This window comes from Amphiura filiformis, chromosome 12 (genome assembly GCF_039555335.1).
Source record: "Amphiura filiformis chromosome 12, Afil_fr2py, whole genome shotgun sequence".
NCBI classification, from domain to species: Eukaryota; Metazoa; Echinodermata; class Ophiuroidea; order Amphilepidida; family Amphiuridae; genus Amphiura; species Amphiura filiformis.
This window is the reverse complement of record NC_092639.1, coordinates 66,550,013-66,694,191: the sequence shown is the minus strand read 5'-3', so window position 1 is coordinate 66,694,191 and position 144,179 is coordinate 66,550,013. Positions and strand designations below refer to the sequence as shown.

The window sequence follows — 144,179 nt, the reverse complement described above, 5'->3', positions numbered from 1 at the left end:
GGGCCGAGATGGGCAAAAGGCACATCTGCAGGGGTAGGGCCCATAAGTGTACCACATATGGGCCCTGGGGCCCTTGTAGTTTTAGCGCTAGCCTTGACAGAATAATGTGTTTGATGGAGAAGGAGGAGGAGGAGGAGGAAACTAGAAGGCTATATATTTGTACACAAATACGGCTATACCCGCATGTTATCGGTGTACCCAAACTTACAGTCCTTATTTGCTGAGGACTTAAAATAAAGAAATCGTATGTGTAAAAAGTGAAAGTCCAAGTCACAAGCTTTAATTGAATGTAGGTTGCACTGTCGTAGCACTTAAAATAAAGAAATTGTAAAAAGTCCCCTCCCAGAGGAGTCGTCTCTCTTACTCTTCCATAGGTTGCTGTTGTCAGTCTCTCTTACTCATAGTGAGGCTATGCAATATGATTCAGGGGAAACTATTCCAGAGGGAGTATGTAAATTAAATGGAACAGCCATTTCAGAGGGAGTATGTAAATTAAATGGAACAGCCTTTTGGGGGGCATTTCAGAGGGAGTATGTAAATTAAATGGAACAGCCAATGGGTATGTAATTTAACTGGAACAACCTTAACGCTTCACGCTGGTATTTCCAATTATGATATAATACGATCTGTCTGTTTAGTCCTACGTGTGTGGGGTGGATGGGTGTGTGGGTGTTAGTAACAATATTATTCTCAGGTGCTATCTGTGTACAAGTTCTGAGCCCGGAAGCTGCTTTCTTTGATGAGAAACGGCCCGCCCTTTGTTTAACATTTGGGGCCCTGGGGCCCATAATATTTGACTTATGAGACCTATGTACATAATTATGTTGATGTATAATTTTCTAGTGCTATCAGTAGACTCAAGCTGGCCACTGTAGCTACTTTATTTACTGAGTAACGGCCGGCCCTATGTTTTAGCGTTTGGGGCCCTGGGGCCCATATTATGTGACATATGGGGATTATATATACCTATGACAATATAATACTAAAGACCTATCTGTGTAACAAATCTGAACCCTGTAGCTACTTTATTTCCTGAGAAACGGCCGGCCCTTTGTTTTAACATTTGGGGCCCTGGGGCCCAATATATATGACTTATGGGACTCATGTACATATGTTGAAGTATGATTCTCAAGTGCTATCAGTAGACTCAAGTTGGCCACTGTAGCTACTTTATTTACTGAGTAACGGCCGGCCCTATGTTTTAGCGTTTGGGGCCCTGGGGCCCATATTATGTGATATATGGGGATTATATATACCTATGACAATATAATACTAAAGACCTATCTGTGTACCAAATCTGAACCCTGTAGCTACTTTATTTGCTGAGAAACGGCCGGCCCTTTGTTTTAACATTTAGGCCCCTGGGGCCCCCAGCCTTGTACATCTGGGGCCAAAATGGGCAAAAGGCACATCTACAACTTAGAGCCCATACATATGCCACATATTAGTCCTAGTGATCTTGTACTTTTAGAGCTAGGCTTGTCAATCTGTTGCACCATATTTTAACATTTGGGCCCCTGGGGCCCATAATATATAACATATGGGGCTCTTGTATATTTGTAAATATAGAGTACTCCTAGGGCTATCAGTGTACCAACTCAGGGCCCTGAGGCTGCTTCATTTGATGAGAAATGGCGTGCTTTGTATTTTCACATTTGGGCCCCTGGGGCCCATGACCTTTGACCTCTGGGGCCAAGATGGGCAAAAGGCACTTCTACGGGGTAAGGCCCATAAGTGTACCACATATGGGCCCCATGGCCTTTGTAGTTTTAGCGCTAGCCTTGACAGAATGATGTGTTTGATGGAGAAGGAGGAGGAAAAGGAGGAGGAGGAGAACTAGAAGGCTATATATTTGTACACAAATACGGCTATACCCGCATGTTATCGGTGTACCCAAACTTACAGTCCTTATTTGCTGAGGACTTAGAATAAAGAAATTGCATGTGTAAAAAGTGAAAGTCCAAGTCACAAGCTTTAATTGAATGTAGGTTGCACTGTCGTAGCACTTAAAATAAAGAAATTGTAAAAAGTCCCTCCCAGGGGAGTCGTCTCTTACTCTCCATAGGTTGCTGTTGTCAGTCTCTCTTACTCACAGTGAGGCTATGCAATATGATTCAGGGAAACTATTCCAGAGGGAGTATGTAAATTAAAGGAACAGCCATTTCAGAGGGAGTATGTAAATTAAACGGAACAGCCTTTTGGGGCCATTTCAGAGGGAGTATGTAAATTAAATGGAACAGCCAATGGGTATGTAATTTAACTGGAACAGCCTTAACGCTTCACGCTGGTATTTCCAATTATGATATAATACGATCTGTCTGTTTAGTCCTACGTGTGTGGGGTGGATGGGTGTGTGGGTGTTAGTAACAATATAATTCTCAGGTGCTATCTGTGTACAAATTCTGAGCCCGGAAGCTGCGGTCTTTGATGAGAAACGGCCCGCCCTTTGTTTTAACATTTGGGGCCCTGGTGCCCATAATATTTAACTTATGAGGCCCATGTACATAATTATGTTGAAGTATAATTTTCTAGTGCTATCAGTAGACTCAAGCTGGCCACTGTAGCTACTTTATTTACTGAGTAACGGCCGGCCCTATGTTTTAGCGTTTGGGGCCCTGGGGCCAATATTATGTGATATATGGGGCTCATATGTACATATAACAATGTAGTTCTCAGGTGCAATCTGTGTACAAACTCTGAGCCATAAAGCTGCTTTATATGATGAGAAACGGCCGGCCCTTTGTTTTAACATTTGGGGCCCTGGGGTCCAATATATATGACTTATGGGGCTCATGTACGTATGTTGAAGTATGATTCTCAAGTGCTATCAGTAGACTGAAGCTGGGCATTGTAGCTGCTTTATTTACTGAGTAACGGCCGGCCCTATGTTTTAGCGTTTGGGACCCTGGGGCCCATATTATGTGACATATGGGGATTATATATACATATGACAATATAATACTAAAGACCTATCTGTGTACCACATCTGAACCCTGTAGCTACTTTATTTGTTGAGAAACGGCCGGCCCTTTGTTTTAACATTTGGGCCCTGGGGCCCCCAGCCTTGTACATCTGGGGCCAAAATGGGCAAAAAGGCACATCTACAACCTAGGGCCCATACATATGCCACATATGAGCCCTAGTGAACTTGTACTTTTTGAGCTAGGCTTGTCAATCTGTTGCACCATATTTTAACATTTGGGCCCCTGGGGCCCATAATATATAACATATGGGGCTCTTGTAAATTTGTAAATATAGAGTACCCCTTAGGCTATCAGTGTACCAACTCAGGGCCCTGAGGCTGCTTCATTTGATGAGAAATGGCGTGCTTTGTATTTTCACATTTGGGCCCCTGGGGACCGTGACCTTTGACCTCTGGGGCCAAGATGGGCAAAAGGCACTTCTACAGGGTAGGGCCCATAAGTGTACCACATATGGGCCCCAGGGCCTTTGTAGTTTTAGCGCTAGCCTTGACAGAATGATGTGTTTGATGGAGGAGAAGGAGGAGGAGAAGAAACTAGAAGGCTATATATTTGTACACAAATACGGCTATACCCGCATGTTATCGGTCTACCCAAACTTACAGTCCTTATTTGCTGAGGACTTAAAATAAAGAAATTGTAAAAAAGTCGCCCAATTGGGCAGAAAATGTGTAAAAAGTGAAAGTCCAAGTCACAAGCTTTAATTGAATGTAGGTTGCACTATCGTAGCACTTAAAATAAAGAAATTGTAAAAAGTCCCCTTTTCCAGAGGGAGTATGTAAATTAGATGAACAGCCATTTCAGAGGGAGTATGTAAATTAAACGGAACAGCCTTTTTTGGGGACATTTCAGAGGGAGTATGTAAATTAAATGGAACAGCCAATTGGTAATAGTCTCAGTGAGGCTATGCAATATGATTCAGGGGAAACTATTCCAGAGGGAGTATGTAAATTAAATGGAACAGCCATTTCAGAGGGAGTATGTAAATTATACGGAACAGCCTTTTGGGGGCCATTTCAGAGGGAGTATATAAATTAAATGGAACAGCCAATGGGTATGTAATTTAACTGGAACAGCCTTAACGCTTCACGCTGGTATTTCCAATTATGATAATACGATCTGTCTGTTTAGTCCTACGTGTGTGGGGTGGATGGATGTGTGGGTGTTAGTAACAATATACTTCTCAGGTGCTATCTGTGTACATATTCTGAGCACGGAAGCTGCTTTCTTTGATGAGAAACGGCCGGCCCTTTGTTTTAACATTTGGGGCCCAATATATATGACTTATGGGGCTCATGTACATATGTTAAAGTATGATTCTCAAGTGCTATCATTAGACTCAAGCTGGGCATTGTAGCTGCTTTATTTACTGAGTAACGGCCGGTCCTATGTTTTAGCGTTTGGGGCCCTGGGCCCATATTATGTGACATATGGGGATTATATATACATATGACAATATAATACTAAAGACCTATCTGTGTACCAAATCTGAACCATGTAGCTGCTTTATTTACTGAGTAATGGCTGGCCCTATGTTTTAGCATTTGGGGCCCGGGGGCCCATATTATGTGGTATATGGGGCTCATATGTACACATATAACAATGTAATTCTCAGGTGCAATCTGTGTTCAAACTCTGAGCCCTAAAGCTGCTTTAATTGATGAGAAACGCCCGGCCCTTTGTTTTAACATGTGGGGCCCTGGGGCCCATATTTTTTTACTTATGAGGCTCATGTACATAATGTTGAAGTATAATTCTCAAGTGCTATCAGTAAACTCAAGCTGGGCATTGTAGCTGCTTTATTTACTGAGTAACGGCCGGCCCTATGTTTTAGCGTTTGGGGCCTTGGGGCCCATATTATGTGACGTATGGGGTTATACATACATTTGACAAAATAATACTAAAGACCTACCTGTGTACCAAATCTGAACCCTGTAGCTACTTTATTTGCTGAGAAACGGCCGGCCCTTTGTTTTAACATTTTGGGCCCTGGGGCCCCTAGCCTTGTAAATCTGGGGCCAAAACGGGCAAAAGGCACATCTACAACTTAGGGCCCATACATATGCTATGTATGAGCCCTAGTGATCTTGTACTTTTAGAGCTAGGCTTGTCAATCTGTTGCACCATATTGTAACATTTGGGCCCCTGGGGCCCATAATATATAACATATGGGGCTCTTGTATATTTGTAAATATAGAGTGCCCCTAGGGCTATCAGTGTACCAACTGAGGGCCCTGAGGCTGCTTCATTTGATGAGAAACGGCGTGCTTTGTATTTTCACATTTGGGCCCCTGGGGCCGTGACCTTGACCCCTGGGGCCAAGATGGGCAAAAGGCACTTCTACGAGGTAGGGCCCATAAGTGTACCACATATGGGCCCCAGTGCCTTTGTAGGTTTAGCGCTAGCCTTGACAGAATGATGTGTTTGATGGAGGAGAAGGAGGAGAAGAAGGAGAAGAAGGAGAAGAAACCAAAGGATAACAATATACCCGTTCATGCTTCGCATGCGGGTATAACTAGAAGGCTATATATTTGTACACAAATACGGCTATACCCGCATGTTATCGGTGTATCCAAACTTACAGTATTTTGCTGAAATAAAGAAATTGTAAAAAGTCGCCCAATTGGACGGAAAATGTGTAAAAAGTGAAAGTCCAAGTCACAAGCTTTAATTTAATGTAGGTTGCACTCTCATAGCACTTGAAATAAAGAAATTGTAAAAAGTCCCCTCCCAGGAAGGCGTCTCTCTTACTCTCCATAGGTTGCTGTTGTCAGTCTCTCTTATTCACAGTGAGGCTATGCAATATGATTAGGGGGAAACTATTCCAGAGGAAGTAAATTAAATGGAACAGCCATTTCAGAGGGAGTATGTAAATTAAATGGAACAGCCTATTTGGGGGCCATTTCAGAGGGAGTATGTAAATTATATGGAACAGCCAATGGGTTTGTAATTTAACTGGAATAGCCTTAACGTTGATGTCATAATTACGCTATTCGCTGTGGATCTGTTTAGTCCTACGTGTATGGGTTGGGTGTTAGTAACAATAGAATTCTCAGGTGCAATCTGTGTACAAACTCTTAGCCCTGAAGCTGCTTAATTTGATGAGAAACGGCCCTTTGTTTTAGCGTTTGGGGCCATGGGGCCCATATTATGTGACATATGGGGCTCATATGTACATATAACAATGTAATTCTCAGGTGCAATCTGTGTACAAACTCTGAGCCATGAAGCTGCTTTATATGATGAGAAACGGCCGGCCCTTGGTTTTAACATTTGGGGCCCTGGGGCCCAATATATACGACTTATGGGGCTCATGTACATATGTTAAAATATGATTCTCAAGTGCTATCAGTAGACTCAAGCTGGGCATTGTAGCTGCTTTATTTACTGAGTAACGGCCGGCCCTATGTTTTAGCGTTTGGGGCCCTGGGGCCCATATTATGCGACATATGGGGTTATATATACATATGACAATATAATACTAAAAGACCTATCTGTGTACCAAATCTGAACCCTGTAGCTACTTTATTTGCTGAGAAACGGCCGGCCCTTTGTTTTAACATTTGGGCCCCTGAGGCCCATAGCCTTGTACATCTGAGGCCAAAATGGGCAAAAGGCACATCTACAACTTAGGGCCCATACATATGCAACTTAAGAGCCCTAGTGATCTTGTACTTTTAGAGCTAGGCTTGTCAATCCGTTGCACCATATTTTAACATTTGGGCCCTTGGGGCCCACAATATATAACATATGGGGCTCTTGTATATTTGTAAATATAGAGTACCCCTAGGGCTATCAGTGTACCAACTCAGGGCCCTGAGGCTGTTTCATTTGATGAGAAATGGCGTGCTTTGTATTTTCACATTTGGGCCCCTGGGGCCCGTGACCTTTGACCTCTGGGGCCAAGATGGGCAAAAGGCACTTCTACGGGGTAGGGCCCATAAGTGTACCACATATGGGCTCCAGGGCCTTTGTAGTTTTAGCGCTAGCCTTGACAGAATAATGTGTTTGATGGAGAAGGAGGAGGAGAAGGAGAGGAAACCACAGGATGGGAAGATACCCTGCATGCTATTGCATGCGGGTATAACTAGAAGGCTATATATTTGTACACAAATACGGCTATACCCGCATGTTATCGGTGTACCCAAACTTACAGTCCTTATTTTTGCTGAGGACTTAAAATAAAGAAATTGTAAAAAAGTCGCCCAATTGGGCAGAAAATGTGTAAACAGTGAAAGTCTAAGTCACAAGCTTTAATTGAATGTAGGTTGCACTGTCGTAGCACTTAAAATAAAGAAATTGTAAAAAGTCCCCTCCCAGGTGGTCTCTCTTATTCACAGTGAGGCTATGCAATATGATTAGGGAAAACTATTCCAGAGGGAGTATGTAAATTAAATGGAACAGCCATTCCAGAGGGAGTATGTAAATTAAACGGAACAGCCTATTTTGGGGCCATTTCAGAGGGACTATGTAAATTAAATGGAACAGCCAATGGATATGTAATTTAACTGGAACAGCCTTAACGCTTCACGCTGGTATTTCCAATTATTATATTATAATACGGATCTGTCTGTTTAGTCCTGTGTGTTGGGTGGGGGTGTGGGTGTTAGTAACAATATATATAATTCTCAGGTGCTATCTGTGTACAAATTCTGAGCCCGGAAGCTACTTTATTTGATGAGAAACGGCCGGCCCTTTGTTTTAACATTTGGGGCCCTAGGGCCCATTATATTTGAGTTATGAGGTCCATGTACATATGTTGAAGTATAATTCTCTAGTGCTATCAAGCGACTCAAGCTGGGCACTGTAGCTGCTTTATTTACCGAGTAATGGCCGGCCCTATGTTTTAGCGCTTGGGGCCCTAGGGCCCATATTATGTGATATATGGGGCTCATATGTACATATAACAATGTAATTTTCAGGTGCAATATGTGTACAAACTCTGAGCCCTAAAGCTGCTTTATATGATGAGAAACGGCTGGCCCTTTGTTTTAACATTTGGGGCCCTGGGGCCCATTGTATTTGACTTATGAGGCTCATGTACATATGTTGAAGTATAATTCTATAGTTCTATCAGTAGGCTAAAGCTGGGCGTTGTAGCTTCTTTATTTACTTAGTAACGGCCGGCCCTATGTTTTAGGGTTTGGGGCCCTGAGGCCCATATTGAGTTACACATTGGGCTCATATACACATATAACAATATAATGCTGAAGACCGTTTAGTGTATCAAATATGAACCCTGTAGCTGCTTTATTTACTGAGTAACGGCCGGCCCTATGATTTAGCGTTTGGGGCCCTGGGGCCCATATAATGTGATATATGGGGCTCACATGTACATATAACAATATAATTTTCAGGTGCAATCTGTGTACAAACTCTGAGCCCTAAAGCTGCTATATTTGATGAGAAACGGTCGGCCCTTTGTTTTAACATTTGGGGCCCTGGGGCCCATAATATTTGACTTATGAGACTCATGTACATATGTTGAAGTATGATTCTCTAGTTCTATCAGTAGACTCAAGCTGGACATTGTAGCTGCTTTATTTACAGAGTAACGGCCGGCCCTATGTTTTAGCGTTTGGGGCCCTGGGGCCCATATTATGTGACACATGGGGCTCATATATACATATAGTAGTATAATGCTTAAGACCTATTAGTGTACCAAATCTGAACCCTGTAACTATTTTATTTGCTGAGAAATGGCCGGCCCTTTGTTTTAACATTTGGGCCTCTGGGGCACCTAGCCTTTAACATCTGGGCCCAAAATGGGCAAAAGGCACATTGAAAACTTAGGGCTCATACATGTACCACATATGAGCCCTAGTGCCCTTATAGTTTTAGAGCTAGCCTTGTCAATCTGTTGCCCCTTATTTTTACATTTGGGGCACTGGGGCCCATAATATATGACATATGGGGCTCATGTAAAGCTTATAGAGTACCCCTGGGGCTATCAGTGTACCAACTCAGGGCCCTGAGGCTGCTTCATCTGATGAGAAACGGCATGGTTTGTGTTTTTACATTTGGGCCCCTGGGGCCCGTGACCTTGACCTCTGGGGCCGAGATGGGCAAAAGGCACATCTGCAGGGTAGGGCCCATAAGTGTACTACATATGGGCCCTGGGGCCCTTGTAGTTTTAGCGCTAGCCTTGACAGAATGATGTGTTTGATAGAAGAAGGAGAAGGAGAACTAGAAGGCTATATATTTGTACACAAATACGGCTATACCCGCATGTTATCGGTGTACCCAAACTTACAGTCCTTATTTTGCTGAGGACTTAAAATAAAGAAATTGTAAAAACTCGCCCAATTGGGCAGAAAATGTGTAAAAAGTGAAAGCCCAAGTCACAAGCTTTAATTGAATGTAGGTTGCACTGTCGTAGCACGTACAATAAAGAAATTGTAAAAAGTCCCTTCGCAGGGGAGTCGTCTCTCTTACTCTCCATAGGTGGCTGTTGTCAGTCTCTCTTATTCACAATGAAGCTATGCAATATGATTAGGGAAAACTGTTCCGAAGGAGTATGTAAATTAAATGGAACAGCCATTTCAGAGGGAGTATGTAAATTAAACGGAACAGCCTATTCTGGGGCCATTTCAGAGGGAGTATGTAAATTAAATGGAACAGCCAATGGGTATGTAATTTAACTGGAACAGCCTTAACGCTTCACGCTGGTATTTCCAATTACCATCATATAATATTATAATACGGATCTGTCTTACGTGTGTGGGGTGGGTGGGTGTATGTTAGTAACAATATAATTCTCAGGTGCTATCTGTGTACAAATTGTGAGCCCGGAAGCTGCTTTATTTGATGAGAAACGGCCGGCCCTTTGTTTTAACATTTGGGGCCCTGGGGCCCATAATATTTGACTTATGAGACTCATGTACATAATTATGTTGAAGTATGATTCTCTAGTTCTATCAGTAAACTCAAGCTGGGCATTGTAGCTGCTTTATTTACAGAGTAACGGCCGGCCCTATGTTTTAGCGTTTGGGGCTCTGGGGCCCATATTATGTGACACATGGGGCTCATATATACATATAGTAGTATAATGCTTAAGACCTATTAGTGTACCAAATCTGAACCATGTAACTATTTTATTTGCTGAGAAATGGCCGGCCCTTTGTTTTAACATTTGGGCCTCTGGGGCCCCTAGCCTTTAACATCTGGGCCCAAAATGGGCAAAAGGCACATTGAAAACTTAGGGCTCATACATGTACCACATATGAGCCCTAGTTGCCCTTATAGTTTTAGAGCTAGCTTTGTCAATCTGTTGCCCCTTATTTTAACATTTGGGGCCCTGGGGCCCATAATATATGACATATGGGGCTCATGTAAACTTGTATATATAGAGTACCCCTGGGGCTATCGGTGTACCAACTCAGGGCCCTGAGGCTGCTTCATCTGATGAGAAATGGCATGGTTTGTGTTTTTACATTTGGGCCCCTGGGGCCCGTGACCTTTGACCTCTGGGGCCGAGATGGGCAAAAGGCACATCTGCGGGGTAGGGCCCATAAGTGTACTACATATGGGCCCTGGGGCCCTTGTAGTTTTAGCGCTAGCCTTGACAGAATGATGTGTTTGATAGAAGGAGAAGGAGAAGGAGAAGGAGATGAAACCCAAGGATGGCAATATACCCGTCCATGCTTCGCATGCGGGTATAAGGAGAACTAGAAGGCTATATATTTGTACACAAATACGGCTATACCCGCATGTACCCAAACTTACAGTCCTTATTTGCTGAGGACTTAAAATAAAGAAATTGTAAAAAGTCGCCCAATTGGGCAGAAAATGTGTAAAAAGTGAAAGTCCAAGTCACAAGCTTTAATTGAATGTAGGTTGCACTGTCGTAGCACTTAAAATAAAGAAATTGTAAAAAGTCCCCTCACAGGGGAGTCGTCTCTCTTATTCTCCATAGGGTGCTGTTGTCAGTCTCTCTTACTCACAGTGAGGCTATGCAATATGATTCAGGGGAAACTATTCCAGAGGGAGTATGTAAATTAAATGGAACAGCCATTTCAGAGGGAGTATGTAAATTATACGGAACAGCCTTTTGGGGGCCATTTCAGAGGGAGTATGTAAATTAAATGGAACAGCCAATGGGTATGTAATTTAACTGGAACAGCCTTAACGCTTCATGCTGCTATTTCGAATTATGATATAATACGATCTGTCTGTTTAGTCCTACGTGTGTGGGGTGGATGGGTGTGTGGGTGTTAGTAACAATATAATTCTCAGGTGCTATCTGTGTACATATTCTTATTCTGAGCCCGGAAGCTGCTTTCTTTGATGAGAAACGGCCTGCCCTTTGTTTTAACATTTGGGGCCCTGGGGCTCATAATATTTGACTTATGAGGCCCATGTACATAATTATGTTGAAGTATAATTCTCTAGTGCTATCAGTAGACTCAAGCTGGCCACTGTAGCTACTTTATTTACTGAGTAACGGCCGGCCCTATGTTTTAGCGTTTGGGGCCCTGGGGCCAATATTATGTGATATATGGGGCTCATATGTATATATAACAATGTAATTCTCAGGTGCAATCTGTGTACAAACTCTGAGCCATAAAGCTGCTTTATATGATGAGAAACGGCCGGCCCTTGGTTTTAACATTTGGGGCCCTGGGGCCCAATATATATGACTGATGGGGCTCATGTACATGTGTTAAAGTAGGTTTCCCAAGTGCTATCAGTAGACTCAAGCTGGGCATTGTAGCTGCTTTATTTACTGAGTAACGGCCGGCCCTATGTTTTAGCGTTTAGGGCCCTGGGGCCCATATCATGTGACATATGGGGGTTATATATACATATGACAATATAATACTAAAAGACCTATCTGTGTACCAAATCTGAACCCTGTAGCTACTTTATTTGCTGAGAAACGGCCGGCCCTTTGTTTTAACATTAGGGCCCCTAGGGCCCCCAGCCTTGTATATCTGGGGTCAAAATGGGCAAAAGGCACATCTACAACTTAGGGCCCATACATATGCCACATATAAGCCCTAGTGATCTTGTACTTTTAGAGCTAGGCTTGTCAATCTGTTACACCATATTTTAAATTTAAACAACAACAAGAATAATAATACAAACCCCGTCGGCCATATTGACATTTCCACCATGGTTTATTAACACCTGTACGACGTCACTGTGTCCGTTCTCGGAGGCATAATGCAGTGGTGACATGCCAAGCTAGGAGGAAGGAAAAAACCATTAACACACTGAGCAACATGTACATGGGAATGTGATAGTGTTTAGTTTGTTTAAGGTGATGCTGTCCGGATCAGGACTTGTATCATGCATTCTATAACTTAATATCATTCTATAGTCCATACCAAAACACACAGTGTACACCCTCTTGGAGTTTGCTATCCTTTGGCTCAGTGGTACCTTACGTGGATCCCTGTGTCTGAAATGCCTAATGCCTAAAAAGATAGATATTTGAATTTCGTTGGGATTTCAGGGGTGGGGGGTCAAATCGGCACTCCGTACTGATCAATCAAATTATTTTTTGATTTTGAAGGACCCATGAATATTATTAGGACCTATAAGTACACTGTGATATTATCGTGGGTCCTTCAAAATCAATAATAATTTGATTGAACAGTACGAAGTGCTGATTTGGACCCCCCCCCCCCTGTTTGTGCCAATTTAGGCTTTTAAGCATTTTTATGTGTGGTGCGCCCTTAATTCAAGCGATCTAAATTTAGCTCATGATTACTTGAGTTGCGCCCAAAATTTGTGCGAACAGACACACAAAATGGCGGATAGTTACCCGTGGTAATTACAATTTGTTCTACCACTGAGCACACTAAAATCACTAAAAGCAGACTAAATAGCTATCTAACAGTATTGTGAATAATTAAAGAGTATTAAAGAAATGGTTTGTAAGTGAAAACTGTGTTTGGTGCGTATGTCAATTAATCCCAGGTACATTTCTGCAAAGTAGGGAACGATCTGTCTCACATTGTAGGCCAGAAGTTCACTCGTCAGGGTGAACTTTTGGTAAAACCCCTACACCCCACCCCCACCCCGAAATCCCAACGAAATTCAGAAATATGTCTTTTTGGGCATTAGGCATTTCAGACACAGCCAGTGAGTGACAACATTCACCAAGAGGGTCACTTCTGATTCAGTTAAGAAGCAAATGCCCCTCAAATGGGTGGGTGTACACTCATTCTCTTTTTACATGGACTGACCCTATATAATAATAATAATAATAATAATAATAATAATAATAATAATAATAATAATAATAATAATAATAATAATAATAATAATAATAATAATAATAATAATAATAATAATAATAATAATAATAATAATACAAACACTGTTTGTAATATTGACATTTCCACCATGGTCTATTAACACCTGCACGACGTCACTGTGTCCGTTCTGGGAAGCATAATGCAGCGGTGACTCGCACTCCTTGGAGGAAGTAAACAAACAGTAACATTAGCAACATGTCTGGGAACGTGATAGTGTTTAGTCGGTTTAAGGTGATGCTGTCTGGATCATGACTTGTATCATGTAACTCATCGTTCCATAAGAATATTAATAATAATAATAAAAAAAATAATAATAATAATACAGACTTGACATTTAATATGGAATATTGTTTCACAAAATTCCAAGACTGGTCTGGAAGGGGTCTGTATAAACCACACGGGCTAAATATTAATCGGGTGTGCCGGGAGATGGTGTAAAATAATTGTTGGACAGGAAATGTACTTTCCATTAGTTTACATTGTGGCGCTCATAATGTAGTGAATAAGCCTAAAATGGCGGATTTAAGGAAACTGAATTTGATATTTGTGCGGGTACAATTTCTGAATGTGTACAACATTATTGTGATTTTATCTAATTTATTGAGGTTGATGTGATATTTACTGAACCTAAATACCAGTAAGTGTTCACCAGAACTGAAATGCACTTGTAATCTACCAGTTTTGAAACTGGGAGGAGCTTTGAAAAATATGGCTCTTAAAAGTGGTACGCACTCAGAAAGTTTGAATGAGAGTACGTACCACTTTTAAGAGCCATATTTTAAGCTCCTCCCATGTTAAAAAAAATTGGTACATTGCAAGTGTATTTCAGCTGTGATGAATGCCAATTGCTGACGAAGTTTTGGAAATATCACCTCAAACCCCTATAAATTTGATAATAACAGACCAATGTTGCATAAAGTCCGAAATTGTGTCTCCCACGAAACTCAAATTCAACCTCCCTAAATCCGGCATTTTAGGCAAATTCACTACAATATAAGCACCATAATGTGTATTAATGAAAAGCACATTTCCTAACAAACAATTATTTTACACCATCCGACACACCCCAATTAATATTTAGCCCGTGCGGTTTATGCAGACTGTGTCCAGACCATCGATATAGAATAAAAACTAGATAACTAAAGGACCAATCACAGGACGAGCTAGCTGGAGGAATGGCGACCATATGCTAATTAGGAGATTGTTGTTTACGTCCGTGACGTCATTTTTTGCCAAACATTTTGTGCCGAAAATGACGAACAATTTCAGTTTTCTTTCTATTACTGTTATATTGTGAAAAACTATATAGCTGTGGAGTTAGTCCAATATGTTAGGAAAAAATTTAAACCGAGGACACCATGTTGACACTGGCTAAATAAGCTGTATTTTCACTCGTAAGGGTGACAGTCACTGTTGCAATTTCGTCATTTTATTTTTCACAGACGATTTGACCTTTTGAGGTCATTTAGTAGATATGTTTACCAGTCGTTTTGATTTTCGTAACAACAGGTCGCCCTTTGAAAAGTGAACTTTGACGTACGTGGTGCGAAACTTTCTTGCCACCACTTGCTTCCCGAATCTTTTTATTGTGTGGTTGATCAGTGCATGAGCGGTAATGACACACGGCACCAGGGCATTCGCTTAACTGCCTTGGTCCAGACCAGTATTTTGCGAAAATATTTCCATATTTAATGTCAAGTCTGTAATAATAATAATAATAATAATAATAATAATAATAATAATAATAATAATAATAATAATAATAATAATAATAATAATACAAACACTGTTTGTAATATTGACATTTCCACCATGGTCTATTAACACCTGCACGACGTCACTGTGTCCGTTCTGGGAAGCATAATGCAGCGGTGACTCGCACTCCTTGGAGGAAGTAAACAAACAGTAACATTAGCAACATGTCTGGGAACGTGATAGTGTTTAGTCGGTTTAAGGTGATGCTGTCTGGATCATGACTTGTATCATGTAACTCATCGTTCCATAAGAATATTAATAATAATAATAATAAAAATAATAATAATAATACAGACTTGACATTTAATATGGAATATTGTTTCACAAAATTCCAAGACTGGTCTGGAAGGGGTCTGTATAAACCACACGGGCTAAATATTAATCGGGTGTGCCGGGAGATGGTGTAAAATAATTGTTGGACAGGAAATGTACTTTCCATTAGTTTACATTGTGGCGCTCATAATGTAGTGAATAAGCCTAAATGGCGGATTTAAGGAAACTGAATTTGATATTTGTGCGGGTACAATTTCTGAATGTGTACAACATTATTGTGATTTTATCTAATTTATTGAGGTTGATGTGATATTTACTGAACCTAAATACCAGTAAGTGTTCACCAGAACTGAAATGCACTTGTAATCTACCAGTTTTGAAACTGGGAGGAGCTTTGAAAAATATGGCTCTTAAAAAGTGGTACGCACTCAGAAAGTTTGAATGAGAGTACGTACCACTTTTAAGAGCCATATTTTAAGCTCCTCCCATGTTAAAAAAATTGGTACATTGCAAGTGTATTTCAGCTGTGATGAATGCCAATTGCTGACGAAGTTTTGGAAATATCACCTCAAACCCCTATAAATTTGATAATAACAGACCAATGTTGCATAAAGTCCGAAATTGTGTCTCCCACGAAACTCAAATTCAACCTCCCTAAATCCGCCATTTTAGGCAAATTCACTACAATATAAGCACCATAATGTGTATTAATGAAAAGCACATTTCCTAACAAACAATTATTTTACACCATCCGACACACCCCAATTAATATTTAGCCCGTGCGGTTTATGCAGACTGTGTCCAGACCATCGATATAGAATAAAAACTAGATAACTAAAGGACCAATCACAGGACGAGCTAGCTGGAGGAATGGCGACCATATGCTAATTAGGAGATTGTTGTTTACGTCCGTGACGTCATTTTTTGCCAAACATTTTTGTGCCGAAAAATGACGAACAATTTCAGTTTTCTTTCTATTACTGTTATATTGTGAAAAACTATATAGCTGTGGAGTTAGTCCAATATGTTAGGAAAAAATTTAAACCGAGGACACCATGTTGACACTGGCTAAATAAGCTGTATTTTCACTCGTAAGGGTGACAGTCACTGTTGCAATTTCGTCATTTTATTTTTCACAGACGATTTGACCTTTTGAGGTCATTTAGTAGATATGTTTACCAGTCGTTTTGATTTTCGTAACAACAGGTCGCCCTTTGAAAAGTGAACTTTGACGTACGTGGTGCGAAACTTTCTTGCCACCACTTGCTTCCCGAATCTTTTTATTGTGTGGTTGATCAGTGCATGAGCGGTAATGACACACGGCACCAGGGCATTCGCTTAACTGCCTTGGTCCAGACCAGTATTTTGCGAAAATATTTCCATATTTAATGTCAAGTCTGTAATAATAATAATAATAATAATAATAATAATAATAATAATAATAATAATAATAATAATAATAATAATAATAATAATAACACTAATAATTATAATAATAACAATAATACCAATAACAATAATAATAATACCACTAAAAATTATAATCTTACTATAAATAAATAAATGTGTATAAAGGCTCCGTCAGTCTCGATCCAAATGTCGCCAAATTCATACGGGCGATTGAGGAATATACCGAGACGGTAATGCGAAAATTTGGTTGGAAACGGTCAAGAATTGTCTAGCATAAACCCCGCCGTCAATAATAATAATAATAATAATAATAATAATAATAATAATAATAATAATAATAATAATAATAATAATAATAATTACAAACCAAGTCTCCCATATTGACATCTCCACCATGGTCTATTAACAACAGTACGACGTCACTGTGTCCGTTCTGGGAGGCATAATGCAGTGGTGACATCATCATGCCAAACTAGGAGGAATGTAACAAAAAATAACATCAGCAGCATGTATTGGAATGGGAATGTGATTAGTATTTAATCAGTCGGCTTAAGGTAATACTGTATGGATAATGACTTGTATCATGTAACTCATCGTTCCATAATAATAATAATAATGATAATAACCCTAATAATAATAATAATAATAATGATAATAGTACAGCCCATTCACAAATTGTGTGTATATAACACAAATGCACAAGGTGGAATATTTTGCGTCTTATTTGTATTTTAAAATGTTACATTAAATAATAATTAGACAATAATAACTGCGCACCATCTATTTTGAGGTCATTGTGTGAAATTGTCGGGTTTTGTTTTGGGCCGAGGTATTTTCCGATGAAATGACCTCAAAATAGATGGTGCAAAGTTATTATTGTCATTCATTACCGTTTTTTGTACAAAATCCTATCTTTCCTTCCGTATTATTTGCTGGAAATGTTTCGAATATTTCAATTTATTTAGTCGTCATCCCTCATTAATAATGGGCGAATCCTGACTACATGACGTCATTGGCGTGGATACAGGGCATTTTTGCTATCCATATTCCGGGGGCCCCTTGATTAATTGATTAATTTGACCGTTGACTGCGGTACTGTTGATTTTTGCTACAGCAATGTATTTTTACATGAAACTTTATTTTTATATCGTGGCATTATCTGGAGAACAATAGCATATATATTCATGTTGGCTATCGTAATTATGCATGCATGAGACGTGTAGGCCCTACGTGTGTGAAATGGGACGCTCACTCTTGGCCCAAGATGCAGATTTTCTGAATCCGAGAATGAGTTGCATCAATCATGATTATTGCACGCCGAGTTTATATTCTCATGTTTACAAGTGGACCTGGATATATTGTATACTTGGATTTAAATGGATGAATAGTTCTACCATTAGGGTTTACACCCGGTAAGTAGGTTTTATAGGTTTTATAAATGTGATTACAATTTTATTGGCTTAAAATCAGAATTTTCTCTTGACCCACCAAAGGCTGACAATTATACCGTACGTACCGGTGGCTGACAGTAAAAATAGAGCTCAAGTTTTCCTTGCACTGTATCTTCAAATCTGTAGGCCCTATTTTTCCATATTGGCCAGCATGCTTATAATTTATATCATCATGATTAATACGCTTTTTAGCCTGGCTTGTGCATTTTGTTTAAGTCTGGCACTGCTGGCCCAACCAAGCATCATGCCTGCCCGGCATCATGAGCGCGAGCATGCATGTGTCTCTGCACGGCGCGACCGTTTTATACCGAGCATGCGAGGACCGTTTAAACAAACTTGCAGAATGATCCGAGAAAAATAGAATGGAATGATGCTCAAAAACATTTAAAAAAACAGTTCCAGGTTTAAATTACCTAGCCCGAGGTAGCCTACTCACATCGTCACACCTCCGTTACTACGATGACTGACTTTCTATGGTGAGGAACAACAAATGCTAGGCCTAGCTAGCATGCTAGGCCCCCTGTGCCATGATGTTTCGGCTACATGATATTTGTTATACCTACCATTTACAAAATGATTGTGAATAAATACCTGAAGAAATTAATCGTTTATATTGTCAGGAACATGGGAAAGAACAACCAGTATGCCCGGCCAGCATAACTATTTATAGGGCCATGATATTTTGAGCTTCATAACTATTTATAGGGCCATGAATGATATTTTGAGCTTCAAATTACCATACAAAATAATAAATAGGCCTATTCAGTAATTTTCTCATCTGGATGATAATACAAATCAAGATTCAGATTTTGTTAGTGGTTTTAAAGCCGAAAGCCGGACGTGTAATTTATTTTACAAACAAAATATAAGGTTTATTTTCCAGTTTTGTCAATAGTCCACCATGCACCATACTGCTGTTTTCCTGGGTTTTTTTTTGTTTTGGGGGCAAGCCGTGTTCCCGCTCGTTCACATTTGCACTGCACACAGTACGACGATACTCTCGAAGAGAGGAATGTACTCACCGGTAGAAGAAATGTTTCATTTCAAAAATATCTAATTGGCAATTTTAATGACTAAATATCCTTCAAGTACACAATAACAAATTTGTATTTTTACACCTTCACTGGGATGTCACTTGTAATATCGTTTGGTTCCTGTTGTTGTTGCTATTTCTTGTTGTTGTGACTCGTCTATTCTTTTGTTTTTTTCCTGTTTGGGATTCCCCAATTGTATTTGTTTTGAGTCACGTCATACGATGCAATCATTGACAGCAATAGATGCCGGGATCGGGAGCAGCTGAGACCTATCGTAAAGCTCACTCCGGGAGCTCACTCGATCAACGTAACACAGGGACAAACATATTAGGAAAAATTGTTTATATTTATTCAATATTCATTCAAAACAGGACCCTGTTTTGTTTAGAATGTGTGTGCATATTTATTGGCTTACCTGCTGTGATCGGGGCTGCTTTTATTTATTTTTTTGAAGGTAGTCGCCATTTGAATTGGACGCTGCAATTCGCAATGATGCCAATTCTTTATCCATGTTCGGGGCCCCGATCACCCCATGTTTTGATTGCTACGTCAGACGCGGAAGTCATTGTTGCGCGTCCGGAGTCAATTGTGAGATATTAATGACCTCGAATTGCGTTCGCGTTTTCACAAATAATAAAATATGATTGGATCACACGCATCATGCATATTCATGAGGTTATGAATAATTATTATAAACCATAACCATAACCCTAAACCCTAACCGTAACCCGAAACCTAACCCGAACCCCAACCCCTAACCCTACACCCTAACCATAACCTTACTTCTTTTTACTTCTTACCCCACAATTTCCCTCATTCTTCAAGCCCCGCCCTCTTCTGGGGGCTAATTTATAGTTTAAGCTTGTTGGATATCCATATTTCGCGGATAGTGCTTCTTTGTAGCCCTGCGGGGCAAACTAGTTGGATATCCACATTTCGCGGTTAGTGGTTCTTTTTTAATCATAATATTAAATAACAATCCTCTCCCATATTGACATTTCCACCATGGTCTATTAACCCCTGTACGACGTCACTGTGTCCGTTCTCGGAGGCATAATGCAGTGGTGACTTGCCATCCTAAAGAGGAAGGAAACAAACAATAACACCAGCAACATGCATGGGAATGTGATAGTGCTTGGTCGGTTTAAAGGAAATGCTGTCTGAATCATGATTCGCAATAATTAAATAATAAATAACCATAAACCCAAACCTTTTCTTTCTGACTCTTCCCCTCTCATGGTGGAGCTTGTCTCTCCTTTGACATGTTTTCTGTTGATGAAGTTGTTGATATTCTTAAGGGTCTTGATACCAACAGGTCTCCCGGTCATGATAGTATTCTTCCTGTTTTCTTAAAATCATGTGCAAGTGAATTATCTCCTGTTTTGTGTACTTTTTTAATGAATGTATTTCAAAGGGTGAAATTCCGTCTGCTTGGAAGTGTGCAAATGTTGTGCCTATTTACAAAGGCTCTGGTAAGCCTAAGAATGCTATTTCGAGTTACAGGCCAGTTTCCTTAACAGCAATCCTCTGTAAGGTCATGGAAAGATTGGTTTGCAAACGTCTTCTTGGTTATCTTGATGACCATGGTATTCTTTCAGATAATCAATTTGGTTTTCGACATGGTATGAATTGTGAGCAGATGTTGGCTAAATTTTATCATTTTTTCAGTGGTAACCTTGATAACAGCAAATATTGTAATTTGGTGGATGGGATTTTTCTTGACTTTAGTACTGCTTTTGATAGAGTAGATCGTACAATTTTGTTACAAAAGCTTCATTACTATGGTATCAGGAATAATGTGCTTAACTGGATTCAAAGATTCCTTTCTGGTAGAAAACGGGTGTTCCTCAAGGTTCTGTTTTGGGGCCATCTTGTTTCTGTTATTTGTAAATGACATTATTGACAACCTGTCCTCTGCCTTATTTCAATTTGCTGATGACCATACGCTTGTACGTTCTATTAGAACTTTTGAGGATCAAGTTGCACTGCAGAAAGATCTTGACACAATTCACAAGTGGACCATTGAGAATAAACTCCCCCTGAATGCTTCTAAGTGTGCTGTTGTTCATTTTTCGAGGTTTAGGGCTTGCAGTCTTTTTACATACAAGTTAGGTGGTATTCCAATTAAGGTTTGTGATGAGTATAAACTGCTTGGTGTTGTTTTCAATTCTTTCCTATCGTTCTCTTCACATGTTGATAAAATCTGTAAAAAGGTTTCTCGCCTAACTGGTTTTGTCATCAGTACTTCTCGCCATATGCACTTCAGTGCTCTTCTGCATCTATTTAAAGCAATGATACTCCCTCATCTTACTTACTGTGCTGTTACTTGGAATCCTTGTCAGACTGGCCTGCTTGATAGGTTAGATAAGAGTCAGAGAAATATTTCTAAAGTTTTGATGTATAGGAAGGGGCGTCCTTCTGATCTTTCATATGAGTCTTGATTAGATAAATTTGGATTACTTAAAACATGCGACTTATTTGATTTGTTGAGGTTGATCTTCTGCTTTAAATTGGTTAATGGAATTGGTCCTTCTTCTTTATGCCAATTTTTCAAGCCTTCTAAGGTTAAGGAGTTTAGGTATCTCCACTGTAGTTCTCATATCAATGCCTTTTTCAACTCTGTTTTTGTTTCCTTTCCACATTTGTGGAATGAACTTCCCACTGATGTACGCTCTGCGCCCTCCCTTACCTTGTTTAAGGCCAGATGTAAAGAACATTTTATGATGTAATTATGTTTTTCATATATATGCATGTTTATTTGTCTGAATTTTTTGTAGGCCCACTCTAAGGCAATATCCTGTGTGCATAAGTTATGTCATATTTTTTCTACAAATGTTTTTGCTTTAATTAATGCGTATCTTGTATCTATATTATTATTATTATTATTATTATTATTATTATTATTATTATTATTATTATTATTATTATTATTATTATATGTACTTTAATATAATCAGGAAGAAGAACACATTGTGCTTGGACTGTTTAGTCTATTTCTTCTTTCCTGGATTGTCATTTAACTTGTTTTTAATGTTTTTTCATGTTTGTAATTTATGGCAATTGAAATAAATATTATTACTATTATTATAACCACAACCTTACTTTATTTTTACTTTTTATCCCATAATTTTCCTCATTCTTCAAGTCCTGTTCTCTTTCGGGGGCTAATTTATAGTTTGAGCTTGTTGGATATCCATACTTTGCGGTTAGTTCTTCTTTGTAGTAGCCCTGCAGGTCAAACTAATTGGATATCCACATTTCGCGGTTAAAGGTTCTTTTTAATCATAATAATAATAATACAAACCTCCTCTCCCATATTGACGTTTCCACCATGGTCTATTAACACCTGTACGACTTCACTGTGTCCGTTCTCGGAGGCATAATGCAGTGGTGACTTGCCATCCTAAGAGGAAGGAAACACATAATAACATCAGCAACATGTATGGGAATGTGATAGTGTTTAGTCGGTTTAAAGGAAATGCTGTTTAATACACATCTGCCATATTGACATTTCCACCATGGTCCATAATACCAACCTCGTTTCCGATATTGACATCTCCACCATGGTCTATTAACACCTGTACGACGTCACCGTGTCCGTGCTCGGAGGCATAATGCAGTGGTGACTTGCCAAACTAGGAGGAAGGAAACAAACAATAACATCAGCAACATGTAGAGGAATGTAATTAGTGTTTAGTCAGTTTAAGGTGATCCTGTCTGGATCATGACTTGAATCATGTAACTCATCGTTCCATAATAGATAAATAATAATAACTAGATGGTCACCCGTATTTGGCGGTTCTCGGCTGTCGCGATTACCTGGCTTATGATGACTGCACCCACCAAGTTTCATGCCCATATGACAGTTTTACTAATTTGACCTTAGATGACCCCTGGTAACCCCGAAATAACCTTCCCAAAATTTGGCTCTAAATGGTGGCTGTACTCAATAAAGTTTTATGCCCATACGACAGTTTTTACTAATTTCACCTCAGATGACCCCTGGATGACCTCGGGTGACCTTGACCCATTACCCAATAACTTGTTATGTCTCGGGTCAAGATTCACCCACCACCCTCAACCATCCAATTTTATATCAATATTGGATAGGCAAAAGACAAAATCGTACACCTAGGAGGAAGTAAACAAACAGTAACATTAGCAAAAGAGAAAAATGGAATATAAGCCTAAAGGCATGGAGGAGAGAATAATTTTAGGTAAGACAAAAATGTACAAGTATAAAGCGCCTTCTTTGGCAATTAGAAAATATTGTTGTGACACGATGCTTACATCAACGTCAAGGGCGCATTATTAGCTCTCAAATACCGTTTGTACTGTTCAACTTGCTTGTTTTAATCTCGAGATATGAATAGTTAACAACGAAAGGGTAAAATCACAATTGTGCCACTTTTACTAGGGAAGAGGGCCGTACATGTTAATCAATGATAGCATCAAGTTTATCAAGAGTTCCTTCGTGAAATCAAAAGAATGCATCGATTACACAACAATATAAAATTGTTTTTACTGTTTTATCATGATACAGTACAATGATTCTCTTTTCCTAATTAAAACAGATTAAAAGATAAGAAAATAGTTCACATTCTGCTGTAAAATTAAATAAAATGTACATGTCATGTCAGTGACTTAATCATGGCAAATACTGTTCTCTTTGTTACTCAAGACATGTTAAAAGACAAACAAATACTGGAAATTTACTGAGCAATTATTACATAATCATTTCTAATCCTACAAATAAATGTTCTTTTATTAACTGTTCTGTACAGGTATTTGGATATAACACTCTATCCAATTTTCAAAAAAGTGGCACAAAAGGGTTTTCATACATTTGTGTTTAGTGAAGCAGATCTATGGATTGCCGAAACTAAAATGAATGAAACAAACGGTATTTAATAGCTAGGATGCTCCCTTGACGTTGATGTAAGCATCATGTCACAACAGTATTTTCTAATTGCCAAAGATTGTACAATTCACTTCATTCCAAGTTTGAAAGAAAGATCATTCCGCACAATACGCACTATAGTGGTTAACTGTCAATGGGCTTCATGTTTTGTTCTGTGAAATCCTTTTCATTCTTTTTAAGCAATCTGTTTTTTGCAAAACATTTAATTAGCTTTTGTTCAAATCTGAAAACCTGCACAATACTGAAAATGAAAGCTTTTTAAAGATGATGCTCGGTACTCAATTGTACTTGTAAATATATTTTTCCGTTAATTTTGATATAAATGTTGCAAAAAAAATTATTGCATAAAAGAATTCCAGCTGTCACCCACATTTAAGTTTTGGAATATTTCGTAGAAATTGTAATGCACAGTTGGAATCTTTTAAAACTTTAAAACCATTAATGTTGCATTAATTCAAAAATCACTCGTAAACTGTAAGCACTTGATCATTGTCATTCTTGGCTCAAATGTTCTTAGGAAAGTTAAAATAAATAAAGAAATCACTCGTAAACTGTAAGCACTTGATCATTGTCATTCTTGGCTCAAATGTTCTTAGGAAAGTTAAAATATAACATTATTTGCACAACCTAAAGAATTAGAGATGGAAAGCTTCCCAATTGCAGACATCAAAGTTTTCTCGACAAACTGTTATTCATCTTAAGTGAAAGCATGAATAACAAAACACCGTCGGTTTATAAAATAGCTAATGTGGACTGAATTGATTGAGATACACAAACTTTAGGAAGCGGTGAGCGAGTATGAAAAAAGCGCCTGTGATCAAACTTGGAATGAACTGCATTGATGAGCGCATTATGTAATCGCAACCAGTCAACCGAATCAAATACATTTTCGTACGTAATGCACAATATAATAGGTTATGCGCTACATTTTAATTTTTTTTTTTGATGTCTACTTCTCGACTTATGGTAAATTTTATTCACTCGGTAATTTTCTCTGGGACACCCTGTATAGCTAGCTGTTCTTTCTTTAGTTATATTTATTTCTGTCTGCCTTATTTTTTTACACATTTGTCAAAATGTGTATTGACTCATTTTGCTAACTTTGTTGTAAAATGATGTATGTATAATTATTAGTACATATCAAATTGATTGATACTCATCCGCTGTGTTCTTTATTGAAACACCTGCTTCTTCCAAATTCAACATTAGCTGCCTTCAGAAATGACAACAATATGAGTTTCATGACCTTTTATAACATAGATATACATATAAGGTGTATACATGTTGATGCGGCAGTCGTCTTGTCCATACCAGAAATTGATTAGTACCAATCATTTTGATACACCCTGTATTGTGATTATAATTACACCTACATTGTCTGTACTGCCGACAGGTACACCCTCCTCTATCAGCTCCTTCACCTTATTAGCTCTCCCATCTTTGGCTGCGTCCATCAGTGATATTTTTCTATTCATACCGAGGGTTAACTTCCCTATAAACGTCATGCTCCCGTCTTTGGCTGCGTCTATCAGTGCACGTATTTTTCTATCCATGTCGAGTGTTTCCTTCCCTATAAACGTCAACAAACAATAGTATTCAAATAAGTGTCCATTTAACCGTTGAAAACAGAAGAAAATTTCTAGGTACCTTTTTTCATCAGAGTTTTTGTTACCCATTCCATTATGTCAAATGTATCGTGTTTTTAGATTATCATATGTCTTGTGGGTTATTTTTAGATTATCAGTCGTGTGAATGTTGGTACTTATTTAAGTATCTATGGAAGAGACCCCCTGTTATATCTATCCATTGGCGAAGCTGTGCCCAGCAGATATACATCCTTAGAAGCATCTTGGATGGTTCATCTTTCTATGTGAAATATGTGACTATCCAGCACAACTGAGCCCTGAAGTCGCCAATCATCATTTTTGAGATATTCAACCAAACTATTCTGCTTGAAATTAGCTTTAAAATGATGTATATCATGTCTAGTACTTGACATTTAAGTAGTGAAAAATCAATAAAACAGTCAATAAATCCTTTGTCACCTATTGTTTATTGTTAAGTTCAATGGAGCATATCTCAATAGTGGCACTGGCGACATCCGGGCTCAGTTGTGGAGGATGGTCACACATTATAAAAACAATAATTATTAGTTCTGAAGCTATAGGCGTATTTATACAGCTGCGTTACTTATTGTGCAATCTTTAGTAACAGGCCAGGTTGCTCAGTTCCCACATGATGTGCTTATAAATCGTTTTAAATATCTTAATGTATTTTCGATGTAGTGTTTTTGAATGTGCAATATATGCATTTTTAAATGTTTACTGGTGAATAAAATGAAATGATATGAAATAATAATCGTAATTTTCGACAAATATTTATGCTGTATAGATGCATTACTTACCGACATGCAACTAAACTCGAGTAAAGCGGCACGGCCTACATCCATCCATATAAGTGGTCCATATAGCAGTTATTGAAGCAGAATGTGAATCAACACTGGACTTTGACTCTGTTTGAAAGTTAATATTCAATATCAGCCGGTATAAAAAAAAATGTGACTATGAACACGATGAACGAGAATTTGACAGGCATCCGGTCAAATAAAAAAGTTGTTTGATCAGCTTATCTAATATCTAATATCTTATCTAATAATATCTGAATATTGTTTTTTATTTTGAGGGGAAAAAGTGTAATTTATATTTTTATATTATATATATTATATTCTAAAATGGAGCTAAGTAATTTGTTACCGATTGCATTTAAAAAACAACTAAAATGAAGAACATATGCCTTTGCATTTTACCGTCTGGTGATATTATGAGAGTATCAGTCTTTTAGTTCCCGGTATTCAAGAACAGTAAGACTTAGTTAACAGTAAAAACAGTAAGACTTAGTTATCATATCCCAAAACAATTAGTCTTAAGCCAACACCTTCCAGTGGCCCTGTTACAAGATCTGCCATGGACAGAACTCTCCTAAACATTCCCATGTGCAAGTTAACCTGTGGTGATAAAGTCATTTACAGCTGCTGGACCGTCCACCTGGAACAGCCTGCCCGGAAAATACGAGAAAAAACTTCTTCTCTCACACAATATCAATATTGGGCGGAAATTAAAGTACGTTTTCCTAAGTTGCCAATTATTCCCCCCAGGTCTTGCTGCATAAAGTGCCTGCATTTCAGGATAATGATTTATGTATTAGAATAGTCGCATTACAGGGGCTGGTCATAAAATTCTTTATATGGGGTTGTAGTTTACAAAACGGCGCGAATCTGAACAAAAACGGCGGGAAAAATGTGCGGTGACGGCGGGCTTACTAAAATGGATTTGCACATTCATATAAATACATCGATATTTACAATGTTATACTTGTAAAGACCGTTGTCATCATCCGCTGGATGTCAGCAATAAACACCTGCTGGATTTGTCCATGCTGTTTCCTGCAGGAATTCCTCAGTACTGCAAAGTGGTATTTGGCAATTTTACCCTATTTTGGCCCAAATCATGGTTTTTGGGGCTAAACAGAATTTGGGGCCCTGGGCCTGGGCCCATCTGGCCCAATGGTAAATCCTTTTATAGGTGCTGCGTTTCTTGAGTTACGTTGTAAAGAGGGCTGAAACAGCAACACTTTTGTAAAACGTACATAACTCATTAACAACAATAAATTAAGTAAGTTTGCAAAGTATATGATTTGTAGAATGAACTTTTGCAAAACATCAAGGCGTTAATTTTCAATAGTATATTGATATAGATAATGAAAATCGATTTTTAGGTTGCTTCGACCAACAATACCTCGTCTACCCTTAAAAACTGACAACAATATGAGTTTCATGACCTTTTATAACATAGATATACATATAATGTTGTCTTGTCCATACCAGAAATTGATTAGTACCAATCATTTTGATACACCCTGCATTGTGATTATAATTACACCTACATTGTCAGTACTGTCGACAGGTACACCCTCCTTTATCAGCTCCTTCACCTTATTAGCTCTCCCGTCTTTGGCTGCGTCCATCAGTGTAGATATTTTTCTATTCATACCGAGGGTTAACTTTCCTATAAACGTCATGCTCCAGTCTTTGGCTGTGTCTATCAGTGCACGTATTTTTCTATCCATGTCGAGTGTTTCCTTCCCTATAAACGTAACAAACGATGCTATTCAAATAAGTGTCCATATAACCGTTGAAAGAAATTTCTAGGTACCTTTTTTCATCAGAGTTTTTGTTACCCGTTCCATTATGTCAAATGTCTCGTGTTTTTAGATTATCATGTCTTGTGGGTTTTTTTCGATTATCAATCGTGTGAATGTTGGTACTTATTTTAGTATCACTGGAAGAGACCCCCTGTTATATCTATCCATTGGCGAAGCTGTGCCCAGCAGATACACATCCTTAGAAGGATCTTGGATGCTTCATCTTTCTATGTAAAATATTATAAAAACAATTATTAGTTCTGAAGCTGTAGGCGTATTTATACAGCTGCGTTACTTATTGTGCAATCTTTAGTAACAGGCCAGGTTGCTCAGTTCCCACATGATGTGCTTATAAATCGTTTTAAATATCTAAATGTATTTTCGATGTAGTGTTTTTGAATGTGCAATATATGCATTTTTAAATGTTTACTGGTGAATAAAATGAAATGATATGAAATAATAATCGTAATTTTCGACAAATATATTTATGCTGTATAGATGCATTACTTACCGACATGCAACTAAACTCGAGTAAAGCGGCACGGCCTATATCCATCTATATAAGTGGTCCATATAGCAGTTATTGAAGCAGAATGCGAATCAACACTGGACTTTGACTCTGTTTGAAAGTTCATTATGTTTAATATTCAATATCAGCCGGTATAAAAAAAATTATGACTATGAACACGATGAACGAGAATTTGACAGGCATCCGGCCAAATGAAAAGTTGTTTGATCAGCTTATCTACTACCGACCCTGAATATTGTTTTTCATTTTGAGGGGGAAAAAGGGTAATTTATATTTTTATATTATATATATTATATTCTAAAATGGAGCTAATTAATTTGTTACCGATTGCATTTAAAAAACAACTAAAATGAAGAACATATGCCTTTGCATTTTACCGTCTGGTGATATTATGAGAGTATCACAGTCTTTTAGTTCCCGGTATTCAAGAACAGTAAGACTTAGTTAACAGTAAAAACAGTAAGACTTAGTTATCTTTTCCCAAAACAATTAGTCTTAAGCCAACACCTTCCAGTGGCCCTGTTACAAGATCTGCCATGGACAGAACTCTCCTAAACATTCCCATGTGCAAGTTAACCTGTGGTGATAAAGTCATTTACAGCTGCTGGACCGTCCACCTGGAACAGCCTGCCCGGAAAATACGAGAAAAAACTTCTTCTCTCACACAATATCAATATTGGGCGGAAATTAAAGTACGTTTTCCTAAGTTGCCAATTATTCCCCCCAGGTCTTGCTGCATAAAGTGCCTGCATTTCAGGATAATGATTTATGTATTAGAATAGTCGCATTACAGGGGCTGGTCATAAAATTCTTTATATGGGGTTGTAGTTTACAAAACGGCGCGAATCTGAACAAAAACGGCGGGAAAAATGTGCGGTGACGGCGGGCTTACTAAAATGGATTTGCACATTCATATAAATACATCGATATTTACAATGTTATACTTGTAAAGACCGTTGTCATCATCCGCTGGATGTCAGCAATAAACACCTGCTGGATTTGTCCATGCTGTTTCCTGCAGGAATTCCTCAGTACTGCAAAGTGGTATTTGGCAATTTTACCTATTTTGGCCCAAATCATGGTTTTGGGGCTAAACAGAATTTGGGGCCCTGGGCCTGGGCCCATCTGGCCCAATGGTAAATCCGGCCCTGACGATATTCCACTGTCCAAAAATGATATTAAGAAAAGCCATCCAGGGTTGAACGCATGATCTTATTTATTCATTTAATATGTGATGTAAGAAAAACCATATTCAGTTACACAATGTAAATAGATTCATCAGGCTAGATATACAGTAAAATAATTTTCTTATGCACAAAACCAAAATATAAGATGGTCTCAGTGTAACATCAAAGACACCTGCTGAAATTCTGTGTATTGGTGATTTCAACTGTGATGGTCTAAAGCCAAATGAATGGAGCTGGAAAAAACTTATTCGTCATTTTTAAGGCAGCTAGAAACAATCTGAACAACATGGCAAAGAAACTGAAGAGGGAATATTTTGAGTCCTCAATTAAAGATGCTGGCACCGACTCTCGTAAATTATGGAAAACAATTAAAACTATCATTCCTGGTAGTCAACAAACCCCCATTCACAGTGTCAAAGTTGATGATGATGTAATTAATGATGGTGATGACATTGCTAATAAATTCCATACTTCCTTTTCAAACCTAGGTAAAAAGCTTGCTGATGCCATTGCAGTGACAACGAACCAGGTCAACCTTGCTGATGGAACCAGCCCTAAGCTCCTCAAGATTGGTCACGATCACCTAGCTCAGCCTGCATAATGAATCTGAGTCTCTCATCTGGCATAGTTCCATCGGCATGGAAGCTAAGTCGTGTCTCACCTATCTTTAATGACGGTGATCCAATGGACACAAGTAACTTTACGCCTATATCTGTCATTCCAGATTGCATGAAAGTTTTCGAAAAAAAAATGTTCATAATCAGTTGTATCAATATATTGATTATTATCAAACCCTGTCTCCAATCTGGTTGCACACCTAAACACTCAACACAAACGTGTCTCATTGATGTCTGCGACTAAATCCTAGATAATAAAGTAAAGGCTATTTAACTGGTGCTATTTTCCTCGACCTGAAAAAAGCCTTCGATACGGTCAACCATGAAGTGGTTATTAATAAGCTTGCAAGTGTCGGAACATGGTTTGGAACTCGAATTATTCTCATCCTATTTATCTGACCGGTTTCAAGTCACCAGAGTTAATAATCACTTATCTAGTAAGGCCCTTGTAAAGTTTGGGGTCCCACAGGGCTCCATTCTTGGCCCCTCTTTTTTACCCTATATATCAATGACTTGCCAACCATCCTAAAGAGTGTTGATTGTAGAGTAGATTTATATGCAGAAGATAATGATATTTTCGTCAGGGGAAAGACAGTTGATACAATTAACAGAATTTTGAATTCTAAATTTTCTTATGTTGCTCAGCGGCTAGAAATCAACTATCTCACTCTCAAAGTCAAAAAAAAAAAACAAATTCCATGCTTTTTGGCACTCAACAAAAGCTTGCCCGTACCCAAGATACGCTCAACATTCAAATTAGAGGTGAGCCAATAGAACAAATTGACCAATTTAAATATCTTGGTGTTTGGTTTGACCCATCACTTACCTGGTCTATAAATATTGACAAAGTTGTCTTAAAACTCAACGAGCGTATTGGTCTTCTAAGAAGGGTACGTAATGTATTGCCAACAAAAACTCTTGTCATGTTGTACAAATCTTTAATTATTCGACACTTTGATTATTGTGATGTGGTATGGGGTAATGCCAACACTACTTTATTGTCTAAATTGAAAGTACTTCAAAATACTGCTGGTAAAGTCATTCTCGGTCTTCCACGTCGTTTTCCAACTGATGTTTTATTAAGAAGACTGAGCTGGGAAAAACTTTGTGATCGTCGTTTGAAACACCTTAATATTATGGTCTACAAAAGTCTTACAGGCAGTTTACCCTTCAAATCTGAGCAATATTTTTAATACTGTTTCTGATCTGACATTCATAGTTATGGGACAAGAGCTGGTTCTCAGGGAAATTTGGCCCTATCTCTCTGTCGCAACAAATAAATAAATAAATAAAACGGATTTGCACATACCAAATCATTGTTCATTGATATAAATACATTATATACACAGCAAATATTAATTTTAAAAAAACCAATGCGATTAAATGGCCGATAAAATCCTGGCACCAAGATATTTCAAGACAAATGATTGTGATATCACCGCCATCACCGCTTATTTTTCCCCGCCGTTTTTGTTCAGATTTACGCCACAACATTTTCGGCTCCTATTTTCCCAGGTTTTTAATCCGCCGCCATCGGCCTTGGTAAGCATTTTCTTCGGGTTTTATATACTTAATATCACATTTCTCATACTATGATGCATTGTTACCATCGTTTGTCTGAAAGGGCAACGCATTAATGCACAGGGCCCCTACATGCAACCTCTGATATAACATTGTTTGCTTTGCTCCCGCATTTTATTTGGTATGTCGGCACACAGACGGCTCGTCGGCGATAAGTGACTCTTACAACCCACTTATGGAAAAAGTATAAAAAATGTATTAGATTTGCGATTTAGTGATGGACGATGTGCGATAGTTTTGGCGGCGTACCGAGGATAAGGAGAGGTCGTCACTGGCAATCGTAAAGGAGGCATTTTCGAACACACCTTACCTTGTGTATGAGCACTACATGGACAAATTATAATGTTCGCATAAAATTATTAATAATATATATTTTGTCTAACTCTAGACACTGTAATTATTTTTTCATGAATTCAGATTAAATGCAGTTGGGTCAGAAGTAAAAGACCGCGGTATTGCCAGTCAGTCAAATTGGCATACCGTCCATCACTTAAAGGCACTTCTTACACGAATAAGATCTTGGTCTGCGCGTCCAGATTTCATTGGTCTAGATGGTTACGCGTAAGAGGACAGAAGACACAGAAGAAGACAGAAGTGCGAAACTGAATTTAATTGATTTTAATTAAGCATTCTTTTTATTCTGTTTTCTGTCAAGAAACTCCAGCATCATTTTGCATGGAATATTTTCACAACTGATCAAATAACACCAAATAAGAACACGTTCACGCCTGGTGAGAGTTAACTTATGATAGTTGACACATTGTTTCTCATCAAGTTCTTAGATTCGTGTAATTAGTAAAAACTAAAATAATAACACAAACATGTATACCGATGAATAAGGCAATTTAGATATAGGATACATCGCTATCACAAAGCCGTCGTAAAGTCATATTTATTGAGTGTTAAGAAAGGACTTGCTTAATCTAAGAAAGATTGTTTTACTAAGGGATATCACACATTTGTCATGGTAATTACAAACGTTAAACAAGCCTTAAGATCTCACACCACCAAATAGAAATATGATTGAATGTCATTAAAATAATTGCCTGTGTCAATTCACGAAAAAAAAAAAAGAATTTTACTTAATTGATGACCATATGATTTTGGATACAGTTTGGACAGACGTGTGAATTCGAATTTTTAAGGTTTTTAAGCACCTTTTTATTCTATTTTCTGTCAAGAAAGTCTGGCATGATTTTGCATGTAGAGTATGTAATTCCCAGAAATCATGGACATCGCGAGCCAGTCGTAAAAAAATAAATATGGCAAACTATTGTTTTTGCTTGTCAGAGAGATCAGCAAAGGGCTGATTTCAACCATTATATTTGTCACTAAGAACTGAGTCGCACTTGTGAAGATACCATGACTAAAGACAAATTTAGTAAACATCACTGTGAGACTGGCATTTTCGTGGTGTGAGATTTTATGAAATATAAAAAGACAGAGTTAACAGTACTGATATTGATTCAGCAGCCATTTCTTTCCAAAGTGGCAGTAACACGTATACTAAATCTACATGTGAATCATACTTGAGGCCAATATATGAGCAAAATGAAGAAACATAATTAATTATACAAAAATACAATGTAACGATAAAAATTATACAATTGCAATTTCGCTTCTCAGAAAAAAATAACAACATCATGGCAACAATGTTATATGCAGTGGAATCAGTAACATCTTTAATTGGTGTCTTTCCTAGTTCAGGTTCAAATTCTATGTCCGATTTTACTTAAGGGAACTGGAATGAGCGTTTTGAGCGTTTCGACAGTATTTTTGTGGGACATGAGAGCACATCAGACATATCGAATTGCATTCTGAATACGAAGAATGTCTTTCTGATATCAAATAATTTTCATTTTATGAAATTTACGATATAATACCAATTTTATGACAAATTAATAAAATTTGATATTTTTCACATTTTTGAGATATAACAGTCCTCGAAGTAAATTTTATAAATGTAATGATATATTCTTAAAGTGTATGTAGCTGGGAGGAAAAGCCGACGATCAATTGAAAATGTTGACCTTTCATATTGAACATATGGATTTTTTTCCCAAAAAGACCTTTTTTATTTTGGGTTTTGGGAAAAAATCCATATCTTCGATACGAAAGGTCAAAATTGTCAATTGATCGTCGGGTTTTCATCCCACCTACATACACTTCAAATATAAATCATCAGATTTATAAAGTTTATTTCGAGTACTGTTAAATATAAAAAATATCAATTTTTAATGATTTGCCATAAAATGTGTATTACATTGCGAATTTCAAAAAATCAAAATTATTTGATATCAGAAGGACATTCTTCGTATTTAGAATGCAATTCGATATGTCTGATGTGTTCCAATGTCCCACAATAAATACTGCCCAAACGTTCATACCCCAGCCCTTAATCGCCCGAGTTGGAACACTTTTTGCCAATTTCGCACATCAAGTTTGTACCGCGTGCTTATCGTCAAAGATCTCGGAACAAAAGCAAAGGTTTTTGACGTTTTTCTTTCACTAACTTAATTGAAATTAGTAAATAAATAATATGATATTTATTTCAAAGTCATCAATTAAAATACAACTTCAAATCTTAAGAGCACGACCAGTTGGTTCATGATTCAACTCAAAGACACGAAAGTGGCCCAATCTGTTTTAGGACTACTTTACACAATTGGCAATATCTTCGCTTGTAGAAAACAAAACTTATGTAGTAGCTTAAGAAATTACCTTGACGACGAGTACAATCTTATACAATCACTAAGTGACATGTACAGTACATCATACATAGTTTAAAAATAGTTAAAGCAATATTATAACATTTTCAAACAAAATAGATTAGCATTTCTTTGCCATAATATGTTAGCTTTTACTGACAGATATATCCCCTTTTATTTTTAACTACGGCAAAGCAAAGAAAATTGGAATTTACTACCAGCGCACATGTCGCCAATACGTACCACTCCTTCGGTCATGCTGTGGTACGACCCTTTGTTGTGTATATCACCGTCCCGCACGCCGTGACGTACTGTGTGTTATGAACATCGTGTATGCGTTCGACTAATAATTCCATCGTAATAATAAAGCGCTGAATCAGCCTTTAATTCAAAATCACGGATTTTGATAAAACTACAGCACTTAGAGTCTTGATTTTTGCAGGGTATATTGGTTTAATAAAGTACAATTTAATCGTGTAAAAAAGGAATTTTAAAAATTCAGTGAGGGCGTCTTCCTCAGCAAATGTTATAATATGGCTTTAATATATTCTTTGCATGTTGGCATTCACAGTATCTCTTACATTATAGATACCATTACAGTTCCATTGTATAGAAAAACATATTACTCAATAAACATACAAGTGGCTTCTAGTCTAAATTGTATAAACAAATTGTATAAAAGTATAGGTTACTGCAAATTCATGTAAACCAATGAAAATTAAACAATATTCAATCATGGTCATCAATATGTGTGAACATATACAAAAATATAGGTCATCAAAATATTGTGCCGCAAAACATGGCACACAAAACATGGCACCCATCGTTTTTAACTTTCTGATGCGGTGACTTAATTTCAGTATCTTCAGACGACCGCGTAGTGCCTATCTGAGTCTCAAAATGGACTGACTCTTTCAGTTTTACAAAATCATATTATTGAATGTTTACACAATCGTCGTCACTTCAACGTTCTGATGAATACAGGATTACTATGAACCGCGGGTAGCGACCATTGCCCGGCCATATACAATTTGGCAAGCGTATGTAGCAACTAAAGACTGCACAAAAAGTAACGCAGCTGTTATAAATACGCCTATAGCGTCAGAATTAATAATTGTGTTCACAATATTTCAACATTGAAAGAAGGATGATTTATTTACGCGCATTTTGATACCCCATTTGTCCAATTTCGTTCAATATTAACAACACAGCAGTGTTTATAAAGAAAAATTTATTTGAAAAAGCTATTTGTATTGAATTTAAGTCAGCGCAAAGATAAATTGAGGTTTTTACGTGCCACAATGCTTGCGTAATAACCATTGATCGCTGTAAACTGCAACTTTTAAAATCGGGTATTTTCTTTAAAAGAACTACTGTGTTGTTAATATTGAACGACATAGTTCAGAAGATATAGGCGTATTTATAACAGCTGCATTACTCTTTGTGCAGACTTTATTTTGACCGTACCTACACAACCCATGAGGTGCCTAGCGACACCGATAGCGACCAGTAACCGTCCCTATACAACACTTGATGTGCTTTACGCGATTCGCAAAGCGCAAGTAGCATATAATTGCACAAGAGGGTTTGCACTGACCATCAAAGGACCATCAATGTGTATAATACAATATTACTATAAACCGGCCAAATACAAAGTGTCTTACGCGATTCGCCAAGTGCGGGTAGTGACAATTAACCGTCCCTATACAACCCAGGGAAGTGATCATTGAGATTTCCTATATACAACCCATGATGTACCTTACGCGATTTATCAATCACGGGTACTGATCATTGACTGTCCCTATACAACCCATGAAGTGCCTTACGCGATTCGCCAAACGCGGGTAGCGACCACTGCATAAAAACACGATGTCGCCCTATAGAGTTTTAATAATACAAAGGCACGGTTTATAGTTATCCGGGATGATATGAACAGGGCGATCAATGTATAAACAAAGTATCTTATAAAGCACAATAATAATGGCATCCTTGTGTTTATATGTTATTGCAAGTTGCTTATAATATCAAAACCAAAACCGCTGGAGCCAAACAACTCAAAATTTGGAAGCAGATTGTTTTAAAAAATATGGCCACCCACCTTTAACTTGGACACCAGGTCGTAGTTGTTTTTATTGAAAACTAATTTGTAATCACTTATAAACAATACTTTGTATCATAGGACACATATTTACATTTTCTACAGTAGCATTAAGTTTGTCAATGCCATTTCTATTCAATTCTACCATATTTTAGCTTAAAAACAGTTAGACATGGCGTTTGGGTACCTATTTTAAAATCACAATAACGGGTGCTCCAAATTGAAACTGTCAAATTGTTAAACTTATTCATATATATATAGAAAACCGTTTGGGTCTTGTGATAAATATGAACATAAATTTCTTTAATTTGTAATCTCTTAGAAACATAACCTCCTAAAAAGGGGCTGTAACAGCTCCCTCTGCTCACCAATATAACCGGTCATTGTTTACAAAATTATTGCCGATGCGACACTGCTCAAAGTAGCTAAGAGGTAAACTTTGCTTTGCTAAGTGCCTGGTCATACATCTTGGTAGCTGTCATCTGCAAGTAAATAATTATTTTACAAATTTGAGTAAGAATCTGTTGCAAACACCTTGAATTCAATGGGGTCTTTTGTTTTGGGCAATAAAGCCTTGTCTTATTAAGGTATTCTATACATGTATGGTCACACATTTTTAAGGTATTCTCTGGTACCCACTTTACTGACGGTGTCCCATCTAACCCGTATGATGTTCAAGTTGTATTTTTACCGATGGATAGCTATTGTTTCCTCTTAGTCTATGCAGTGATAACAAATCCGGTATAAACATGCAATCAATCCTGGTCTTAATAAGGTATTCTGTGGTTATAAACTAACTAACGGGGTCCCTTTACTAAACTCCTTCGCTGTTGTATTTGTTTTATTGTGTGTATGTGTGTTCGTTTGTTAGGATTTATCGGCGCTTTCAGCTACTCGGGTAATTTGCGCCATTATCTATATCAGTACATTGTATTTTCAATCATATTCAATACGGAAATTGGTCCGAAACATAGAAGAAAGTACAGTTTGAGTATTTTTCATGTAAAAGGAAACCGGCAAACCCGGAGAAAACCTGACAGCGAGTATAGACTGCAAACCAAATGCACATAATGGGTCCGGGTTTTCTTTCAGCATTTGCTGAAGGGGTATTATAGTCTTTTTTGTTTTTTGTTTTTGTTTTGTTTTTTTTTCATTTTGCATCTGAAGGGGTAAACGCGTAAATGCGTGGGATTTGTGCATTAAAGTAAACACCCCTGAGGAGAAAAAGCGAGATCAGAACCGCTACGCTAACACATTGCCCCTCGCTGTTCTACATGTATTTGGTATTGATGGATAGCTATTATACAGTAAGCCAAAGAATTAAGGTACCAGTTATGTTAACACTTAATTAAACAGACAAATACATGTACTTTTTAGCTCTTATTTAAGACTTTATTTATTGAAATTGCTTGAGAATTAAAGAAACGATGATCTAAAACCTAAGAAAGAGACTAAATTTAAAGTTGCACCTTTGTATTCTAAAGAGTGAAAGCATGAAATAAATTGCAACTTTTGAATTTGCATATTCCTCGGGTTTTTGGATCGTTGTGTCTTTATTTCTTAAACGATTTTAACGAATGGGGTCTTAAATTCGAGCTAAAAGATTCATCTATTAGTTGCTGGTTCCAATTTTCAATTATGGCATATCTGTCTTTGTGTAGGATATACAGGGAGTAAACATAACTTGTACCTTAATGATTTTGCTTACTGTAGGTAGGTCTACTCTATCCAATCATAGCAAATACAGTGATACATATGACGTACCTATGACATTATTACGTAAGTGCGCCCTCGCAAAATTCGCAATTTCTAGCTATGTACAAACAAAACATAGCCCAACACTTTTTGAATACAAAAACCGTACTAACATGCAATTTTTTATAGGATTTTCAGTCCCTTACCCTCTAAAAGAAGCGCAGGGGATTGTAGTAATATTAGCCTTCCTTGCTGTGGTTTATTTAGGAGAAAAAACACCCACCCCTGGAAATTGCAAAAACAAAACATTAAGGATAAATGGAACCTTATTAACATAATATTCACTAACTTCATACAAGGTGGTTCAAAAAAGTTGAAACGTTCTCTTCAATATAGGCTTATATATTTCAAGGTATCATTGCATATTCTTAAAGTGCAAAATGGTGAAAAATAAAGATGAAGTAAAGGAATGGTTCCAGCACTAATACAGAGAGTCAAAAACAAACACACACAGTTCGATGTACGCGAGTGAAAACTGGTGATGGTTATCAAATATCTCGTATGAACAGTGTTTTAGTATCCATTTTATTGTTACCTTGTGGGATGTTATTTTGAGCCTGTTAACATCTTCTTCAACATCTCTTGGTTGGTCTTTACTTCTTGTTTAATTTCTTCCAATTGAGGAGCTAATTCTGCACCAAGAGCACCCACTATTCTTGCTTCACTCTGTTTCAATCCTTCATCTAATGACTGTTTTAAACTGTCCGAGAGATCACCAAGTGCATTTACTATCATTGCGGTCGTAACGCTACTTCGCCGTATCTGCGAGATTAACACAAAAACGTGGTCGCTATGAATGGTGATCTATATACTTTAGAAAACACTCGTATTATTATTATTATTATTATTATTATTAGTAGTAGTAGTAGTAGTAGTAGTAGTAGTAGTAGTAGTAGTAGTAGTAGTAGTAGTAGTAGTAGTAGTAGTAGTAGTAGTAGTATTGTTATTATTATTATTATTATTATTATTATTATTATTATTATTATTATTATTATTTATCTATCTATTTATTTATTTGCTGATTATGGCTCTTTGATTAGTACAAAAGAGGTCCAGATCTGTTTTAAATTAACTATATTTTGTGCATTCCCAATAATTTTACAAAATCAGTAATATACAAGGATTGAGAACGCTATGGTTTGACTCAATAACATCAGTTTGAAAAAGGCTTAGCGACCGCAAGCCGAAAGCTCACGTAAGTGAACATTTTTGTTCTGAGAATAGTCATAAATTCATCAATACATAAGGTCAAAGGTTAAATTTGATTCCAAGGGGATACAAAAAATGTATGATATTAATGAGGGTATTCGTATTTTGTTTTGTCGTAGAAATTCAAAAAGAGTGCACTTCCTATGCTTTGTTAATTACCGAGGTTTACGAGTAAAACGTATTAGATCACTGCCGATAAATATACAGGCAAATATTATTTGGGCTGTCTTACCTTGCTCAGGCAAGATTGGATTTCATCAGCTTTCAAAGTTGGCTGATGAACCTGTAAAGAGCTGACGAGAGTCTCAATTGCATCGAAACATATATCAAGCTGCTTGTCTGACATTCGCATGTTGTCCTTTACTTTCATATGGGACAGACTGTTTCTGATATCCAGAACCTTACAAAATGAAAAGCACATTAAGCTTAACTAAAGTATATATTTCAGAACAACCATTTTAATACTGCGTCATTATATGGCTATGCACTTACGGGTATATCAAATATGAGCCGTTTGCTATGCTTGATACAGAAATCCTAGGTACAATGGGAGTTTGTTCAATGAACAAACTCCCATTTTTAGCAGTGAAGTCATAATCTTATGGAGTAGCATTCAAAAGAAACTTATCGCAAATGTCTGCTTTCAAGTATACACAGTTCTAACATGTGTCGGATTATCCTTTTAGGCCACAAAACGTTAAATACGCAGCAACATAATACAGGGTGTCCCAGAAAAAATTTATTGGGCGAATGAATTTGAAAGTAAGTCGAGAAGTAGACATCAAAATCGCAAAAATCTAAAAATCAGCGTGTAGCCCATCTTACTCTGCATCTTATATGCTAATGTTACTGAAATCGGTTGACTGATTGCGAAGAAATGAGGAATTACATAACGCAAGTGTCAATTCAAGTTTGAAAGAAAGATCACTCAACACAATGCGCACTAGCAGTTATTTATGGGCTTCATATTTTGTTCGGTGAAGTCCTTTTCGTTCTTTTTAAACAATCTGTTTCTTGCAAAACATTTAATTAAGTTTTGTTTAAATTTAAAAACCTGCACGATATTGAAAACGAAAGCTTGCATGTAAGATGATGCTCGATACTTTGTTTCGTTAAAGTTGATATAAATATCTCGCATAAAGAATTCCAGCTGGCTTATAAAATTTCTCACACACATTAATGTTTTTTGGAATATTTCCAAGAAATTTTAATACAAAGTTAAATCTTTTAAAACTGCAATATTAATGTTGCATGTATCACACGTAAATCTGTAAGAACTTCATTGCCATTCTTGGCTCAAATGTTCCTTGGAAAGTTAAAATATAATATATATGCACAAGCTAAAGAATCAATGTTGGAAAGCTTCCAATTTCACATTCTCGGGCAAACTGTTATTCATCTTCAGTGAAAGCATGAATAACATAACACCGTTGGATTACAAAATAGATTAAATGTGGACTAAATTTAATTAGATACACAAACTTTAGGAAGCGGTGAGCGAGTATGATAAACCGCCTGTTGATCAAACTTGGAATGAACTGCATTGATACGCGCATTGTGTAATCGTCAATTTCTTCGCAACCAGTTAACCGAATCAAATAAAATTTTCGTATGTGATGCACAATAAAATGGGCTAGTCGTTATGTTTTTTATTTTCTGTTTCCGATGTCTATTTCTCGACTTACGTTCACTCGGTAATTTTTTTTCTGGGACACCCTATATACGCATACCAGTCGGCATACCGTGTACGTGTATCTACATGTATAATACCCATAGGTATTCCACGCTTTCCACGCCACGTTAGATTTTCCGTTGTATTATCCGATTTTGATCTTTTTTGATTTACACAAACTGAAATAAAAATGTACCTTCTGTATCTTGTCATATCTGGCTGGATCTCCGTTGTGATAATCTGCGAAACCCATCATGAGTTTCAGAATGCCTCCAATGTCAAAATCACCGAACGTCGTACACTTCTGACCAGGTGGTATAATGAACATGAAACCCTTGGCCACTTCTACAGGATCTTTATGGAATAACGCTGCATTCACATTTCTCCACTGGACTCCTTTTCCATGTGGATAAAACGTGGATTCTACAGCATTGGCCCAATCAATGCAAGGTTTGCACGCTCCAGACTTTGGTGTTGGTTTCTTGTTTGACAGACATTGGGCTGTCCCAAGACAGGGTTGCATTTGCTGCTGCTGAATCTGGTGCCACTTTTCCACACTTGCTTGAACAGTAGGAAGACTTAGGTAGCACAGAGCTTGTATAGCTTCACACGCTTTTACATAATTGTCACTGTCAGGCCTAGGATCACCTGAAAACAGTATAACACGTATAAAATACCATTGCAGTTGTACTAATTTTGAGCCTATAAAGCAAGTACACCATACAACACTAGTAGAAATGTGTAATGAGACTTCTTTCAAAGCGATGAGAATTGGACAAAAGTATGAGAATTTAACATTTTCTCATATATGAAACTTTCTCATCCAAATGAATGAGAAATACACGTGTCAGCTATATACCTGTCACATTGTTTTAAACGAGAAAATTTAACTTTTGTGACGGTTGTTGACACGTTAATTAATATTTCTCATTCATTTGGATGCGAAAGTTTCATAGAAATGAGATAATTTTCAATTCTCATAGAAAACAGAAACAAAAATGTTTGTCAGTATCTCTACCAAGTTTTAAAGAACGGGAATATAAAGAAGCATGCATCTGTGCATTGATAGAGGTTGATTATGAAAATACAGCTTATTTCTTACTTGATGCAGCTGTGTCCGTTGTCATCATGTAACCTAGGCGAACATCAAGAGGTATATTCTCGTTCTCTTCCTGCGTAACAGTCAATGTACCCAGTAAACTGTTGGTAGTCTTGAGGGTATCTAATTCAAAACAACAGCTTGCATTGCCACCTCCTACCTGCAAGTGTGCAGCTTTTATTCTCTATGTAAAGAAAAACGACGATACACTCATTAAGCTCAACAACCTTACTAAGACTTGAATATAAATAAACAGCGGATTTGAGTTAAATTGTTGTGTTTTTATATGTAATTCTGATTTTATACAACAACCTACACTTCTCACACTTACTTTACACTTAAAATAAGGCAGTTTTGTTAGGTAATCAACACTCAAAAAGAAGAGGCAATCAACACTCAATATGAAAACTAATTAGCAATTTATAGATTAATGAATTTACTCTACTCATTCTGATACCTTAATCACATATAATTTCATAATAATTTTTGACCTATTTCTCCGTGTGACCTTGGGATGGGAACAGTCATCCTAGCATTCGTTTGTGAAGAAAGTGACCATTTTGACTCCTATGGAGGTCAAAACTTCACCTTTGACCTTATTGTTTATAAATTAAAAATGGTTCATCAGATAGGTCTGGGATTTTATGAACTATTGCTGCCCTGTCTGTTTAAGAGGCCTTCATGACATTTCTCCACAAAACGGCTGGTCAGATGTGTTGTTTCCATAGGTTTTGGTAATCGGTATACCTTATTATTTCTACCAGATTTGAACATCTATTTCGCCTATCGGCCCCATTATACGGAGTTTTGATATTTCGATCAATAGAATTACATAGGGATCCACATTCATATATTCATGCATACTTTTGTGCATATCACAATGCAGTTATATTCTCATGTTCCTTTTCAGACAAGTCCAACACCTGCGTTAACCACCACACATTGGAACAACCAATTTCATATGCATCCATCTCCCAAAAGCTCACACAAAATGGAACATCTAAGTAGTGAAAAAGTGCCTAATTTGCATAAATCTAACCTGGCCGCAATTGCAGGGGTGGAAATTGTTGGTCAAATCTGGTGAAAAACCTATACCAATGTACTCCTTTTGTTTAAAAAGTATAGTTTGACCTCCTAAACTTGCTCCAATTTTAATATAAAAAAATTGTCTCAAATTGTTCCGTTTGAAAAAATATTTCTAACAAAGAACAGTTTGCCATAACTCAGATGCTTTGTTACCTGGGTAACAGGGCAAAAAAGTCAAAACCCATTGACCTTGTTGACCTTGACCTATTATGTGATGTTACCTGTGTTACGAAACATCCAAAACAATACCATTTTTTTTAAACGCGGAGAAATCCATGTGGCACCCAACATTTTATCTTTAACATTGTTGCCTATAACTCAGAAAAATACGTCTGAGACAGGTTCATCTACTTATAAGAAATTTTACCAATGATATGTATTGACAAACCTGATGAACTTACTTACGGATAGGTCAAACTATACTTTTTCTGAATCCTTATGGATTCATGCAAATTAGGCACTGTTCCACTACTTCGAATTTCCAGAATTTTTGATATGTTTTTGTGTAGATTTGTGGGACATGGATACATGTGAAATGGATTCTGTTGCAATTAACTTAATTGGTAAATATCACAAATAGAACAAAATTGCAGCGAACTTGAAGTTTAAAACAGTGGAAATAAATATCTGGTTAGAATGTGAATTATTACTAGAGTCATATCAAATCTAGTACTCACAATTAGTAGTGACGTTTCGCAACCTTACTGGCTGGTTGCTTCTTCTTGACTGGGCTGTATTTAGTACTAGCACTTGCGCCGGTTGATTTTTCTTGGATACTATGATGGTGAGCCAGTAAGGTTGTAAAACGTCACTACTAATTTGATTACTTGGACTTGAAAAGAGAACTCTAGAGAACCCATATTCTCATGTTAAACATGTCCATTCCATGTAATCACGATATGTGGTGATGTTGCATGTACAACTCACATGATGTATATATTGAGATTCATTAATTAGCTGGCATTCCTGCCAAGGGGTGTGGTTCACCAGCTCACACCACATGGGGATTTTTCACCTAATTATGCACGTCCTTGAACCGTAGTATTAGGCTGATGGCTTACTTCTTCTGTTGATTCTAATCCATGAAATTAAGAGACACCATACTGCTATGATGAATCGATTTTTAAAGTATGCTTACTTCTGTTGGCGAAGATATTCCCCAACATTTTTCTCTTTTCTTGTCAGTAACATTTGTCAATGACACCACTAGGTCTTTGCATCTTGCAGATTGGTAACACTTGGTTGCTCCAATGCCGCATGAAACCATTTTTCCAGATATTTTAATATCGTCTTTTACGATCTAAAAAAACAAACAATTAGTACTTACAAACAAATACTGCTAATTTAAAATGACATTTTCCGCAAGCTTCATTAAAATTTACCGATACTGTTGACACGTTACTTTTAAAACCCTTTATGCGGAAAAACGATGTAAAATGTGTTTTACGATCCACTGCGCCATACTGTACTCTACATGCTGCACGATATGCGATAAGTGCATCGTGATATTGTGACATAGCACTCGAAGTGTGGGCATACAGGCGAGAGACCTGTTTTACGGAGATTTAAACATAAAACTATATATATGGACATAGTTCGTGACAATACAAGTATAGTGACAATGAAGAGTGTTTATGTATTGTATTCAAATTTAAAATTTTAGTTCTTAAACAAATTCGGGATCATTTTTAAGCTGTCCTGTTTCTAAAAATTCATTTTGCTTGAAAAATCTTCATGCTGCTTTTACTCTACTCTTTTGTGCCCGAGTTAGTTTGATTTCTTAATGCACGGAAGTTGATAAAATATTGTTAACATGGTTCGTTGTGACCAATTCCAGTGAAAATTATGTTTCACCACTACACTTATGGTTTCATCAGACTGGCAACTCATCACATCTGACTGCTTCCTTTTATAGGCAACAGGAACAGTGGCGTAGCTGCCGGAGAAAGGAGGGGGAGAGAGAGAGAGAGAGGAAAAAGAGGGGAGAGAAGGGAAAGAGAAAGAGGGAATCCATAGGCCTACGATATGTAGTGCCACACGATTATTATCAATATACTCGACAATATACTTGACTTCTTAAAGACAAAGAAATAGAAATCTTTTGAAATGCTAATTGCACAAAAGCACCTATAGGAGCAGTATATTGACTAAAACAAATAAAACAATAACAGGGCCAACCCAAAAAGAAAAGTCGAAACAGGTGGTCAAGAAGGCTGTGTCCGACATGTTTCTTGTATTGCATGCACCAACCGAATATTTTCAGTATCGACACAAAATTGGCCGATTTAGTCATTTACCATTGAGCTATTTTAAACTTAGGGCCGGATTTATCATTAGACCAGATGGGTACGGGTCCAGGCCCCTAAAATAGCATAAGGTATGTTCCCCAAAACACCATGTTTTGGACCGAAATATGGTAACATTGCAATATTTTGCTCGCTTCGCGCGCACTGGCCTTAAAGTAAAATTTACCTTTATTTTGGGCTAAAATTGTCTGAAATTTGAGATTTTTAGCGCGCTTCGCGCGCACTTTAACCAGGAAATTAGCAAGAGCGCGAAATTTCGTTGAAAAAGTAACAACCCAGTTTACCATTTTCCCTCTTGGGCCACTGTTTTGCCAAATTTAAACTTATTTCCTTTGTTTTTTATTTTTCTTTGATATATTTGAAAGTGTACTTTTCTTTGAAAGTACACTTTATTTTCGATGGGGTGCGTCGATCGCACCACCCGCACCTACGCCTATTTTTGTTTGGTGGATTTACTTTGGAGTCCCTCTAATTGATGGAATGATTTAATACAGGCTAAGTGGTCGGTGATAGCTGATTTGTGAATGTCTGTAATAGATGATTTGCGGCTAGCTCGAGTATATGGTTTGGTTTCAAGTTTCTCCACCTCTATTTGGTGTTCTTTCAAGCGGACGCCGAACGGACGGCCGGTTTCTCCAATATATGTAGCAGCACAGTCCCTGCAGGGGATTTCATAAATCGCCTCCGCTTTTTGTTGAGGGAGAAGTTTATCCTTGGGATGAACGAGCATGCTGCGTATTGTACGCTGTGGTTTCATAGCAGTTGCGAAGCCGTGTTTTTTGAAAACTCGCGAAACTCGCTTAGTAAGGTCCTCTAAATAGTGAACAACAACCATGCCTTTTGACTTTTCACCTATATCTTTTTGCTTTGAGGTAGGTTTTGTTTTAGGAGTAGCTCTGTCTTGTTTTAAATTCTTGATTAGTGGTGAAACGTCACTAACAATGTGCGTATAGTTAACATCCCTTTTTACTGGAATTGTTAACAACGAACCATGTTAACAGTTGAATCTAACATTCCAAATGAACTTGTTCAAAGAGTTAATTACATAGTTAAAGAGTGGGACCATTTCATGTCAGAACTATTTTAGACACTTGAGTCCTCCTTCCACTGGGGACTTCGTTAATCATTTATTCAATATGGTGAAAGAATTTGGTTAAATTTGCACTCTCGTTACTATGGTATTCCTGTCCAATATTTTGCTCACCTTCGCGTCATCCTTTGTCACTGCATACACTGCCATACTAACTACTGTATCCTTTGGCTTGCACAGATACTTCTCAATAAATGGCAAAATCTGTAGTTCAACTGCACACAAGCCAAAAAAGCACAACCAGCAAAAATGCGTTCTTCGAATTTTGATTGACTTGTTGGTTAAATATATGTTTGGATCACTTCTTTTGGCGGCTCCGTCAAATTCTCTCTCCCAGGCTCCAGTGTTTCCTGTAAGGCGACGAAAAAAAACCTGTTCTACGAACGGACGGACCTTTCAAGTAGGCTCAGTGGGTCTGGCATTTTTTTTTTCGTTTTTGTATGGAAGCTAAAATTATCCAAACATATTACCCAAATCTGAAAAATCTGGGAAAAAATGTTAAGATTTGTTTGCAAATATATGATTTAGAGTAGGACGGATATAAGTTTTTAGGATGCGTTTAGATACAAATCCGAAGTGTGATAACTTATAAACCAAAGGAACGGTGTTGATTTTATTTTTGATTTGTAATGTTAAAATATGAAAAATTTTCTCTGAAAAAGTTACATTGGGAATGGAGAAAGCTTTTAGACCCATTGCTACTCGTAGTACAACTGAGGAAACATAATACCGTCGCCAGGCGATGAAAACCTCTTATGTAAATTCAAAAGACAAACTGCAAAACCTACTTTAACCCCAAGTACATAAACCTCATGTGTAATTTTGGTCAAATTCTATTTTTGTACACACCTTCTTTTACTTCCCTTTTAGTTGTAAACTACATGTTTGTACATAAGTGTTTGTACATAACCAGATAGCCAACACCATTTTTTAATTTCTTAATTTTGAACCGTTTTTTTGTGTGTGTGTCTCATGCAACATGACAAACTCTTTACATATGTGGTTTTCTCATTGAACATTTTACTACATAGACGGTTTTGACTTTAGTGGTCAAATATACATCAGTAAGACATGGGTTAATAACACTGCATTATCAGTTATTGTTATCATTACTATTCATTATACACTTCTGCTATGCATACCATATTTCTCCTCTTTGGTCCATATTTGAAGGTTCTGTTGTGTCAAGTGTATTCCCGAATGTCTGACAGTCAACGTAACTGGTCTATGTAGCTTTATACTATCTGGTTCCAATCTGACAATCGGTGCGACAATAAATCTATTGCCAAGTGGTGGATGACTCTTTCTAGTTGCCACAACGGATACAGAAATCAACTCGTCTTTTTCCAATGCATCTGCCGGTATCTCGACGCGCACACCAAACTCGGGAAGCTCAAGCACATCACCTCTTGAAGTAACCATTTTGGAAACCTTGTATCTGCAAGAAGCGAAGAGATCATGAGCTACGAACTCATCTCGAACCGTGTCGATGACATCAAGTATGGGTGGGTAGTGTTGCTTTAGGAGAGATTCGAATGTGTGGATCCAATTTGGTGTCTGCAGCTCTAGCAATTGGCTTATCAGTAGATCCACCTCATCAACTCGGCCTTTTGTTTGTTCCATATCAGAGATCTCCTTCGCACGTTCAGTGGGTAGCAAGGCCTCCGCGAATCTTGAAGGAGAAATACTATCGCGTAGTTGCACGTATGTCTTCCGCAATATTGCTCGCCAAAGTAAAACAATGTCTGGTAAATCTGAAATAGTTTTAAAACAATGTGTAGTTAATTTCATAATTGTACTGTTTTAGTTAAGGGGAGGCTATAGCCGTGAAGGGCTGGGTTTCCCACTGGATGTTTTATTATCCTTTGGGTGCTCCATGTGTTTTCCTGCTTATACTAGTTCTTCCTCCTTCTCAGCATCCAGTTGCCTAGGGCTAGGGCTTATTTTTAGTTTTAGTCTTCAGCGTCGTTTGCATGGTAGGACAGAATACCTGTTTCAGGTACTTCTGTAGGGTAGAGACACCTGAGTCTGGGAAAATCGAGACTTCACTGATGCCGCTGAGGGGTACATACACACAGATCTCCTCGGCAGGCGACCAGGTGTATCCCCATATGATTCAGTATGGGTGGCAACTGGACTAAATGCTGAAACCTTTCCTTTATATCCTTTAGGCATTGAATTAGGTAAATATTTTTCGTCTATTTGATGTCTCACAGCCTGGGGACGGGGCTGTGGAAGAATTCCTCCTGCGTAATCTCTGCGTGTCGTAAAAGCCGACTAAAAGAGGACCATGAAATCTTAGGGGCCAGTTGATGTTGGATGGCACCAACAGGATCGGCAGGATCAATAACAGGCTCAACCCTGATACATGGTTAGCCCTGCATCGAGCAGCAGCGATGTAGTACGAGTTCTTGGCGCTCCTTAATATATTCAAGGATATCGGCAGTACTCGATTTAGTGATGGGCGTTTTGGCAACCCCAAACACGGCTGTCAATGCTGCAGTGAAGAAGGCAACGGGATACCACTTCACTTATTGTTTCCCAAGATTAATCATGGAAGGTCACAATTTGATGTTAGAGACTAACGGCGTGAGGGGGCTGTGGAACATAATGTGGACGGCTCCTCGCCCGGTAGGGTGTCCCATGGAGAGCAGGTGGGCCCAGACCGTCAGCTAGCTACTGTTCGAAACAATAAGGTCATCTTGCGAAAAAGTAAGATCATCAGAGTTGGAACCTGGAATGTGCGAACTCTTAACCAGAGTGGGAAGCTGGAAAATGTTAAGCAAGAGATGACCCGACTTAAAATCAACATACTAGGAATAAATGAAACCAGGTGGACAAATAATGGAGACTTCAAAATCGATGACTTCAAGATGATTTATGCAGGTGGTGACAAGCATGAGAAAGGAGTTGGGCTAATGCTACAATGCTGGCCATAAGTGTTGGGACGGTTTGATAGGGTAATGTAAATAAGCCCCCCACTCCCCCGATCAATGTTGAATTCGACTTTTTTGGTCACACGAGCCTTGTGGCACCCAACATTGATTGGTGGGGAAGGGGAGGGTTGGGGTGTTAGGAAAGTGTTTAGGCTTGACACCAAAGAAACCTCCACTTTATCACGTTAATAATAACGGAAATAAGGTCATACTATAGTGTACGTTTTCCATAAGTGTCCCAACACATTTTGGCCATGGTTGTATTTGAAAAAAAAAAAAAAAAAAATCATCTAATTTCAGTTTTTTGCTTATAACTCAAAAAGTAAATATGATATTGACACCAAATTTGGAGCAGTTAGAGATCTTATCATGTGGCTTTACCAACAAATTTTTGGATGGCTACATTTGAAATTTAGGGACTGGTCACTTAAAATGTCTTAAAACGATATTTTGGCCCTGTCTAAGTTCACTATTCGTCACTTTAACTGTCAAAAACTTGGGTTTTAAAATGGAAAATTATTGTTTGCACCAATTAAAATGTTACATTACAGCTATAGAAGAAAATAAAAGTTATCACAACATCTCGTGATCAAAAAAACAAATAAAGGAATCGAACCCATGCACACTTGTTTTCCCAATTTACCGCAGTCTACCACAAATGAAGCAACAAAATACAGAAAAAAAAAAGGACGGACATTGGCAAAAATTAATAGAACGACGAATATGATATGATGAAGGATATTGTAAAATAATAACAAAAAAGAAAAGAAAAAGATATATAAATAAATTCAGGGGCTCGAACCCGTGTCCACTGTGCCTGTGGCAGATGCCGTATCCATTGCACCACAGAGCTGTATTACTTTAACAGGCTTAAACTGTAATATAATGCTATTCAAGATGCATGTATATAAATATACGCTCTACGGACGATAAACAGTCAAACAAATCACACTTTTACGGCATTTGTTTCATTAACTGAATATTTATCATATAGCAGGTGTTGGCTGACATTTGTGCTCCACATATATTTCAGTTTTGGGCCGGGGTAAAATGATTTTGGGACAAAAACGAACGATATACACGTTTGTAAAAAGAAAAAGAAAGTAATATTATATTAAAATTCTTTACTCTTTAAAGACGTGTATACCGTCCGATTTTGTCCCGTAGTCATTTATCAAGGACAAAAACTGAACTAAATGTGGAGCACAATGTCAGCCAACACCTGCTATATGATAAATATTCAGTTAATGAAACAAATGCCGTAAAATGTATTTTTGGACTGTATATCGTGTGTAGAGCGTATATTTATATACATGCATGATTGAATAGCATTATATTATAGTTTAAGCCTGTTGAAGTTACACAGCTCTGTGGCGCAATGGATACGGCATCTGCCACAGGCGCAGTGGACACGGTTCAGCCCTGAATTTATTTAGATTTCTTTTCTTTTCTTTTTGTTATTATTTTACAATATCCTTCATCATATTATATTCGTCGTTCTATTAATTTTTGCCAATGTCCGTCCTTCTTTTTTTCTGTATGTCTACCTATATTTTACTTTCTATACTTACTATAAGTTTCTTTGAAAGCGCTTTAATAAATTTCAGTCATAAAATTTAATTTAAGCCTACTCCTGCCGACTATGATTATATTTACACGATATACTCGTTGCAAATACCACATACGTTTTTGATGCAAACGATGAAAATGATTAAAGTTTTGGTTTTTTTCTTCTAAAAATTAGCTTTTTTTTAATTTTAAGTATTTTTTTCCCAAAATCACTCTTTTAAAAGACTTCAATCAATTCCTGTCAACAAATATCATGTATTTTTGGCGATTAAATCACTACTCTTTCAAAATAAAACGTCATTTTACGCAAAATACGTAGTTGGCATAGGCTAATAATGTTCAGAACGCACTGTAAAATACATGATATTGCGTATAAAACGTGACCGTATCCTAAATCACATGAGGAAAATGCAATAATTTTTATATAAGTGAAAAGATAAATAGTTTCTCCGTTTTCATGTAAAATTTGATGAAAATCAAGCTATGGTTGAGGAGATATGGGCCAAAACACACATTTTAAAATTAGATTTTTGTACCTTAGAGACAATGCTGGCCATAAGTGTTGGGACGGTTTGATAGGGTAATGTAAATAAGCCCCCACTCCCCGATCAATGTTGAATTCGACTTTTTTGGTCACACGAGCCTTGTGGCACCCAACATTGATTGGTGGGGAAGGGGGGGGGTTGGGGTGTTAGGAAAGTGTTTAGGCTTGACACCAAAGAAACCTCCACTTTATCACGTTAATAATAACGGAAATAAGGTCATACTATAGTGTACGTTTTCCATAAGTGTCCCAACACATTTTGGCCATGGTTGTATTTGAAAAGTTGAAAAAAAAATCATCTAATTTCAGTTTTTTGCTTATAACTCAAAAAGTAAATATGATATTGACACCAAATTTGGAGCAGTTAGAGATCTTATCATGTGGCTTTACCAACAAATTTTGGATGGCTACATTTGAAATTTAGGGACTGGTCACTTAAAATGTCTTAAAACGATATTTTGGCCCTGTCTAAGTTCACTATTCGTCACTTTAACTGTCAAAAACTTGGGTTTTAAAATGGAAAATTATTGTTTGCACCAATTAAAATGTTACATTACAGCTATAGAAGAAAATAAAAGTTATCACAACATCTCGTGATCAAAAAACAAATAAAGGAATCGAACCCATGCACACTTGTTTTCCCAATTTACCGCAGTCTACCACAAATGAAGCAACAAAATACAGAAAAAAAGAAGGACGGACATTGGCAAAATTAATAGAACGACGAATATGATATGATGAAGGATATTGTAAAATAATAACAAAAAGAAAAGAAAAAGATATATAAATAAATTCAGGGCTCGAACCCGTGTCCACTGTGCCTGTGGCAGATGCCGTATCCATTGCACCACAGAGCTGTATTACTTTAACAGGCTTAAACTGTAATATAATGCTATTCAAGATGCATGTATATAAATATACGCTCTACGGACGATAAACAGTCAAACAAATCACACTTTTACGGCATTTGTTTCATTAACTGAATATTTATCATATAGCAGGTGTTGGCTGACATTTGTGCTCCACATATATTTCAGTTTTGGGCCGGGGTAAAATGATTTTGGGACAAAAACGAACGATATACACGTTTGTAAAAAGAAAAAGAAAGTAATATTATATTAAAATTCTTTACTCTTTAAAGACGTGTATACCGTCCGATTTTGTCCCGTAGTCATTTATCAAGGACAAAAACTGAACTAAATGTGGAGCACAATGTCAGCCAACACCTGCTATATGATAAATATTCAGTTAATGAAACAAATGCCGTAAAAATGTATTTTTTTGGACTGTATATCGTGTGTAGAGCGTATATTTATATACATCCATGAAAAATAGCATTATATTATAGTTTAAGCCTGTTAAAGTTACACAGCTCTGTGGCGCAATGGATACGGCATCTGCCACAGGCGCAGTGGACACGGGTTCGAGCCCCTGAATTTATTTAGATTTCTTTTTCTTTTCTTTTTGTTATTATTTTACAATATCCTTCATCATATTATATTCGTCGTTCTATTAATTTTTGCCAATGTCCGTCCTTCTTTTTTCTGTATGTCTACCTATATTTTACTTTCTATACTTACTATAAGTTTCTTTGAAAGCGCTTTAATAAATTTCAGTCATAAAATGTAATTTAAGCCTACTCCTGCCGACTATGATTATATTTACACGATATACTCGTTGCAAATACCACATACGTTTTTGATGCAAACGATGAAAATGATTAAAGTTTTGTTTTTTTTCTTCTAAAAATTAGCTTTTTTTTTAATTTTAAGTATTTTTTTTCCAAAATCACTCTTTTAAAAGACTTCAATCAATTCCTGTCAACAAATATCATGTATTTTTGGCGATTAAATCACTACTCTTTCAAAATAAAACGTCATTTTACGCAAAATACGTAGTTGGCATAGGCTAATAATGTTCAGAACGCACTGTAAAATACATGATATTGCGTATAAAACGTGACCGTATCCCTAAATCACATGAGGAAAATGCAATAATTTTTATATAAGTGAAAAGATAAATAGTTTCTCCGTTTTCATGTAAAATTTGATGAAAATCCAAGCTATGGTTGAGGAGATATGGGCCAAAACACACATTTTAAAATTAGATTTTTTGTACCTTAGAGACAATGCTGGCCATAAGTGTTGGGACGGTTTGATAGGGTAATGTAAATAAGCCCCCCTCTCCCCCGATCAATGTTGAATTCGACTTTTTTGGTCACACGAGCCTTGTGGCACCCAACATTGATTGGTGGGGAAGGGGAGGGTTGGGTGTTAGGAAAGTGTTTGGAGGCTTGACACCAAAGAAACCTCCACTTTATCACGTTAATAATAACGGAAATAAGGTCATACTATAGTGTACGTTTTCCATAAGTGTCCCAACACATTTTGGCCATGGTTGTATTTGAAAAGTTGAAAAAAAATCATCTAATTTCAGTTTTTTGCTTATAACTCAAAAAGTAAATATGATATTGACACCAAATTTGGAGCAGTTAGAGATCTTATCATGTGGCTTTACCAAAAAATTTTTGGATGGCTACATTTGAAATTTAGGGACTGGTCACTTAAAATGTCTTAAAACGATATTTTGGCCCTGTCTAAGTTCACTATTCGTCACTTTAACTGTCAAAAACTTGGGTTTTAAAATGGAAAATTATTGTTTCCACCAATTAAAATGTTACATTACAGCTATAGAAGAAAATAAAAGTTATCACAACATCTCGTGATCAAAAAACAAATAAAGGAATCGAACCCATGCACACTTGTTTTCCCAATTTACCGCAGTCTACCACAAATGAAGCAACAAAATACAGAAAAAAAGAAGGACGGACATTGGCAAAAATTAATAGAACGACGAATATGATATGATGAAGGATATTGTAAAATAATAACAAAAAAGAAAAGAAAAAGATATATAAATAAATTCAGGGGCTCGAACCCGTGTCCACTGTGCCTGTGGCAGATGCCGTATCCATTGCACCACAGAGCTGTATTACTTTAACAGGCTTAAACTGTAATATAATGCTATTCAAGATGCATGTATATAAATATACGCTCTACGGACGATAAACAGTCAAACAAATCACACTTTTACGGCATTTGTTTCATTAACTGAATATTTATCATATAGCAGGTGTTGGCTGACATTTGTGCTCCACATATATTTCAGTTTTGGGCCGGGGTAAAATGATTTTGGGACAAAAACGAACGATATACACGTTTGTAAAAAGAAAAAGAAAGTAATATTATATTAAAATTCTTTACTCTTTAAAGACGTGTATACCGTCCGATTTTGTCCCGTAGTCATTATCCCGGACAAAAACTGAACTAAATGTGGAGCACAATGTCAACCAACACCTATATGATAAATATTCAGTTAATGAAACAAATGCCGTAAAAATATTTTTTGGACTGTATATCGTGTGTAAACGTATATTTATATACATGCATGTTGAATAGCATTATATTATAGTTTAAGCCTGTTAATTACACAGCTCTGTGGCGCAATGATACGGCATCTGCCACAGGCGCAGTGACACGGGCCCCTGAATTTATTTAGATTTCTTTTTTTCTTTTCTTTTTGTTATTATTTTACAATATCCTTCATCATATTATATTCGTCGTTCTATTAATTTTTGCCAATGTCCGTCCTTCTTTTTTCTGTATGTCTACCTATATTTTACTTTCTATACTTACTATAAGTTTCTTTGAAAGCGCTTTAATAAATTTCAGTCATAAAATGTAATTTAAGCCTACTCCTGCCGACTATGATTATATTTACACGATATACTCGTTGCAAATACCACATACGTTTTGATGCAAACGATGAAAATGATTAAAGTTTTGTTTTTTTTTCTTCTAAAAATTAGCTTTTTTTTAATTTTAAGTATTTTTTTCCCAAAATCACTCTTTTAAAAGACTTCAATCAATTCCTGTCAACAAATATCATGTATTTCTGGTGATTAAATCACTACTCTTTCAAAATAAAACGTCATTTTACGCAAAATACGTAGTTGGCATAGGCTAATAATGTTCAGAACGCACTGTAAAATACATGATATTGCGTATAAAACGTGACCGTATCCTAAATCACATGAGGAAAATGCAATAATTTTTATATAAGTGAAAAGATAAATAGTTTCTCCGTTTTCATGTAAAATTTGATGAAAATCAAGCTATGGTTGAGGAGATATGGGCCAAAACACACATTTAAAATTAGATTTTTTGTACCTTAGAGACAATGCTGGCCATAAGTGTTGGGACGGTTTGATAGGGTAATGTAAATAAGCCCCCACTCCCCCGATCAATGTTGAATTCGACTTTTTGGTCACACGAGCCTTGTGGCACCCAACATTGATTGGTGGGGAAGGGGAGGGTTGAGGTGTTAGGAAAGTGTTTAGGCTTGACACCAAAGAAACCTCCACTTTATCACGTTAATAATAACGGAAATAAGGTCATACTATAGTGTACGTTTTCCATAAGTGTCCCAACACATTTTGGCCATGGTTGTATTTGAAAAGTTGAAAAAAAAATCATCTAATTTCAGTTTTTTGCTTATAACTCAAAAGTAAATATGATATTGACACCAAATTTGGAGCAGTTAGAGATCTTATCATGTGGCTTTACCAAAAAATTTTTGGATGGCTACATTTGAAATTTAGGGACTGGTCATAAAATGTCTTAAAACGATATTTTGGCCCTGTCTAAGTTCACTATTCGTCACTTTAACTGTCAAAAACTTGGGTTTTAAAATGGAAAATTATTGTTTCACCAATTAAAATGTTACATTACAGCTATAGAAGAAAATAAAAGTTATCACAACATCTCGTGATCAAAAAACAAATAAAGGAATCGAACCCATGCACACTTGTTTTCCCAATTTACCGCAGTCTACCACAAATGAAGCAACAAAATACAGAAAAAAAGAAGGACGGACATTGGCAAAATTAATAGAACGACGAATATGATATGATGAAGGATATTGTAAAATAATAACAAAAAGAAAAGAAAAAAAGATATATAAATAAATTCAGGGCTCGAACCCGTGTCCACTGTGCCTGTGGCAGATGCCGTATCCATTGCACCACAGAGCTGTATTACTTTAACAGGCTTAAACTGTAATATAATGCTATTCAAGATGCATGTATATAAATATACGCTCTACGGACGATAAACAGTCAAACAAATCACACTTTTACGGCATTTGTTTCATTAACTGAATATTTATCATATAGCAGGTGTTGGCTGACATTTGTGCTCCACATATATTTCAGTTTTGGGCCGGGGTAAAATGATTTTGGGACAAAAACGAACGATATACACGTTTGTAAAAAGAAAAAGAAAGTAATATTATATTAAAATTCTTTACTCTTTAAAGACGTGTATACCGTCCGATTTTGTCCCGTAGTCATTATCCCGGACAAAACTGAACTAAATGTGAGCACAATCAACCAACACCTACTATATTCAGTTTAAATGCCATAAAAATTTTTGGACTGTATATCGTGTGTAAACATATTATATACATTTTTATTTACAGCTCTGTGGCGCAATGATACAGCATCTACCACTTTTGCAATGTTCACCGTTCTTTTCTTTTATCCTTCATCATATTATATTCGTCGTTCTATTAATTTTGCCAATATCCTTCTTTTTTCTGTATGTCTACCTATATTTTACTTTCTATACTTACTATAAGTTTCTTTGAAAGCGCTTTAATAAATTTCAGTCATAAAATGTAATTTAAGCCTACTCCTGCCGACTATGATTATATTTACACGATATACTCGTTGCAAATACCACATACGTTTTTGATGCAAACGATGAAAATGATTAAAGTTTTGTTTTTTTTTTTTTATAAATTAGCTTTTTTTTTAATTTTAAGTATTTTTTTTTTAAAATCACTCTTTTAAAAGACTTCAATCAATTCCTGTCAACAAATATCATGTATTTTTGGTGATTAAATCACTACTCTTTCAAAATAAAACGTCATTTTACGCAAAATACGTAGTTGGCATAGGCTAATAATGTTCAGAACGCACTGTAAAATACATGATACTGCGTATAAAACGTGACCGTATCCTAAATCACATGAGGAAAATGCAATAATTTTTATATAAGTGAAAAGATAAATAGTTTCTCCGTTTTCATGTAAAATTTGATGAAAATCAAGCTATGGTTGAGGAGATATGGGCCAAAACACACATTTTAAAATTAGATTTTTGTACCTTAGAGACAATGCTGGCCATAAGTGTTGGGACGGTTTGATAGGGTAATGTAAATAAGCCCCCCACGCCCCCGATCAATGTTGAATTCGACTTTTTTGGTCACACGAGCCTTGTGGCACCCAACATTGATTTGTGGGGGGGGGGAGGGTTGGGGTGTTAGGAAAGTGTTTAAGCTTGACACCAAAGAAACCTCCACTTTATCACGTTAATAATAACGGAAATAAGGTCATACTATAGTGTACGTTTTCCATAAGTGTCCCAACACATTTTGGCCATGGTTGTATTTGAAAAGTTGAAAAAAAAATCATCTAATTTCAGTTTTTTGCTTATAACTCAAAAAGTAAATATGATATTGACACCAAATTTGGAGCAGTTAGAGATCTTATCATGTGGCTTTACCAAAAAATTTTTGGATGGCTACATTTGAAATTTAGGGACTGGTCACTTAAAATGTCTTAAAACGATATTTTGGCCCTGTCTAAGTTCACTATTCGTCACTTTAACTGTCAAAAACTTGGGTTTTAAAATGGAAAATTATTGTTTCCACCAATTAAAATGTTACATTACAGCTATAGAAGAAAATAAAAGTTATCACAACATCTCGTGATCAAAAAACAAATAAAGGAATCGAACCCATGCACACTTGTTTTCCCAATTTACCGCAGTCTACCACAAATGAAGCAACAAAATACAGAAAAAAGAAGGACGGACATTGGCAAAAATTAATAGAACGACGAATATGATATGATGAAGGATATTGTAAAATAATAACAACAAAGAAAAGAAAAAGATATATAAATAAATTCAGGGCTCGAACCCGTGTCCACTGTGCCTGTGGCAGATGCCGTATCCATTGCACCACAGAGCTGTATTACTTTAACAGGCTTAAACTGTAATATAATGCTATTCAAGATGCATGTATATAAATATACGCTCTACGGACGATAAACAGTCAAACAAATCACACTTTTACGGCATTTGTTTCATTAACTGAATATTTATCATATAGCAGGTGTTGGCTGACATTTGTGCTCCACATATATTTCAGTTTTGGGCCGGGGTAAAATGATTTTGGGACAAAAACGAACGATATACACGTTTGTAAAAAGAAAAAAGAAAGTAATATTATATTAAAATTCTTTACTCTTTAAAGACGTGTATACCGTCCGATTTTGTCCCGTAGTCATTTATCCCGGACAAAAACTGAACTAAATGTGGAGCACAATGTCAACCAACACCTGCTATATTCAGTTAATATTAAATGCCATAACTGTATATCGTGTGAAACGTATATATACATGCATGTTGAATGCATTATAATAGTTTAAGCCTGTTAATACAAGCTCTGTGGCGCAATGATACGCATCTGCACAGGCGCAGTTAAACGGTTCGAGCCCTGAATTTAAGATTTCTTTTTCTTTTCTTTTTTTTTATTTTTTTACAATATCCTTCATCATATTATTCTTCGTTCTATTAATTTTTGCCAATTTTACTTATGTCTATATTTTACTATACTTACTATAAGTTTCTTTGAAAGCGCTTTAATAAATTTCAGTCATAAAATGTAATTTAAGCCTACTCCTGCCGACTATGATTATATTTACACGATATACTCGTTGCAAATACCACATACGTTTTTGATGCAAACGATGAAAATGATTAAAGTTTTGTTTTTTTTCTTCTAAAAATTAGCTTTTTTTTAATTTTAAGTATTTTTTCCCAAAATCACTCTTTTAAAGACTTCAATCAATTCCTGTCAACAAATATCATGTATTTCTGGTGATTAAATCACTACTCTTTCAAAATAAAACGTCATTTTACGCAAAATACGTAGTTGGCATAGGCTAATAATGTTCAGAACGCACTGTAAAATACATGATATTGCGTATAAAACGTGACCGTATCCTAAATCACATGAGGAAAATGCAATAATTTTTATATAAGTGAAAAGATAAATAGTTTCTCCGTTTTCATGTAAAATTTGATGAAAATCAAGCTATGGTTGAGGAGATATGGGCCAAAACACACATTTTAAAATTAGATTTTTGTACCTTAGAGACAATGCTGGCCATAAGTGTTGGGACGGTTTGATAGGGTAATGTAAATAAGCCCCCCACTCCCCCGATCAATGTTGAATTCGACTTTTTTGGTCACACGAGCCTTGTGGCACCCAACATTGATTGGTGGGGAAGGGGGAGGGTTGGGGTGTTAGGAAAGTGTTTAGGCTTGACACCAAAGAAACCTCCACTTTATCACGTTAATAATAACGGAAATAAGGTCATACTATAGTGTACGTTTTCCATAAGTGTCCCAACACATTTTGGCCATGGTTGTATTTGAAAAGTTGAAAAAAATCATCTAATTTCAGTTTTTTGCTTATAACTCAAAAAGTAAATATGATATTGACACCAAATTTGGAGCAGTTAGAGATCTTATCATGTGGCTTTACCAAAAAATTTTTGGATGGCTACATTTGAAATTTAGGGACTGGTCACTTAAAATGTCTTAAAACGATATTTTGGCCCTGTCTAAGTTCACTATTCGTCACTTTAACTGTCAAAAACTTGGGTTTTAAAATGGAAAATTATTGTTTCCACCAATTAAAATGTTACATTACAGCTATAGAAGAAAATAAAAGTTATCACAACATCTCGTGATCAAAAAACAAATAAAGGAATCGAACCCATGCACACTTGTTTTCCCAATTTACCGCAGTCTACCACAAATGAAGCAACAAAATACAGAAAAAAAGAAGGACGGACATTGGCAAAATTAATAGAACGACGAATATGATATGATGAAGGATATTGTAAAATAATAACAAAAAAGAAAAGAAAAAGATATATAAATAAATTCAGGGGCTCGAACCCGTGTCCACTGTGCCTGTGGCAGATGCCGTATCCATTGCACCACAGAGCTGTATTACTTTAACAGGCTTAAACTGTAATATAATGCTATTCAAGATGCATGTATATAAATATACGCTCTACGGACGATAAACAGTCAAACAAATCACACTTTTACGGCATTTGTTTCATTAACTGAATATTTATCATATAGCAGGTGTTGGCTGACATTTGTGCTCCACATATATTTCAGTTTTGGGCCGGGGTAAAATGATTTTGGGACAAAAACGAACGATATACACGTTTGTAAAAAGAAAAAGAAAGTAATATTATATTAAAATTCTTTACTCTTTAAAGACGTGTATACCGTCCGATTTTGTCCCGTAGTCATTTACCCCGGACAAAAACTGAACTAAATGTGGAGCACAATGTCAACCAACACCTATAATAAATTAAAAACAAATGCCATATTTTTGGACTGTATATCGTGTGTAAACGTATATTATATACATGTTAATAACATTATATAATTTAAGCCTGTTAATTACACAGCTCTGTGGCGCAATGCAGCATCTACTACAACTGTTCAACCAGCATTTCTTTTTTTATTTTACAATATCCTTCATTATTATTCTTTCTATTAATTTTTTGCTAATGTCTATATATATTTTACTTTCTTACTTACTATAAGTTTCTTTGAAAGCGCTTTAATAAATTTCAGTCATAAAATGTAATTTAAGCCTACTCCTGCCGACTATGATTATATTTACACGATATACTCGTTGCAAATACCACATACGTTTTTGATGCAAACGATGAAAATGATTAAAGTTTTGTTTTTTTCTTCTAAAAATTAGCTTTTTTTTTTAATTTTAAGTATTTTTTTCCCAAAATCACTCTTTTAAAAGACTTCAATCAATTCCTGTCAACAAATATCATGTATTTCTGGTGATTAAATCACTACTCTTTCAAAATAAAACGTCATTTTACGCAAAATACGTAGTTGGCATAGGCTAATAATGTTCAGAACGCACTGTAAAATACATGATATTGCGTATAAAACGTGACCGTATCCTAAATCACATGAGGAAAATGCAATAATTTTTATATAAGTGAAAAGATAAATAGTTTCTCCGTTTTCATGTAAAATTTGATGAAAATCAAGCTATGGTTGAGGAGATATGGGCCAAAACACACATTTAAAATTAGATTTTTTGTACCTTAGAGACAATGCTGGCCATAAGTGTTGGGACGGTTTGATAGGGTAATGTAAATAAGCCCCCCCACTCCCCCGATCAATGTTGAATTCGACTTTTTTGGTCACACGAGCCTTGTGGCACCCAACATTGATTGGTGGGGAAGGGGGAGGGTTGGGGTGTTAGGAAAGTGTTTAGGCTTGACACCAAAGAAACCTCCACTTTATCACGTTAATAATAACGGAAATAAGGTCATACTATAGTGTACGTTTTCCATAAGTGTCCCAACACATTTTGGCCATGGTTGTATTTGAAAAGTTGAAAAAAATCATCTAATTTCAGTTTTTGCTTATAACTCAAAAAGTAAATATGATATTGACACCAAATTTGGAGCAGTTAGAGATCTTATCATGTGGCTTTACCAAAAATTTTGGATGGCTACATTTGAAATTTAGGGACTGGTCACTTAAAATGTCTTAAAACGATATTTTGGCCCTGTCTAAGTTCACTATTCGTCACTTTAACTGTCAAAAACTTGGGTTTTAAAATGGAAAATTATTGTTTCCACCAATTAAAATGTTACATTACAGCTATAGAAGAAAATAAAAGTTATCACAACATCTCGTGATCAAAAAACAAATAAAGGAATCGAACCCATGCACACTTGTTTTCCCAATTTACCGCAGTCTACCACAAATGAAGCAACAAAATACAGAAAAAAAGAAGGACGGACATTGGCAAAATTAATAGAACGACGAATATGATATGATGAAGGATATTGTAAAATAATAACAAAAAAGAAAAGAAAAAGATATATAAATAAATTCAGGGCTCGAACCCGTGTCCACTGTGCCTGTGGCAGATGCCGTATCCATTGCACCACAGAGCTGTATTACTTTAACAGGCTTAAACTGTAATATAATGCTATTCAAGATGCATGTATATAAATATACGCTCTACGGACGATAAACAGTCAAACAAATCACACTTTTACGGCATTTGTTTCATTAACTGAATATTTATCATATAGCAGGTGTTGGCTGACATTTGTGCTCCACATATATTTCAGTTTTGGGCCGGGGTAAAATGATTTTGGGACAAAAACGAACGATATACACGTTTGTAAAAAGAAAAAGAAAATAATATTATATTAAAATTCTTTACTCTTTAAAGACGTGTATACCGTCCGATTTTGTCCCGTAGTCATCCCGGACAAAAACTGATCCCGACAAAAACTGAACTAAATGTAGACACAAATGTCAACAACACCTATATATATGCATAACATACATATTTTTTGGACTGTATATCGTGTGGCGCATAATACATCTGTATAACACATGTCAGCTTTTTTCTTTTATTTTACTTTGGCTTTTACTATATTTTACTTTCTATACTTACTATAAGTTTCTTTGAAAGCGCTTTAATAAATTTCAGTCATAAAATGTAATTTAAGCCTACTCCTGCCGACTATGATTATATTTACACGATATACTCGTTGCAAATACCACATACGTTTTTGATGCAAACGATGAAAATGATTAAAGTTTTGTTTTTTTTCTTCTAAAAATTAGCTTTTTTTTTAATTTTAAGTATTTTTTTCCCAAAATCACTCTTTTAAAATACTTCAATCAATTCCTGTCAACAAATATCATGTATTTCTGGTGATTAAATCACTACTCTTTCAAAATAAAACGTCATTTTACGCAAAATACGTAGTTGGCATAGGCTAATAATGTTCAGAACGCACTGTAAAATACATGATATTGCGTATAAAACGTGACCGTATCCCTAAATCACATGAGGAAAATGCAATAATTTTTATATAAGTGAAAAGATAAATAGTTTCTCCGTTTTCATGTAAAATTTGATGAAAATCAAGCTATGGTTGAGGAGATATGGGCCAAAACACACATTTTAAAATTAGATTTTTGTACCTTAGAGACAATGCTGGCCATAAGTGTTGGGACGGTTTGATAGGTTAATGTAAATAAGCCCCCCACTCCCCCGATCAATGTTGAATTCGACTTTTATGGTCACACGAGCCTTGTGGCACCCAACATTGATTGGTGGGGAAGGGGAGGGTTGAGGTGTTAGGAAAGTGTTTAGGCTTGACACCAAAGAAACCTCCACTTTATCACGTTAATAATAACGGAAATAAGGTCATACTATAGTGTACGTTTTCCATAAGTGTCCCAACACATTTTGGCCATGGTTGTATTTGAAAAGTTGAAAAAAAATCATCTAATTTCAGTTTTTTGCTTATAACTCAAAAAGTAAATATGATATTGACACCAAATTTGGAGCAGTTAGAGATCTTATCATGGCTTTACCAAAAAATTTTTGGATGGCTACATTTGAAATTTAGGGACTGGTCACTTAAAATGTCTTAAAACGATATTTTGGCCCTGTCTAAGTTCACTATTCGTCACTTTAACTGTCAAAAACTTGGGTTTTAAAATGGAAAATTATTGTTTCCACCAATTAAAATGTTACATTACAGCTATAGAAGAAAATAAAAGTTATCACAACATCTCGTGATCAAAAAACAAATAAAGGAATCGAACCCATGCACACTTGTTTTCCCAATTTACCGCAGTCTACCACAAATGAAGCAACAAAATACAGAAAAAAAAGAAGGACGGACATTGGCAAAAATTAATAGAACGACGAATATGATATGATGAAGGATATTGTAAAATAATTACAAAAAGAAAAGAAAAAGATATATAAATAAATTCAGGGGCTCGAACCCGTGTCCACTGTGCCTGTGGCAGATGCCGTATCCATTGCACCACAGAGCTGTATTACTTTAACAGGCTTAAACTGTAATATAATGCTATTCAAGATGCATGTATATAAATATACGCTCTACGGACGATAAACAGTCAAACAAATCACACTTTTACGGCATTTGTTTCATTAACTGAATATTTATCATATAGCAGGTGTTGGCTGACATTTGTGCTCCACATATATTTCAGTTTTGGGCCGGGGTAAAATGATTTTGGGACAAAAACGAACGATATACACGTTTGTAAAAAAAAAAAGAAAGTAATATTATATTAAAATTCTTTACTCTTTAAAGACGTGTATACCGTCCGATTTTGTCCCGTAGTCATTATCCCGGACAAAAACTGAACTAAATGTGAGCACAATGTCAACCAACACCTATATATATTCATGAAATGAAACAAATGCCATAAATATTTTTGGACTGTATATCGTGTGTAAACGTATATTTATACATGCATGTTGATTATAAGTTTAAGCCTGTTAATTACACAGCTCTGTGGCGCAATGAATACGCATCTGCCACATGAACTAGGTTCAACAATTTATTTAATTTCTTTTCTTTTCTTTTTTGTTATTTCCTTCATCATATTATTCGTTTCTATTAATTTTCTTTTTTGTCTATATTTTACTTTCTATACTTACTATAAGTTTCTTTGAAAGCGCTTTAATAAATTTCAGTCATAAAATGTAATTTAAGCCTACTCCTGCCGACTATGATTATATTTACACGATATACTCGTTGCAAATACCACATACGTTTTTGATGCAAACGATGAAAATGATTAAAGTTTTGTTTTTTTCTTCTAAAAATTAGCTTTTTTTTTTTTTTTTTTTATTTTATTCCCAAAATCACTCTTTTAAAGACTTCAATCAATTCCTGTCAACAAATATCATGTATTTCTGGTGATTAAATCACTACTCTTTCAAAATAAAACGTCATTTTACGCAAAATACGTAGTTGGCATAGGCTAATAATGTTCAGAACGCACTGTAAAATACATGATATTGCGTATAAAACGTGACCGTATCCTTAAATCACATGAGGAAAATGCAATAATTTTTATATAAGTGAAAAGATAAATAGTTTCTCCGTTTTCATGTAAAATTTGATGAAAATCAAGCTATGGTTGAGGAGATATGGGCCAAAACACACATTTAAAATTAGATTTTTGTACCTTAGAGACAATGCTGGCCATAAGTGTTGGGACGGTTTGATAGGGTAATGTAAATAAGCCCCCCACTCCCCCGATCAATGTTGAATTCGACTTTTTTGGTCACACGAGCCTTGTGGCACCCAACATTGATTGGTGGGGAAGGGGAGGGTTGAGTGTTAGGAAAGTGTTTGGCTTGACACCAAAGAAACCTCCACTTTATCACGTTAATAATAACGGAAATAAGGTCATACTATAGTGTACGTTTTCCATAAGTGTCCCAACACATTTTGGCCATGGTTGTATTTGAAAAGTTGAAAAAAAATCATCTAATTTCAGTTTTTTGCTTATAACTCAAAAAGTAAATATGATATTGACACCAAATTTGGAGCAGTTAGAGATCTTATCATGTGGCTTTACCAAAAAATTTTTGGATGGCTACATTTGAAATTTAGGGACTGGTCACTAAAATGTCTTAAAACGATATTTTGGCCCTGTCTAAGTTCACTATTCGTCACTTTAACTGTCAAAAACTTGGGTTTTAAAATGGAAAATTATTGTTTCCACCAATTAAAATGTTACATTACAGCTATAGAAGAAAATAAAAGTTATCACAACATCTCGTGATCAAAAAACAAATAAAGGAATCGAACCCATGCACACTTGTTTTCCCAATTTACCGCAGTCTACCACAAATGAAGCAACAAAATACAGAAAAAAAGAAGGACGGACATTGGCAAAATTAATAGAACGACGAATATGATATGATGAAGGATATTGTAAAATAATAACAAAAAAGAAAAGAAAAAGATATATAAATAAATTCAGGGCTCGAACCCGTGTCCACTGTGCCTGTGGCAGATGCCGTATCCATTGCACCACAGAGCTGTATTACTTTAACAGGCTTAAACTGTAATATAATGCTATTCAAGATGCATGTATATAAATATACGCTCTACGGACGATAAACAGTCAAACAAATCACACTTTTACGGCATTTGTTTCATTAACTGAATATTTATCATATAGCAGGTGTTGGCTGACATTTGTGCTCCACATATATTTCAGTTTTGGGCCGGGGTAAAATGATTTTGGGACAAAACGAACGATATACACGTTTGTAAAAAGAAAAAGAAAGTAATATTATATTAAAATTCTTTACTCTTTAAAGACGTGTATACCGTCCGATTTTGTCCCGTAGTCATTATCCCGGACAAAAACTGAACTAAATGAACAATGTCAACAACACAATATATAATTCAAATTGCCAAAATTATTTTTGGACTGTATATCGTGTGTAAACGTATATATGCATGAATAGCATTAAATAGTTTAAGCCTGTTAATACACAACTCTGTGGCGCAATGAATGCACATCTACACGGGCGACTTTACAATTTTCTTTTCTTATTATTTTTTACTATTTCTATACTTATATAAGTTTCTTTGAAAGCGCTTTAATAAATTTCTTTCTTTAATAAATTTCAGTCATAAAATGTAATTTAAGCCTACTCCTGCCGACTATGATTATCTTTACCCGATATACTCGTTGCAACTACCACATACGTTTTTGATGCAAACGATGAAAATGATTAAAGTTTTGTTTTTTTCTTCTAAAAATTAGCTTTTTTTTAATTTTAAGTATTTTTTCCCAAAATCACTCTTTTAAAGACTTCAATCAATTCCTGTCAACAAATATCATGTATTTCTGGTGATTAAATCACTACTCTTTCAAAATAAAACGTCATTTTACGCAAAATACGTAGTTGGCATAGGCTAATAATGTTCAGAACGCACTGTAAAATACATGATATTGCGTATAAAACGTGACCGTATCCCTCAATCACCTGAGGAAAATGCAATAATTTTTATATAAGTGAAAAGATAAATAGTTTATCCGTTTTCATGTAAAATTTGATGAAAATCAAGCTATGGTTGAGGAGATATGGGCCAAAACACACATTTTAAAATTAGATTTTTTGTACCTTAGAGACAATGCTGGCCATAAGTGTTGGAACGGTTTGATAGGGTAATGTAAATAAGCCCCCCACTCCCCGATCAATGTTGAATTCGACTTTTTGGTCACACGAGCCTTGTGGCACCCAACATTGATTGGTGGGGAAGGGGGGAGGGTTGGGGTGTTTGGAAAGTGTTTGGCTTGACACCAAAGAAACCTCCACTTTATCACGTTAATAATAACGGAAATAAGGTCATACTATAGTGTACGTTTTCCATAAGTGTCCCAACACATTTTGGCCATGGTTGTATTTGAAAAGTTGAAAAAAAAATCATCTAATTTCAGTTTTTTGCTTATTACTCAAAAAGTAAATATTATATTTACACCAAATTTGGAGCAGTTAGAGATCTTATCATGTGGCTTTACCAAAAAATTTTGGATGGCTACATTTGAAATTTAGGGACTGGTCATAAAATGTCTTAAAACGATATTTTGGCCCTGTCTAAGTTCACTATTCGTCACTTTAACTGTCAAAAACTTGGGTTTTAAAATGGAAAATTATTGTTTCCACCAATTAAAATGTTACATTACAGCTATAGAAGAAAATAAAAGTTATCCAACATCTCGTGATCAAAAAACAAATAAAGGAATCGAACCCATGCACACTTGTTTTCCCAATTTACCGCAGTCTACCACAAATGAAGCAACAAAATACAGAAAAAAAAGAAGGACGGACATTGGCAAAATTAATAGAACGACGAATATGATATGATGAAGGATATTGTAAAATAATAACAAAAAAGAAAAGAAAAAGATATATAAATAAATTCAGGGGCTCGAACCCGTGTCCACTGTGCCTGTGGCAGATGCCGTATCCATTGCACCACAGAGCTGTATTACTTTAACAGGCTTAAACTGTAATATAATGCTATTCAAGATGCATGTATATAAATATACGCTCTACGGACGATAAACAGTCAAACAAATCACACTTTTACGGCATTTGTTTCATTAACTGAATATTTATCATATAGCAGGTGTTGGCTGACATTTGTGCTCCACATATATTTCAGTTTTGGGCCGGGGTAAAATGATTTTGGGACAAAAACGAACGATATACACGTTTGTAAAAAAAAAGAAAGTAATATTATATTAAAATTCTTTACTCTTTAAAGACGTGTATACCGTCCGATTTTGTCCGTAGTCATTATCCCGGACAAAAACTGAACTAAATGTGAGCACAATAAACAACACCTATGATAAATATTCAGTAATCGTGTATATATTTTTGGACTGTATATCGTGTATATCGTTATAATGAATACCTGTTATACAGCTCTGTGGCGCAAATGCACATCTTATACACAGCATTGTGCATTCAATTGCTTTTTCTATCTTTCTATCTTTATTTTACTTTCTATACTTACTATAAGTTTCTTTGAAAGCGCTTTAATAAATTTCAGTCATAAAATGTAATTTAAGCCTACTCCTGCCGACTATGATTATATTTACACGATATACTCGTTGCAAATACCACATACGTTTTTGATGCAAACGATGAAAATGATTAAAGTTTTGTTTTTTTCTTCTAAAAATTAGCTTTTTTTTTTTTTTTTTAAGTATTTTTTTCCCAAAATCACTCTTTTAAAAGACTTCAATCAATTCCTGTCAACAAATATCATGTATTTCTGGTGATTAAATCACTACTCTTTCAAAATAAAACGTCATTTTACGCAAAATACGTAGTTGGCATAGGCTAATAATGTTCAGAACGCACTGTAAAATACATGATATTGCGTATAAAACGTGACCGTATCCTAAATCACATGAGGAAAATGCAATAATTTTTATATAAGTGAAAAGATAAATAGTTTCTCCGTTTTCATGTAAAATTTGATGAAAATCAAGCTATGGTTGAGGAGATATGGGCCAAAACACACATTTTAAAATTAGATTTTTGTACCTTAGAGACAATGCTGGCCATAAGTGTTGGGACGGTTTGATAGGGTAATGTAAATAAGCCCCCCCACTCCCCCGATCAATGTTGAATTCGACTTTTTTGGTCACACGAGCCTTGTGGCACCCAACATTGATTGGTGGGGAAGGGGAGGGTTGAGGTGTTAGGAAAGTGTTTAGGCTTGACACCAAAGAAACCTCCACTTTATCACGTTAATAATAACGGAAATAAGGTCATACTATAGTGTACGTTTTCCATAAGTGTCCCAACACATTTTGGCCATGGTTGTATTTGAAAAGTTGAAAAAAAATCATCTAATTTCAGTTTTTTGCTTATAACTCAAAAAGTAAATATGATATTGACACCAAATTTGGAGCAGTTAGAGATCTTATCATGTGGCTTTACCAAAAAATTTTGGATGGCTACATTTGAAATTTAGGGACTGGTCATAAAATGTCTTAAAACGATATTTTGGCCCTGTCTAAGTTCACTATTCGTCACTTTAACTGTCAAAAACTTGGGTTTTAAAATGGAAAATTATTGTTTCCACCAATTAAAATGTTACATTACAGCTATAGAAGAAAATAAAAGTTATCACAACATCTCGTGATCAAAAAACAAATAAAGGAATCGAACCCATGCACACTTGTTTTCCCAATTTACCGCAGTCTACCACAAATGAAGCAACAAAATACAGAAAAAAAGAAGGACGGACATTGGCAACAATTAATAGAACGACGAATATGATATGATGAAGGATATTGTAAAATAATAACAAAAAAAAAAAAAAAAGATATATAAATAAATTCAGGGGCTCGAACCCGTGTCCACTGTGCCTGTGGCAGATGCCGTATCCATTGCACCACAGAGCTGTATTACTTTAACAGGCTTAAACTGTAATATAATGCTATTCAAGATGCATGTATATAAATATACGCTCTACGGACGATAAACAGTCAAACAAATCACACTTTTACGGCATTTGTTTCATTAACTGAATATTTATCATATAGCAGGTGTTGGCTGACATTTGTGCTCCACATATATTTCAGTTTTGGGCCGGGGTAAAATGATTTTGGGACAAAAACGAACGATATACACGTTTGTAAAAGAAAAAGAAAGTAATATTATATTAAAATTCTTTACTCTTTAAAGACGTGTATACCGTCCGATTTTGTCCCGTAGTCATTATCCCGGACAAAAACTGAACTAAATGTGAGCACAATATCAACCAACTTAACAGTTAACAAATGCCATAAATTTTTTGGACTGTATATCGTGTGTAAACGTATATTACATACATATATTTAACAGCTGTGGCGCAATAATATGCATTTAAATTTCTTTTTTTCTTTTCTTTTCTTTATTTTTATATTTTACTTTCTATACTTACTATAAGTTTCTTTGAAAGCGCTTTAATAAATTTCAGTCATAAAATGTAATTTAAGCCTACTCCTGCCGACTATGATTATATTTACACGATATACTCGTTGCAAATACCACATACGTTTTTGATGCAAACGATGAAAATGATTAAAGTTTTGTTTTTTTTCTTCTAAAAATTAGCTTTTTTTTTTTTTTTAAGTATTTTTTTTCCAAAATCCATTCTTTTTAAAGACTTCAATCAATTCCTGTCAACAAATATCATGTATTTCTGGTGATTAAATCACTACTCTTTCAAAATAAAACGTCATTTTACGCAAAATACGTAGTTGGCATAGGCTAATAATGTTCAGAACGCACTGTAAAATACATGATATTGCGTATAAAACGTGACCGTATCCCTAAAACACATGAGGAAAATGCAATAATTTTTATATAAGTGAAAAGATAAATAGTTTCTCCGTTTTCATGTAAAATTTGATGAAAATCAAGCTATGGTTGAGGAGATATGGGCCAAAACACACATTTAAAATTAGATTTTTTGTACCTTAGAGACAATGCTGGCCATAAGTGTTGGGACGGTTTGATAGGGTAATGTAAATAAGCCCCCCACTCCCCGATCAATGTTGAATTCGACTTTTTGGTCACACGAGCCTTGTGGCACCCAACATTGATTGGTGGGGAAGGGGAGGGTTGAGGTGTTAGGAAAGTGTTTGAGGCTTGACACCAAAGAAACCTCCACTTTATCACGTTAATAATAACGGAAATAAGGTCATACTATAGTGTACGTTTTCCATAAGTGTCCCAACACATTTTGGCCATGGTTGTATTTGAAAAGTTGAAAAAAAAATCATCTAATTTCAGTTTTTGCTTATAACTCAAAAAGTAAATATGATATTGACACCAAATTTGGAGCAGTTAGAGATCTTATCATGTGGCTTTACCAAAAATTTTGGATGGCTACATTTGAAATTTAGGGACTGGTCACTTAAAATGTCTTAAAACGATATTTTGGCCCTGTCTAAGTTCACTATTCGTCACTTTAACTGTCAAAAACTTGGGTTTTAAAATGGAAAATTATTGTTTCCACCAATTAAAATGTTACATTACAGCTATAGAAGAAAATAAAAGTTATCACAACATCTCGTGATCAAAAAACAAATAAAGGAATCGAACCCATGCACACTTGTTTTCCCAATTTACCGCAGTCTACCACAAATGAAGCAACAAAATACAGAAAAAAAGAAGGACGGACATTGGCAAAAATTAATAGAACGACGAATATGATATGATGAAGGATATTGTAAAATAATTACAAAAAAGAAAAGAAAAAGATATATAAATAAATTCAGGGGCTCGAACCCGTGTCCACTGTGCCTGTGGCAGATGCCGTATCCATTGCACCCACACAGAGCTGTATTACTTTAACAGGCTTAAACTGTAATATAATGCTATTCAAGATGCATGTATATAAATATACGCTCTACGGACGATAAACAGTCAAACAAATCACACTTTTACGGCATTTGTTTCATTAACTGAATATTTATCATATAGCAGGTGTTGGCTGACATTTGTGCTCCACATATATTTCAGTTTTGGGCCGGGGTAAAATGATTTTGGGACAAAAACGAACGATATACACGTTTGTAAAAAGAAAAAGAAAGTAATATTATATTAAAATTCTTTACTCTTTAAAGACGTGTATACCGTCCGATTTTGTCCCGTAGTCATTATCCCGGACAAAAACTGAACTAAATGTGAGCACAATGTCAACCAACACCTGACTATATTAATGAAACAAATGCCATAAATCAACTGTATATCGTGTGTAAACGTATATTATATACATAAACATGTATATTAAGCCTGTTAATACACAGCTCTGTGGCGCAATGAATACAACATCTACCACAGGCACACGGGTTCGACAGTTCAACTTTTTTCTTTTCTTTTTTTATTACCAATATCTTTTATTTTTCTTTTCTGTATTTATTTTACTTTCTATACTTACTATAAGTTTCTTTGAAAGCGCTTTAATAAATTTCAGTCATAAAATGTAATTTAAGCCTACTCCTGCCGACTATGATTATATTTACACGATATACTCGTTGCAAATACCACATACGTTTTTGATGCAAACGATGAAAATGATTAAAGTTTTGTTTTTTTCTTCTAAAAATTAGCTTTTTTTAATTTTAAGTATTTTTTCCCAAAATCACTCTTTTAAAGACTTCAATCAATTCCTGTCAACAAATATCATGTATTTCTGGTGATTAAATCACTACTCTTTCAAAATAAAACGTCATTTTACGCAAAATACGTAGTTGGCATAGGCTAATAATGTTCAGAACGCACTGTAAAATACATGATATTGCGTATAAAACGTGACCGTATCCTAAATCACATGAGGAAAATGCAATAATTTTTATATAAGTGAAAAGATAAATAGTTTCTCCGTTTTCATGTAAAATTTGATGAAAATCCAAGCTATGGTTGAGGAGATATGGGCCAAAACACACATTTTAAATTTAGATTTTTTGTACCTTAGAGACAATGCTGGCCATAAGTGTTGGGACGGTTTGATAGGGTAATGTAAATAAGCCCCCCCCCACTCCCCCGATCAATGTTGAATTCGACTTTTTGGTCACACGAGCCTTGTGGCACCCAACATTGATTGGTGGGGAAGGGGGGTTGAGTGTTAGGAAAGTGTTTAGGCTTGACACCAAAGAAACCTCCACTTTATCACGTTAATAATAACGGAAATAAGGTCATACTATAGTGTACGTTTTCCATAAGTGTCCCAACACATTTTGGCCATGGTTGTATTTGAAAAGTTGAAAAAAAATCATCTAATTTCAGTTTTTTGCTTATAACTCAAAAAGTAAATATGATATTGACACCAAATTTGGAGCAGTTAGAGATCTTATCATGTGGCTTTAAAAAAAAAATTTTGGATGGCTACATTTGAAATTTAGGGACTGGTCACTTAAAAATGTCTTAAAACGATATTTTGGCCCTGTCTAAGTTCACTATTCGTCACTTTAACTGTCAAAAACTTGGGTTTTAAAATGGAAAATTATTGTTTCCACCAATTAAAATGTTACATTACAGCTATAGAAGAAAATAAAAGTTATCACAACATCTCGTGATCAAAAAACAAATAAAGGAATCGAACCCATGCACACTTGTTTTCCCAATTTACCGCAGTCTACCACAAATGAAGCAACAAAATACAGAAAAAAAGAAGGACGAACATAGGAAAAATTAATAGAACGACGAATATGATATGATGAAGGATATTGTAAAATAATAACAAAAAAGAAAAGAAAAAGATATATAAATAAATTCAGGGGCTCGAACCCGTGTCCACTGTGCCTGTGGCAGATGCCGTATCCATTGCACCACAGAGCTGTATTACTTTAACAGGCTTAAACTGTAATATAATGCTATTCAAGATGCATGTATATAAATATACGCTCTACGGACGATAAACAGTCAAACAAATCACACTTTTACGGCATTTGTTTCATTAACTGAATATTTATCATATAGCAGGTGTTGGCTGACATTTGTGCTCCACATATATTTCAGTTTTGGGCCGGGGTAAAATGATTTTGGGACAAAAACGAACGATATACACGTTTGTAAAAAGAAAAAAAAAAGTAATATTATATTAAAATTCTTTACTCTTTAAAGACGTGTATACCGTCCGATTTTGTCCCGTAGTCATTATCCCGGACAAAAACTGAACTAAATGTGAGCACAATGTCAACCAACACCTATATGATTATTCAGACTGTATATCGTGGACTGTATATCGTGTGTATGTATACATATATTAAGCCTGTTAATACAGCTCTGTGGCGCAATGAATACGCATCTGCACAGGCACAGTTTCAACTTTCTTTCTTTTCTTTTTTATTTTTGCCAATATACCTTTTTTACTTTCTATACTTACTATAAGTTTCTTTGAAAGCGCTTTAATAAATTTCAGTCATCAAATGTGATTTAAGACTACTCCTGCCGACTATGATTATATTTACACGATATACTCGTTGCAAATACCACATACGTTTTTGATGCAAACGATGAAAATGATTAAAGTTTTGTTTTTTTTCTTCTAAAAATTAGCTTTTTTTTTAATTTTAAGTATTTTTTTCCCAAAATCACTCTTTTAAAGACTTCAATCAATTCCTGTCAACAAATATCATGTATTTCTGGTGATTAAATCACTACTCTTTCAAAATAAAACGTCATTTTACGCAAAATACGTAGTTGGCATAGGCTAATAATGTTCAGAACGCACTGTAAAATACATGATATTGCGTATAAAACGTGACCGTATCCCTAAATCACATGAGGAAAATGCAATAATTTTTATATAAGTGAAAAGATAAATAGTTTCTCCGTTTTCATGTAAAATTTGATGAAAATTCAAGCTATGGTTGAGGAGATATTGGCCAAAACACACATTTTAAAATTAGATTTTTTGTACCTTAGAGACAATGCTGGCCATAAGTGTTGGGACGGTTTGATAGGGTAATGTAAATAAGCCCCCCACTCCCCGATCAATGTTGAATTCGACTTTTTTGGTCACACGAGCCTTGTGGCACCCAACATTGATTGGTGGGGAAGCTGGACGGTTGAGGTGTTAGGAAAGTGTTTAGGCTTGACACCAAAGAAACCTCCACTTTATCACGTTAATAATAACGGAAATAAGGTCATACTATAGTGTACGTTTTCCATAAGTGTCCCAACACATTTTGGCCATGGTTGTATTTGAAAAGTTGAAAAAAAATCATCTAATTTCAGTTTTTTGCTTATAACTCAAAAAGTAAATATGATATTGACACCAAATTTGGAGCAGTTAGAGATCTTATCATGTGGCTTTACCAAAAATTTTGGATGGCTACATTTGAAATTTAGGGACTGGTCACTTAAAATGTCTTAAAACGATATTTTGGCCCTGTCTAAGTTCACTATTCGTCACTTTAACTGTCAAAAACTTGGGTTTTAAAATGGAAAATTATTGTTTCCACCAATTAAAATGTTACATTACAGCTATAGAAGAAAATAAAAGTTATCACAACATCTCGTGATCAAAAAACAAATAAAGGAATCGAACCCATGCACACTTGTTTTCCCAATTTACCGCAGTCTACCACAAATGAAGCAACAAAATACAGAAAAAAAAGAAGGACGGACATTGGCAAAAATTAATAGAACGACGAATATGATATGATGAAGGATATTGTAAAATAATAACAAAAAGAAAAGAAAAAGATATATAAATAAATTCAGGGCTCGAACCCGTGTCCACTGTGCCTGTGGCAGATGCCGTATCCATTGCACCACAGAGCTGTATTACTTTAACAGGCTTAAACTGTAATATAATGCTATTCAAGATGCATGTATATAAATATACGCTCTACGGACGATAAACAGTCAAACAAATCACACTTTTACGGCATTTGTTTCATTAACTGAATATTTATCATATAGCAGGTGTTGGCTGACATTTGTGCTCCACATATATTTCAGTTTTGGGCCGGGGTAAAATGATTTTGGGACAAAAACGAACGATATACACGTTTGTAAAAAGAAAAAGAAAGTAATATTATATTAAAATTCTTTACTCTTTAAAGACGTGTATACCGTCCGATTTTGTCCCGTAGTCATTATCCGGACAAAAACTGAACTAAATGTGGAGCACAATGTCAACAACACCTATATTCAAATATTAATATGTATATCGTGTGTAAACGTGTTATAAATTTAAGCCTGTTAATACTGTGGCGCAATGAATACATCTACCACAGCTTACAGGGCTGCAAGTTCAATTTCTTTCTTTTCTTTTTGTTCTTATCTTTTACTTTTACTATACTTACTATAAGTTTCTTTGAAAGCGCTTTAATAAATTTCAGTCATAAAATGTAATTTAAGCCTACTCCTGCCGACTATGATTATATTTACACGATATACTCGTTGCAAATACCACATACGTTTTTGATGCAAACGATGAAAATGATTAAAGTTTTGTTTTTTTCTTCTAAAAATTAGCTTTTTTTTAATTTTAAGTATTTTTTCCCAAAATCACTCTTTTAAAGACTTCAATCAATTCCTGTCAACAAATATCATGTATTTCTGGTGATTAAATCACTACTCTTTCAAAATAAAACGTCATTTTACGCAAAATACGTAGTTGGCATAGGCTAATAATGTTCAGAACGCACTGTAAAATACATGATATTGCGTATAAAACGTGACCGTATCCTAAATCACATGAGGAAAATGCAATAATTTTTATATAAGTGAAAAGATAAATAGTTTCTCCGTTTTCATGTAAAATTTGATGAAACTCCAAGCTATGGTTGAGGAGATATGGGCCAAAACACACATTTTAAAATTAGATTTTTTGTACCTTAGAGACAATGCTGGCCATAAGTGTTGGGACGGTTTGATAGGGTAATGTAAATAAGCCCCCCCACTCCCCCGATCAATGTTGAATTCGACTTTTTTGGTCACACGAGCCTTGTGGCACCCAACATTGATTGGTGGGGAAGGGGAGGGTTGAGGTGTTAGGAAAGTGTTTAGGCTTGACACCAAAGAAACCTCCACTTTATCACGTTAATAATAACGGAAATAAGGTCATACTATAGTGTACGTTTTCCATAAGTGTCCCAACACATTTTGGCCATGGTTGTATTTGAAAAGTTGAAAAAAAAATCATCTAATTTCAGTTTTTTGCTTATAACTCAAAAAGTAAATATGATATTGACACCAAATTTGGAGCAGTTAGAGATCTTATCATGTGGCTTTACCAAAAATTTTGGATGGCTACATTTGAAATTTAGGGACTGGTCACTTAAAATGTCTTAAAACGATATTTTGGCCCTGTCTAAGTTCACTATTCGTCACTTTAACTGTCAAAAACTTGGGTTTTAAAATGGAAAATTATTGTTTCCACCAATTAAAATGTTACATTACAGCTATAGAAGAAAATAAAAGTTATCACAACATCTCGTGATCAAAAAACAAATAAAGGAATCGAACCCATGCACACTTGTTTTCCCAATTTACCGCAGTCTACCACAAATGAAGCAACAAAATACAGAAAAAAAAGGACGGACATTGGCAAAAATTAATAGAACGACGAATATGATATGATGAAGAATATTGTAAAATAATAACAAAAAAGAAAAGAAAAAGATATATAAATAAATTCAGGGCTCGAACCCGTGTCCACTGTGCCTGTGGCAGATGCCGTATCCATTGCACCACAGAGCTGTATTACTTTAACAGGCTTAAACTGTAATATAATGCTATTCAAGATGCATGTATATAAATATACGCTCTACGGACGATAAACAGTCAAACAAATCACACTTTTACGGCATTTGTTTCATTAACTGAATATTTATCATATAGCAGGTGTTGGCTGACATTTGTGCTCCACATATATTTCAGTTTTGGGCCGGGGTAAAATGATTTTGGGACAAAAACGAACGATATACACGTTTGTAAAAAGAAAAAGAAAGTAATATTATATTAAAATTCTTTACTCTTTAAAGACGTGTATACCGTCCGATTTTGTCCCGTAGTCATTTATCCCGGACAAAAACTGAACTAAATGTGAACACAATGTCAACAACACCTTAATGAATTTTACAACATGCCATGTTGGATATCTGTATTACTGCAATGACTGTATATCGTGTAAACAATATTACATGCATGTGGACTGTAATTTACGTGTGTGAAACGTGGCGCAATGAATTTTTTTTTTTCTTTTCTTTCTAATTTCTTCTTTTTTCTGTATATTTTTACTTTCTATACTTACTATAAGTTTCTTTGAAAGCGCTTTAATAAATTTCAGTCATAAAATGTAATTTAAGCCTACTCCTGCCGACTATGATTATATTTACACGATATACTCGTTGCAAATACCACATACGTTTTTGATGCAAACGATGAAAATGATTAAAGTTTTGTTTTTTTTCTTCTAAAAATTAGCTTTTTTTTAATTTTAAGTATTTTTTTCCCAAAATCACTCTTTTAAAAGACTTCAATCAATTCCTGTCAACAAATATCATGTATTTCTGGTGATTAAATCACTACTCTTTCAAAATAAAACGTCATTTTACGCAAAATACGTAGTTGGCATAGGCTAATAATGTTCAGAACGCACTGTAAAATACATGATATTGCGTATAAAACGTGACCGTATCCTAAATCACATGAGGAAAATGCAATAATTTTTATATAAGTGAAAAGATAAATAGTTTCTCCGTTTTCATGTAAAATTTGATGAAAATCAAGCTATGGTTGAGGAGATATGGGCCAAAACACACATTTAAAATTAGATTTTTTGTACCTTAGAGACAATGCTGGCCATAAGTGTTGGGACGGTTTGATAGGGTAATGTAAATAAGCCCCCCACTCCCCGATCAATGTTGAATTCGACTTTTTTGGTCACACGAGCCTTGTGGCACCCAACATTGATTGGTGGGGAAGGGGGAGGGTTGGGGTGTTAGGAAAGTGTTTAGGCTTGACACCAAAGAAACCTCCACTTTATCACGTTAATAATAACGGAAATAAGGTCATACTATAGTGTACGTTTTCCATAAGTGTCCCAACACATTTTGGCCATGGTTGTATTTGAAAAGTTGAAAAAAATCATCTAATTTCAGTTTTTGCTTATAACTCAAAAAGTAAATATGATATTGACACCAAATTTGGAGCAGTTAGAGATCTTATCATGTGGCTTTACCAAAAAATTTTTGGATGGCTACATTTGAAATTTAGGGACTGGTCACTTAAAATGTCTTAAAACGATATTTTGGCCCTGTCTAAGTTCACTATTCGTCACTTTAACTGTCAAAAACTTGGGTTTTAAAATGGAAAATTATTGTTTCCACCAATTAAAATGTTACATTACAGCTATAGAAGAAAATAAAAGTTATCACAACATCTCGTGATCAAAAAACAAATAAAGGAATCGAACCCATGCACACTTGTTTTCCCAATTTACCGCAGTCTACCACAAATGAAGCAACAAAATACAGAAAAAAAGAAGGACGGACATTGGCAAAAATTAATAGAACGACGAATATGATATGATGAAGGATATTGTAAAATAATAACAAAAAAAAAAAAAAAAAGATATATAAATAAATTCAGGGGCTCGAACCCGTGTCCACTGTGCCTGTGGCAGATGCCGTATCCATTGCACCACAGAGCTGTATTACTTTAACAGGCTTAAACTGTAATATAATGCTATTCAAGATGCATGTATATAAATATACGCTCTACGGACGATAAACAGTCAAACAAATCACACTTTTACGGCATTTGTTTCATTAACTGAATATTTATCATATAGCAGGTGTTGGCTGACATTTGTGCTCCACATATATTTCAGTTTTGGGCCGGGGTAAAATGATTTTGGGACAAAAACGAACGATATACACGTTTGTAAAAAGAAAAAAAAGTAATATTATATTAAAATTCTTTACTCTTTAAAGACGTGTATACCGTCCGATTTTGTCCCGTAGTCATTATCCCGGACAAAAACTGAACTAAATGTGAGCACAATGTCAACACAACACCTAATATAATGGACTGTATTTTGTGACTGTATATCGTGTATAATGCATGTTCATCACAGTATATATTTTAAGCCTGTTATATCTGTGGCGCAATGTATGCATACTTTTTTTCTTTACCGTTTTTTCTTTCTATACTTACTACTTACTATAAGTTTCTTTGAAAGCGCTTTAATAAATTTCAGTCATAAAATGTAATTTAAGCCTACTCCTGCCGACTATGATTATATTTACACGATATACTCGTTGCAAATACCACATACGTTTTTGATGCAAACGATGAAAATGATTAAAGTTTTGTTTTTTTCTTCTAAAAATTAGCTTTTTTTTAATTTTAAGTATTTTTTCCCAAAATCACTCTTTTAAAAGACTTCAATCAATTCCTGTCAACAAATATCATGTATTTCTGGTGATTAAATCACTACTCTTTCAAAATAAAACGTCATTTTACGCAAAATACGTAGTTGGCATAGGCTAATAATGTTCAGAACGCACTGTAAAATACATGATATTGCGTATAAAACGTGACCGTATCCTAAATCACATGAGGAAAATGCAATAATTTTTATATAAGTGAAAAGATAAATAGTTTCTCCGTTTTCATGTAAAATTTGATGAAAAGCCAAGCTATGGTTGAGGGGATATGGTCCAGAACACACATTTTAAAATTAGATTTTTTGTACCTTAGAGACAATGCTGGCCATAAGTGTTGGGACGGTTTGATAGGGTAATGTAAATAAGCCCCCCCCCCCCCCCCCACTCCCCCGATCAATGTTGAATTCGACTTTTTGGTCACACGAGCCTTGTGGCACCCAACATTGATTGGTGGGGAAGGGGAGGGTTGAGGTGTTAGGAAAGTGTTTAGGCTTGACACCAAAGAAACCTCCACTTTATCACGTTAATAATAACGGAAATAAGGTCATACTATAGTGTACGTTTTCCATAAGTGTCCCAACACATTTTGGCCATGGTTGTATTTGAAAAGTTGAAAAAAAAATCATCTAATTTCAGTTTTTTGCTTATAACTCAAAAAGTAAATATGATATTGACACCAAATTTGGAGCAGTTAGAGATCTTATCATGTGGCTTTACCAAAAAATTTTTGGATGGCTACATTTGAAATTTAGGGACTGGTCATAAAATGTCTTAAAACGATATTTTGGCCCTGTCTAAGTTCACTATTCGTCACTTTAACTGTCAAAAACTTGGGTTTTAAAATGGAAAATTATTGTTTCCACCAATTAAAATGTTACATTACAGCTATAGAAGAAAATAAAAGTTATCACAACATCTCGTGATCAAAAAAACAAATAAAGGAATCGAACCCATGCACACTTGTTTTCCCAATTTACCGCAGTCTACCACAAATGAAGCAACAAAATACAGAAAAAAAGAAGGACGGACATTGGAAAAAATTAATAGAACGACGAATATGATATGATGAAGGATATTGTAAAATAATAACAAAAAAGAAAAGAAAAAGATATATAAATAAATTCAGGGCTCGAACCCGTGTCCACTGTGCCTGTGGCAGATGCCGTATCCATTGCACCACAGAGCTGTATTACTTTAACAGGCTTAAACTGTAATATAATGCTATTCAAGATGCATGTATATAAATATACGCTCTACGGACGATAAACAGTCAAACAAATCACACTTTTACGGCATTTGTTTCATTAACTGAATATTTATCATATAGCAGGTGTTGGCTGACATTTGTGCTCCACATATATTTCAGTTTTGGGCCGGGGTAAAATGATTTTGGGACAAAAACGAACGATATACACGTTTGTAAAAAGAAAAAGAAAGTAATATTATATTAAAATTCTTTACTCTTTAAAGACGTGTATACCGTCCGATTTTGTCCCGTAGTCATTATCGGACAAAAACTGAACTAAATGGAGCACAATGTCAACACACCTATATTAATTAACAAATGCCATATTTTTTTTTTTTCTGTATATCGTGTGTGAAACGTATATTATATACATGCATGAACATATATATTTAAGCATGTTAATTACAACTCTGTGGCGCAATGAATGCAACATCTACCACAGTTTTCTTTATTTCAACTTTTATTCTTATGTCAACCTATATTTTACTTTCTATACTTACTATAAGTTTCTTTGAAAGCGCTTTAATAAATTTCAGTCATAAAATGTAATTTAAGCCTACTCCTGCCGACTATGATTATATTTACGATATACTCGTTGCAAATACCACATACGTTTTTGATGAAAACGATGAAAATGATTAAAGTTTTGTTTTATAAATCTAAAAATTAGCTTTTTTTTTAATTTTAAGTATTTTTTTCCCAAAATCACTCTTTTAAAGACTTCAATCAATTCCTGTCAACAAATATCATGTATTTCTGGTGATTAAATCACTACTCTTTCAAAATAAAACGTCATTTTACGCAAAATACGTAGTTGGCATAGGCTAATAATGTTCAGAACGCACTGTAAAATACATGATATTGCGTATAAAACGTGACCGTATCCTAAATCACATGAGGAAAATGCAATAATTTTTATATAAGTGAAAAGATAAATAGTTTCTCCGTTTTCATGTAAAATTTGATGAAAATCAAGCTATGGTTGAGGAGATATGGGCCAAAACACACATTTAAAATTAGATTTTTGTACCTTAGAGACAATGCTGGCCATAAGTGTTGGGATGTTTTGATAGGGTAATGTAAATAAGCCCCCCCTCCCCGATCAATGTTGAATTCGACTTTTTGGTCACACGAGCCTTGTGGCACCCAACATTGATTGGTGGGGAAGGGGAGGTTGAGGTGTTAGGAAAGTGTTTAGGCTTGACACCAAAGAAACCTCCACTTTATCACGTTAATAATAACGGAAATAAGGTCATACTATAGTGTACGTTTTCCATAAGTGTCCCAACACATTTTGGCCATGGTTGTATTTGAAAAGTTGAAAAAAAAATCATCTAATTTCAGTTTTTTTTTTATAACTCAAAAAGTAAATATGATATTGACACCAAATTTGGAGCAGTTAGAGATCTTATCATGTGGCTTTACCAAAAAATTTTTGGATGGCTACATTTGAAATTTAGGGACTGGTCACTTAAAATGTCTTAAAACGATATTTTGGCCCTGTCTAAGTTCACTATTCGTCACTTTAACTGTCAAAAACTTGGGTTTTAAAATGGAAAATTATTGTTTCCACCAATTAAAATGTTACATTACAGCTATAGAAGAAAATAAAAGTTATCACAACATCTCGTGATCAAAAAACAAATAAAGGAATCGAACCCATGCACACTTGTTTTCCCAATTTACCGCAGTCTACCACAAATGAAGCAACAAAATACAGAAAAAAAGAAGGACGGACATTGGAAAAAATTAATAGAACGACGAATATGATATGATGAAGGATATTGTAAAATAATAACAAAAAAGAAAAGAAAAAGATATATAAATAAATTCAGGGCTCGAACCCGTGTCCACTGTGCCTGTGGCAGATGCCGTATCCATTGCACCACAGAGCTGTATTACTTTAACAGGCTTAAACTGTAATATAATGCTATTCAAGATGCATGTATATAAATATACGCTCTACGGACGATAAACAGTCAAACAAATCACACTTTTACGGCATTTGTTTCATTAACTGAATATTTATCATATAGCAGGTGTTGGCTGACATTTGTGCTCCACATATATTTCAGTTTTGGGCCGGGGTAAAATGATTTTGGGACAAAAACGAACGATATACACGTTTGTAAAAGAAAAAGAAAGTAATATTATATTAAAATTCTTTACTCTTTAAAGACGTGTATACCGTCCGATTTTGTCCGTAGTCATTATCCCGGACAAAAACTGAACTAAATGTGGAGCACAATGTATATGATAAATAAGTTAATGAAACAAAACCTAATTTTTTGGACTGTATATCGTGTGTAAACGTATATTTTAAGCCTGTTGAACACAGCTCTGTGGCGCAATGGATGCATCTGCCAATTTCTATACTTACTATTCGTTCTTTCCTTTTCTGTATGTCAACCTATTTTACTTTCTATACTTACTATAAGTTTCTTTGAAAGCGCTTTAATAAATTTCAGTCATAAAATGTAATTTAAGCCTACTCCTGCCGACTATGATTATATTTACACGATATACTCGTTGCAAATACCACATACGTTTTTGATGCAAACGATGAAAATGATTAAAGTTTTGTTTTTTCTTCTAAAAATTAGCTTTTTTTTAATTTTAAGTATTTTTTCCCAAAATCACTCTTTTAAAAGACTTCAATCAATTCCTGTCAACAAATATCATGTATTTTTGGCGATTAAATCACTACTCTTTCAAAATAAAACGTCATTTTACGCAAAATACGTAGTTGGCATAGGCTAATAATGTTCAGAACGCACTGTAAAATACATGATATTGCGTATAAAACGTGACCGTATCCTAAATCACATGAGGAAAATGCAATAATTTTTATATAAGTGAAAAGATAAATAGTTTCTCCGTTTTCATGTAAAATTTGATGAAAATCAAGCTATGGTTGAGGAGATATGGGCCAAAACACACATTTTAAAATTAGATTTTTTTTTTTTAGAGACAATGCTGGCCATAAGTGTTGGGACGGTTTGATAGGGTAATGTAAATAAGCCCCCCACTCCCCCGATCAATGTTGAATTCGACTTTTTTGGTCACACGAGCCTTGTGGCACCCAACATTGATTGGTGGGGAAGGGGAGGTTGAGGTGTTAGGAAAGTGTTTGGGCTTGACACCAAAGAAACCTCCACTTTATCACGTTAATAATAACGGAAATAAGGTCATACTATAGTGTACGTTTTCCATAAGTGTCCCAACACATTTTGGCCATGGTTGTATTTGAAAAGTTGAAAAAAATCATCTAATTTCAGTTTTTTGCTTATAACTCAAAAAGTAAATATGATATTGACACCAAATTTGGAGCAGTTAGAGATCTTATCATGTGGCTTTACCAAAAAATTTTTGGATGGCTACATTTGAAATTTAGGGACTGGTCACTTAAAATGTCTTAAAACGATATTTTGGCCCTGTCTAAGTTCACTATTCGTCACTTTAACTGTCAAAAACTTGGGTTTTAAAATGGAAAATTATTGTTTCCACCAATTAAAATGTTACATTACAGCTATAGAAGAAAATAAAAGTTATCACAACATCTCGTGATCAAAAAACAAATAAAGGAATCGAACCCATGCACACTTGTTTTCCCAATTTACCGCAGTCTACCACAAATGAAGCAACAAAATACAGAAAAAAAAAAAAGGACGGACATTGGCAAAAATTAATAGAACGACGAATATGATATGATGAAGGATATTGTAAAATAATAACAAAAAAAAAAGAAAAAGATATATAAATAAATTCAGGGGCTCGAACCCGTGTCCACTGTGCCTGTGGCAGATGCCGTATCCATTGCACCACAGAGCTGTATTACTTTAACAGGCTTAAACTGTAATATAATGCTATTCAAGATGCATGTATATAAATATACGCTCTACGGACGATAAACAGTCAAACAAATCACACTTTTACGGCATTTGTTTCATTAACTGAATATTTATCATATAGCAGGTGTTGGCTGACATTTGTGCTCCACATATATTTCAGTTTTGGGCCGGGGTAAAATGATTTTGGGACAAAAACGAACGATATACACGTTTGTAAAAAGAAAAAGAAAAGTAATATTATATTAAAATTCTTTACTCTTTAAAGACGTGTATACCGTCCGATTTTGTCCCGTAGTCATTATCGGACAAAAACTGAACTAAATGTGGAGCACAATGTCAACCAACACCTATTAGACTGTATATCGTGCATATCCTTTCATCACATATATCGTGGTTCTATTGATTTTGACTGTCCGTCTTTAATATCGTTTTCTGTATTCAACTATATTTTACTTTCTATACTTACTATAAGTTTCTTTGAAAGCGCTTTAATAAATTTCAGTCATAAAATGTAATTTAAGCCTACTCCTGCCGACTATGATTATATTTACACGATATACTCGTTGCAAATACCACATACGTTTTTGATTCAAACGATGAAAATGATTAAAGTTTTGTTTTTTTTCTTCTAAAAATTAGCTTTTTTTTTAATTTTAAGTATTTTTTCCCAAAATCACTCTTTTAAAAGACTTCAATCAATTCCTGTCAACAAATATCATGTATTTTTGGCGATTAAATCACTACTCTTTCAAAATAAAAATTCATTTTACGCAAAATACGTAGTTGGCATAGGCTAATAATGTTCAGAACGCACTGTAAAATACATGATATTGCGTATAAAACGTGACCGTATCCCTAAATCACATGAGGAAAATGCAATAATTCTTATATAAGTGAAAAGATAAATAGTTTCTCCGTTTTCATGTAAAATTTGATGAAAATCAAGCTATGGTTGAGGAGATATGGGCCAAAACACACATTTAAAATTAGATTTTTTGTACCTTAGAGACAATGCTGGCCATAAGTGTTGGGACGGTTTGATAGGGTAATGTAAATAAGCCCCCACTCCCCGATCAATGTTGAATTCGACTTTTTGGTCACACGAGCCTTGTGGCACCCAACATTGATTGGTGGGGAAGGGGAGGGTTGAGGTGTTAGGAAAGTGTTTGGGCTTGACACCAAAGAAGCCTCCACTTTATCACGTTAATAATAACGGAAATAAGGTCATACTATAGTGTACGTTTTCCATAAGTGTCCCAACACATTTTGGCCATGGTTGTATTTGAAAAGTTGAAAAAAAATCATCTAATTTCAGTTTTTTGCTTATAACTCAAAAAGTAAATATGATATTGACACCAAATTTGGAGCAGTTAGAGATCTTATCATGTGGCTTTACCAACAAATTTTTGGATGGCTACATTTGAAATTTAGGGACTGGTCACTTAAAATGTCTTAAAACGATATTTTGGCCCTGTCTAAGTTCACTATTCGTCACTTTAACTGTCAAAAACTTGGGTTTTAAAATGGAAAATTATTGTTTGCACCAATTAAAATGTTACATTACAGCTATAGAAGAAAATAAAAGTTATCACAACATCTCGTGATCAAAAAACAAATAAAGGAATCGAACCCATGCACACTTGTTTTCCCAATTTACCGCAGTCTACCACAAATGAAGCAACAAAAAAAAAAAAAAAAAAGAAGGACGGACATTGGCAAAAATTAATAGAACGACGAATATGATATGATGAAGGATATTGTAAAATAATAACAAAAAAGAAAAGAAAAAGATATATAAATAAATTCAGGGGCCCGAACCCGTGTCCACTGTGCCTGTGGCAGATGCCGTATCCATTGCACCACAGAGCTGTATTACTTTAACAGGCTTAAACTGTAATATAATGCTATTCAAGATGCATGTATATAAATATACGCTCTACGGACGATAAACAGTCAAACAAATCACACTTTTACGGCATTTGTTTCATTAACTGAATATTTATCATATAGCAGGTGTTGGCTGACATTTGTGCTCCACATATATTTCAGTTTTGGGCCGGGGTAAAATGATTTTGGGACAAAAACGAACGATATACACGTTTGTAAAAAGAACAAGAAAGTAATATTATATTAAAATTCTTTACTCTTTAAAGCCGTGTATACCGTCCGATTTTGTCCCGTAGTCATTTATACAGGACAAAAACTGAACTAAATGTGAGCACAATGTCAACCAACACCTATATGTTAATATAATTACCAACATTATTCACTGTATATCGTGTTCATGCATGTTAATTTTTGTTAATTTACAGCTCCTTTTTGCTTTTTTTTTTGTCAACCCATATTTTACTTTCTATACTTACTATAAGTTTCTTTGAAAGCGCTTTAATAAATTTCAGTCATAAAATGTAATTTAAGCCTACTCCTGCCGACTATGATTATATTTACACGATATACTCGTTGCAAATACCACATACGTTTTTGATGCAAACGATGAAAATGATTAAAGTTTTGGTTTTTTTCTTCTAAAAATTAGCTTTTTTTTTAATTTTAAGTATTTTTTCCCAAAATCACTCTTTTAAAAGACTTCAATCAATTCCTGTCAACAAATATCATGTATTTTTGGCGATTAAATCACTACTCTTTCAAAATAAAAATTCATTTTACGCAAAATACGTAGTTGGCATAGGCTAATAATGTTCAGAACGCACTGTAAAATACATGATATTGCGTATAAAACGTGACCGTATCCCTAAATCACATGAGGAAAATGCAATAATTTTTATATAAGTGAAAAGATAAATAGTTTCTCCGTTTTCATGTAAAATTTGATGAAAATCAAGCTATGGTTGAGGAGATATGGGCCAAAACACACATTTAAAATTAGATTTTTGTACCTTAGAGACAATGCTGGCCATAAGTGTTGGGACGGTTTGATAGGGTAATGTAAATAAGCCCCCCACTCCCCCGATCAATGTTGAATTCGACTTTTTTGGTCACACGTGCCTTGTGGCACCCAACATTGATTGGTGGGGAAGGGGGAGGGTTGGGGTGTTAGGAAAGTGTTTAGGCTTGACACCAAAGAAACCTCCACTTTATCACGTTAATAATAACGGAAATAAGGTCATACTATAGTGTACGTTTTCCATAAGTGTCCCAACACATTTTGGCCATGGTTGTATTTGAAAAGTTGAAAAAAAATCATCTAATTTCAGTTTTTTGCTTATAACTCAAAAAGTAAATATGATATTGACACCAAATTTGGAGCAGTTAGAGATCTTATCATGTGGCTTTACCAACAAATTTTTGGATGGCTACATTTGAAATTTAGGGACTGGTCACTTAAAATGTCTTAAAACGATATTTTGGCCCTGTCTAAGTTCACTATTCGTCACTTTAACTGTCAAAAACTTGGGTTTTAAAATGGAAAATTATTGTTTGCACCAATTAAAATGTTACATTACAGCTATAGAAGAAAATAAAAGTTATCACAACATCTCGTGATCAAAAAACAAATAAAGGAATCGAACCCATGCACACTTGTTTTCCCAATTTACCGCAGTCTACCACAAATGAAGCAACAAAATACAGAAAAAAAGAAGGACGGACATTGGCAAAAATTAATAGAACGACGAATATGATATGATGAAGGATATTGTAAAACAATAACAAAAACGAAAAGAAAAAGATATATAAATAAATTCAGGGGCTCGAACCCGTGTCCACTGTGCCTGTGGCAGATGCCGTATCCATTGCACCACAGAGCTGTATTACTTTAACAGGCTTAAACTGTAATATAATGCTATTCAAGATGCATGTATATAAATATACGCTCTACGGACGATAAACAGTCAAACAAATCACACTTTTACGGCATTTGTTTCATTAACTGAATATTTATCATATAGCAGGTGTTGGCTGACATTTGTGCTCCACATATATTTCAGTTTTGGGCCGGGGTAAAATGATTTTGGGACAAAAACGAACGATATACACGTTTGTAAAAGAAAAAGAAAGTAATATTATATTAAAATTCTTTACTCTTTAAAGACGTGTATACCGTCCGATTTTGTCCCGTAGTCATTATCAAGGACAAAAACTGAACTAAATGTGGAGCACAATGTATCCACACCTATATATGACAAATAAACTGAACTATTTTTTGGACTGTATATCGTGTGTAAACGTATATTTATATACATGCATGTTGAATAACATTATATGCCTGTTGAATGTACACAGCTCTGTGGCGCAATGAATACGGCATCTGCCACAGGCACAGTGGACACAGGTTTTTTTCTTTTATTTTACAATATCCTTCATCATATTATATTCGTCGTTCTATTAATTTTGCCAATGTCCGTCCTTCTTTTTTTCTGTATGTCAACCTATATTTTACTTTCTATACTTACTATAAGTTTCTTTGAAAGCGCTTTAATAAATTTCAGTCATAAAATGTAATTTAAGCCTACTCCTGCCGACTATGATTATATTTACACGATATACTCGTTGCAAATACCACATACGTTTTTGATGCAAACGATGAAAATGATTAAAGTTTTGTTTTTTTTCTTCTAAAAATTAGCTTTTTTTTAATTTTAAGTATTTTTTCCCAAAATCACTCTTTTAAAGACTTCAATCAATTCCTGTCAACAAATATCATGTATTTTGGCGATTAAATCACTACTCTTTCAAAATAAAAATTCATTTTACGCAAAATACGTAGTTGGCATAGGCTAATAATGTTCAGAACGCACTGTAAAATACATGATATTGCGTATAAAACGTGACCGTATCCCTAAATCACATGAGGAAAATGCAATAATTTTTATATAAGTGAAAAGATAAATAGTTTCTCCGTTTTCATGTAAAATTTGATGAAAATCAAGCTATGGTTGAGGAGATATGGGCCAAAACACACATTTTAAAATTAGATTTTTTGTACCTTAGAGACAATGCTGGCCATAAGTGTTGGGACGGTTTGATAGGGTAATGTAAATAAGCCCCCCCACTCCCCCGATCAATGTTGAATTCGACTTTTTTTGGTCACACGAGCCTTGTGGCACCCAACATTGATTGGTGGGGAAGGGGAGGGTTGAGGTGTTAGGAAAGTGTTTAGGCTTGACACCAAAGAAACCTCCACTTTATCACGTTAATAATAACGGAAATAAGGTCATACTATAGTGTACGTTTTCCATAAGTGTCCCAACACATTTTGGCCATGGTTGTATTTGAAAAGTTGAAAAAAAATCATCTAATTTCAGTTTTTGCTTATAACTCAAAAAAGTAAATATGATATTGACACCAAATTTGGAGCAGTTAGAGATCTTATCATGTGGCTTTACCAACAAATTTTGGATGGCTACATTTGAAATTTAGGGACTGGTCACTTAAAATGTCTTAAAACGATATTTTGGCCCTGTCTAAGTTCACTATTCGTCACTTTAACTGTCAAAAACTTGGGTTTTAAAATGGAAAATTATTGTTTGCACCAATTAAAATGTTACATTACAGCTATAGAAGAAAATAAAAGTTATCACAACATCTCGTGATCAAAAAACAAATAAAGGAATCGAACCCATGCACACTTGTTTTCCCAATTTACCGCAGTCTACCACAAATGAAGCAACAAAATACAGAAAAAAAGAAGGACGGACATTGGCAAAAATTAATAGAACGACGAATATGATATGATGAAGGATATTGTAAAATAATAACAAAAAGAAAAGAAAAAAAATATATAAATAAATTCAGGGGCTCGAACCCGTGTCCACTGTGCCTGTGGCAGATGCCGTATCCATTGCACCACAGAGCTGTATTACTTTAACAGGCTTAAACTGTAATATAATGCTATTCAAGATGCATGTATATAAATATACGCTCTACGGACGATAAACAGTCAAACAAATCACACTTTTACGGCATTTGTTTCATTAACTGAATATTTATCATATAGCAGGTGTTGGCTGACATTTGTGCTCCACATATATTTCAGTTTTGGGCCGGGGTAAAATGATTTTGGGACAAAAACGAACGATATACACGTTTGTAAAAAGAAAAAAAAGTAATATTATATTAAAATTCTTTACTCTTTAAAGACGTGTATACCGTCCGATTTTGTCCCGTAGTCATTTATCAAGGACAAAAACTGAACTAAATGTGGAGCACAATGTCAGCCAACACCTGCTATATGATAAATATTCAGTTAATGAAACAAATGCCGTAAAATGTATTTTTTTGGACTGTATATCGTGTGTAGAGCGTATATTTATATACATGCATGTTGAATAGCATTATATTATAGTTTAAGCCTGTTGAAGTTACACAGCTCTGTGGCGCAATGGATACGGCATCTGCCACAGGCGCAGTGGACACGGGTTCGAGCCCCTGAATTTATTTAGATTTCTTTTTCTTTTCTTTTTTTGTTATTATTTTACAATATCCTTCATCATATTATATTCGTCGTTCTATTAATTTTGCCAATGTCCGTCCTTTTTTCTTTTTTCTGTATGTCTACCTATATTTTACTTTCTATACTTACTATAAGTTTCTTTGAAAGCGCTTTAATAAATTTCAGTCATAAAATGTAATTTAAGCCTACTCCTGCCGACTATGATTATATTTACACGATATACTCGTTGCAAATACCACATACGTTTTTGATGCAAACGATGAAAATGATTAAAGTTTTGGTTTTTTTCTTCTAAAAATTAGCTTTTTTTTTAATTTTAAGTATTTTTTCCCAAAATCACTCTTTTAAAAGACTTCAATCAATTCCTGTCAACAAATATCATGTATTTTTGGCGATTAAATCACTACTCTTTCAAAATAAAACGTCATTTTACGCAAAATACGTAGTTGGCATAGGCTAATAATGTTCAGAACGCACTGTAAAATACATGATATTGCGTATAAAACGTGACCGTATCCCTAAATCACATGAGGAAAATGCAATAATTTTTATATAAGTGAAAAGATAAATAGTTTCTCCGTTTTCATGTAAAATTTGATGAAAATCCAAGCTATGGTTGAGGAGATATGGGCCAAAACACACATTTTAAAATTAGATGTTTTGTACCTTAGAGACAATGCTGGCCATAAGTGTTGGGACGGTTTGATAGGGTAATGTAAATAAGCCCCCCCACTCCCCGATCAATGTTGAATTCGACTTTTTGGTCACACGAGCCTTGTGGCACCCAACATTGATTTGTGGGGAAGGGGGAGGGTTGGCGTGTTAGGAAAGTGTTTAGGCTTGACACCAAAGAAACCTCCACTTTATCACGTTAATAATAACGGAAATACGGTCATACTATAGTGTACGTTTTCCATAAGTGTCCCAACACATTTTGGCCATGGTTGTAGATGCAGATATGGCTAAATGTGTGCTGGGCTATTGGACTGTAAGTGAGAGAGTTTTGCTGGTCAAACTACAAGGAAAACCTTTCAATATCTCTGTTATTGTAGTATATGCTCCCACAGCAGAGAGCACAGAAGAGGAGATTGATGCTTTTTATGATAAACTGGAGGAAGCAAAGTCTCAGTGCAAATCAGATGAAATACAACTGATCATGGGAGATTTGAATGCAAAGGTGGGGCAAGGACAAGATGGCAAAACAGTAGGCGAGTTTGGACTTGGAGAAAGGAATGAGCGTGGTGATAGATGGGTGCAGTGGTGTGAAGCAAACAACATGGTAATCACAAACACTTGGTTTAAGGAGCACCCCAGAAGAATATATACATGGAAGAGCCCTGGGGATCGCACAAGGAACCAGATAGATTACATAACCATTAATGACAGATTTAGAAGAGCAGTGAAACATGCGAAGACACATCCAGGGGCAGACTGCGGAAGTGATCATATTCCAGTAGTATGCACACTTCGTTATAAGCTGAGAAAGTTGAAGAGAGCGAAGATCACGAAGAAGGTAGATTTTGAACAGCTGAAGAAACCAGAGATCCGAATGGAGTATTCCATCAAAGTGGAGAACAGGTTTGAGCAACTTATAGACGAAGGAGAAGAGATGACATGGGAATCAATGAGGGATATCTTGGTTGAAACAGCAGAGGAATGCCTGCCAAAGAAGAAGAGAGAAAAGTAAAAGCAAGTGGATGACAGAAGAAATTCTATCAATGATGAGAGACAGGCAAAAGATCATGGACAGGGATTCGAAAGAATATAGAGAGTTGGACAGGCAAATAAAGAAACGTTGCAAGGAGGCCAAAGAGACCTGGCTGAATAGTGAATAGTGCCAAAATTGAGAGTCAATTTGGAGAGAATCGGAATGTGTACCAGAGGATAAATGAGATCTCAGGCAGGAAATCTGGCTGTTCAAGCTCTGGGTGCATCAAGGCAAAGAATGGTAATATGCTGGTAGGGAAAGATGATGTAATGAAAAGGTGGATGGAATATGTTGGGGAGTTATTTCACGATGTAAGGGACGGTTTGCCAAGCTTTTCAGATTCTATTGAGGGTCCAAAGATATTGCAGTCAGAGGTTCGATCAGCTATAAAAATGATGAGCAGAAATAAGGCTGCTGGGCCAGATGGAATTGTTGTTGAAATGATTGAAGCATTAGAGGATTATGGAATTGAGAAACTGGCAGGAGTCATCAACAGAATGTATGATGATGGGATATTTCCGGAAGACCTGAGCAAATCAATCTTTATTGCTCTTCCCAAGAAACCTGGCGCTGTGGATTGTGAACAACACCGTACAATTAGCCTTATGAGCCATGTTACAAATATAATTCTAAGAATCCTGTTACTCCGTGCAAGAAGTAGAATAAAACCTGAGATTGGTAAAGAGCAGTTCGGCTTTGTAGAAGATGCTGGTACCAGGAATGCGATTTATGTCTTGAGAATGATAACAGAGAGAGCGGTAGAGATGCAGAAGGATGTTTTCATGTGTTTCATTGACTACTCAAAAGCCTTTGACAAGGTGAGACATGATCAGCTTTTTGAAGATCTTGGTAAGCTAGACCTGCATGGAAAGGATCTACGACTGTTGCAGAACCTTTATTGGAACCAAACAGCGTGCATAAGGGTGGATGGAGATTGTAGTGAATATACAAGCATTAAGAGAGGAGTCAGACAGGGATGTGTGATGTCACCAGATCTCTTTAATTATTACAGTGAGCTGATCCTAAGGGAGCTAGAAAAGGAAAATGGTCTCGGTATAGGTGGATATAACATCACGAACATAAGATATGCATATGACACTGTCCTATTAGCTGAGTCTGAGGAGGATCTGCAAAGGCTTCTTGATGTGGTGGTTCAGGAAAGTGAGAGGAAAGGTTTATCGTTAAATTGCAAGAAGACAGAATGTATGGTGGTATCAAAGACTGAAAGCCCAACATGCATATTGAAGGTGAAAGATCAAAGAATTAAGCAAGTTTCCTCCTTCAACTACCTTGGCAGTCTAATCACAGAAGATGCCAGATGTATTAAGGAGGTTAAGAGAAGGATTGCACTGGCTAAGTCTGCGTTCTCAAAATTAGACAAGATCCTAAAAAACAGTGCCCTCAGTATAGAGACCAGAATTCGGGTATTCAACTGCTATGTCATCCCTGTATTAATGTATGGAAGTGAAGCATGGTCAATAACAACAGACATTAAAAGAAGATTGGAGAGCTGCGAGATGTGGTTTCTTAGAAGAATGATGAAGATCCCGTGGACTGATAAAGTGTCTAATGACGATGTCCTAAGTAGAGCAAATGTGAACAGGAAGCTGTTACGTGAAATCAGAGTTAAACAGCTCAAATTCCTTGGTCATATCCTCAGAAAGGATGGTTTCGAGAACCTAGTATTGACAGGAAGAATAGAAGGAACAAGGAGCAGAGGCAGGAAGAGAGTGATGTGGTTATCAAATCTGAAAGACTGGCTAAAAGAAAGGGGAGCTGAACATAAAGCGACAGAGCTTCTGGAGATGGCTTATAACAGAGAATTGTGGCATGACATGATCGCCAACGTCTTAGGATATGGCACCTAGAGAGAGAGAGACTGTTTTAGTATGTTTATTCCTTTTTCACAGATTTGATGATCACAATAAAAGATCCAAACATTCTGTCACTCTCTGTCGTCTATTTCATTTTTATAGAGGTATCTCATTATTCTCAAACAATGCATGTGTTGATTCTGATTTGATCATATTTGTATATTTTTTGTAACCAAGTAAATAGTCGGTTGGCTTATGTAAAAAAAGCAAATTTTTTGGGTAGATTCTTGGCAACCATGTTTAAACACATCTAAAAACATCACTGATTAAGAAAAAGGTGGTTGCCAGTTTTTCCATTAACATTAAGAGCCTCCATTTTGAATTTCAAAATGGCCGCCAATTTTGAGAAAAAAATTACAAATTAACCATATCTATTCATTCAAATGTCATACAATATTTATTATATTCTATCTTAAGTCACATAAAAGGGCCAACGAATCATTGAAAACAAAATAAGACCACTAGAAATACTCTTAATTAGCAGAAATCCAAGATGGCCGCCATATTACAGACTTTTTACGTAAAATGTCATAACCAATGGACATAGGAAGATGTTTTTGATGACTAATTATATGTTTTGGCATATGAGGATTCCAATAATAACAACGTATTTATGATTAGAACAATGCCAATCCTTCAATTGCCACATTTTTGAACCGATCTGCATGATATTTGGTGTTCAACATTATTTTAAATAGGATATTCGTAATGTGTGCGAAGAGTTTGGGTACCAAATGCATTATAGTTGAGACAACTGTTTATCTGAACATTGCTGGTAAATAAAACTAAATAAAAATTGTTACAACAGAGCGATCGAAGCTCGTCAGTTAACTCTGGCACTCTTCAATCTCTGATTGGATAAATTATTTGAGGATCAACCCGTTGTACGCAACACCCTGGTAGCCAGCATAAAGCAGCTGACTGAAGCATGCAGGGATAAGACAGACGCTACAGAAGCGCACCAGGCATTTATAATGGAGATAGAATCCTTACATTGCAAGAAACAGCTACGAGAGTTAGACGCTAGTCCTCCTCCTGCTCCTGCTCCTCCTCCTCAGATGTAGGTAAGACTGCTCAGCAAGGCGATTGCTGCCAGCAGGCCTTCAACACAGTCTTGACAGCGTTAAAGAAACAGGATGCTGCTGGGTCGGTTAACAGGCTGTTCTAGTCCCGGATAGTGCGTGGAAAGTATGACTTTCAAGTTGTCAAACTTCATCGCGGATTTTTAAAGCGGGAACCATGGCCTTTGGTGTTTGAAGCTAGCCGAGTCATGTACTGGAACCACCTGATGTTGATGAGGTCAAACGGAATGCGATACAATGCTTTAGGGACGTCTGGTAGCCAAGCGCAGGTAGGCAATTGGAGATATTGAACCATGACTGTCACACTGCTGCAGCGATATTTGATACCTGTGACAAACCTTGCACAATTTTTCTGTACCTGCTCAGTCTTTCTGATGTTGCGTTGTATATGAGGTTCTCAGGATGTAGCAGCATACTCAATTATTGAGCGGATGAAGGTTTTGTAGCTGGTCTCATTGATCTTGTGTCTACAGTGGCCGATTTTTCTACTGAGGAAGGCTCTGGTGGAATTGGCTTTCTTTGCCACAGTGTCAACATGCATGTTGAAGTTTACCAGCTTCGAGTCGAGGTGGACCCAAGACAGAGTCAACAAGCTCCAAGTCTCCAACCCGTGGCCATGGATGGTATATGAAGCCAGTATTGGTTTCCAGAGGGCTATACGGGAGGGTAATTGGCAACGCTACTTGGTATCATTGAAGCATCTTTGCAAGTTCTTCTTTGCCTATTCCAGGCTAGATTATGCTCAAAACATTCCAGAATTCATCGCACGCATGGATGCCATAAAACTGACCCAGAACTATGCAAAGTTTTTTTAAACCAACTGCAAGTTTGCAGTTAATACCAGCAACCGTATTCCATTCACACGAACTGGTGTTGATCTGGCAATGGAACACCTCAACATATCAACGAAAGGTCATCTCGAGAGAGCGTCAATCTGGAAGATGTAATTAGGATGCATATATCAACCAAGTTCTTATGGCACGAAGAAAGCAGCACAATGTCAACACACACGGAAGAGGTGGACACTCTTACCATGCTGTAGAAGTTGCGAGCAAGGGGATGAATGTCCACATTATATTCACAAGACACTTTTGTGCTACTTTTGTCTCTACGAACTTCGAAGAACACCACTACTTGGCAACAATTCTGCGCTAATCATAGGATCGAACAAGTGAAAGATTACACAAAGTCTTTCTGCAGCCTATATATGACACGCTTGGCCCACAGAAATCAGCCGTTTTGATCAACTGGCATGCTCTTACAGGCTGTGATACGACAGCACATATCCAAGGAAAGAGAAAGAAGGTATATGCTTTGCAACTTTCCTGAAGGCAAGCCCCACAATTTTGATAGCACTAGCTGGTCTTGGTGAAGCGGATGAACCATCCCATACAGTTCTACATGGATGTGAAAAGTTTCTTTGCTATGATCTTTTCTGCCCCAGTGAGTCCACATTGGGCAAGTGAAGATGCTCATGGTTTTGGTTCAAACAACTCAAAGATGAACAAGGAGTTGATAAACTACCACCGATTTAGGGAGCATGGATTGAACATATACGCCGTGCCCATGTCCAGTATCTAGCGCTATAAGATATGGTATTGAACCCAACTCATCTTGAACATCTGACCTTGGGGTTGGGTAGCCTAGACAGCAAGCTACTGACAGTTCTTTCTCAGGTTGCTCCAGATCCGGTCTGCAGCTCATCAGGTATAACTGTGCGAAATCAAAGTGTTCGAGAAGGTGCCCATGCAAAGGAAACAATGTGATCTGTACCAAAAGTTGCAAGTGTGGTGGGGAAGGTGACAGCTGTATTAACATTAGACCACCAATGATTGGCGAAGATCTAGAAATCATTGAAGCAATGACAATTAGGAACAATTAATCAATAACATTAACACCCCTGATACATTCATTGCATTACATAGCATGTCAAAAATATGTTTTTCTCAGGAGGCGCAAAGCTCACTGCTCATACAATAACATGATAAATACAAAAAGGAACAACATATTATGGAAAGCAAACAAATAAACAAAGATATTTGAACATACTTGTTGCAACTTAGACGTTCTAACGGCAATGGGTAAATCGTTCCATTCACCATTAGAAAAAGTTAAGAGGACATCTCCCATTCACCCGTATGTGGTGAATAGACCACATAATAATTACACACTCAAGGGTATAGGCCGAATGCATGTACCCAATCCTTTCGAAAGCCGTATCTTAAGCAAATGTATTTAGGCCAAAATATCACAATTATTAATATTGATTTGAATATATTATCTTCATATTACATGCAAAAAACAAATAAAAAAAACTTTTAAAAAAACCCGACACAGGTACCTGATTTAATTTCAACCAAGCATTTCACTATTTTGTAGTGAATGTGGATGACGGCGTGCTGCCATCCATACTACAATTTATTTATAAAAATATCAAACTCACTCGATAGTTTTGACCATAAGGTATATTCTAACCGAATTTAGACGGTTATTTCCTTATAGTTACCATGCAATATTCATAAATATTGGTCATTATGTCATATTTGGCATTTGGCAAATACACAAATATTATACACAAGTGCGCTAGAGATTAACACACACAGGAATCATGTAGCACCTATTTTGATGTTTACTGAGGTATGGCAAGAGTGGCCTTCAGCACGTAAAATTGGGAAAGCTATTTGGCATAACAAAGGGTTAGTTCCTGATACACTGTGGAGCAAGGAAAGTGGTTATTTGCATAGTGAATATACTATCAAATCACGACGAGATGTAAATTGGGCGATGATGTCAGAGCTCATTAAAGTTTGTCACTCGGGGAATACAGGAAAAGCATCTACAGGAAAAGTTCTAATGCGAGTAAAAAGTGTTCCAATCATAAATACATTGATATTATTGGAATCCTCATATGCCGAATCATATGGTTAGCCATCAAAAGCATCTTCATATGTCCATTGCTTCAAAAGTTATGGCATTTTACGTAAAAAAGCCTAAAATATGGCGGCCATCTTTGATTTTTACTAATTTTGAGTATTTATAATGCTCTTATTTTGTTTCCAATGAATCGTTGACACCTTTATTATGAGTTTAGATGAAATATAATAATTATTGTATGAATTATTTGAATGAACAGTTATGGTTTATTGGATTTTTTTTTTAAATTGGCGGCCATTTTGAAATTCAAAATGGAGGTTCTAAATGTTAATGAAAAACTGGCAACCATTTTTTCTTAATCAGTGGAGTTTCTAGATATGTTTAAACATGGTTGCCAAGAATCTACCCAAAAATTTGACAAATATGAAAAATATCACGTAAGCCAACCGACTAAAAGCGTTTGATGACATCAGAAGTCCCAATACTGCTATAGACTCTTCCAATCGCACAAAATATCGATTGAATTAATAATTTTCTTTCTTTTCCATGTGTATCTCCCCTACAACTTACATAACGCTCTTCCTGAATCGGTCTCGATCTTGATGACTATAAATGCCTTGTAGCCCAAATCGGTTAAACATGTAAATATCATTAATTTTTCTACATAATACAAAACCCACCCAAGTCCATACTTTGGCCAAATTGAGTTAAGCATGGGAAATTGTTGTTATACATAGGCCTGCCATATGTATGAAAGAACAACTCAAATTCATCCTCTGTGTCTATTGAGCATGTGAAAAGTAGCATGTATGAAAGAACCACCTAATTCTATGATTTGAGTCTTGTAATACATTGATTGAAATCAAAAATGTATAAAAGTCCGCTCGTAACACATTCATTGCTGGAGAAAAAAATGGGTTTAATAAAGGAAAGTGTGTGGTTTATATTACATGGCAGAATGCTTATCAACATTATACATACCTGTGTGCTTTATTTTGTATTATCTTACTAGTGGTTATCTCATTCCAACATTGTTTTCTTTGTATACAGGGTGTCCCAGAAAAAATTACCGGGCAAATGAATTTCGACGTAAGTCGAAAAATATACATCAGAATCCAAAAATCTAACCATCAGCGTGTAGCCCACCTTATTCTGCATCTTATACGCCAATTTTACTGGAATCGGTTGACTGATCGCGAAGAAATGAGCGATTACATAACACACGTGTCAATTCACTTCATTCCAAGTTTGAAAGAAAGATCATTCAACACAATGCGCACGAGTAGTTAAACTGTCAATGGGCCTCATATTTGAAATCCTTTTCGTTCTTTTTAAACAACCTGTTTCTTGCAAAACCATTAGGTTTTGTTAAAATTTGAAAACCTGCACGGTATTGAAAATGAAAGCTTGCATGTGAGATGATGCTCGGTATTTGTAAATATCTTTTCTCGTTAATGTTGATATAAATGTTGCATGAAGAATATTACATAAAGAATTCCAGCTGGCTTAAAAATTTCTCACACACATTAATGTTTTCGGAATATTTCCAAGAAATTGTATTGCAAAGTTTAAATCTTTTAAAACTTCACCATTAATGTTGCGTGGTATCAAAAATCACACGTAAAGCTGTAAGCACTTGATCATTGTCATTCTTGGCTCAAATGTTCTTTGTAAAGTATATTTGCACAGCCTAAAGAATTAAAGTTGGAGAGCTTCCAATTGCAGAAATGAAAGTTTTCTCGGTCAAACTGTTATTAATCTTCAGTGAAAGCATGCATGAATGACATAACACCGTCGGATTTTAATAGATAACGTGGACTAAATTTAATGAGATACACAAACTTTAGGAAGCGGTGAGCGAGTATGAAAAAAGCGCCTGTTGATCAAACTTGGAATGAACTGCATTGATGCACGCATTATGCAATCGTTCATTTCTTCGAAACCAGTCAACCGAATCAAATAAAATTTTCGTATGTGATGTACAACAAAATAGACTATGCGCTACATTTTGAATGTTTTGATTCTGATATCTATTTCTCGACTTATGTTCAATTTTATTCACTCGGTAATTTTTTCTGGGACACCCTGTATGATTCAAAAAACCACCAAAGTCCAGTATTTAAAATGAACCCCACGAAGTCCCTGAAATGCTAATTGTCATACCTAATACAGGTTAATCCACTCATTTGCACGTAAAGCTTACCATATTGACCAGGTAAATCTAATTGAAGGAATTAACTGATACACAGGTTATTCTCTCAAAATCACTTCCCATGGACTTTGGTGGGTTTTGTATTCATGTATTCAATTATAAACATTAACTTTCACATTACATCACTAGGGGAATTCCCAACTATCTAAAATTAGAAATGATTCAATTTGATAGCCTGAGAGGGGAATCCTTAAAATGTCTCATGAAATATTTTTTAATTGTAAACAACGATAAATAATCAAATTAAATTACTCAGGGCACATCAAACTACTGTCTTACTTTATCAACACATCTTATTTGTCTGTATCATTTTTGAACAAAATTAATTGATCTGTCAAAGGGTGCCCTCGTGACCAAATCGATTTAGCTTTCTAAAGTGGTCATGATTAAAAAGCAGATCTCCACAACCGGAGTTAAGTTTAATAAAGGTTAATGAATTAAGGTTATAGGATTAGAGTAACGATTGGGGTAACAATTAAGGGTTGTGTGAAGGTTTAAGGCTAATATATATAGAAAGTTCTGGACTTATTCAATCACACATTTCCATTGAACAGATTGAAGTTGACAAATGTGAGTTTCCATTCCGGAGGATAAAAATGAATTGTGATGTCAGACGTTTATAAATGTTTAGAAATATCTATATGATATCATATATTTGTTTTCAATATACTGTATTGTTATGATGTTAGGCTAAAATCTAAATACGAAATCCGAATTTTTATTTATTTCTAATTTTAAAAGTCAAAATGCCTAAAATTACCTTTTGTCAAATTAGTGCAGAGCAGAGTATGATAGATATAAAATTTGTAGTTTTAGAAGCATTGAAGATTGATTTTCTTGTAAACAAAATGTGTGAGAAAAATTCTTTAAAAACAAGTTGCCATTATTTTTTGGCTTGAGAATATCTTTTTTTCGGGATTGCTCAAAACAAATTAAACGAAATACGTTAAAATTGCTCCCTAAAACGAAATTCGCGCGGCCTACAGGAAAAAAACACAATTGTTTTTAGCCTTATTACTATATACATGTAGTATAAAATGAGCTCTTACATAATATATATAAGCAACTATTTGTGACTGGTTTAACACTCACCACTACTTGGTATATCAGCATCGGTAATGTCGATCGTTACCTGAAATTCGTAAAAATAATAGATATACCATTGGAAAAAATACGTGTAAATACGTAAACAGATGCTATCGATCAGAAGTACATACAAATAACATTGTGCATGCAAGGGGAGGGGGCACGAAATTAATCACCCGCAAAATTATAAATCATCGCCTTGGCTTAAATAATGATCGGTCCCTGTACGAGATCGGCGTTGCGATGTAAACATGCATGATGATTTTGTCTTTCTTTAGTAATATTAAATTTACCTGTTGTCCTAGTTCATACATCATGTCTTCTATAGTACTTGCAGCTTCCATGTTTCCAACCAGGCCAGGATGCGTCAAAAGAGCATGGAGCGTTTTCAAACTCATTCTCTGTCCAGTAGTTGCACGCCAATGGTTAAGGACAAATTCTGTGCGAGACGAATTGCTTTCCAAGCATCTCTCTTCTATAACCCTAAGATCGGCGTTATCAATCTTCAGTATCTCAGCTAGTGATCGGTAGTCTGTTCGCAGACACGTTGGCGAGTCTAGTAAGTCAAAGAGCCTTTCCTTATGCTTTCTCAGCATCCACTGGTAATCGCATCTCATGCCTCTCTTTCTTAAGAATTGAGGATCACCACCTGCAATAAGGATGTCGGTTGTTTTCTCTCGTATCTTCAGTGACTTGTGATATACTGTACCGTTAACATCTTCTCCTAGCACTATGTCGTCCATTTTATAGTATTGAACAGACTCGAGCGTTGGACATTGCTGTATGCTCTGAGGGCTCAAGTAACCTGTACCGTGAATAAAGTTAATCAAATGATTACTTTCCTGAAATATTTAAATTTGAATTCAAATACGGAAACAGTTTCTTTTTTATAAATAGTAAACTGACTGTTCTTCCCATGTTAACGACCTTATAGTGTTACAAATCTGGAATATATTCTCTCTCGCATTTGTTGGCTAACAAGGAATGATTGGTAGCTATGTACCATAATGCTAATGCCCTTATTACATGACGATACTGGCTGCAGCCTACCCAAATGATGCGGATGGCACTTGAGTTAGTTAGTGCGTGACCCTGGCAAGAAACAGTACAGAATTACGAGCGTACCTGTGGCTATGGACGTTCCTGGAGAAAGTTCATACATAGTTGACACGATGATGCTCGTCATCTTCTCAAGGTCGTTGTAGCATGATTCTGCGTCTCCATCTTTGTACTCAACAGCAAAATTAATTGCATCTCTTTCCTCGTACTGCTTCACTAAGGCCAGGGATTCGTTAGCGAACTGCATTGAACCTAAGGATACGACTGGCTGGTTACTTTCTGATCCAAACGCTTTCATAATCCGTGCTTGTATCGTCGGGAATACAACAGGTGATAGCATGCTTCTGTCATCATCGCAGAAAACACTTCGACCCTTTTGGAATTTGGCTTTCGAGATTCCACTTTCCTTTGGAGCTTTGGCAGGGATAACGAAGCTTATATCATTGAACGTGACCATGAGACCCAAACTTTGAAGTAGTTGTGACAGAGTAGAAAAGTCGGCTACATCTCGGTAATAATCTTCAAGCTCTTCTTTGCTGTAGGCAGCTTTTGGAGCTAATACGTTGAGTTGGTCAGTGAATGTATCTCCAGCCAGTGTGGGCCCAATGATATAATATGCTAGCCATTGTATGTCAAGAACCACATGAGATATGTTTCCATTCTGCGCAAGGAATAGCTGTAAAGAATAACATAATATGATTGATTGTACAAATTCTTGCTGATTTTTAAGTAAGCAAGTGCTTAATTTAGAGAGAATCTTAAATTAATGTTTATATGCAACCATATTGTATTGAGAAAAAATCGAACCAATTGCTTCCTTGTTGGAAATGACATGATTTAGGCACATTATGTACCCAGTTAACACGGGATGCTACGGGGATTAACAAGCCGTCAGGGACGTGCAAGGGCCACCAAACCGGGGGTGGGGCAAAATTTACCAGCACAAATGCGCAATATGCAATTTTAACGCTAAAAAGGGTCAAATGTAGGACAAGTGTGGCCTAAAACCAGTGTTTTTTTTTCTTTGCTTGTTTGGAAATGTCTATTATACCTTGACAAAATTAAATTAATATGATAGTCAATCCAACTATGGCAGGTTAGGGATTGAAATCCAAGATGGCCTCCGAAAGAAATATTTAATGTAGAAAGTGGGAGGATTAGGATCATACATGATTTGTACTGGTAGACAACACATTGTTACAACCTGACATTTAATCATTTAGATACATACCTCTCCCATGTCTTCAAGGTAATTTGCTGCAATCTTTGCCAGTTTTGTAGATGCAAGTGGATCAACTTCCTTGACTCTTTCAATAAACTCCAAATATGGTAATACTGGATTTTTAGGTTTAACCCACGAGGCTTTGTTTTCCAGTATTGCCTCACAGAGCTTGGGAATCTTCTTGGTACCCTAAAAGTGATTTTCGGAGGTTAGTGAAAGATAAACAAAGAAATTCCTTGTCTTCAGTCTGCTGGTTATTATATTTTGTTCCATAATTGCCCGGAATGATAACAAGCATATTTTGGAAATTATAACAGTATAACCGAGTTTAATGGTTGGCAACTTGAATAAAACCTTTATGTTAAATCTTAACAGTAAATAAGGTGTCTATGCACAGCTTGCTTTTAGTTACGAGGTTTACTTAAGAGTTACGTGCTATGAAAAGTGAAGAGTGGTTGTCATACACTGAACTTGGTTGGTAAGGATATAATGGAGTTTGGACTCAGTTACGCATTATGCGACAAACGCATGACAACATTACACTACAACACTGTGTATACTTTCAGTCATCTGGGGTTTGATCAATTAGTAGATATTTAAATCTGGTCAACAAGAAAAACTCACTTTTAGTCAGATGGAATCACCGACGTTTCGGCCAAAACCTTTGGCCTTCAGCTGGGTGGATGATTCAGGGTCATCCGAGTTCAATCGATGAGGAAGTTGCTTGATGACCCAATCCCAACCATGTGACAGATTAACTCTAACGTTAACGATTAACTCTAACTGTACCCCACGTCTGAAACAATACCTACCTTCAAAGGACTTTGCGGAGAAAATTCAGGGTACTGTGTTGGACGCGGACGAGACAATAACTACCTTCGACGTCACTGCTTTGTTCACTAGCATCCCTGCGGCAGACGCGGTACTCGCGGTTCGGGACGTTTTGAAGGAAGATAAGACTTTGGCCGAACGCACAAACTTGTCGCCAGATCAGATTTTGTGAATTGTTGAGCTTATGTTTGCATAATACTTACTTCAGCTATGGCAATAACTTTTACCAACAATGTCATGGTTGTTCGATGGGCTCCCCTGTGTCGCCGATTATTTCCAACTTGTACATGGAGTGATTTGAACAGTCTTGTCGTCTTACCGCTGATCTCCACCTTCCAAATGATATCGTTATGTTGAAGATACTTGGGTTATAGTCAAGTCTTCGGAGCTTGACAACTTTTTTGCGCATATTAACCAAGTGGATAATAACATCAAATTCACCCAAGAAGGTCTGACGGACAATAAACTTCCATTTTTGGATTGCTTGGTTACTGTCAACCAAGATCGCACTCTCTCAGTATCAGTATTTCGCAAACCAACACATACTGATCAATATTTGCAGTTTAAGTCTAATCATCCATTGGTCCAGAAACTCGTTGTAGTAAATACTCTTTATCACAGGGCTGATACCATCATCACAAAGGACTCTGATAAGATCACTGAGCACCAACACTGAGCACCAACGCCTTGAAAACGTATGGCTACAAAGACTGGGCAGACGCTAAACCAGCCAGCGAACCCACCGCGTCTTCTGGTACCAAGACTTTTGTCACCATTCCCTACCATGGGGATGTTTCAGAGAAATTAAAGAGGATCTACCGCGATCACGGCATCACTACACACTTCAAGCCAACCAATACCCTGCGGCAGTCGCTAGTACACCCAAAGGACAATCAGCCCAAAGGCCGTATAAGTGGTGATGTGTATGGTGTCCAGTGCGCTGAAGATCAGGTGTGCCAAGAACATTACATTGGTGAAATCGGCCAACCACTGCGGAGTCGAATGTCCCAACATAGACGCGCCAGTTCAAGTGGCAACGATTCAGCTGTCTACAAACACCTTGAGGGCAGTGGTCAGTTTTGACATTGCCGACGTTGTCATTTTGGACTGTGAACCCCGTTGGTTTGAACGGAGAGTCAAAGAAGCAGTGTGGGTACGAGCCGAACAACCGTCCCTCAACAGGAGCGGGGCGTTAGAGTTAATCTGTCACATGGTTGGGATCTGGTCATCAAGCAACTTCCTCATCGATTGACCTCGGATGACCATAAATCATCCACCCAGCTGAAGGCCAAAGGTTTTAGCCGAAACGTCGGTGATTCCATCCGACTAAAAGTGAGTTTTTTTAGTTGACCAGATTTAAATATCTACTAACATTACACTACGCATCCACCTCGTAAATAAAGCAATTATTGTGGCCCAGGTTTATTTATACCAAATGTTTTAAAACATTTTCATGACCTATTCGATGTCGTAGTGCACGTTAGAATATGACCGTTGCTAGGTCAACTGGATCACGCTTTCTTTGTTACGAACCACTGATCGAAATGATTACAACACAAAGCCTATGGCATATCAAAATTGGAGCAGTAACCAATGGTTACTAACGTGCACTACGACAGCGAATACAGACTTCTCCGTAGTCCACTTGCCCATTGTGCATACTCTGGCTATTACATTTTACATAAAGCTCTGATTTGTATGATGTGTACAATTGATAGATTTTCACATCTGATCTTTCCAGTCACCGTACTCTCTCTGTTTGCTAGCTCACAAAGTGTTTTTACTCAGGGTTTCGCGATCAATACCAGGTAGATCCCAAAATCAGAAATAGTAAGTGCTCTCAGATGACAAGATTTTTTGATAATATACGTATACTTTACTTTTACTAGGGATGTTACAGTGGCTGCCCAATAATTCTGCCACACTGTGCATGCAAGCATAACAGTGAATTGAAAAGCGCGCGCTTCAAAGTTGGTAAATTTTAGAAAACATCCCTGTCGAAAAATGAATTTCGTCATATGCTCCATTTATCTCAATTGTTTGAATTTTTAATATATGGCGTGTGAAGCCTTTCCGAGGCTAATGTCGAGTCCGACACAATTAAATATTGCTTTGTTTAAGAGCTACTGCTTGTTTTTTTGAATTTTTGAAGATCGTTGATAAATCAGTATATATAGGCCTATTGAAATAGTCTGACCTACCACCAATCTAATACTACTAATCTCTCTTGGCATGTAAATTATTTCAGTCGACAACGAATGAAGCACTTGAGGAAAACTGTTTGAAACATAGCATTATCAAAGATATTTCGTAGGCAGTAGTTGTTCAAACCACAATTGCTCAGCAATTGTGTGTGCCCAAGGCCACGCTTTTTTTGTATACGCGGTACAGTGTAATGGCTGTTCCTTTTACCAATTGTCCTCCCATGTTAATGCAGATAACAAAATGTTAATTTAAAGTCTCATTGCAACTGAATTTTCATTTTTACTTTTCGGATTTGGCTTTGAGTAATGGTGACACATATCATGTTTACAGCAAAAATGAAAATTCTATTCCAGACACCGTCAAAATGTCAAACTTTGTATTTTTTTTGTATTATTTGTAAGTAATTAACTGCAGTTCATTTATTCAACCTCATAACAGGTTCATACTCAAAATATTTATGATGAATGAATAGACTTTCATTATTGAAAAGAAAAATAATAATAATAATAATGCATAATAATATCATGAATACATAATTTGCTGTAATTACCTGATTTGCATAATTAATTACTTTTTGTGTATTTTTTGTTATCAATTGAAAGAACTTTGTATACATATGTGTGCAAAAAAAACGCACCTTTATATCATGTACGGTTTTCTATTGGCATCAATTTTGCATATTAATTAGCTGAACTTAGTCATTTTTTCAGGTTTAATTTGTCTGCAGATTGGCCGAAATTGTTAAAATAGTACATTTGGTTAATTTATTATGATTATTCAATGATGGATTTTTTAACGAAGTCAGGAAAGATAGGCATGTAACATGTGATATTTAAATTAAAACATATTTGCTTTTCAAGCAAGCGTCCAAATAAACCTTAAAAATCTCAAAATGTGCCAATTTTGTTATAACAGCCATTTGTGGCAGGATTTCATTCCATCTACGAGCATCGTTAAATTGACACTACATCACAATGCATTGATCGATTTCAATTCTGTTTTTTTGATTTTTGATGCTTTAATAAAGCTCAATAATGTAGAAACATTAAATAACGTGTTTCTGCTGTGCTTATTTTTGAGGTTATATGCCAACTTTTACTGTCACCCTTTTTTATAACCATTTATTTTTTTTATTTATTGAATAACTTACTTGTGTGATAAACATGTGTATAATCTCAAGTTTAACTGAATGCGTTCATCATGATTAATTGCATACTTGTTACTTATCAAAAATCGACTATGGCATAGTCTATGACCTATAGAGTCCGATATTCAAATGTTATTAAAACGTTTTGAACAATACCAAAACATGTTTATAGCGTTTCAATTTTGTGCGTGTGTATGTGTGTTTGCTGAGTTAACTCTATATATTATGCATTAATTCGGAATGGTTGTATTATTCAATGTTTTCGATTGAAAAAGTACAATCAAGTATTAAGCGTCAGTTATTTTCTGATTTAAAAATGAACAACACATTACTTTCTTTTTCTTTTTTCCGGCGTTTATACTCTTTTACAAAGTTAATTCACCTTTATTTCCATCGTAGTTTTTCGCAGAGTCGTTTTGAAGATTTCCATTTCATTTGACTGTGCATCACAAGCATTTACCACCAATAAATCTTTCGCTATATCTAATGCTTTGGCAAAGTACACTCTTACGTCATCTAAGTGTTTCTTGGCAAGTTGAAGGGCTGAAAATAAGCAGACATAAATTTGAGTTTGTTCCTAACGATGTTTTTTTTTCGAATACATTTTTAGCCATTTTAGTCTAAAAGCAACATGTTTTATCTGTGCTGATCAATAATAAAACAAAAACAATGTACCTTCTTCCTTGTCATCGAACTCGTCTAAACGTGTAGCAACGACAGCAATTGTAAGTTTTGTCTTGGCAGTATCACTTTGACCACTCCTCAGGAATCTCAACCAATATTGAAGTCGCTTTGGAATACAAAATACATCAATACGACACTTTCAATGATTTGAAAAAAAAAAGTATATTTATGTTTCAAAGATAAGAAATCACGTCCGAGATCGAAACATAATAAACAAAAGGCTAACACGTAAGTAATGCACTGCATGACGTATTTCTGATTATTATGTGACTGATTATTTTGTAAAAATCGAAAAAAAGTTGTGTTTTTTAGCTTTATTAAATTCAGATTACGATTTATTCGGTTTCATCAAGTCAAAATATATAGTCAAACAATATGTCAGCGAAGTTAAATGTAATAAAGATATATGATAGACGTATACTGCGTAAAAATGATATGTACAAAAATCTTTAAATACTTAGCTCTGTTCAACTTTCGGTTTGCGGAACAAGATCATTTGAAAACACACCCAAAAACACAGGTTGCACCAGTGGCTTAGCCCGAATTTTTGAACCGATGGGATAAGGCACAACTTGTAAAATGTACCGATGGGAATATGTTTGCCGACTGAAGTTGTGTTGTGACCAACAACACACTGACATTTTGATTTAATGAAAGACACAAGGCACAATGACGAAAGAAGCAATAGTACAAATCATTCGGACATGATATCCCGGGATGATATCACCAAGATTATATTATATACCGTGGTGTCCCAAAAACAGGACATGTAGATCTTTGACAATAATCTAAGTTAACGTCAACATAATATAGCATTCCTTTTCAGGAGATAATCCTTTCTACTAGTATACATGTGAATGTACTTAACCCGCACTCCACGCATTCCTGAGCAAACTGTTTGCTTGATTAATTAACCCTAACAAGCCTGAGTACTACAAAATACTACGAACAACTTCGCGGCGCGTGCGTGCATCCCACGGGATGTGATGAGGTAGTCAGCCTAAGTGGTATATGAGCACGAAATCGCTTTCCCGGCCAGCGGTAGACCCGTGGCTAAGTGTTGGCGGCGTAGTGTTCGGCATGCAAATACTTCACACCAATCCTCACATCATTAGAATACAAGGAAAACTTAATGACCTACATAGCAAATACAAAAAGGTTTTAATTACCCTCTCAGGTACCACTGAAAGAAGTGTTGGGAGTTGAGCTTAAAATGAAGCCAGGTACAAGAAAAAGAAAAGAGAGGTAGACAGTGCAAATGTAATGTTACGAGCCATAATGACCCAAGGCCAAAATCACCTTTCACCCAAATTCACACGAATGCACAACAATAATACACTGTTTGATTAAGTTAACAATATCTGGTCTTTGAGGTTAGCAACTATTTTAAACTGTTGCGATTTGGTAGTTTACAGCATCTTGCGAATGGTAGTGAGCTTTGGTAAAATTGCATTGATTATTTCATAGCGAGTGTGTAGAAGAATTCAAATATCACAGATATACTTTTGTAGGTCCTGTGGTCCTTGAGTTATGTTGTAATGAGGGCTGGAACAACAACACTTTTGTAAAACGAACATAACTCCTTAACCACAATAAACTAATCAAGTTTTCAGTATATGATTTGTAGAATGAAAAATTACAAAACATCAAAGTGTTATTTTTCAATAATATGTTGATTTAGATAATGATAACCGATTTTTTTTCTTCTTTGACCAACAATACCTAGTCTACCCTTAATTAAAAGTGAAATATGCTTGGCACATGAACAATGAATGCACATACAATATAATCACTCTTTTAAATTATCACTACTTAACCGGCAGTCTTCTTCTTGGTGATCATAGAGTTCTGTTGAAATGTTCTGGACGGCTGATGTATATATCCTCGTTCACTTGTTCACTGTTCAGCGAAGTCTACTGTACACTTGCATTTATATATATCCATTGTGTATAAATTCCTCGGTGCTGTTTCTCCAAACACTTACTCCTTGGGCATATGACAATATTACCCTCTCAGGTACCACTGAAAGAAGTGTTGGGAGTTGAGCTTAAAATGAAGCCAGGTACAAGAAAAAGAAAAGAGAGGTAGACAGTGCAAATGTAATGTTACGAGCCATAATGACCCAAGGCCAAAATCACCTTTTACCCAAATTCACACGAATGCACAACAATAATACACTGTTTGATTAAGTTAACAATATCTGGTCTTTGAGGTTAGCAACTATTTTAAACTGTTGCGATTTGGTAGTTTACAGCATCTTGCGAATGGTAGTGAGCTTTGGTAAAATTGCATTGATTATTTCATAGCGAGTGTGTAGAAGAATTCAAATATCACAGATATACTTTTGTAGGTCCTGTGGTCCTTGAGTTATGTTGTAAAGAGGGCTGGAACAACAACACTTTTGTAAAACGAACATAACTCCTTAACCACAATAAACTAATCAAGTTTTCAGTATATGATTTGTAGAATGAAAAATTACAAAACATCAAAGTGTTATTTTTCAATAATATGTTGATTTAGATAATGATAACCGATTTTTTGGCTGCTTCGACCAACAATACCTAGTCTACCCTTAATTAAAAGTGAAATATGCTTGGCACATGAACAATGAATGCACATACAATATAATCACTCTTTTAAATTATCACTACTTAACCGGCAGTCTTCTTCTTGGTGATCATAGAGTTCTGTTGAAATGTTCTGGACGGCTGATGTATATATCCTCGTTCACTTGTTCACTGTTCAGCGAAGTCTACTGTACACTTGCATTTATATATATCCATTGTGTATAAATTCCTCGGTGCTGTTTCTCCAAACACTTACTCCTTGGGCATATGACAATATTCAAAAATGGTGCTTCTTTCACCAATCACTCTCTTTCTCCAGGAAACAGACTTCTTTCTGCACTGCCCCATTTTATTGATACATGTGTTGTTTTATAAAGCAGATTCCAGTAAGTCTTTCATACACTCAAAATTTCCTTCGTTGCAGTGTTAAAATAGCACATTATTGGCGATGCAAACTGGTTCAAATGTACCTCATTTTGAAGTACAACGACGACCAACGAATTATAACGAGCCTACAATCTCTCTTTATATTCTGATAAGCGCAAACTCATTGCTTTCACTTTTTATACTCCCAAAAAATCCACCATCTATTAATAGAACATTCTGTTACATTCAGCTAATTTCATATATGAGATTTTTTAATTAGCATTAGGCAATGCACTTAGATGAGCAATCTGGGAATTCCCAATATTAATTTATAAACATAAACTTTCTCATTACATCACTTCATGGGGTTTCCAAACATGATGTCATATCCACTTTACAATATCGGGGATTCCCCTAATTGTGCAATTCACTGAACAATCTTGAGAGCAGGGGATTTCCTAACAATTCAAAATTAGATACCGTATGATTCAATTTCTTTTGATCAACTTGATGCATGAGAGGTGTTTCCCAAACTTCTCTCATGTAAACAAAGATAAATAATTTTAATTCAAATTACTCAGGGCACATCACAGTTACATTGCCTCATTTCAAATGTTTAGTTTTAGATTTGGTTTTGGTTTTGGTCACGTGGTTTCCTATTGTCCTACCTAACCACTTGAATCATAAGATATCGAACTCATTCCTTCTACCTTTTGTTAAAAACTGAACATTTGTGTCAGTCAGTTTCGGTTTTGGTTTCAGTTTCTTATAAGTGGTGTGAAGAAAAAAATTATTTGGTTTGAAGTTACCTACTCTAAGTATACAAAAGAAATGTTTAAATTTCGCAGTGCAATATTCACGTGGAGAGAAATCGAGCATGGTAATCTACATTGAAAGACGTGGTTTACATAATCGAATAAGCCTAGGCTATTTCACCTGTGAAAAAATATAGACCATCGAAATATTTGCATTCGACATTACAAAAGGGGTCACTATTGTAATTGTATACGTGTTATAAACAAAATCGATTCATGTCCTTAATCCCATGTACCAGAATCGATGGAAGGCCATTATATGACCTCTAATAACCTAATGACTTTTACTGAAGCAATAATTTTTACTGCAAAAGTAGAAGATAGAGGGGAGAAGAGATTGTGTGTGGTCTGTGTGGTGGGGGAGGGCAATGGGGGTATGGGCCGGGAGAAAGAGAAACATATGGGAGAGAGCATTGGAAGTGAAAGAGAAGGGAGAGGAGAGCTCGAGATGAAGATTTCGAATGTAGGGGAGGAGGAGGGGGGAGAAGAGGTGGTTATATAGGGAGGGGAGCCTCATCTTAAAGAGGCATGGGTTGTGCTTCCCGGGGATAATAAACTAATTCATAATCAAATCATCTCCATGCATCGTTTCATACAAACAAACAACGCCCCCACCACACTCCATCCTTCAATATACGCACATGTACGCGTATATGATTTCTATGCCTAGAACTCGTGAGTGTAATATGCCACCTTCGACAGAGAGCATCAACTGTCGTCCGCGGGATATATTATCCGATATCAATCATGATAATAATTATGTTAGCACAATAGGCTATTGTATACTTCTGGTTATATACCCTATACTGTGTCCTCCCAGCATAATAGTGTTATGATTGCAGACCAGATCTGCTCTACTTTTTAATCCCTTGATTTTTGGTTTCTGAACAAAAGAGAAACCAAAACTAAAGATTTTAAATGAGGGACTGATAGAATTCTATAAAAGAGCTTTATGCAGTGGCAGTAGAAGCATTAAAATTTAGGGGGGGGTCGAGTGCCGAACATATTTTGTTCCGGTTTTTCCTAGACTTCTTTTGCGGGCGCAATTAAAAAAATATATATTATAGCCCCAAATGAAGTTGGTTTATACTTGAAAGTGGCAAGATGTGAATTATTAAGTATTGTTAGTTAATGATTATGAGTAATATCTAAAGTTTGTACCATTTTGAATTTTAGGGCTCACAGACACAACTTTGTATATACTTGCTACAAGCTTTTCTGTAGTAATAGTACTAAATTGAACACGTTTGTACATTGGAGAGCTCTTAAAGGGGTCTGCTTATTCCTAGGAAAATAAAAAATACCAAGACTGTCGTTCAATATACTCACCGCATACGCGTTTGGTTCCTTTAGATTGTACACCAAGACGACTACAGAGTTCTGACTCCCCAAGAACATACCATGGGTAACATGATATTCAATGTGACCAGCAGCGTCCCATATAGATAAGGTCCCTACATCTTCGATTTCGTATGTACCAACATCTATTCCTGGGGTGGGAATGTATGAGTGCATCTGTTTCGTATTCTGCTGATGAATAAAAACAATAACTACGCAGCAAACACAAAACGTTTTTAAAGGTTGTCAGAAAACGTTAAATATCGGGTTATATAAAGGGTATATAAAGGGTATAAAACTTTTTCATAACATTAAAAAAACATTTTGATAACCTACTGCAAATATTTTAACATAATGCTATTTAAGTGTTGACAAAATATTTGGCAATTGAATGTTAATAAAACGTTTTTACCTAAACCCAAACCCAAAATATAACTTGTTTAAAACGTTTTAAAAACGTTTTGTGTTTGCTGGGTGTCTCTATGTAGGCAAGTAAATAAAAAGCCTGTGTTTTATACAGCCTGTAGTGGCCATCTACCTCCTTAGGGGTTGTCATACGTATCCTGCAACGAATTTATTTACCTTCCTAGCATAAACCGGTGGTATAGTATGCTCTCGTGAAAGATTGAGTTAACCTGAAATTCCCCTATACTTACTTACTTACTATACCACCGCCAGGGTTCGAACCCGCAACCTCTCGCACCATAGTCCAACGCCTTATTGATTAAGCTAGCTTGACTGGTAAGAGGCAGCATTCACTGTTCTATTGTTTTGTTTTGTTTTTAATTATGTAATGTCCGTTAGGTTTAGCCAGAAGCCACAACGCCAATATCAAACAAGTCTAACATACTCGCAACTTACCTTTGTAAGTGACTTTTTGATGGATGTTTTTCCAGCCGTGGGGTCACCCACCAGAAACATCTTCACCACTGTTACTGGGTAACTCTCCTCGGCCATGAGCAAGCTATATTCTCGTCGCTTTATTAGGAAAAATAAGTTATATATTAAGATGGTCATATAATCCCTGCATGGTGTCAACAGGGGTGGGAATTATCCCCCTTTTTGATGTTAGGATAATAAACCTGCATCAGATAACTACATTATCGTATTGTCAAGAACAAGAGATTGATCTTGATTATTGCTTTTGGCAATGTCTTGAACCACGAATGCAAAACACTAGTAATATTGCCACATCGTAAGCTTTATTTGAAATTCAGAACTTAAGTAATTACTTTTTAATTAAGAAAAATGAAATGGAACTTATATCGAAAGTGTGAAGCCAGAAGTCAAGTGTCTTTGTGAGTACAATAGCATCGTACGTGCACACATAACGGAGTTTGCACGAACACGGCTATCATCGAATGCATACGATATTTGTCTTTTATTTGATTTAATTTAAAGTTGAATTTATAATGGAATGTGTAAATAAAACATAGTTCTTTTTTCTTGTTTTGTTATTAAACGCACACACTATGCAAAACCGGCTGAGTATTGAAAAATAAAAATATCCATTTGATTTGATACCACATTTTGATATTCTTCTTTTATTAACTTCTTGCAAAAACAATGCGTAAAATGCATACACGTTCTTGCACTCACGCGACATGCCCATCAAACACATCACTCCCAATATCGAACGACACGTTCTGAAACACACGCCCCACCTGCCACTTTGGGTGAATATTTAATTGCCAGAATATTTTCCAGTTATGATACGGCGATGTTAACATTCATGGGAAACCTTGTAGAATTATACATACTTTTATATCTTAATGTCGACGAACTATATATACAACTTTCATAACATTTTCCTCATCTCGTGCTAAGAATTCCACATTTTCCTAGTCAAGTTCTGCAGCTTACCTGAATAGCTTTCTTTATTGGTTTTGCATCATCGGTTTCTAATCCAATTGAACGACTCCGTTTGCTTCTATCAATACCAATAACATCAATAGAGGTGTGGCCATCCTGAAACCAAATTTGAAGTGTTTATGGTATGGTAAGTACTGGTTAGATTTGGTTTGAAATACTTAAAAATTATTCCGTGATTTGCTCATCCGAAGGATCATAAAAGTCTATCAAACTTCAGATTTTGGCATCTTTGTGTCATAGATGTGTTAACATAGACTGCTGGTGGTGAAGCCGAAAACCACATTTTAAAGAGAAAAAAAAGACATTTTACACAAATCTGTAGGCCTAATAATATTTCTCTACTTAAAAGTACAGAATTTAGCTACATGTATTCGAACGGGGTTTCAACTTGGTCTACACTGGTGTTGTACTTAGGTTTTTGCCAAATGTTTTCATTTCGAAAATACCAGGTTTATTGACTCAAACTTTAAATTTAGAGAATTTAAAAACAATTTGATTTTTTTACACATTCGTTAAGATCAATCGGAATGGGCCTTTATGAGTCACATGATTATAGTTTAGAGAATCCAATCACGGTGAAATTTATTGATACCATCACATATCCTAGGCCTAATTATAATTCGTTATGATCTTTGACTAATAGCTATTTTTGCCTACCACCAACCCTATTCAGTCCAAGAGAACGCCAAATATGGATCAGGAGTATTACATAATAATACCCTGCTATGACAATAGCTGCACTAGGTTAATCGTATAATCTCCTTATGTGGTTAGCATGGCTGGGCCAGGAAATCCACAAGGTCAGCCAATGTATGTACATGTATTCGGTACATGTGCCATATCTTTACAATGGGTGATAAATTTCTGGTTTGTTTTATTTCAAAACGCAACATTCGATATTCTAAAGCTTGGTCCAAATCCAAGAGAAGAACCAACTCTAGTAATTTATGTGGTTTCAAATTATATCAGACGTTGCCTTTTTGATTGAAATGGTGTTTGTTGATGTGCACAGTTTCCCATTAGATCATAACATGCTGTTGTACATCCAAGGGCAAAGGTCTTTTAATCCATATTTGGCGTTGTTCTGGGACTGCTATTCATTTGAGGCCTTGTGAATTCTTTGCACCAATGCATACATAGGCCTTTGATATTTACTTTTTCACTCATTTCACCACAATCCCATAATCAATAATATCAATCATTATAACAAACAAATTATGTCCGTAATCTAGCTTACGAATTATGCAGCGAGCAAAATCAAAAAGAAAGGCGCAGCGAAAAGAGACCTTAATTGGCCCATAAGGCAAAGAAAAGAGATCTAGAGGCCCATTAAGGTATATTTTCTGTACCTTTTACGCCCCACCCTTTATACCCCGAGTCCGGGTGTACGCACCCCTTATCCTTTCCCTCAATTTGTTTGTCATCGTTGTACTTCATGTGGCCAACCCGGGAAAGCCCTTTCTGTGCCACAGGCCAATACTATCTAGAATGATAAATTAGACTAATTAATAAAAAAAAGATGATCCAATTTCAGTACCTTGTTCTTCACTTCAAGATCTCCTCCACTCTCAATCATTAGAACGCATATGTCAATCCGGTGTTTTTTTGATAGGTCATATTTCTTACAGGCGATGTGAAGAGGTGTTTCTTTATCCTGTGATTGACAAGAGTGTTTATTTGACGATACATTAGAATTTCTCAACCGGAAGTCAATTTGTGCCGAAATTCCTTTCCACGATGCAATAGACGTATTGCATAACAAAGGAGATGGATTAACCCCCGAACTGTATTTGTTGTTATGCAATAGGCTTATTACATTGTGGGGAGGAATTTCGGCACAAATTGACTTCCGCCAGAGAAACCCTGAATCCGTGTATTACGAGTATACAGACAAATTAACAATTGCTATTTTTATTTTCACATCACTTTAAAATAGAGGAAAACATATTATTACTGCTATTATTATTATTATTATTATTATTATTATTATTATTATTATTATTATTACTATTGCTATTGTTGTTAATACACAGTATTTATAGGGAGTTTCAGGGCCTACACAGCGCCTAGAATACAAGAAGCATCAAAACAAAGCAAAAAACAAGGAACAATAATACAGAAATATGCAGAAATATTAACTCTGGAACGGGCTTTTCTTTAAAACGGTGATGTGAAATCACAACAAAGGTACCAACTTCTTGAATTTCCAAACAAAGGTTCCTATGCTCACGATGATTAAACTTTTGATATCAAATTTGGTATCAACCTTCGAAGAAAAGTGTATAGAAAATTAGTATATGAATTATTTTGCCATAAACTCATCAGACTCTGATTAAATGGGGATGGAACTAGTGGGCACTTTTTAATTTTGCTGTGTCTAGCAACTAGTGGAGAGACAGTCGACCATCAGCGGACTGATTAATTTTGTAGTCGCTACAAACGTTTAGATAGAAGCGTTTTGATTGGCGAAGTCAATGAGAGATACGGTCAGTGCTCTTACCGCATGATAACTTTAAAAAGTCATATTGTAACATTTGCTGAAGAGGACGCCCTCAATATTTTTTTTAATTCTGGTTTTACGTGATTGTAATGTACTTTAGTAAGCAATGATGCCCTGCGAAAATCAAGCCTTTAGGTGCCGTAGTTTTGTGCGGTGCCGTAGTTTTGTTAACATCCGAGATTTTGAATAAACCATCTTAATAAGACGGTTTATTACAGCAGTTGAACACGTATGCGATGTTCATAACACAATACGTACACGGCGGTGCGAGACGGTTATATACACACATCAAAGAATCGTACCGTATTAAGCGCTGGCGCTGGTAGTAAATTCCAATTTTATTTGCTGTACCTCACTTGTTCGGCTGAAATTAATTGATTCGTAGGTATGCCAGCCTCAAGCCGACCAATAGCTCAAGCCTTATCCGAATCTGATAATCGAACCATGGTTGATTAGAACTTTCTTGCATATGACCACTATGAAGAAGTGACCAGCAAGAGAGATTGTCTTGGGTTGATCCATTTCACATAATTTCATTCAACATGATATACTGCAAACAACTTTTCATTCATTCATGGAATACCCACTCGTTCATTTATTCAAAGCAATGAGATGGGCGCAGACAATGGTCAGTTTGGCACATTTTCTTTAAGACCTCTCTGTTATTCAAAGAAAGTTACTCAGCCGTGGAATCAGTTCATGATGCAGTCATGGTCCATGGCAAAGGCAATTCGACCTTTGTGGCATTAAACCCAGTTAACAGGAAATTAATCCAGTAAATCGATTCAGTAAAGCAAATAAGCTCATGCATTCGATCACTAACGGCAACAAGCTTTGGTCGATTACCCCAGCTGCAGCGTGTGTAAACTCTAATTTGCATAGAGGCTGTACGTGAAATTATTGATTGGCTCCAAACAAAGGATTTGAACCGGTGCACGTAATCATGGCGCAGTGCAGTGCATTCAATCAAATGTTGTCATCAACCTATTTGATCGCAGTGCATTGTTATGTGTGTGAGACGAACTGTCGCGGTTGATTGCAATCAAACAAACGATGTCTTATGTATTACTTTGTTCCGTGATGAAAATCGTGATGTTTTATTTCATCACGCTCTAAACAATAATTATAGTTACATGCATTTCAAGAAAAAAATCTTATTAAAACGGTAGGCCCTATGTTGTTTAGAAAAAATGTAGAAAGTGATGATGATGATGATGTCGATGATGATGATGATGATGATGATGATGATGATGATGATGTCTCCAAAAGTGTCCCGGTTTGTTTTTCTTGCCCTAAATCGTGCGTATCTATTAATAAGGCACTTCAATAATCAATAATCAGTCCTGTGACGGCCTCCACTAACTAGCTACTAACTTGGGTTTATGGGCGCTGATATTTCATTTTCACTGTCACTTATTTATCAGAAAAGTGCGACCATTTGTCAATCACCTACAGTACCCAATTTCGGCATACTATATAAGAAACTCATCATGATGATTGCCAGAGAATAGTTAAAATGTAGCTTGTACCGTTTTTTTGTGGCATCCTTCAGAAGTGAGCGGTCCGATACCAATATTTTCGGTCAAATCTCCATTCAATTAACACGGGGAGTTGGCTAGCTATGCCTTGCCCTCACTCATATTTTACAAAAGTGCGACTATTTCTGAACATCTAACCTAGCTGTAATTTTAGGTCATGTTAGAGAAATATATTTGCTAGAAGTTTGGAGAATAGCTAACATATTGGCTGGTTATTTTTTTCACAGTGATGTTAACTAGGCAAGTGCCCATTCTTCCAACGTAGATCATTTGTAGGGGTCACGCGTCAATGGTGAGAGCACTGTGTATTGTGTATAGGAAAACGGACAGTAACTGCAGTATGTATCGTCACAAATGCGATGTCATTGTTGACAGGATCGAACAATGGTTTCACTGATATGAAACAATATAGAGTTATTCGCTAAATGCGCTGCGCTTAAGGGATCTAAAATGAGCGTTTATTGCGTTTCGACAGTATTTTTTGTGGGACATGAGAGCACCTCAGACCTATCGAATTGCATTCTGAATACGAAGCATGTTCTTTCTGATATCAAATAATTTTCATTTTTGAAAATCACAATATAATACAAATTTTATGACAAATTATAAAAATTTGATATTTTTCAAATTTTGATATATAACAGTCCTCGAAGTAAATTATATAAATCTAATGGTATATTCTTAAAGTGTATGTAGCAGGGAGGAAAAGCCGACGGTCAATTGAAAATTGTGACCTTTCATATTGAAGATACAGATTTTTTTCCCAAAAAGACCTTTTTTTTTTTTTGGTGTTTTGGGAAAAAAATCCATATCTTCAATACGAAAGGTCAAAATTTTCAATTGATCGTCGGCATTTCATCCCACCTACATACACGTTAAGTATAACTCATCAGATTTATAAAGTTTACTTCGAGTACTGTTAAATATCAAAATATCAATTTTAATGATTTGCCATAAAATGTGTATTAAATTGCGAATTTCAAAAACCAAAATTATTTGATATCAGAATGACATTCTTCGTATTCAGAATGCAATTCGATATGTCTGATGTGCTCAAATGTCCCAAAATAAATACTGTCCAAACGTTCATACCCCAGCCCTTAAACGAGAATAAAATATTTTATTACGCGCTGCCGCTGTTTCCCTAAACATAATAAATACACACAAAAACAACATACACATGGGATATGCGGCAAGGCATCGGCATCGGTTTGTCACCACTTGGTCCAAACCCATTTGATCCATTGCCAGTTAGTCCATTGACACTTAGTCCATTGCCACTTGGTCCAAATACCACTTGGTCCAATTGCCTGTTGGTCCAAAACCCACTTAGTCCATTACCATTTGGTTCAATTACCACTTGGTCCAATGGCCACTTGGTCCAAAACCCACTTAGTCCATTACCACTTGGTCCAATTGCCACTTGGTCCAATTACCACTTGATCCAAAACTCATTTAGTACATTACCACTTGGTCCAATTACTACTTGGTCCAATAACCACCTGGTCCAATTACCACTTGGTCCAATGGCCACTTGGTCCAAAACCCACTTAGTCCGTTACCACTTGGTCCAATTGCCACTTGGTCCAATTACCACTTGGTCCAAACTCATTAACCTCTTGGTCCATTACCATTTGGTCCAATTACCTGTTAGTCCAATCATCAGTTAGACCATTGCTGTATAGTCCAATGTCTGTCATTTAATTTTTTCTAACGTGCATAACTTTTCCACCCCATCCTGCCCCTCCATACGTATATTAAAAAATTTGGCAAACTTTCGGCAACTCTACCCAATGGAAACTATTCTATATGATACATACCCCTGGCCCATCCCAACAGCTAGTCACGTGTACAAGTTGAAATGAAGGTACAGGTTTAAAAGAGTTAGAGCAATTTGAATGTTTTTGATGTAAACGTTTTAAGAAACGTTACATTGTTCATGCTCTTTTCAATCTGTAATTTGGGCAGCACTTGATCGTGCAATAAATAATGACAAATTATTATATTTGACTCTTTGAATGCACTTTGTATCGTCAGATTGGTTCTCAATTCTTGTCATCACACTCTGTTGAAGGAAGGAAAATGTGTGCAAGTGAAACAAAATTAGACGGTATCAAAGATAAAGTACCGGTATTATGTTAGGACAAATTTATCAGATTGACACTATAACTGCAACAAAATACACAGAGATCTGGATCTTGACTTTTAGTTTTCTCAGTCATTTCATTGTTTTAACTTCGCGTGAGCAGATACTGTGAAGGTGAACCATACTAAGGGAGTGTTCAGAAATACTTTGGTGGGGGGGCTGGTAAAAAGGGAGGGGGCCAAAAAGTTTTGGACCTTAAAGAGGGGGACTAAAAAGTTTTAGGTGTAGGAAAGGGGGGGGCCAAAAAAGTTTGCCACTTTAAAAACCCAAATTTTTCGCGCGCTTCGCGCGCATTGAGAACCTCGATATCACTTTTAACATGGGCAAGTTTTGGTTTTCAGTGCTTTTGTTTGAAAAAATGATGACACTTAGTCAGTGTACACATATGTATTAATTAATATAACATTAAAGATGTTCACCAACATCTGGGATGGTCTAAAAAATACTGGCACTTTTTATCACAGAATTTTATATCTCTTCAAAGTAGGCTACAAACATGATTATGTACCAATCTGATCAAAATACAACTAAATCAAGAAAAATTGCAAATAAATAGTTTATCGCAAAATTATTTTGTACACATATAGTACAGGAGCAGCAACCTCAAAAAAATGACTTCGTTCACCCTCCACTACATACAAGGTTTGACACCATAGGTAGTTAGTATGGACCCTCTAGATCACTGCTAGGTAGGTAGTGGACTCAAATTGTGGTATCACTTTTTTTTTACAGGTCATTTTATGTGTGGACGTATAATCGCATAAAATCACCAAAAATAGGACAAAATTAAGGGGTAGGGGAGATATAAATTCTCATAACTCAACTTTTACTCATAATAATGAATTTATTTTGGTATGAATATGTAGCTAATTGATTGTTCTAACTGCCTAGTATTATTTGAAAGCAAACCTAGGTTTCATTTGATCATGATTGGAAGTGGCCAGTCCATACAATAGTGAAAAATCAGATTTTTCACAACAATGCGCAGGGTGGGTGTTTTTGTGACATTGGCTTCAAATTTTACTATTGTGCCAATTTCTATTTTCAAAATTAATTAAGTTTCCTTTTTTAATTTTGTTTTTAATATCAAGCATATCTAGGCAAACTTTGATGTTCTGGTTCAAATATTTATGTATGTGCATGTTTGCTTGCATGTTGGTTTGTGTTGTGTGGGTTTGGGGTAGGTGTGTGTGGGTATGTGGGGATGGGTGCGGGGTGTGTATAGGGTTCAGGGTTGGGGTGTTTTACATGTTTTAATATGTCACTCGGCTGAACTATATAAATTCTATTAACAAAATTTGTTTGTTAAGTTGCCATTCATGTAATATTTTGAATATTTATATGTGTGGGGTGAGATCAACTGCTGTTTGTCAGGAAAATAGACTGAAAATGTAAAAAAATAGTTACTTTTCCACATGTAGCAGCGTGTGTAACAATATTAAGGGGTAGGGGAAATATAAACCATCATAACTCAACTTCAACTCATGATAATGAATTCATTTTGGAATTAATATGTAGCTAATTGATTGTTCAAACGTGTTAGTATTATTTTAAAGCAAAGCAAACATTAATTGTCAGGTAGATAGCCATAAAATGTGAGAAAAGGTTACTTTTCTATGTATAACCATGTCAAATATGGCATTATTAAGGGGTAGGGAAATAAAACCACCATAACTCAACCTTTACTCATAATAATGAATTCATTTTGGTATCAACATGTAGCTAATTGATTGTTCTAACTTTCCAGTATTATTTTTAACAGAAAAACCATAAGATAGACATAAAATATGATAAAAATGTTAATTTTCCAATGTGTAACAGCGTAAAATTTGACAATATTAAAGGTTAGGGGACGTACAAACCAACGTAACTCGACATTTAATCATTATAATTCATTCATTTTGGCATTAATATATAGCTATTTGGTTGTTGTAATCTTTTAAAGCAAAATAACCATTAATTGTTAGCTGGAAAGACATAAAATGTTTAAAAATGTCAATTTTTCATGTGTAGTACCGTAAAATATGACAATATTAAGGTGTAGGGGACATTCAAATCACCAAAACTCAAGTTTTACTGATGAAAATGAATTCATTTTGGTAACAATATGTAGTTAATTGTTAGTTCTAACTTTCTAGTATTATTTAAAAGCAATTAAACCATTAGTTGTGAGGTAGATAGACATAAAATGTACGAACATGTTAATATTCAATGTCTAACAGCGTAAAATATGACAATATTAAGGGGTAAGGGGACATACAAATCACCAAAACACAGGTTTCACTGACGAAAATGAATTCCATTTTGGTATCAATATGTAGCTATTTGATTGTTCTCATTTTCTGGCATTATTTTAAAAACAATTAAACCATTAGTTATCAGGTAGTTAAACATACAATATGAGAAAAATGTTAATATTCAATGTCTAACAGCGTAAAATATGACAATATTAAGGGGTAGGGGACATACAAATCACCAAAACTCAAGTTTTACTGATGAAAATGAATTCATTTTGGTATCAATATGTAGCTATTTGATAGTTCTAACCTTCTAGTATTATTTTAAAAGCAATTAAGCCATTAGTTGTCCGGTAGATAGACATAAAATGTATGAAAATGTTAATATTCAATGTCTAACAGCGTAAAATATGACAATATTAAGGGGTAAGGGGACATACAAATCACCCAAACTCAAGTTTTACTGATGAAAATGAATTCATTTTGGTATCAATATGTAGCTATTTGATAGTTCTAACCTTCTAGTATTATTTTAAAAGCAATTAAGCCATTAGTTGTCCGGTAGATAGACATAAAATGTATGAAAATGTTAATATTCAATGTCTAACAGCGTAAAATATTACAATTGATATTAAGGGGTAGGGGACATACAAATCACCCAAACTCAAGTTTTACTGATGAAAATGAATTCATTTTGGTATCAATATGTAGCTATTTGATAGTTCTAAGCTTCTAGTATTATTTTAAAAGCAATTAAGCCATTAGTTGTCCGGTAGATAGACATAAAATGTATGAAAATGTTAATATTCAATGTCTAACAGCGTAAAATATGACAATATTAAGGGGTAAGGGGACATACAAATCACCCAAACTCAAGTTTTACTGATGAAAATGAATTCATTTTGGTATCAATATGTAGCTATTTGATAGTTCTAACCTTCTAGTATTATTTTAAAAGCAATTAAGCCATTAGTTGTCCGGTAGATAGACATAAAATGTATGAAAATGTTAATATTCAATGTCTAACAGCGTAAAATATGACAATATTAAGGGTAAGGGACATACAAATCACCCAAACTCAAGTTTTACTGATGAAAATGAATTCATTTTGGTATCAATATGTAGCTATTTGATAGCTCTAACCTTCTAGTATTATATATTTTAAAAGCAATTAAGCCATTAGTTGACCGGTAGATAGACATAAAATGTATGAAAATGTTAATATTCAATGTCTAACAGCGTAAAATATGACAATATTAAGGGGTAAGGGGACATACAAATCACCAAAACACAGGTTTCACTGACGAAAATGAATTCCATTTTGGCATCAATATGTAGCTATTTGATAGTTCTAACTTTCTAGTATTATTTTAAAAGCAACTTAAAATTCATTAGTTGTCAGGTAGACATAAAATGTATGAAAATGTTAATATTCAATGTCTAACAGCGTAAAATATGACAATATTAAGGGTAAGGGACATACAAATCACCAAAACACAAGTTTCACTGACGAAAATGAATTCCATTTTGGCATCAATATGTAGCTATTTGATTGTTCTCATTTTCTGGCATTATTTTAAAAGCAATTAAGTTTCCCACGAGGGGTTGAAGGTCATAATGGGGCCAATACTAAAAAATTTTCCTATCATGTTGTAATGTTGTAATCTCAAATTGTTCCTCTCATCGCTAAGAATTTAAAAAAAGACAATTGTCATAGTTCTACGAAGCTTAGTTCAGGGGTTATAACGTCGAATACCGTATATCAATATCATAAATAAAGGTCAAATTTTAAAATGGCCCAATTGCACCAATTAACGTAAGAAACCTCAATCGTATACTACATTCAAATTTTGGTGCAACGATTTGTATTCCTGTGTTCCCCTTCACAGTTAATGCAGCCAAAGTTGAGTTATGGTAATATTTCCCCTAACCTTAATATTATCATATTTGACACTGTTACACATGGAAGTTTTTTTCACATTTCCTTTGTATCTACATAACAACTAATGATACCAGAACGTTCGATGAATTCATTATCAAGAGTAAAAGTTGAGTTATGGGAGTTTATATTTCCCCTACCTTGATATTGTCATATTTAGGGACCGTTCACAAACACTTGTAAGGGGGGCCTGATGCAAAAAGGGGGGGTCTGAAAATTTTGACCCTCCTAAGGGGGGGCCTGAAAAAAATGACCAAAAATTTTCCTGGAAAAATTGAGTTTATATGATTTTCTATGGGGTTGACCCATAATTTTCATATCAAAAAGGGGGCCCTAAAATTTTTGAGGTCTGTAAAGGGGGGGCTCGAAAGAATATTTTGCGATGAAATTTTTTTTTTCATCAGGCCCCTCCCCTTACAAGTGTTTGTGAACGGTCTATTACGCTGCTAGATATAGAAAATGACTTCTTCTGACAGTTTCTGTGTATCTACCTGACAACTAATGATCGCTTTGTTTATAGAAAGTTAGAACAGCCAATCAGATACATTTTGATACCAAGATGAATTCATTTTCATGAGTAAAAGTTGAGTTATGGCAGTTATATATTTCCCCTACCCCTTAATATTGCCATTTTACGCTGTTAGACATAGAAAAATTACCTTTTCCTCACAGTTTCTGTATATACTGCCTGACAAATAATGGTCGCTTTGCTTTAAAATAATACTAGAAAGCTAGACCAATCACTTGGATATATTTTGATACCAAGATGAATTCATTTTCATGAGTAAAAGTTGAGTTATGGCAGTTTACATTTCCCCTACCCCATAATATTGTCATATTTACGCTGTTAGACATAGAATATTTACCCTTTCCTCACAATTACTGTGTATCTACCTGACAACTAATGATCGCTTTGCTTTGAAATAATACTAGAAAGTTAGAACAATCACTTAAATACATTTTGATACCAAGATGAATTCATTTTCATGAGTAAACGTTGAGTTGTGGCAGTTTATATTTCCCCTACCCCTTAATATTGTCATATTTATTTATGCTGTTAGACATAGAATAGTTAACTTTTCCTCACAAATACTGTGTATCTACCTGACAAATAATGGTCGCTTTGCTTTAAAATAATACTAGAAAGTTAGAACAATCACTTAGATACATTTTGATACCAAGATGAATTCATTTTCATGAGTAAAAGTTGAGTTATGGCAGTTATAAATTTCCCCTACCCCTTAATATTGTCATTTTACGCTGTTAGACATAGAAAATTTACCTTTTCCTCACAGTTTCTGTATATCTGCCTGACAAATAATGGTCGTTTTGCTTTAAGATAATACTAGAAAGCTAGACCAATCACTTGGATATATTTTGATACCAAGATGAATTCATTTTCATGAGTAAAAGTTGAGTTATGACAGTTTACATTTCCCCTACCCCGTAATATTGTCATCTTCACGCTGTTAGACATAGAAAAGTTACCTTTTCCTCACAGTTTCTGTATATCTGTCTGACAACTAATGGTTGCTTTGCTTTAAAATGATACTAGAAAGTTAGAACAATCACTTAGATACATTTTGATACCAAGATGAATTCATTTTCATGAGTAAAAGTTGAGTTATGGCAGTTTATATTTCCCCTACCCCTTAATATTGTCATATTTACGCTGTTAGACATAGAAAACGTACCCTTTTCTCACAGTTTCTGTGTATCTACCTGACAACTAATGGTCGCTTTGCTTTAAAATAATACAAAAAGTTAGAACAATCAATTAGATATACATATTAAATTGAATTGAATAGAATTAATACCAAGATGAAGTCAATATCATGAGTAAAATATTGAGTTCTGATGATTTATTTTCCCCTACCCCTTAATATTTTTCTATGTTATGCTGATATACGAGGGAAATCAACATCAGTTTTTGTTGTTTTTTTTTGGGTTTTTTTAACATTTTTTATCTTTTTCCCAGTGGTTACTCACGTCCTACACATAAATATTCACATCAATGGAAACTTAAAGGATTTTGTAAATGGAAGTTGGTGCAATGAAGTGACATATTAAGACATGTACACACACATTCATCCCCTCACCCCCACACATACCTTATGTACACCCAGCACCCCCACACACACCTCGTCCCACAGACACCCCAACGAACTCATACATATTATAATGATTGGAACTGTTACAATAATGTTTCCCTTGATATGCTTAACATTAAAAACAAAATTAAACATTAAAATTTAAATTAAAAAATTAAAAATGGAAACTGAATCAATTTTGAAAATATAAAGTGGTATGGTTGTGAGATTTGAGGCCAATGTCAGACTTTACACATATGGTTTAAAAAATCAGATTACCACTCATTTATGGACTATATACTTCCAAATATGCTCAAATGAAACCTGTTTTTGTTTAAAAATAATACTAGAAAGTTAGGAAAATCATTTAGCTACATATTGATACCAAAATGAATTCAAAATCACGAGTAAAAGTTGAGTTATGGGAATTTATATCTCCCCTACCCCTTAATTTTGTCCTATTTTTGGTGATTTTATGCGATTATATGTCCATACATAAAATGACCTGTAAAAAAAAAGTGATACCACAATTTGAGTCCACTACCTACCTAGCAGTGATCTAGAGGGTCCATACTAACTACCTATGGTGTCAAACCTTGTATGTAGTGGAGGGTGAACCAAGTCCTTATTTAGGCCTCCTGTGGGATCTTGCTCCTGGACTAATAGGCCCATGCGTAGATTTACCATAGGGCAGAGTGGGCACAGGCCCAGGTGCCACGGTCTTTGGGGGCCAAAACTGATACCTGTGTACGTGTACATGACCAAATAAATCTCATATTTGACCATTTTAACTTTTTGCATAAATTAGTTCCAATTTTAACAATATTTGACCATTCAAGCTTCAATATGGCCAAAGTTTTTGTGTGGTTCGCGCGCATTTGTACTATCATAATAGCCACAGATACAAATGATATGCTGATGTGCCTATGAACCTCCAAATAAATCCTCTATTTCATTTATCCCTGTAAAATCAGATATTACACCCTGATTTGGGACAAATCTAAATTAGTATAAAATTAAAATTTCATTGTGCTTGTATTTCATGCGCAATTGTCCCACCGGGAATGTTTCAAACATTTGCCTCCCTCAATGACATGTGACCCAGATACCATGCCACTGGAAACAACATTATTAAGTATAATGTTTGTTATGCGATAATGGGGGGGGGGGTCAAAAAAGTTTTGTCTGTCAAAAGAGGGCGGTCAAAAAAGTTTAGCGGTCCATCGAGGGGGGTCAAAAAGTTTTCGAGCGAAAATTTGAGTTAGACCAGCCCCCCTACCAAAGTATTAATGAACACTCCCTAACGGCAATATCAATGGTTTCAGAATTGTATTTAAGACATACACAAAGGTTTTCACTGCTTGTTTATTTCGGGGTTTTTTTACATTATTTTTATTCGATTGTTCCAAGATATTAAACAATAAAAATCATAATTTTTTAGTTTCATCTTACATACACTCCATCACCAATTTTACTCCCCCTACCCTTTAGGTATGTATATATAGTATGTATATAGTATATTTTATTCACACACAAATCGTGGCCCTCAGGCCAAATTACAAGTGGTTTACAATATTAAAAACAATTAAACATTAAAAAAAAAATATAGTATCAATATTAACATGGAAAAATACAGCAACTGCTGTTGATAGAAAATAAAATATTGCACTTATTCAAGACATCATTAAAAAACATTATAAATACACACCATTAAAAGGCTAAAATTGCCTCAATATTACCATATTTAAAAAGTCAGAATATACAAAACAGTTCAGGGCATTTAGTTATTCAATAAATTGATATAGTATGGAATAGCGCTGTTTTTGAAACGATCGGTCCTTGCATAAAGTTGAGAGATTTGATTTGCATTGCGAAGGACCCTGCCATGACTCTCCAGTCTGGTAGGAGGGATGAGATCTTTTGTTCGAATAGAAGCAGAAAGCCCTTCGGCCAACTTACGACAATGATCCTCCTCCTATCAGCTAGAGAGTCTAGCTGGCACAGATTAAGAGCGTTTTCATAACCATAATACAATTTGCCCAGAACTATTTTGCAAGCTCTTTTTTTGCAGCTGCTCCAAAGTATAATCTTGAGTTGTGGTGAGTGAGGAATGCCATACTACATCCGCGTAGTATGTTTTGTACGTAAGGAAAAATGGCGAAAAAAGAATAATCTAGATTATTCTGGGCTGAGCTGTGATTAGTAATAGTACAGAAGGACTGGGTGGATTGGAGAGAGATCAGATCCGACTACATGGAAGAAGTTGTTAGGTCTACTGAGATAAGATAGCTGTAGTTCGTAGGTTAGCTTCGGCTTATAGTTGAAAAAGACTCTTGTGTGTTCAGCGGTGAGCGAAAGTGCTCACATCTTGGGAGTTATAAAAATACCTTGGACCAAGTGGCAATTGGACCAAGTGGCAATTGGACCAAGTGGCAATTGGACCGGACCAAGTGGCAATTGGACTAAGTGGCAACTGGACCAAGTGGTTATTGGACCAAGTGGCAATTGGACCAAGTGGTAATGGACTAAGTGGGTTTTGGACCAATTGGCAATTGGACCAAGTGGTAATTGGACCAAGTGGTAGTGGACTAAGTGAGTTTTGGACCAAGTGGCGACATCCCGTCAGTCTGTCAGTGTCAATTTTGAATTAAATATTATATGCGTTACTCTTCTCTTGAGCAATACCAATGTGCTGTAATTTCCAGCCAGCTAGAAGAAACCTTCTGGTTTAAAATCATCCAATAGCGCGGAAACTGTTACCATAGTGAATTATATAATAACTCTCAGTGCAAGTAGTTGAGCCTCTTCGAAGTCGGAACATGTTAGGATACAACAGGCATGAACTCTTTTTAATATGAAGACATCCGCGAAGACATGGCTGAAACGCAAGCGTGAAGTGAAGTATTTCATCCTATGAATCGCCTGAATAACCAATCAATCAATGCGATATTGTTATACAATCGCTGAACAACCTCTTTGTCTAACTGCTGATAGCTTCGTAAGAAAAAACATAATACAGGGTGTCCCTCAAAAACTCCTCAAAAAAAGTTTGGAAACTTTCAAAAACGGCTGTATATCAGACATTTCTGAAATCTACAGGGTGTCCCTGAAAGAACTGTATTGTCAGAAACTTAATTGTTTGGGTATTTTAAAACTAAACATAACTAAACACTTGTTTTGGTTGTGGAATGAATCAGCTATCACATTTGACAATTGACCATACTGTTCTTGAAATATAAGAAAAAACTCCCTCAAAAGTATGTGATAGCTGATATGTTCCTCAACATCATCAATTATTATTTACGTTTGGTTTATGCGTTTAAGTACCCAAACAAATCAGTTGCTGGCGATACAGTTCTTTCAGGGACACCCTGTAGATCTCAGAAATGTCTGATACATGATACAGCCGATTTTGAAAGTTTACAAACTTTTTTTGAGGAGTTTATTTTTTATAGAAATGTTACAATGTGGCTTTAAAGACCTATGTTGAAACATATTCACAGCCTAACATGTGTAATTTTGGTGTTAAAATGCGTATATTACACAAACATTATTCTTATATTGTGATGTGCCCCGAGTAATTTAATTTGATGATTTATTGATGAAGGTAGTAAATGGCCAATAATAGAATAGGGTTTTTCCACTGACTTGATATATAAGAGAATGTAAACATTATTCTTCACAGTTGATAGTGCTGATCTGGGTTAGCTAGCTAATATGCTTACAGTCCAATTCCTTCAAAGAAAAACAATTGCGACCCAGAATTAATTTAAGTAGTCAATGCACTACTACCTGCAAGTGTTGTCGGAGAAGATCTAGAATACGTCAAAGAACGTACTTCTTCCAAGAAAGGAATATATATTCTTCTGTCGACTTGCTGAAGTCTGGTTTATGCATAGATTATCTAAATATGATGATCTATGTTTTTTTTATTCAACGCAACTGTCAATATAAGTGGGGACAACTGCATCGCAGTCCTGCTTCCTGAAGATATTGTGTAAAAGGTGGAAATAGCACCGATTTTGGAGAAAGCAGCGCAAGGAGTTAATTTTGGAGAAAGCAGCGCAAGGATTTTAAGTTTGGAGAAAGCAGCGCAAGGATTTAAGCGTTTGGAGAAAACAGCGCAAGAAGATAAGTGATTGGAGAAAGCAGCATCATTTTCGTGTGAGGATTTCATACGCAAGAATATTTATAAACGCAAGTGTACAATGGACTTCGCTGATTTTCGCAGGACAAGTGAATAAGGATATATACATCAGTCGTCCAGAACATTGCAAGAACTCTAGGATCACCAACAAGAAGACCGCTGGTTAAGTACTGATAGAATAAAACTAGATTGTGTGACTTTATTGTATATGCAATATTGTTGTTATATATACCAATCATACTTTGTTTTCACTTAAAGACTTAGATTTTGTTAGCTTAATCAAACAGTGTATTTGTGTTGTGCATTCGTGTGCGTTCGGGTAAAGGGTGATTTTGGCCTTGAGTCAGGTACGAATCGTAACAATATAAAAATGTGTACACTTAGCATTTTAATCAAATGCGTACATTCTGCATTATATATATTCAACAGCGCCATCTGTTGTTTGCAAGTAGAGCGGTTTACGAAAAAATAGGTAAACCATGGGGTTCAAAATATTTTAAACCATAAAATATGGAAACTATTATTTTTATTAGTTAAACTATAAATTAGCCCCCGATAGAGGGCAGGGTTTGAAGAATGAGGGAAATTATGGGGTAAAAATGTTTTTAAAAAAAGTAGGGTTAGGGTTAGGGTTTAGGGTTTAGGTTTAGAGTTAGGGTTTAAGGTTTAGGGTTTAGGGTTAGGGTTTAGGGTTAGGGTTAGGGTTAGGGTAAGGGTAAGGGTAAGGGTTATGGGTTAGGGTTAAGGCTAACGTTAGCGTTAGGGTTATGGTTATGGTTATGGTTATGGTTACTGTTTAGGGTTTAAAAAGAGTCTCCGGAAATCATAACATTATGCCTTATATTTTAGAAAAATAATTATCAAGCACGAATCATATGGTTTTATTTAAAACAAACTCATATTGAGCATAAAAACGAATAAAAACAGTCGGCTCTCAACACGTGATATTCAAAATTCCCGCGTCCAAATTGTCTAAGTGCAATGGCGTAATGGTTATTTGTGTTCAATTGTCGTCAGCCTTCAATGTAATACTGGGACGTCATTGCACTCGACAATTTCGGCGCCATATAATTTTGAATATCGCGTGTTGAGAGACAGATGTTTTTATTCGTTTTTATGGTCACTATGAGTTTGTTTTAATTAAAACCATGTGATTCGTGCTTGATAATTATTTTTCTAAAATATAATCCATAATGTTATGATTGCCGGAGACTCTCTTTAAACTACTGAGTTTACCTTTAAAATGCAAATATAACGCAAAATATTCCACCTTGCATTTTGTGTTATATACACATAATTAGTAGATTATTCAATAATAATAATAATAATAATAATAATAATAATAATAATAATAATAATAATAATAATAATAATAATAAAATAATAATAATAATAATAATAATAATAATAATAATAATAATAATAATACAAACCCTGTCTGCCATATTGACATTTCCACCATGGTCTATTAACACCTGTACGACGTCACTGTGTCCGTTCAGGGAGGCATAATGCAGTGGTGACATGCCACCCTAGGAGGAAGAAAACAAACAATAACATCAGCAACATGTAGAGGAATGTAATTAGTGTTTAGTTGGTTTAGGCGATGCTGTCTGGATTTTGACTTGCATCATGTAATAAATAACTAATAATAATAGTAATAATAATAATAATAATAATAATAATAATAATAATAATAATAATAATAATAATAATATGTAATAATAATAATAATAACAACAACAACAACAACAACAACAACAACAACAACAACAACAACAACAACAACAACAACAACAACAACAACAATAATAATAATAATAATAATACAAACCCTGTCTGCCATATTGACATTTCCACCATGGTCTATTAACACCTGTACGACGTCACTGTGTCCTTCCATGGAGGCATAATGCAGTGGTGACTTGCCATCCTAAGAGGAAGGAAACAAACAATAACATCAGCAACATGTAGAGGAATGTAATTAGTGTTTAGTTGCTTTAGGCGATGCTGTCTGGATCTTGACTTGCAACATGTAGGCCTAATAAATAACTAATAATAATAGTAATAATAATAATAATAATAATAATAATAATAATAATAATAATAATAATAATAATGATAATAATAAGAACAACAACAACAACAACAACAACAACAACAACAACAACAACAACAATAATAATAATAATAATAATACAAACCTCGACTGCCATATTGACATTTCCACCATGGTCTATTAACACCTGTACGATGTCACTGCGTCCGTTCTCGGAGGCATAATGCAGTGGTGACTTGCCAATCTAGGAGGAAGGAAACAAACAATAACATCAGCAACATGCATGGGAATATGAGAGTGTTTAGTCTGTTTAAAGTGTTGCTGTCTGGATCATGAATCATGTAATAATAATAATAATAATAATATTAACAATAATAATAGGTTAACCTAATAATAATAGTAATAATAATAATAATAATAATAATAATAATAATAATAATAATAATGCAAACCATGTTTGCCATATTGACATTTCCACCATGGTCTATTAACACCTGTACGACGTCACAGTGTCCGTTCTCGGAGGCATAATGCAGTGGTGAAATGCCACCCTGGCTTTACGCGATTGTAATGTACTTTAGTAAGCAAAGATGCCCTGCGAAAATCAAGCCTTTAGGTACCGTAGTTTTGTGCGGTGCCGTAGTTTTGTTAACATCCGATATTTTGAATAAACCATCTTAATAAGACGGTTTATTATAGCAGTTAAACACGTAATACGTACACGGCGGTGCGGGACGGTTATATACACACGTCAAAGAATCGTACCGTATTAAGACCTCAAGAGTAACACGCATTGGCGCTGGTAGTAAATTCCAATTTTATTTGCTGTACCTCACTTGTTCGGCTGAAATTAATTGATTCGTAGGTATGCCAGCCTCAAGCTGACCAATAGCTCAGGCCTTATCCGAATCTGATAATCGAACCATGGTTGATTAGAACTTTCTTGCATATGACCACTATGAAGAAGTGACCAGCAAGAGAGATTGTCTTGGGTTGATCCATTTCACATAATTTCATTCAACATGATATACTGCAAACAACTTTTCATTCATTCATTCATTCATTCATTCATTCATGGAATACCCACTCGTTCATTTATTCAAAGCAATGAGATGAGCGCAGACAATGGTCAGTTTGGCACATTTTCTTTAAGACCTCTCTGTTATTCAAAGAAAGTTACTCAGCCGTGGAATCAGTTATCGTCACAAATGAGATGGTTTCACTGATATGAAACAATATAGAGTTATTCGCTAAATGCGCTGCGCTTAAACGCGAATAAAATATTTTATTACGCGCTGCCGCTGTTTCCCTAAACATAATAAATACACACAAAAACAACATACACATGGGATATGATGCCTTGCCGCAGCAGCTCCCCCCGTTAACACCACATGTCAGTCTGGTTTGTCACCACTTGGTCCAAACCCATTTGGTCCATTGCCAGTTAGTCCATTGACACTTAGTCCATTGCCACTTGATCCAATTACCACTTGGTCCAATTGCCTGTTGGTCCAAAACCCACTTAGTCCATTACCATTTGGTCCAATTACCACTTGGTCCAATGGCCACTTGGTCCTAAACCCACTTAGTCCATTACCACTTGGTCCAATTGCTACTTGGTCCAATAACCACTTAGTCCAATTACCACTTGGTCCAATGGCCACTTGGTCCAAAACCCACTTAGTCCGTTACCACTTGGTCCAATTACCACTTGGTCCAATTACCACTTGGTCCAAAACCCACTTAGTCCGTTACCACTTGGTCCAATGGGCACTTGGTCCAATTACCACTTGGTCCAAACTCATTAACCTCTTGGTCCATTACCATTTGGTCCAATTACCTGTTAGTCCAATCATCAGTTAGACCATTGCTGTATAGTCCAATGTCTGTCATTTAATAGAATTACACCACTTAGGGGTCATCAATTTTTTTCGCCATTTTTTCTTACGTGCATAACTTTTCCACCCCATCCTGCCCCTCCATACGTACATTAACAAATTTGGCAAACTTTCGGCAATTCTACCCAATGGAAACTATTCTATATGATACATACCCCTGCCCATCCCAACAGCTAGTCACGTTTACAAGTTGAAATGAAGATACAGGTTTAAAAGAGTTAGAGCAATTTGAATGTTTTTGATGTAAACGCTTTAAGAAACGTTAAATTGTCCATGCTCTTTTCAATCTGTAATTTGGGCAGCACTTGATCGTGCAATAAATAATGACAAATTATATTTTGACTCTTTGAATGCACTTTGTATCGTCAGATTGGTTCTCAATTCTTGTCATCACACTCTGTTGAAGGGAGGAAAATGTGTGCAAGTAAAACAAAATCAGGTACGGTATCAAAGATAAAGTACCGGTATTATGTTAGGACAAATTTATCAGATTGACACTATAACTGCAACAAAATACACAGAGATCTGGATCTTGACTTTCTCAGTCATTTCATTGTTTTAACTTCGCGTGAGCAGATACTGTGAAGGTGAACTATACTAACGGCAATATCAATGGTTTCAGAATTGTATTTAAGACATACACAAAGGTTTTCACTGCTTGTTTATTTCGTTTTTTTTACATTATTTTTATTCGATTGTTCCAAGATATTAAACAATAAAAATCATCATTTTTTAGTTTCCTCTTACATACACTCCATCACCAATTTTACTCCCCCTACCCTTTAGGTATGTTTTGTAAGTAAGGAAAAATGGCGAAAAAAGAATAATCTAGATGATTCTGGGCTGAGCTGTGATTAGTAATAGTACAGAAGGACTGGGTGGATTGGAGAGAGATCAGATCTGACTACATGGAAGAAGTTGTTAGGTCTACTGAGATAAGATAGCTGTAGTTCGTAGGTTAGCTACGGCTTATATAGTTAAAAAGACTCTTGTGTATTTAGAGGGTGAGCGAAAGTGCTCACATCTTGGGAGTTATAAAAATACCTTGGACCAAGTGGCAATTGGACCAAGTGGCAATTGGACCAAGTGGCAATCGGACCAAGTGATAATGGACTAAGTGGTAATTGGACCAAGTGGCAATTGGAGGGCGCACACCACTAAATAATCTTCCCATTGAAACACGTGTAAAAACACCGGTTTTCTTTGCTCATTTTGAGGCCTTTTTGGGCTCGTTAAAAAAAATTATGATGACCAGTCGATTGCAAATCGATGAAAGTTTAACATATGAATATATGAATACAAAAGCCACCTAAGTCCATACTTTGGCCAAATTGAGTTAAGCATGGGAAATTGTTGCTATACATAGGCCTGTCATATGCATGAAAGAACAACTCAAATTCATTCTCTGTGTCTATTGGGCATGTGAAAAATAGCATGTATGAAAGAATCACCCAATTCCATGATTTGAGTCTTGTAACACATTGATTGAAATCCAGTATGTATAAAAGTCCACTTGTAACACATTCATTGCTAGAGAATGACTTTTGAACAAAAAATGGGTTTAATAAAGGAAAGTGTGTGGTTTATATTACATGGCAGAATGCTTATCAACATTATACATACCTGTGCGCTTTATTTTGTATTATCTTACTAGTGGTAATCTCATTCTAACATTGTTGTCTTTGTATATGATTCAAAAACCACCTAAGTCCAAAATTTAAAATGAACCCCACGAAGTCCCTGAAATGCTAATCGTCATACCTAATACAGGTTAATCCACTCATTTGCACGTAAAACTTACCATATTGACCAGGTAAATCTAACTGAAGGAATTAAAATGATACACGGGTTTTTCTCTCAACATAACTTCGCATGGACTTAGGTGGCTTTTGTATTCATGTATTCATATGTTTCAATGTATGGGGTTCTTCCATCTCGTTTTCCCGCTACGAGGCCGCGAACAGCGCCCTCACTGTTTTTGACATTCTCTCAAGACTGCAAACCCGATTCTGCCATTTTTTAATTCGCGGACCTATTTTCTCAATAATTTTAAAAATGCGACTTTTTTGGCGACTCAAATTTATGTATAGGCTTTATACTTTTATTTAAGCTATAATTCGCCACTCTTTCTGATTAATAAGTCTAAAGACCAGCCCAAAATACCTAAAAAAGTTTCTGTTTTTTACCGGAACTCATTAGGGTTACACAAATGGCGCATTGATTTAGTGGTGTGCCCCCTTCAGCGAAATAATGATGTTCATAAAATCGAATTTTGTTATATTTTTCTTGAAATATAAAATGTTGTGAGTAAAACACTCAAGGTTTGAGTGCTCTGTGACATCCACATCAAGAGAAATGTTCTATCAAAGATACATGGTGCATTCCAAAAATGTGCACATTTTCAACATTTTGACCAAGTTGTGCTTATTTCCCTAGATTGGTATTAAATACCAATGCTCAACATATAGTCTTTGACCGTTTATCTGCTAAAAACCGCTTTAAAATGAAAAGAAATTAGGTTTCATAATGGCAAAGGTCTATATATTAATGATTTTGCAACAATCACCCCCCCTTATAAAATAATTAAGATTTGAGAGGTTTAAAGACTTGTGCCGATTTGTCACCTTAAGACAATTTTGCTTCAAATCTGAGAAATCTTAGTTTTCTCACAATTTTGGACAGTTTCTTGAACTTTGAAGGCCTCTGAGAGAATAAACTTAGCGCGACTTGCATCTAAAGCGCATTAAATATATTCACTAACATAAAAACTATCTATTTAAATCAAAAAACCGCAATTTAATCAAAAGCCAACTTCAATTTTGGCTGAATCTCTCAAGAGAACGATTTTACGCCTAGGCCCTTCGAAGGACGCACACCACTAAATAATCTTCCCATTAAAACACGTGTAAAAACACCGGTTTTCTTTGCTCATTTTGAGGCCTTTTGGGCTCGTTAAAAAAAATTATGATGACCAGTCGATTGCAAATCGATGAAAGTTTAACATATATTTCAATGTATGGGGGTTCTTCCATCTCGTCTTCCCGCTACGAGGCCGCGAACAGCGCCCTCACTGTTTTTGACATGCTCTCAAGACTGCAAACCCGATTCTGCCATTTTTAATTCACGGACCTATTTTCTCAATAATTTTAAAAATGCGACTTTTTTGGCGACTCAAATTTATGTATAGGCTTTACACTTTTATTTAAGCTATATTTCGCCACTCTTTCTGATTAATAAGTCTAAAGACCAGCCCAAAATACCTCAAAAAGTTTCTGTTTTTTACCGGAACTCATTAGGGTTACACAAATGGCGCATTGATTTAGTGGTGTGCCCCCTGGACTAAGTGGTAATTGGACCAAGTGGTAATTGGACCAAGTGGCAATTGGACCAAGTGGTAATGGACTAAGTGGGTTTTGGACCAGGGCAATTGGACCAAGTGGTAATTGGACCAAGTGGTAGTGGACTAAGTGGGATTTGGACCAAGTGGCGACATCCCGTCAGTCTGTCAGTGTCAATTTTGAATTAAATATTATATGCGTTACTCTTCTCTTGAGCAATACCAATGTGCTGCAATTTCCAGCCAGCTAGAAGAAACCTTCTGGTTTAAAATCATCCAATAGCGCGGAAACTGTTACCATAGTGAATTAGATAATAACTCTCTGTCCAAGTAGTAGAAAAGAAATCCGCGAATAGAAATCTAGAAGCAAATCTAGATTAATAGCACAACAACAGGTCTGTCCTGGCTGAAACGCAAGCGTGAAGTGAAGTATTTCATCCTATGAATCGCCTGAATAACCAATCAATCAATGCGATATTGTTATACAATCGCTGAACAACCTCTTTGTCCAACTGCTGATAGCTTCGTAAGAAAAAACATAATCCAGGGTGTCCCTCAAAAACTCCTCAAAAAAAGTTTGAAAACGGCTGTATATCAGACATTTCTGAAATCTACAGGGTGTCCCTGAAAGAACTGTATTGTCAGAAACTTAATTGTTTTGGTATTTTAAAACTAAACATAACTAAATACTTGTTTTGGTTGTGGAATGAATCAGCTATCACATTTGACAATTGACCATACTGTTCTTGAAATATAAGAAAAAACTCCCTCATTTTTAAGGGGGTACTACACCCATTGATTTTTTGAAATGAAGGGGCAAATCTTCTCGTTTTATTGGTGGCATCGGTATCAATGTAGCTTACATGCTTTTAAAGATAGAAGCCAAAAGGAGGTACATCACTGATGATTTAAATTCACTTCATTTTGGAAAGCTTACTATCAACGGATTTCGTTAAAATTTTTGATATGTGTTGCTAACACATTACGGAAATAAAGTTGATATGTAAAATGGGAATAAGTGGTTCCTGATTTCTTTTATGACTTCATGAACTTGGTGCTCCACAACTATCAAAAAAGGAACTGGTTAAAATGCTTCTATTTTCAATGTTGCGTTATATTTTGTATTTTTAACTTGCGACATTATTTCACTGAAACTTAATTAAGCCATAGATAACAGGTTACCACAGCCATACTGCAGCAATGTTGAAATGAAATGTTGTATTTCTGGTCACCTATACCACCATATTGGGTAGTTTTCCGTAAGCTTAACTTTTGTGATTTTGGTAACTATTTTATATTTAAGAAGTAAAAAGATTAAAACTTTCAACTGCACTCACCAGGTTATTTTTCCCAAATATTTCAGAACCAACTGGTTCCTTCTTCAGTGGGTGATGGTGTGTGAGATGCTACTGAAATCAGTGTTTCTAGAAGATCTTCTACTAGAGTTGCCAGTTGGTTTCACTGATTTCAGCAAGCTGTTGTAAACTGGAGATAGTTCGTACCCCTGCGAGGTGTTGATTTTGGGCTGCGGGTCTCTCCTAATATGAATCGCTTCGCGAATTTTCCTTGTATCGTTCCTGCTGTCCTTTTCCAAAATAGTAACTCCGTCCCAGTCAATATTGTGACCGGACTTGGTATGAGCAGATACAGGAGAATTGGCACTTGGAGCAACTGATTTATGCTCCTTAAGTCTGAACTTGACTTAAGGAGCCATTAGACAGAGAGAAAGAAATCTCGCATGTGCAGTCCGCGCTCAAGAATTGTGGATACGAGCGTTGGACATTTCACAAAGCTCGCAAACCGAAAAAACAAACAGATAACCCTTCTGCGGCGAATGCTAACACCAAATGCAAAGCTAATATCAACTTGCCATATGTCAAGGGTACCAGTGAGAAACTTCGCCGTGTGTTTCAGCAGTATGGGGTTTTTGCCACCTTTAGACCCCTTACCACGCTGCGTAAGAATTTGGTAGCACCTAAGGACCGCACTGAAAAAGAAGATCAAACAGGGGTTATATACCACATTCCATGCACGGATTGTAGCTCTGTTTACATTGGTGAAACCGGA

General features: G+C 35.8%; 1 protein-coding gene across 1 annotated transcript; it reads right to left on the bottom strand.

The window, feature by feature from the left end:
- Positions 1–34,369: 34,369 nt before the first annotated feature.
- LOC140166598 (uncharacterized) lies at positions 34,370–136,747 on the bottom strand. Its single transcript, XM_072190100.1, has 20 exons — positions 136,653–136,747; positions 136,252–136,350; positions 119,759–119,875; positions 118,213–118,317; positions 117,211–117,327; positions 116,341–116,538; positions 111,255–111,369; positions 110,962–111,122; positions 106,406–106,585; positions 105,241–105,850; positions 104,409–104,920; positions 104,122–104,161; positions 48,370–48,981; positions 47,342–47,577; positions 44,970–45,131; positions 42,749–42,929; positions 41,843–42,294; positions 40,207–40,374; positions 39,301–39,527; positions 34,370–37,492 (listed from the first exon to the last, which is right to left on the bottom strand). The coding sequence occupies exons 1-19, from the start codon at positions 136,719–136,721 to the stop codon at positions 39,312–39,314; spliced, it is 4,350 nt and encodes a 1,449-aa protein (XP_072046201.1). The 5' UTR covers positions 136,722–136,747; the 3' UTR covers positions 34,370–37,492; positions 39,301–39,311.
- Positions 136,748–144,179: the final 7,432 nt, after the last annotated feature.

Excerpts from the sequence above, each read along its gene's own strand:
- LOC140166598 (XM_072190100.1), bottom strand. The coding sequence starts at position 136,721 with ATGGAAGGACACAGTGACGTCGTACAGGTGTTAATAGACCATGGTGGA. Across the intron at positions 104,921-105,240 it reads AGGAACGTCCATAGCCACAG|GTTACTTGAGCCCTCAGAGC; the intron begins GTACGCTCGTAA and ends TTCACGGTACAG. Across the intron at positions 104,162-104,408 it reads TGTATGAACTAGGACAACAG|GTAACGATCGACATTACCGA; the intron begins GTAAATTTAATA and ends TACGAATTTCAG.